Source organism: Camelus bactrianus, chromosome 34, assembly GCF_048773025.1.
Source record: "Camelus bactrianus isolate YW-2024 breed Bactrian camel chromosome 34, ASM4877302v1, whole genome shotgun sequence".
NCBI classification, from domain to species: domain Eukaryota; kingdom Metazoa; phylum Chordata; class Mammalia; order Artiodactyla; family Camelidae; genus Camelus; species Camelus bactrianus.
In genome coordinates, this window is record NC_133572.1 from 19,856,086 (window position 1) to 20,000,264 (window position 144,179).

The following is a 144,179-nucleotide window of genomic DNA, read 5'->3' on the forward strand; positions in this document are numbered from 1 at the left end:
ATCACTCAAGATTTATGTCGTACGTGTATGAACATTATGAGGGAGGTCATATTAGGACTTAATCTCGGTTGTATGTAAAGCGTCATATACTGTGTCTGTTTTGCTCACCACTCTATGCCTATTAGTGTGATCGGCACAAACCAGACGCTCCACGATTTCAGAGTGGTTATTTTAGAAATCCGAATTTGACATTCCTGTCTCCGAAGTGAGGTCAGGGCGCCCTCGGGTTTCGCACTTCCTGTCCCTTTAAGAAGCGCGGTGACGGGGGAAGCGCCGCCGGGAAGGAGGGCGGAGCGGGGTGGCGCGGGCGCGGGCGCATCCTCCCCGGGGGAAGCCCGACCCCCGGGAGCGGTCGTAGAGGAGGCTCGGAAAGAGACGCAAAAGCGAGTGAGAGGCGTGCCCTGTGCTTAGCTGCCCAGGGCGGTGTTCGCGCAGCCGGGTAAGGAGGGAAGGAGGGCTGTGCCTGCCCCTTTAAGACTGAGTGCTCCCTCCTCCCTGGTGGGAAATAACGTGCTAACACGTTTGGAACTTGCCCCCTTTAAGGGCGTCTTCTCTCCTTACCAGTTAACCCACGTGCCAAGGGTCCGCCACATAATCGCATATTCCTAAACGGATGCTGCGCTGGTGCTGGCGTGGGAGGGGGCGGCATCGGCCTGGAAGACACTGTGTCCAAAGTCAAAGGCATCTCTTATTTGCCCTGCTCGCTTTTTAAAACTTAGGCTTGTACAATTCAAGGGCAATCCTTCCTAACAGAGTTAGGCCAGTGAGGTCAGGCTGTTCGAGTCCCTGGGATTGCAGGGGCATAAATGTGGGCTAATTGAACACCCAATGAAGGTCTCTTCTGAGTTCACAGACTAGTAGCCGGACAACCATTTTGGCCTGCCATGTGTCTTGATATTTTAATTAATTGCCCGTGTTTAAAAGTGGGAGTTTATGTGTAAATATTTGGATTATCTTGTGAAACTGGAAGATCTGGCGAGATGCCCCTGCCTTGCAGCAGTTTGCTGACCCCTTTGGACTAGGTTTGAAACAGTTTCCAGTTTGCCACAGCCTGTCTGTTACCTAATGACCAGCGTGCATCACCAGTCTGGCCCCTACTCTGCTGGCGTTTGTGCTTGGGACCCCTACTCTTAAATACTTGCGTGGACATAAGACTATTTAAAACACTTATGCAGAACCGATCAGAGGTCCCAAACAACTGGGTATGTAATGTGTTTAAACTACTGTTCCTCATTCTTACTTAATCTTATCAAAGTCTCTTTATTAGAACTAGCCTTTCAGTCCAGGTTTGATAAAGATGACTCAACTGATTTACAGAAAGAGATTTGGGAGTTGGTTTTTTTTTTTTTTTATTGCAATTAAATCCATAGTTGTTTTTTTTTAAGGAAAAAAATCTGAATCTTAATGACACTGCTTTTATGCTAGGACTATTTTAATTGAAATAGAACGTAGTCAGTATCATTTGTATATCTCTGCCCACAGACAGTTACATTTTGATAACCTGCAGAGCTCTTTGGCTAGACTTCATAAAGGTAAGAACCATGTTTGTCCTGTTAATTGCTCTGTTCCACCACTAGAATCCAAGCTTCCTGAAGATGGGACTTTTGTTTATTTTGTTCACAGTTGCCAAATGCAGTGCCTACTTAAAAGTAGGTGATTTATTAAATGCACTTAAAGGTATACCTTATTTTTTGTGACAGGCATGTTCCTGAGGGAGTCTTTCACAATCAAATGCTTGTATGTTTATTGTTCTAAATTATTAAAAGGATTCTGTTGTGAAAAGGCATCTTTGAAAAGGTTGGATTTTCCTAAGTTAATGCACCAATGCACTTGTGAATCATCTGCCAGAGAGCTAACACTATATTTTCTTACCATGTAATAGGATTTCGAGGTGTCGGTGAGCCTTGGAATTTTCAGTATCATTTCTGTTTTTAGGGGTCCGGAGATTCCAGTTGAGCTCAGTTTGGCAGCCAGACCCTTATTCTTTCCCCACGAGGAGCAACTCTTATCAACAGCGACACCAACAAACCTGCGCTAAGGGCAGGACCGATGGCTTTGAGCCCAGGTTGGAGAGCATTCGCACCCTTTCCCGTGAACTGCCGTGGTGCCCTTCAGAAGGCTGTGAGAAGCAGTGGTCTTCCCTTGTTCCCCTGGGGCCACTGCCCCTGGAGAGGAACTGGAAGCTTTTTGGACCCTGAGATGAAAGCTTTCCTGGAGGAGAACACTGAAGTCACCAGCAGTGGCAGCCTCACCCCTGAAATCCAGTTGCGGCTTTTGACCCCCAGATGCAAGTTCTGGTGGGAGAGAGCTGACCTGTGGCCCCACAGCGATCCTTACTGGGCAATCTACTGGCCAGGAGGCCAAGCCCTGTCTAGGTACGGCCCTAAGTGAAGCTGGGCCTTTAGGGATATCCTCACATCCTTTCTCTCTTCAGCTCCTTCCAGCTCCACATCCTCCCTGCTCCTCTCAAAAAACCAGAGCTGAACCCAGAATTGTTTTCTTAATTTAGAGCAGTTTAAGAATAGTTTGGGGTTGCTTCATTGCATAGTTTTACCTTCTACTCCAAGCTCATCAAGATCTTTCCCCAAATATAGTTCTCTCCCCAAGAGAAATCCTGGGTCCACTAAGACCCTGGGCAGCTGTTGATCCAGAAATCTCACACCGTTCTCAGATCCGTGGTTCCTAATGCAGAGTTCCTTGGTGGAGCCTAAACAGCCCCAGTCCTTCGGCTCTCCTGGTTTAATCCTGTAAATCTTGCTCCTTAAAACTCACAGTTCCTCCATCATTGCTTCTTTCCAATCTCTCAAAGAACAAGGGATGTGAGTCCCTGGGCTGCTCAAGGATTCCCTGTTCTGCAGTGGTTTATTGACATCGCAGGTGAACTCTGGACTTGCATCTGCGTTTTTAAGGTCCCCCCTTTCCGACGCTCCATACTGCAAAGGTCGTTTTTTAAGGACATTTTCTCACACATTCACACTATGCTTTCTATTAAAATGCAGCTGCTGAAACAAAGGCAAGAATGTTGAGCGTTTCAGTCTAGTCTTTGCTCTTAGATTGGTAGAGTATTTAATCTGTGTATGCCTTGAGGTTACAGAGCTGTGAAATGAAAAGGATAAGGACTTCTCTTTCACAGGAACGGTGGGGTCTAATAGAATTCAGAGTGTATAACTTTAAATACAAAAAAATAAATGTGATCATAGAGCTTTTTGGAGAACCCTGAGGACTGGAAAGCTTTCCGGGTAGTATCAATCCCAATTTTCTGGTTGTTGTGTTGCCAAAATTTCAAACTTTATTTACTTACATCATATTTTTGAAATAACATCTTAAATGACGTCTGTGAAAGTTACTGTTTATCAACTCCAAATATAAATGCAGTCAGATTCCTTAAGAGACTGTCTGAATCAGAGGTCACAAACTGGTGATCCACAAATGTGTTTTGTTTGGCCTTTACTTGTAAACTTTAAAAAAAAAAATCAGTGGCTAAGGGGAGGGTACAGCTCAAGGGGTAGAGCGCATGCCCAGCATGCACAAGGTCCTGGGTTCAATCCCCAGTACCTCCTCTAAAAAAATAAATAAAAAAGTAGTTGCTAACATTTAATACTTGAGGGATTTCACATGAAAGTTTACTTTGATTTGAAAAACAAGAATCTCTGATAACATTGCATTTCTGTGTGGCAACAGCTCACCGTGGGTAGCAGCCGTCCCTTTAAGACAGGGCGCTACATCCTCGCTGGGCCATACTTCCTGCCCTTCATTATTATTCCAACACCGAGGTCAAGGGTCGGTGGCATTTATTATTTCAGTATTTTCCCATTCATCTTCATTTGTTTGGTAACTACTTAGCCCTGGTCCAGATTCTTTGGCTGAACTGGACTTCGATGGCACCTTACCGGTGAGTTCATTATAACATGCCTCAAGCCGTGGGGAAAGCCGCCCTGTGATGAACGGTCAAAAGGAGACGAGGGCTTTTGGATCCGGCTTACTGAATCCTGGCTCCAGCAGCATTCGGCCAGTCTGTATTCTTGGTGCTTGGTGGTTTCTGGATCACAGCAAGTGCTCAATCCTTTTTTCAACAGTTGACTTGAAGAGCAGAAGTGGTTGGTCGTAGGGAACGGCTCTTCAAACCCGCTCAAGACAAAGACCAAAATGACCAGGTCCTCTCTCTGCCCCCTCGGCCCAGCTCTTAAGATTGACATTGTGTCAGTCTGGTCGGGCCAGACTTGCCAATGCTGGGCCAAATTCTTCTGCTAAGCTCCACTCTTTCTTTGTCCAGTCAATCCAAAGAAAACATGTGGGACACCGCTTCCTGACCTTCTCCCATCCCTCTTAGATAATGCTTTCCCTTTTCTTTCTAATTTAGGTATCTTCTGGATAATCCTGGTGTCGTCAGAGGGAAATCTGTGTTAGATGTTGGGAGTGGCTGTGGAGCCACGGCTATTGCTGCTAAGATGAGTGGAGCTTTAAGGATCTTGGCCAATGACATAGACCCTAGTAAGGATTTCGTATTTTAAAATATCTAAAGCACGTCTCTTTTTTTCTTACAGGATTAATATTTACAGGTGCCTCAACATGATGGCCTGTTTCCGTGTGTATTTTGTAATCTGACATAGTGAACTTACTGAGTGGGACGTTATCTGTGGGGCCTGAGTTGATGGTGCATTTTTTCACGGGAGGACTTTGTGTCTGTCAGATATCCCAAAGTGATGCCAGCCTGGGAGCACTGCCTGGATTTCTGGGCTAGGACTTCCCTGAAATATGTGGTAGTATTTATTTGACCAAAACCCAAGGGAGGAGAGGCCTGTCTTTGGGGGTGATTTTGTTCCGTTAGAGCAACGTTATCTGAGTTTATTCTGGTCTTCCCTTTCACTGAGGACCTAGCCCTCGAGAGCCTCAGAGGCTCTCAGCTCTAACTTGCCATCCTGCTCAAGCCCAAGGCTTGTTTCCCTGTCTCCTAGAAAGCTGTGCCGAGATCAGCAAATGTTCCTTAAAACCTCAACATTTCCAGATGTTTCGTATTGTTTGTTTTCAGGGTATTCATGTATTTGAGAATTGTAGGTAATAGCTTACGTTGCCATATACTATAGGCTTCTTTATCTAAAAAAACAACTTTCAACAGAAAGGGAAAGAAACGTATTGTTTCTAAAAGGAGAGTTTCTAAATTATTTAATCAACAGTGAATTAAAACAGCCTAGCACATACCAATACCAATTCACTATGTAATTTCTTTTTTCTTTTTTTCAAGTTGCAGGAATGGCTATTACACTAAATTGTGAACTGAACCGACTGAATCCTTTTCCCATTTTAACCAAAAACATTCTGGATTTGAAACAAGGTAAGTGGGACCTTGTCGTGCTTGGAGATATGTTTTATGATGAAGACCTGGCAGACAGCCTGCATCAGTGGCTGAAGAACTGCTTTCGGGCCCAAAGAACTCGAGTCCTGATTGGCGACCCCAGGCGACCCCAGTTCAGCGGCCACGGCATTCAGCGCCAGCTGCACAAGGTGGTGGAGTATCCGCTCCCAGAGCCCACGAGGCGGGAAAACAACGGCCTGACGACGAGCACGGTGTGGGAGTTTCAGCCTTGAGCCTGCTGAGTGGGATGTTCTCTGGGGGGACATCATCGAGGTACTTGCAGTGTGGATGCAGCTACGTCTGGGTTTAACCCTCGAAGGAGCTCCAGTTCAAAGAATGCATGTTCGGTGTTAAATGGCAGGTCTTGTTCTGTCAGCCTTTGTCATGCAGACTTGTTCTGTGTTATGCCAAATACAGAAATCTCTCTCTGTAGTATTTTTTTTTCTAGTTCTACTGCTGTAGTGTAATGTAATTACAGAAGGCAAAGCCCAATAATGACAACATGTGATTTAAGTAGCAGAGAGGAATCAGATATTGTAGCAGAGTGTATCTTTGGGTTACACTAATGATGATGTGTCTTTGAGTTAAACAAAATACAGAAGAATACTGTATTTTTTGAAAAATCACCTGTAAAGGTCAGAGATGCAGTTAGTGTGGCATGGAGCACATGGCTTCGGAGTCAGGCTGCTGTCACTTTCCAGTTGGGATTTGGGGTTGGTAGGCTCTCTGAGCTTTAATTTCTTCATAAAACAGTAATAAAGTTTAATGAACTGCACCTCGAAGGGTTATTGTATTAAATGAAAGTACAAAGTGCCTCATACAGGATTAGTACCTACTAGGGCCCCAGTTCAGGCACATGGATAAAAATACAGGGTTAGAATTTCCTACACACTCAGTACTGTGAAACCTTATGATGCCTTTTTTACGGTTTACTGAGGTCAGCTAGAAATTGGTGATGCCACCACTGCGTGTCCCGGGGTCAGGATCTCATGTATCAATAAGGATATGAGGACGTAAATGAGAAACAACATGAAGAAGAACATGCACAGTGCACCACTACTTATGTAAAAAGGACACATGCGCGCACATATGAACGTGTGTGCATTTCCTGGCAGTAAACATAGGATATCCCTGGGAAGATGAGGCCCTGGTACCAGTGGTTACCTTCTGAGAGGGCACCAGTAAAGGGCCAGTCGTTGCGTAGACAGGGAAGTAAGAAAGGTGGATGGGAGTTTTGGAGCTGGGGTCACAGTGGACCTCGGAATTTACTTACTCTGGGTTCTTGAACTTTGGACGTCAAAGTTTACTACAACCCAATGAGTCAGCTCTTGCTGAATCTAATTTCCATTGGTCTACTGGGGCTTAAAACTTATAAACTCACAATTTTGATTCAGCTTTAGTTAAAATTAATAGAAACTACAGGCTGCAGTGGCGCTGGATGGCATTTGAGAGAAGGGGTTTTTGTCGACGTGTTCTGTGAAAGCTCAGGGTGTTCTGCTGAGTGTTGTCCTCAGCAAGATAAGGAAGAGGAAAGTAGAGCCAGTTACACTTTGGAGAACTGTGGAAGTCAACTTGATGAGGCAAAGACTGGGTTTAATTTTAAATATCTATAACCCTGTTTCTGTTTTCCTCTCGATGTATAAGGAGGGTACAAGAAGGTCTTTGAGATATCCAAATATTACTTAAAATATTTAAAAACCATCCATATTTATATAATGGTGAGCCTTGAAATGACGTCACAGCTTAACAAGCAGGTTTGGATTGAGACTGTTCAGTTAAAGAGGTTACTGATGTAGTTGGATTAATGTCCACCAAGTTTATAATTGTTCCCTACTCACTGCCCTTGTACTTGGTTTCTTTTTTGTGTTCCTTTTTTTCTGCGTTTTCCGATTTTAATTGAGCATTTTATGTGATTCCATCTTCTCTCCTCCCTTAGGCTATCAACTGTATTTATTAAAAGACATTTTTTTAGTGGTTGTCCTAGTGTTTGCAGTATATATTTACAACTAATCCAAGTCTACTTTCAAATAATACTGCACTGCTTCGTGATTTTCAGCTTGTTCAACTTTTATCTCGTGAGGACAGGAGTGCTGACTTCCTCTGCACACGTCAGATTAGAAACTGGACATCTGCATATTTTATTTATTTATCTTATTCTTTATTTATTTTGTCTATTCATTCAACAAATATTTGGGTTCTTTATTTGTACCAGACACTGTTCTAGGCATTGGAGATGTACCAGTGGAAAAAAAAAGAAAAAGAAATTCTGAAATTCTGTCTTCATGAGGCTCACATTCTAGGGTGGGGAGACATAAGAAGTAAAAAATAAAACATGTCAGATGGTGACTGGTGGAAAAGGGAAACAAAAAGGCAAGGGTGACAGGGATAGGTAAGATAGGGTGGGGGAATAAAAATTTTAAACAGCGTGGTAAGAAATAGCTAATGGAACGAGAAATATTTTTTAGAAAATCAGGCTGCAGACTGCTTCAGGATGATAAAGCCTTTATAGATCCTAAAAGTCTGACACATTAGATCTTGAAATCAGTTTCCCCAAAAGGGGAAAAAGCTATTGACATGGTTGGGTGTTCAATAATAAATCTTACTGAATTTGTCTTTAGCAAAAATTCCACGCGTGGAAGACCTTCCCCATTTTACGCACATATACACACATACCACCCTTGCAGTGGCAGGATGTACATCCATGCTATAAACGTATCACACTTACAAGGTAATTAATAGTAAGGACAAGAAACAAGAGCTAAATATGGAAACTCTTCCTCTAAACATGTACAAGCAAGTCTACCATCCCGTATTTTCCCTGTTCTTCACTACATCGGAGCTGAAATAGGAAATCTTTAAGAAAGCCCCCTGACACAGGCTCATGGCCCAGGGAATCTGCTGACCGTCGGGGCGGTGTAAGCACAGGAAGCGTCCGAGGATTTGGGGATTACAGACAGTAGTACATTTCACTGGAAAACTGAGCCCCGGGCTGTTTATTTCACAGTGTGAAACCAGTGGAGCTTCAGGATACAAGCTTCGTGATGATGGTTTGCATTTACTCATTCTTACACATTCTTGAACGCAGCTTTTAAGGAAGAAAGTTCACAGACGAACAGCACGCGTTTGGGAAGAGCAGCCGTAAAACGCAGCATAACAAGCGGTTAGGCAAGGGCCCAGGAGCACCCCGGCGCTTGACGACCGAGGTACGTGGTGTCCTCAGTTACCACAGTGAACCATTATGCTTTTTTGTTTCACCGACATAGTAAATTCCATGGTGAATTCACAGGCCTGATGTTCAGCTTTGCTTTTGGCCAACAGACATTTAAATATTTCAGAAGGTAGTATCCGGAAGCTAGGAAGGTATTCATGCTTACAGAAGTTTCTTTACTTAGAATTCTCCTATTGTTTATCCATATTGGTCAATTTCTCTTGTAACAGCTCAAATATCTAGGTAGAATGAATCCCCAGGGAAAACAGGTAATTTAAAACTTTGTTATTTAAGAAACAAACACAGGACCATCCCCCAGCACATCAGAGGGCACGCTAGGACTAAGTTTCAAGGACAATCACTCATCAAGCAAACACAGAATAACAGCAGGATTCAAATGCTGAAGAGTCTGGTTAATGTCAAGGCATAAATCATATCACTGGAAAGCCAGCCTCAAAGACCACTGCTCCCTGGGAAAGCAGGGTGAAGGGCACAGCTTTGATAAGCTTCCGTGAGAATCAGTAAACAGTCCACGTCACTTGCTTTAGCTTGTTTGGGCCGACTAACTGCTCCAAGACTTCCCGCGAATGATCTACAAAAGACAACAATGACGATATATTAATTCACAGTCATCAAAGATATTTATTGTGTCCTCGTGTGTAAAACGGGGAATGATGATGATATATCATAGGGTTGTTTAAAGGATTAAATGAGATGATATATAAAAAATAGCATACAACTATAAATACATTTATTTGATGGTAACCATCCCTATTGTTCACTGCAGTGCACATATCATAGCAACAGTTTAAACAGGCACTTACTGTTTTCTCTCTAATTTTATCCTAATTTCACCAACCAGAGAATAACAGGTCAATGGTGTAATTTTACCATTTCCAGTGGTTAATTTCACCATTAACTTGTGTATAAACTGTCTCAGGGTCCTGGCAGGAAGTAGATGACATACTGAAGTGGGTGTCCGAACAGGGTTTAATGAAGTGACTATTTACAAAGAAGTGATTAAAGAAAGCCGACAGGTGTGGTGAAACACCTTGGGCAGCGGCATCGTGTCCAGAAAGGTTAGTGGGGAGAGCAGTTACCAGAACAGGACAACTTGACCTGCAGTTGAACATTTTTCCATGTCATATAATGCTTTTATAAAACATGATTTTTAATAGATAACGATTATATGAATTCATTGCAATTTAACCAGTCTGTATGACTGGATATTTAGATGGGTTTCAGTATTCACAACGTATAATAGAGATTTTAATATGGTTTACATATCTTTCGTAAAGTCAGTTTTACAATGTCTTTAAAAAATTGAATTAAATGAGTAAAATACGTTAAAACAAAGGTACTCCTAAAATTTTATTACTTTGAAAATTATTCAGGAGTTTAACAAACTTGTTCCGGAGATACAACCTATGTTGTATGTACAACGTATCTCTAACCCAGTCTTAGAAAATTTCTAGTGTAGTGATTCTTAGACTTAAAAGATTTGGTAGACCAGTAGGAAGAAAAAAGTAGGCCTAACGTATGGTTACTAAATTTTATTTTATGTAAAACAAAAATAAGCCAAAATACCAAGGCTTAGTGCCAGAAAGAGAACCAGAGAGAATATAGAAACAAGAAGTTATTATAGTTGTGAAAACAAAGGTTTACATCAGTAGCTAATTTTAAAAACAGCAGCTACGAATATAACAAATGCAGCTTTCATTGTCATAAAAATATCATCAGTTGTTAGAGAGGAAGTCTATTATACAGGAACTCTAGACCAAGGATGGGTTTCAAATAGGTTGAAAGTAAAAGGATGGACAAAGATGTATCATGTAAATAGCAACTATAACAAAGCTGGAATGGCTATTCTAATAGAAGAGTGGGGAACACTGTCCACCTTCTTCTTATGAGGCCAGTATTACCCTGACACCAAAACCAGACAGAGATATCACACACACACACAAAACAACAGACCATTATCTCTTATGAATATGTACTCAAAAATCCTCAATAAAACACTAGCAAACCAAATCTAGCAACAGAAAAAGGATTATATGCATATCCCAGGAATGCAAGTTTAGTTTAACATCTAAACATCAACTAATGTAATACACTGTATTAGTTTCCTCTTGCTGCTGTAACAAATAACCACAACCTTAATGGCTTAAAACAATACAAATTTTTTGCCATAGTTTTGGAGGTCAGAATTCCAAAATGGGCCTTACTGGGATAACATCAGGTATTAGGAGGTTAGCAGTCTTTTTTGGAAGCTCTAGGGGAGAATCCACCTCCTTCACTTTTCCAGCTCCTAGAGACCACCTCATCCCCTGGACTCCTCCATATTCAAAGTGAGCAACATCAGACAGACTCCCTTTCATCCTGCCATCTCTATGGTTCTCCCTCTGTCTCCCTCTTCTACTTTTAAGGACCCTTATGATTACATTGGGCCCACCTGGATAACCCACAGTAACCTTCCTATTTTATTCACAGGTTCCGAGTATTAGAACATGGGCACAGAAAAGGCATTTGACAAAATCTAACACTCACAATAAAAACATTCAACAAGCTGGAAATAGAAGGGAACTGCCTCACCCTGATAAAAGGCAACTCTGAAAAACCCACGGCTCACATCATCCTTAATGGGGAAAGCCCAGATATTTCCCTCTAAGATCAGGAAGAAAGAAAAGGATTTCTGCTTTGCCACTTCTATGCAACACTGCACTAGAGGTTGCAGCCGTAGAAATTAGGGAAGGAAAAGAAAAGGCATTCATGTTGGAAAGGAAAAAGTAAAGCTCTTTATTTGTAGATTAGGTAATATGATATACAGAATTTCCTAAGGAATCCACTAAAAATTAGAACTAATAAATTCAGCAAGGTCGCAGGGTACAAGACTAATAGACAAAAATGAATGTATTTCTATACAGTGAACAATCCAAAAGTGAAATTAAGACAGTAATTTCATATACATTACCATAAAGAAGAATAAAATACTTAGGAATAAATTTAACAAAAGAAGTGAAAAACTTATACTCTGAGAACTATAAAATATTGTTGAAACAAATTAACCATGTTCATTGATCAGAAGACGTAAGATGGCAATACTCCCGAAACTGATCTACAGATTCAATGCAATCACTAGCACAGTCCCAGCTAAGATTTAAAAAGAAAAGAAATTAACAAAATAATCCTAATATTTACATGGGAATTCAAGGGACAATACAGTTTTGAAAAAGAACAAAATTGGAAATATGTAATTTCTAGTTTCATTTTAGTTGATGTTTTTAGGATTATTTTGGCATTTTTACTAGTTATGAATATGTTATCAAGTATAATATGTAAATATTTGTTTTCTGACTATATTTGTGTCACTCTTGTAGGAATTTATTATTGCACATAAATAGGAAGATACTTTTCCCTCCAATTGTGAGCAAATAGTATATTTTTTATGCAATTAAAATTTTTTGATGCTAGATGGCAGCATTACATTACTCCAAATCTCCTCAAGCATCTTTTTCCCATTTAGGGCAGTGAGTTTCAATACTAGGAATATTAAATGCCTGTGAGTTTATTATGCTATAGGGAGAAACTGTGGCATCTCTAAGTATTTCATGATCCCTTGCCAGAACACTGTAGCAACTGCGGAGGAGGGAAAAAGAATTTTCTTTTTACTCTTCTGAGTTCTTGGCTGTGATCCTCTATAGCAAAAGACATATGAACAAAAGAAAAACAAGTTTTATTAAGTATACCTCATGTATACGTGGGAGACACCCTGGGAAAATGAGTAAACTCCTTGAGATGGCTCAAGCCACTACTTTAAATACCATCTTTGGCTAAAGACACAGGAAAGACGTTGGGGTTGTGGGGAGACCAGTTATGGGAAGTTACCAGGAAAAGCACAATAAACGAGGGTAATGAAACCAAGCAGGACCCTATGGGGCCCTCCTGGGTACAAGCCCCTCCGTGTCCCCTATTTCTTACTTGCAGAAAAAACTTCCATCTCCTAGGCCTTCCCTGAATTCCAAAGAGCAGACTCAAACAGCTAATGATTAGAAAAGTAGAAAATTAGAAAAATGCAGAAACAAAGGAAAGTGGTTGAACAAGAAAAGTAAAAACAGCTTGAAGGACAGTCACAGACTCCTAGCTCCTCCCGAAGGGACAGAGGTAACAATCTGACACATACCTCTGAGAGGTTCTGCAGACACTAGGACCCGCCCCCCGCTCAGTGGAGGATGCTGACTACATGCTGAACACAAGCACACAGACCCCAAGAGGCTGGAACCAGAAGATTGATGATTCAGATTCCCCTACACATCACCCTATTCCTTCACCACCAACCAACCAGAAAAATGTCCACGAGCTAATCACACACCCTGCAACCCGCACTCCTAATGCTGCCTCTGCCTGAAAGCCTTCCGGGACGTTAGGGTTTTTTGAGCACAGCCTGTTGGGGGACATCATGAGTGGGTGTCCCAGGTGGGAAAAGAATTTACTAAAGACACAGGAAAGTTTAAGAAACAAAGGAAAAGTTTGATAGATTCAACAGTGGGCCAGAGGTGCCTGTGTGAGCGCTGGGGTGGACGGGCAGGGTCTTTTATTGGGGAAGGGGCTGTGAACACAAAGGGATGGAACAGATGTCTGACCGGCTACAAATGCGGTAAGGAGCTCTGGTACATGGGAGTATAGTTGGATCTATGACCCCAATAAGATGAAGACATGGACTGAGACAACCAACGTAGTGGATGTATGACTCTGGTAAGGAGGAGACGTGGGCTGGGACAAGCCGGCCTGCGCTCCAGGGAGGCTGCCCATTTTTCAGGGCGGTTAATTCCGCTGAGGTAAATGCGTGTCAGGGAAGAATGCACTTTATCTTCTGAAGAGGAGCAGGCAGATGCCTAAGGGTTGGCAGTTTGGGGGTCACGGGGCTCATCAGGCACCAGCTGGCACCGCGTAGCCGTCTGTTCTCCTTGCTCACCACCCTGCACTTCCCTACACAACCTGGGGTCGACAGGCTGGCTTTGCCATGTGTCACTTGAGCGGACCTGAGTTTGGTTTGGAAATAGTAAGATTTGCCACACGGATTTAAATCAGTGCCTTCTCCGCTGGTAAGATTCTCTTATGATTTAGTCATCCCTGTCAGTACATAGAGGAAGATACTGACTGAAGGAGACACCTTACAAACGGAGATTTCCTTTCTAAATGTCAGCTAAATTTCCTTTCTAAATGTCAGAGGGTAACTTCTGCTCTGTTTTCTGAGCTTCTCCATTGTCTGCTGTTTCCCAAAAATAATTAGCTTAAAAGAATCCTTAGGCTAGAGAGGCAGATTCTGGGGTGGCTTATTCTGCCACTCATCGAAACAGAGACTAAGGACTGAAAAAGAGTCAAAAGATAATTTACACCAATCACACCGCTGATGCTTGATGTCACTCTCCTATATCCCCCCCATTTTACTAATAGTTAATCTACTTGGCAGAAGAGCCTTAGGAAATTGCTCTATTGGGGAAAGGAGTAGAGATTGTGGGTTAGGTGACTTAGGTTTTTACTTCCGGTTCTACTATTAACTACTTCTAAGATGTGGGGCAAGCCACCTAAATTCACTGTATCTTCGTTCCTTTATCTTTAAAACAAGGGAGTTTGTATACGTGACTTCTGAGGAAACTTACCACTGAAACAGAGCAGAACCCTGCAGGGTCTTCCCTGGTACAAATCCTTCCTGTGTGCCCCGTTTCCTGCTTGTAAGAAATAGGCTTCATTCAGCCTCCTTGACCTTCCCTGAGTTCCCAGGGGCAGATTAAAACAGCTGCTGATCAGGGAAGGGAGGGAGTGCAGACAAGGGAGAACAGTCAAGAAGCAACAGTGCAGCCTCGGGGCAGGGTCCTGGCTCCTCCTCAAGGAACAGAATATATTTAACAACACCTTTGAGCTCTTCTGCAGGAAGTAAGGCCCCCCACCCAGGTGGAGGATGGTAACTTTAGGCTGAGCACAAGATTCCTGGGAGGCTGCCCTGAAATCTCAACACCAACCAATCAGAAGAAAGTCACACACCCTGCAGCCCTCACCCCAAATTTCATCTAAGCTTTTCCCTAAAAACCATCCAGGAGTTCAGGTTTTTCAAGCATCAGTCACCTGTCCTCCTTCCTTGGTCCTGCAATAAACCTTGAAGCCCCAAGAAAAAGAAGAAACTATGTGAAATAGAAATTAACAAGCTAATTTTTGCAAATGATCAAGGAAAATGTAATTTAGACATTTTCACAGAGTACACAGTGAAAAAAGGGAGGCTGGGCACATTTTTACAAACAGTAATCAAGGTTCTGATGCCTCACGACAGTGGCTGGCAAAAAGCAGCTCTGTCCTGCTGGACTAGTAATGGATGGATAAATGATGAGGAGGAAATAATATAGGACTTAGAAAATGAAATATGAAATAAAAAAAGGAGCTGTCCTTCAAGCAAGTAATCAGCTTTTAAATTACAGGGAAACTCTGGAGCATACTGCTTGGCTCTTTGTGGTAAATCTTGACATATTTATTATTCAGGAATTTAAGTAAAGAACTTGTAAAGTAATCAAGCTGAAACAAATCCTCAGATATCACTAAAATTCAAGTCAGTGCAATCAAAAGCGGCAGATTTCCTGTTGGATTTTCCTGCCTTTCAGTGTAAACATAAAGGCTCTAGTGTTTGCTGCCTAGCTGCTTTGCTGCTCTCCTAAAATCTAAACGTCCACGCCTGCGAATACGGTGAAATGTGTGTACGCAGTGATTAGAAACGGAAACGCATGGCCATTGTAGACTAATGAAACTGGGTGAGTTGAAATTACTGAAAATCTTTGCAGACATAATGGAATTTAAAATAATTTAATTCATTTAAAAATTCTTTTGCTGTTTCCATAGTGTCTATAATTTACAATAGTTTTTTGTTTCTTCTGCAGAGATAAAATCAGAGTGCTTCTAACAGTTTCAAGACCTACTTTATAATGTGGAGTTTTGTTTATATTCTGATGGTAATATTAAGAAATGTTATAAAAACTTAGAAATACAGTGAAGATAAACCTACTATTCAGGGAATCTGATGGGTAACTACAGTGGACACTGACAATTGGGGGGGTCAGGTTGCTTTGAGTTTAACACAATATTAGAATTGCACAAACAATTGGATATATATATATGTATATATACACTTTTATTGAATATAAATTATATTGTCTTATCAAGTCAGATGTGAGCAATCACATGAATACGTAAGAGAAAACATTAAGGTGCCATGAAAAGAGAAAGAACTTTCATTTATCAGGCAAAAAAAAAAAAAAAAAGGCATTTGTCTTCTTTGTAGAAAAAAGAAATTAAAATTAAATTTAAGGTAAATATATGAGCCCACTTTATTTTCCTTCAATGATGGTAGCAAAAATATACCATGGCATGCTGACGGGAAAGGAGGATGAGCAGAGATGACCTGAGTAACTGAAAAACTTCAGCTTTTTGCTCCTTGAGAAACTTTATTGATAAAAGCCTTGTGTATGAACTGGTCTCATTATCAGGTCTCCTGATTTCATGACTGGCAATTATGTGTGAGGGAAAGCTGAGGCCCATGAAAGCTAAGTCACTCCGTGTTCTGGAGCGACGGCAGGGGGCTGGGGGTGGGGGCCCGTTTCACTCTATCTGGAGATTTTGTTTTAATCTAAGCACTATTATTAAAAACCATGTCACAATGAGCAAACACTTCAGTAACTCACCTCCTATTCTGTGAGAGCAGGGATCAAAAAATAATATATAATTATTCTGTGCTAAGAAAAAAAATCGGGAAATGCTTCCGTATGGGAGCAAAATTTGCCACCCTAAATTGTCTCTTTGGCATGTGGATTATTTTCAGCTGAAAACAACCAAGATTCAAAAGAAGAAACTCTGACCTTGCCCCTCACTGTCTATGGAGTGAGGGCCTTTTCCAGGAATAGAGCTATCACCAGAGAGCGTCTGCAAAGAAAATGGGCCAGGTGTGGAGCTGGAAACTCAGCAGGACCTAGGGATCAGAGCACCTCTGCGTCCCACTGCCTCCACGGGGCTCAACAAATATTTGTGTACCAAACATCTGCTTTTCCATCTTCATGTGAATTTCCTTCCTCCCTTCTGAAGTCCCAAACCACTGTCCCCAACATCCTCTTTTGTCTTTAGCTGCCGAGGGGGGAATGTAGGGTGAGAGTTCCGGCCACTTCGGTGAGTGACTCAGTTCTTCTGGGTCTCTCCCGCGTACACATATCATTAAACTTTGTTTGACTTTCTTCTGTTACTCTGTCCCATGTCAACTTAATTCTTAGACCAGCCAGAAGGACCTAGAGGGGCAGAGGGAAATTTCTTCCTCCCTGGCACTTGGATTTAAAAAGTTGTTTCTTAGCTATAGTATTTCTCAGCCTGATGTATTAACATTCATTATAGTGGTATATTACATTTACCCAGCTTTCTGGACATATAAACATTTTTTGTTTTATGCTATACCCTTAGTGTCGTCTGGAATACCACACCATGCACCTGCAGTTAGTGAGATCAAGGATCATGGAGCAGATCAAGGAAAACGGTATGACCACAAGGCGGCAGTAGCACACAACGAGATTTACGCGGGCAGCGCTTTGATAGGTTTGCACGGGAGGAGAGTCCCTCTCAACAGGAGAACTTCCAAGGGTAAGACCTTTCAAAGGGGGTGTGCGTGTGCGTTGGTTGGCTGGGAAGGGACACTACTCAGTAAGAGAGTAAGCTAAGACTGAAGAGGGGAGTTACGTGTCATGTGGTTGCTCTGCAGCAAGATAATTGGTAAATTCAGTATTTTGAGTCATTATGTGGATGGGGGAAAATTTAGTAGGATTAAGCTTTCCTAGTGTCTATGGTCATACCAGACAGGTATTTCTCTTGAATTCACCAGCTATTAATGTATCTTTGGTTACCAGTGATCTCAATAATTATATAATTTTATCTCAAAAGTCTTCTGCTTTAAAAATCAGATTAACCACTGCAACATGTTTTCCAGACTTGAAAACTGGTATTTGTCAGTCATTTCTTTTTTTATTTATTTTTTACTTTTTAATTTTTTTTTAAGAAAGCAATGTCAGTCATTTCTACACTGACACAGGCACATTTAAGCATTTTAATATTAATCTTGTACTCAGATAAATTTTTGGTTGTACCTTCTAAAGATTTCATTATCTACAGGGCCTCTGATAACTGTTTTAAGCAGTCTGCCTAATAGTAAGTTTTTTTGGGTGACTGTGTACACTCTGTCCTGACTTCAATGAAAAGTAGAGGGAAAATGCAAATTTATTTCCAAATGGTAACCAGAAAGGTAATCAAGCCTTTGCTGATTTTATAACATTTTATGTAGCCAAGTTTTCCTGAGACAAATGGAATGTTAAAATAGGACTTTTCAGCTAAGGTTTCAGGACTGGAGATACCAGCCACCCTCTCATTCCAAAATGAGATACCAGACCACCTATACATGACTTGCAAATGGTTCGCTGAAAACTGATTTGGGAATCCGTGGTGCCTCAACCAAAGACACAGAAGTGTTAAAGTGGGAAGAGATGGAGAACTGGAAATTGAAGAAAGGATTTCTTTGAAGACAGTTGTGATTTGAATTCTAGGAAGAGGGCTGCAGGTGCCTGCTCTTCCCCTGAAGCCTAGTGAGAGGGCTCTCAGGAGACCGGCTGGAGAATCTGGTGTGCCCCCTGGCGCCTGGGGGAGACACAGCACATGAGCATCAGACCCACACCTAAGACAACTAAAACCCAGGGCTGTGGTAAGAGTCCATGAAGCTAGAGAGAGGACTGAAGTTAAGAAACACCTGCGCTCTCACTGTCTAAAGCACGGGTTTTCTGTGGACAGATGTGGACTGGCACGGGTTGCCTTATGTTCTGCTCATGAGAGCAACCTGGGTGAGTTCGGAGATCTCAACAGAAAGAGACTGAAGGTGTGTGGCCAGATGCCTGGGGGCAGAGGAAGACAAAATGCTAGCTAGCTACGAGCTAGAGGACACATTTGCTTCAATCAAGAGAACTGCAGATAAAGAGAGAAACCCAATGGTGAGAGGAGTGGGAGAGGGTGGACACTGGAGAATATGAAAGGTGCCCCCCCCACCCCCCGTGGGGAGAGTACGGATCAGGGTCAGCTCACCCACAGAGCCCAGGGTGCTATGGTCAAGTAAGACTTTTCTTTCCCTTATCTCCCCTCCTGCCCACTACCGTCCTACCCTGCACCGACACCGGTGGGTCAGAAACCACGGTGGGGGAGCTGGGGAAGGAAGAGGAGAAGCATGAAGTGGTCAGCAGGGAAACTAACGATGTCCCCTCACCCACCCCCGGCAAACTGGGGCCGACGGGAGGAGCGAAAAGCTGTAATGTGAGCTTGTTTAGAGTATTACGTGGGTCAAAGACATTTTAACGACTGAAATGAAATGACAAGACTTTTTTTTTTAACTATCTGAGAATGATAAGTCAACAACATATGTCTGAGATTTTCATTGGTTTTGGGAAAAATCAGCCCCTTTAGAGCAGATTTGTAATTGAAACAGTGAGAGGAAAAGAGTCATTTTCTGAGTACATCTTCTTGTTTAATGTATTGATTAAATGTACACATAGCCCAGTGAGTAGATTTATTCACTTTTAGTTGTTATTCTGAAAAGCTCTATTACCAAATGTTGCCGTTATTACATTTCACATTTTGTGGTCTCCTCCACCTTACAGTGACAGCCCACTTGTTACAATGTAATTTTCTGCTTTTTCTGATGACCAGAGGGCCTCTGCCTACCTTCTCATGACCCCTAGAATAGTGTTTACATGTACCAATTCCCTGTCCTTAGGCCCATGAATTTTTCTGGTTCTAAATTACTTTTTAAAAATTATGATTATTAATTTTTAATAGGTAAAATCATTCACATGATACAAAATTCAAAAGATACAAAAGGGTATATAGTGAAGGCTTTTTCTTTCTCTTGTCTCTCCGCAACTTTCCCTAGAGGTACCCACTGTTAAGAGTTTCTAACGCCTCTTCTGGCTTTAGTGCTCTGAGAAATGCCTGCCTAAAATAAGATTCAGTCTTCATCATGGATGTCACTGATAACCAAATACAGCCCATTACAGGCGTGGTTTAGACTGGTAGTCCAAACATAAGGGAAAACAGAAGCTGTCAAAAGGACTTCTAGGACAGTGACTGTAATTAGAGAGATGAGGTGGAAGGGCTGGACGTGAGCACCGACTTAGAGTAAGATCCAGGTGATGCTGCGGTGTGCGACCTGTCACCGGGGTCATGTGAAAGGGGGCTCGCGGCTCTCATACAGGCCAGAAGGGCTGTGACTGCTTTGTTCTCCTTTAGGGAAGAACCACATGTAGCCTAAGAGTCCAAATTATTCTGAATCTCAGTCTCTCAAGCTACAGCTTGATGAGATGACAACTAACAGGTCACTTAGCATATCGGATTGATGTAGTATTACAAACTTGACTACATAAAGCATCTTGTTTAATGTCATGACCACTACCACTGCCACCGTCGTCATCCTCATTGTGGTGAACATTTACTGAGCACTTGCCATCACCACCACCACCACCACCATCACCATCATCACCATCACCACTACCACCACCATCACCACTACCACCACCACCACCACCACCATCACCACAATCTTCATGACTAACAATTACTGGGCCCTTACTATGTGCTGGGCACCATGTAAAGTGTTGTCAGATACTCATCATGACCAAGCTTACGAGGCAGGGTGCTGTCATTTCATCCATTTTGGATAAGGACATGGAATAATGGAATGGGTTAAGTTATTAACTCAAAGTCACAGTTATTAAAAATGAAATCCGGATTTGAACCCAAACAGCCTAACAACTAACCTGTTATCAAGGGGCATCCATGGAAGAGCAATATGCAGATCTGCGGGCAGCAGGTCAGGACAGCTTCTACCGCCTCGTCAGTCAGATTCACACAGTGTCCCATATGAATCTCCTGTTTAAACATAAAGTGCAGCGAAAGAAAAAAAAAAAACAGGACAATAATTACAGTATGAAAAAGCTTGGGAAACTCTGTACTCTGATAGCAGAGAAACCAAATATCTACTTGTATGAAAAACTCTGTAGAAAGGCCCAATGTAAGTCTGTAGTAGTTTGAAGGTATTGCAACCTTAAAAGTTAAATGCCCAACCATTTTATAAAGTAATCTGGAAATATCTATTAAAGCTGACAGTGAGTTTGCCCCAGAACCCAGCAATTCCATCTGCAGATATCCACTATATAGAGAAAAAAAGCTTGTACATGTACGCAAGGAAGTAATTTATAAATATGCCCCCTGAAATGTTATTTGTATAGTAAAGAAGTGGAGATTGGGTAAATAAATGGCGATTCATTAATATAACGTAATAGAACAGTTACAATGAAAAATATCTACTTTTATTAATAGATATAACTCTTAAACATAACGTTAGCTCAGACACTTTAGAAAACAGTAATGGTAGCATCTTATAAAGCTCAACATATACTTGTGCGTGCTTCTGACCCAGCATTTCCAGTCTAGGTATTCACCCCCACAAAATGAGAACATATATCTACACAAAGACTGATATGCAAATGTCCATAGCAGTATTCATAACAGTCTAAAACTGTTACAACCCAAATATCCATCAGATGGTGAATGTATGAACAAACTGTGTCATATTCAGACTATGGAACACTACTTAGCAAAAAAAAAGAAATGAAGTATTAACACATGTAACAACATGGGTGAATCTCAAAAACATTATGCCAAGTGAAGGAAGCAAAATAAAAAAGTAAAAAACAAAAAACAAACAAACAAAAACCCCAGAAGGCAATATAGCACATGATTTCATTCATATAAAATTCTAGAAAGGGCAAAACTATATTGACAAAATCAGTGGTTGCTTGCAGGGGGAGGGCCATGGCAGGGGACTTACTGCAAAGAGATGAGAGGACTTTTTAGGGTGACGGAAATGTTCTATACTTAATTGCGGTAGTGGTTACAAGGCTGTGGAACAATTAGCAAAATTCATCAAACTATACAGTTAAAATAGGTGAATTTTAGTGTATGTAAATTATACCTCAATATGCTTGAAAAAAATTTTAAATATAATTTTGAATTAAAAAAGTAACTGTAAAACAATACATACATTATGACATTATTATGTACAATTTAAAAACATAGAATATTATATCTTGTTTATGGAGATACACACACGCGCACACACACACATATATACATAGAGAGATGAAGTATCTAAGCATGGAAGGAAAGATACAAAGGAATCTTTGGAATAGTGGTTACCTCTGAAGGAAGATGGAGAAATACGTGAGGGGAGGAGCTTTAGATACGACGTACTAATTTTAAAAAAGAACTAGAGTACTGCAGAAAGTGTTAAAATTCAAGTGATTGGTCCACAGGTCTCTATCATATTATTTTCTATGCTTTTCCATATATTTGAAATGTATTATCTTTTGCTTGGTGTTCTAATTTGGAAGCATCTTGCTTTGCTGGTGAGAATGTAAAAGGATACAGCTGCCATGGAAACAGTATGGCAGTTCCTCAAACAATCATACCTAGAATTAGCACATGATCTAGCTACCTCACTTCTAGGGATACACCCAAAAGAGCTGGAAGCAGGGACCTGGACAGATACTTGTGTACCTATGTTCACAGCAGCAGTATTCACAATAGCCAAATGTGGAAACATATTGATGGATGAACAGATACATACACAAAGTGTGACTGTAACAGGCAAATTTATAAAGACGGAAAGTAGAACAGAGGTTGCCAGAAGCTGGGGGAAAGGGTGATGGGAAGTTATCATTTAATGGATAAAGAGTTTCAATTTGGAAAGATGAAAAATTCTGGAGATAGGTAACGGTGATGGCTGCACAATGATGTGAATGTACATAATTCTACTGAACTGCACATTAAAATGGTTAAAATGGTAAATTTTATGTACAGTTGACCACAATAAAAACATTTTAATGATTCTGGAAGTAAAATTAGCTAGTAATTGATGTGTATGTTTATGGTAGCAGTATTTCTTTTCTCCTGAAATGCTGATGTTATGCTGGTGTACATATTATGATCAATCATATCTTAGAAATAAAGGAAACCTGAATATGTTGAAAATTCATAAAAATTGAGGCAAAAAGCATCCTTATTATAAACTGGAAGAGGCATCCTATGATATAAATTGGCAAAAGCTACAGACAATGAAATACAATTGAGAACAGATGGAAGGAACCATGTTCAACTCAGGTTCCATTTAAAATATACTGAATTTGAAAAGCATTAAAAAAAAGAGAAAATATTCAATTCTGGCAAATTGGGATCCTGGCAAAAATTGCAAATTCACAATGTAACCTTTATGGGAAACAATTCAGCATCATGCATTTAGGACCATTAAAAATATTCATACCTATTGACCCAGTTGTTTCGTTTTTGGGAGTTCATCATAGCAATGGAAGAAAAATTTGATATGTCCCAACATATGATTATTTCTAATAGCTAAAAGCTGTAAATAATCTGAATTACCAACACTAGAAAAATGATTAAAGGAAAAAATGATATATAACATGGACAGATTTTGTTCTCTGATAAGCTACTGCCTAGAATATAGCAGATAATAAATATTCTTTTAGTAAAAAATAGTTTTATACAGCAAATTAAATGTTTAATCATGAAGACTGCAGAAAACTATAAAATGACTATAATATAAAGTTAAGAATCTGATAACATTTATTGAGTGACTACCATGTATCTGGACTGCAGTAAACCTGCAGATAAAATGATGACAAAATGATGCACAAAAAGGTCTGTGCTTACTGGGAACTCAGACTAACAAAGATTTCAGAGGCAATCCTGACATTCATTAAATGCTGTAACATACATCTGTACTAAAAGTCAACCTTTAGGAGGGATTTAATCAAATTTATTTTTCAAGTTATAAATAATTTAGCAACATTGGTAATTTAATTTCCCAGAATCGAACAAATTAAAAGTACCAGATTAAAACAGGGTATGTGATAAACGGTAGAGATACATATCACCCAAAAGAGAAGAATCAGTTAAAGAGATAAATTCATTTATATTTCAATTTCAGTCAGGAATTGTCACAATGATGCTATGAGTCAAAGGTTAAAATATATTCACTCTACTTCATTTAAGGAGGGAATTAAGTTCTAACAAATTTTAGAAAGATTTCCATTACAATGTTTCTGTACTTATAGAAATAAACTTTGGAAAATTCATAAAATGAAAAATTCCATGATATGGCACCAACAATCACGAATGCATTGGTTACTGGACCTTTTCCTACGTCCTAAGTTATTGGATCTTAAGTGGGTGCTCCTAGTTTCATAATGCTGAAGTAAATGTGTAGGTGTATTTCCCACCGCTGCGTAACAACTAATTTCCTTGGCTTTATTAGGAAGTGATAAGCTAGGTTATCTGTTTGAGAGCTTTGTTAAAAACGATGGTGATTACAGGAGAATACTGTTGTAAGAATTAAATAGCCTAATGAGCACGAGGCAACAGCACGGAGGCCAGACTACAGCAAGTGCTCAACAAATGTTAGTATTTAAGAGAGAAGAAATTACGGCAGAGTTTATTGCCCCTATAGTTTGATGCAATTTCGGATTTGGAACTTTGTATTAAAAAATGGTAATTTCTTAATTAAAAGATTTGTAAAAACATATATGCTATTTTATACACACACATACAAATACATACATGCTAGCAGGATACAGATATATAAATATCACAGAAAAATCTTCTTGGGCAGTAAGTCAAGTAGAAATATTTTGGCAAAAATGTGGCACCACCCATTCTATTGCAATAGTGATTACTGACATTTATAACTCATGTATAGCCTGCTTACTTCCAAAGAGGATTTGATGTGACTTATTGTTGAAAAGCACAGCTATATTGAAAGTAAAAACAAAACACTGTAAACTGGGAAAGAAACAAGCCAAAAGCTTGGGACAGAAGGCTTCTTAATATGTATATTCAGAAACAGGTTACACAGGAGCCACGTCAGTCACTGAATACAAAGGGCTGAACACTAATTTAAGATGTTTTTAAATGGCTGCACAATGTGGCTGTTGGGGAGGAAAAACCTCTCTATCCTCTTATGTTTGTTTTTAAAAGTCTTTGAATTAAACTCACAAAAAGATTAGCAAGAGAAAAGACAAAGTTTATTCACATGAAAGCTCACAAAGAAAGTAGCTCAAAGAAAAGGCTAGAATTTAGAGTTTATATACCATCCTAACAGGGAAGTGAAGGGGGAGAAAGGACACTTGCAGAAAAGCAAATGGCTGTTTGGGAAGACAAAACTGTCAGGAGAGGAGCTGGGAGGTACGACAATCTTGTGACAGTGTTTGTTTAGTGCAATTTTCATCTGACTTCTCCAGTGACAGAAGTAATCCCCCCACATATGGGAAATCTTCCTTAAATGGGGTTTAAGGCAGTTGAATCCTTTTGGAAGTCTGTTTTTAGGCAGATGGGAAAGGTAGGGTTTCAGATAAATCCTTTTTTTTCCCATCCGTTGATTCTCACACATCTTCACTCAAAATAATTTTTATGCCACAGTGGTATATTCTGGATCCCTTCCAGGATCCAGAAAAATACAACGGCGAGAGAATAAGCAGCCCTGATAAAAATATCAGACATGAACATTTGAAACAATGTCAGTTTGCACTGATAAATTTTCACTATCATCATCCGTAATAAGACTGCTTAAATGTATTAGAAGCTAAAACTTCTGGAAAATAAGAACTTTTACTGAAAGTAAAATGCATTTTATTATAAAGCAGACTTAATCTGACTTTACCAGTTTTTTTTTTTTTTACTGTGGGAATAAAGACGTAGAAGCAAAAAAAAAAAAAAAAAGGCCCATGCAAATACCTAATTGATAATAAGGCACTGGTTGTCGGCTAGGTTTGAGAAAGAATTTCTGAGGATAATATAAAAATTCAGTTGGCATCATCTTTACAGATGTTCTAAAATTACCTCTAATTTCTTGGCACAAGGTCCACTAACAAGTGCAACCACACCATTGTCAGATACCTGAGAAAAGGGAAAAAGGAACATAGCAAGTAAATGGAAATGATCGAAGCAAAATTTTCTAAAATTTATTAATCGTTTAGATAATGGTTTTATTGCCTCCCATTTAGCAAACATGTTTTAGCCACACATACCTTGCACCCTTACTAGAATAATTGAGAGGAATGTGCCAAATTACACTGCAGTTATTTAACTACCAAAACACGAAGTGGTCATCAGTTTCACTAATAACAGGAAGAATTAATTATATTCTGATGAGTCATGGAAACACATTGGGCAAATGCATAGGTTCTCTACATTTCAAGCCTGTGTTTCATTTACCTGAGTCGCTGAAAAATCAACACACTGCAAAAATGCGCAGTTTTCTCCCAGCGCCTGTAAGGACACATCAGTAATGCACAAGCAGCCACCCAAATCAATGATCTTCAGCAGCCGGCAATTGAGAGCGAGGGCAAGGACTCCCTCGTCAGTGACTTTGCAGCATCTTTTCAAAGACGCTTCATGCAGGTATGAGCAAGACGAAGCCACAGCTTTTATTCCTGAGGGAAAGCATGATTCTGTATTAATGAGCTACACGTGTCCATATACAAGAACTGTGACTGATCTTCACGTTAGCAATCCCCACCCCTGATACATCCGATTGTACGTTAGCCTTTTTCAAAGTCGTCATCTGTGGGGATATGCTTAGTTTCCAGTGATGTTATCCTTATTTAAAACTCTTTTGGAATGTTTCAGGAATTCCCTACAAAGTCTGTAGTGTATTCTTCAGAATATCTGCAGTTAATGGCAAATCTTATTTATAATTTAGATTTGCTTTTAGAAAACAGCCAAAAGTCATTCAGAACCATATTAGGTAAATTAAATAGCAGGTGAGTCTCCTTCCTGTTAAAAGTTTTAAAATAATAAAGCTAATTTTCTTGTAGACTCCGAAAAGAAATCAAAAGTTAAATGGCCCAAATAGCATCCTTATCCTTAGGACTCACACCTGCGTTCCCTCTTCCCTCTTTGACTCTGCTTTTTCTGCCACCATGTTCCTTCACTGCTAGCCTGGACCAATCTTACATTTCACCAAGGCTCAAGAAAAGAGAAGCCCTTAAATCCAATTAAATGGGGGAAACGCACATTGGTGGTGGGTACGTGAGAGTTTGCCACATAAATAAAAGGGCACCTCAGGGACCCCGGGCCCTTCAGCCACCGACAGACACTACAGCGTTTTCACAGGCAAACGACACAAAATGGAAGATGGTAAATTCATGTGTAGGCCATTTTTATTGTTTTTCAAAATCTTAAGAAAGAACTATTATTTTATTCATTACTATCCAGCATGAAAATTCTTTTTAGGAAGTCAATATTTGTGTAAACATTTAAAAACTTAAGCTTATTTGGCAATATTATGAACATCCTAACTTGCTAAGCAAGCTGACTGAGAAACAGAGCCAGCTACCCACAAAATTTTCCAGAAACCTAGTTAGCCCAATAACCCCCTCTTTCTTATACTGAAGAAAAAGAAAACAATCCTACATTGAAAAAAGTAAAATTCCACTAATTCATGTAACAATCACACTGAAAAATGCAGTTTTTGTCTCGCTATAAAAAACCATGTATTGTACAGAGGGATAGGAGAGTGCCTAGTAAATTTAATCTGATGATAATTTAATTTTCTGTTGTAATATTGCATCAAGAAAGCCTTAATAAAATATGAATTGGTCATTTCTTGTTTCATTATACTAGGCAAAATATTTAAAATATAGAGGTATCCATCCATGTTTATTTTAAATATGTTTAAAATACAAGGTAGTGACTTAATCAATGTATTCTTAACTTTCGGCGTTGGTTATAAACAAGAAATTTAGTTTGGATTCTTTAGCTTAGTTTGAATATTTTTATTAACATTGTTTCTATTTCTTTCACATCTTCATACTCTCTTTTGACATGTTTTCCCCTTACTTACTCCAAAATTATGCCAGATGGTGAATAGTACTCTACCAATTCATTTACTGTTAATAAACACACCTTTTGAAGTTACGGAAATTCTGTTTCCTTTCGAGGCATTTAAATTTAATTTCTTCAGTTTTCTGCAGTTACACAGGTGCAGGAGAGCAGTATCTGAAACATCACAGCTCCGCAGATCCAGAGACTGGACTTCAGGATGTAAAATCTATAATAAATACATGATTTTGAAAAATCAATTTTTCCTATAAATATAGACGTTCATTCCATATTCAGTCTTTTGATGGTCGTAACAGACAAGTGGCGGATGGAAAATACAGCAAAGAATGCAGAAACGCATCTGTGTGGACACAGTTACACACAGCAGGAAAACACCAAGCTTGCTTCCACTGGAGGTGCAGCTTCCAGCGTGCCCCGGGCCCTTCCTGGGACGCGCAGCGCTGCGGAGACAGCCGCTCCAGAATGAGCAACCGCCAGGCCTGGAAGCAGAACCAAGGTAGCAGCGGGTGCTTATCCTCTGCCAGTAGTTCCCACTGTTATCAGAGATTCTGGCTACCTGCCTCTTTGCTCAGTGGCTACGAGTCTTCAATCACTGATATACCAAATGCTTGTCTAGAACATTTCCCTCCTTTATCTGTATTTTTGGGAGACAGTACAACAAACCCAGCATTATTGAATGTTTACCTGATGGCAACAAATAGCAGATCAATTACAAAGCATCCTGAGCTCTCTTTCTGGGGGTATTTTTCTTCTTCTTTTGGTTTCTTTCTTTCCTTTTTTTTTTTTTTGGAGGAGGGAGGTAATTAGGTTTATTTATTTATTATTATTTATTTTAACAGAGGTACTGGGGATTGAACCCAGGACCTTGTGCACGCTAAGCATGCACTCTACCATTGAGTATACCTCCTTCTTTATTCCTTCTCCTTTTGCATTATTTTTTTCCAAAATAGAAATGGCTTAACTTTTCTGAATATGAAAGTGATATATTATTAGTATAAAACATTCAGACAGCATAGAAAAATTATAAAAATGATAAGAATAATTATTTCTATGTATTGAGCACTTATCATGAAGCGTCCTAACTGTGTTACATACACTGTATCATTTAATATTCTCTCTCTGTCTCTCTGACATGCACACACCCCTGACAGACTGGTAATTGCTGTTTCATAAATGATGGAGTTGAGGCATCCAGAGCTTAAGAAGCAATAAAAAGTACACAGCGAAAAAAGGAACAAAGCCAGGACTGGAAACCAGGTCTTTCTAATTCCAAAGGCAATGCTTTTAACTACTATAACTAAAATTATCCATAATACCAACACCCAGAGACAAACATAATACTCGTTTTGATGTGTTTTGAGTTTTTTAAAAAACATCTGAAGGAAAATGGGATCAGACCACATATGCTTGTAAATGAGCATTTTTTATAAAAATAATTGTGGCTGCATACAGATCCATTTTATGCGTGCACCATAACTTACTAAGTGCACCCTACACTGGCAAACACTAAGTTGGACATTCAGACTGATTTTAAGAGGCACCATAGTATTAGAGTGTAAGAACACGTACTCTGGAGGCAGGCTGCCTGACCTTGAACCCTGTGGTTGTGATCAAGCTCTGCTTTCTTTTTGCGCCTCACTATCCTCAGTAAAACAAGGATAATCTTTTGTGAGAAGTAAAGGTGCCTTGCTTATAATATCCTATATATAACAACTATTTTTATTATTGTCAGTAATATTGTGATAATATTGTGATGAGCATTCTTCTGTGCTTTTTAAATTATTATTTTCCTGAGATTAATATCAGAAGTAAATGGTAATTATGTGAGGTGATGGAGGTGTTAACTCACCCTACGGTGGTAACCATTTCACAACATATATGTATCAAATTGTCACCCTGTGTTGTACACCTTAAACTTACACAATGTTATATGTCACTTATATCTCAATAAAGCTGGAAAAAAAATACCAGCAGTAAAATTTTTGAATCAGTGGTAAGCAAATTTTTAGGACTTTTGATAATTAACGCCAAACTGTCCTCCTAAAAAGGTTTTTTTAATCAATTTACACTCTCATAGCAGGGGATAAAAGTGACTTTATTGCCACACTGGGTATCATTATTTTTTAAGTCTCTGCTAAACTGAAAGACAAACTGTGACTTTGATTACTAATGAGGTTAAATATCATTTTACATGTTATTGGTGATTTATGTTTTTGCTTTTGAGTATTTCCTGATTCTTCTGTTTTATTATTTGTTTGTTTTGATTTTTCTTACTGGTTTGCAGGCATTCTGTACACTGTCAAATTAAAATACCCACAGAATTTCATTCATACTGCAAATATTTTTTCTAGTTTGCTACTTGACTTTGTTCCTTTTTTTTTTCCTTCTTGTCATAAAGAAGTTTATATTTTCATCCATACAGCTTTTTCTTCTTCGTTTCTAACTTTGGTGTCATGTTCAAAAAGGCCTTCCCCACCCAGAGACTGTAAAAAGATCTATGAAATATTCCAAAAAGAGCCATCCAAAGATGTGTGTGACTTTTCAAAGGATGTTAGACCTGACCTTTTAAATAGTTTCATAATCAGGACTTTCATAAGGATGGGGATTAAAAGGAGAACAGCACGGGAAATAATGCTTTTGTTTTTATCTCATTTACCCCCTTAGCCCTTTTTAATTCAGGTAAAATTAGGTTTAAATGAATGTTCAGAATTGCCATAAAAGAAAAATTTAAGTAGAAAAATAGGCTACAGGGATGTGGGGAAGTGAAGAAAATCACGTTTTCTGCAGCATCATAATGTTTCATCTGTGAGCCACACATGTATCATATGCACCCACTGAACCATCAACAGTGAGAGCCTGGAGATACTGTTCTATCTGCCTCCACAGAGCCAGGCAGATGACAACACTAAAATGTGTCTGTTCAAATGCAAGCTAACATGAAGAAAATAAACCACTAAAGGCACATGCCTTTAACACAGAGGAAATTTAAATGGCACATTGAAGCACAATCACAATGTGAAGTGACCTCTGTATATGTACGTGGAGCGTTATCACGAAAGCCTGCCTCCTTCTGATCACAGACTGTGGGCAGAATATGTAGTAAAGTCAGCAGTAAGTACCTCCAGTCTCTGTAGGCAGTGAGTGATGACAGCCACAAACCCATTTTACAGTTAAGAGAACTGAGGTTCAATGTCAGAAAGAGTGGCAAAAACGGGATTTTAATTCAGATTGGAGGCCTTTACTATAGTTACTGTTTTACAGAATAGTTCATTTTAGCTGAGTTGTAGGGAAGGGGAGTTAAGTATAAATTAGCTGGAGTGAGCTATCCTAAAGAATGAGAAGAGGTTAGAAGAGTGATTTTTAACTGACTGTTATATATGAAAGGATAAAATCAATCTAGTAGGCTATGATCAACATTTTTTTAATGAAATAAGACATACTAGAATAAAATAGAAACTATCCAAGTGTACTGCACACAGTGTTACACACAGGTGCGATCTATGTCCTAGAATCACGATGTAACATATATATTTCTTACTGTGATTTTTTTTTTTTCCGTTTGTTTATTCACCCTGCATTGCAGGTTTTTTCCCAGCTTTATTAAGGATAATTTTTGGGGGAGTATGTGGTAATTAGTTTTATTTATTTGTTTTTAATGGAGGTACTGGGGATTGAACCCAGGACCCCATGAATGCTAAGCTTGTGCTCTACCACTAAGCTCTACCCTTTCCCCAAGGGTATTATTTTTATCAGAAAGTTTAAAACTTTTTGAAAGTACTGGAGATCACAGGTGCTGGTACCATGAAGACAAGGGAAATAACTGAAAGAATGGTTGGAGAAGATTTTTTAGAAGCCATTACACATGGACATTTTAGTTATCTGGAGAAAAAAAAGACCCCCAATGCTTTATTATATTTTGAAATGATCACTAATCCTATTACAAACTATTGTTCCAAAAATCTGAAACCATATCTAAACGGTAAAATATGCCTGCTTCACAGTAGTTATTAGCATATGGCCTTACCTCACTTATATTTGAATCTGTTATCTGCCCCTGCACGCTCATTATTTTGATCAGTCTGTCTTTTATGTTGGGTGGCAAAGGCTTGATGTCTGTGATATATCTGGAAATATTCTTCATGAAGCACCAAAGGCATCTGAAATACAAAAGACAACACAGTCAATCACACTGAACAGGTACCGATTCCTAGTATTTATTTAACGCTATTTGTTAGCACTCAACCCTTTCATAAACTGGGTGTACATTTTATATGAATATTTACAACTTAGCTTGGTAAGATTCAAAAGCCTAGTCTAGTGCTCAGTTATGGACAAGTTACTTCTCCTCTACAACTTTTTCTCAGCATATCTCATTTACTAAAATGCATTCTAAATGACAAAAAAGAAAAAAGTATTTTCCTAAGTTAGTCTCTCTAATTCCTAAGACACAGCTACCGCCAAGATTTCAGTCACATACTCCTAAGCAGACATTAAACCAGGGCCTACTAATTTACAGGTTTTATTTGTTAATCCAACAAACTTGCTTTCACTATTTTTCTTAAAAATTATGCAGGTATTGAAATCACTCAAGAAAGAACTATAACCACAAAGATTCCACAAACAGTACAACTCACAGAGATAACAAACAGTGCCAGGATTATATATGCATAAAGTAGAGTTATCAAAGCAGGCAACCACCAAGACTCGTATGACCTACATATCTCACATGTGGCCTGAAATTCCAACTATGTGAGAAACTCATACTTTAAACAAGTACAAATCTTACTGAATTTCTGCCTACGAATACCCCCACGTATATACAATTTTATATTCATAAATAAATATGGTCATACACTTGAATTTTTTCAGTGCAATCTTTTTTTTTTATTGAGTTATAGTCAGTTGACAATGTTGTATCAATTTCCAGCATAGAGCACAATTTTTCAGTTATACGTGAACATACATATATTCATTGTCACATTTTTTTCTCTGTGCGCTACCACAAGATCTTGTATATAATTCCCTGTGCTATATAGTATAATCTTGTTTGTCTACTCTACATATGCCTGTCAGTATCTAGAAATTTCGAACTCCCAGTCTGTCCCTTCCCACCCCCTCCCCCCTGGTTCAGTGCAATCTTATTTTTTCTTTTCCTCTTTTGGTTGCCCCTGCTTTCCCTCTCCTACCCCCCTCCCTCTTCCGTTAATTTGGTTTTTCACACTGTTTCAGTGTATGTTCTTTCCTTATTTTCCCTCTGTGCTGTACACACACAAACATTTACTCACATATGTATGTATATACTCACACACACATTTAAAGGGTTAGGTTGGGGGTGGGCGGAGATCACTGTTTCCTAGACTGGCATCATTGTATCCTCACTTTTCCACATTCTATCTCATTCAATAATATCTTATGAAATTCTTCAAAGCATCGAGGGTAGTTTTAATCCTCTGTTAATGGCTATACAGTATTTCATAGTGTGGATGACTCATTTAGTTACCCCCTATTGATGAGTTTTCCACTGTTTCTAGGATATGTTAACATACATTGTCAGGTTGTTTTCTTCACATTTCCATCAGTGATGTGGGAAGGTTCCTTTTCCTCTACATCCCTCAAGCAATACATATGATCGTTCATTTCATTTATTTTTCCATTTATTTCCATTATGTCCATTTCCCAATCGCATCCCCCATCACTGCAGGAGATGATTCTAAGGTCTAATGTGTATCCTTTTGTTGTATGTGTCTCTTTTACTTGATGATTATGCATGTATTTCTAATTTATGTATATGGTATTTGTCATAGATTTGTTTAGTTTTTCACTCAGCACTGTTTTTAAGATCTAGCTACTCTTAAATGTTGGAAGATCTCATGGGGGAAAAGTGGTATTTCATTATTACTTTAATTTGTATTTCTCCATTAAGTAGTAAATTTAGTATCTTTTCATAAACTTGCTATCTGGATATTCTTTTCTTTAAATTGTCTATTCATATCCTTACCCTATTTTGCTATGTTTTTACTCAAATTTGTAAGAGCTGTTTTTGTGGCCGAATACATGACTGATTTTGTATATGCTCCATAAATATTCAGAGAATGTATATCTTCTATGTGAGAGAAGTAATGTTCTCTGTGTATTATGTATGCATGCCTATATATGCTGTCTCTTTGTAGGCATATGTATGTGCACAGAAATATGTGTAAATGACTGTTTATTGATAGTATTTATCTAATTCTTGTGTTCTTATTTTTTCTACTAAATCTATAGAATTGTTAGTTTACAATACTCATAGACTGAAATCAAATTTTCATTTCTACTAGTTTTTGCTAGTTTATGTGCATTATTATTTTATAATGAAAATTTTCCAAAATATAGAAAAATAAAATAGTTTAAGTCAATGTACGCAAAACCTAGAATTTTAAAATTTGTTTTATCACATTGTGTCAGATATCTTTCTTTAGATATAAAGCCTTTCAGATAAAATTAAGGCCTCCTTTGTCTACCTATTCAGGTTTACTCTCTTTATCTCCCTTTGCAGAGGCAACTACTACCATGAAGTTTTAAAAATAGTTTCTGTCCATGATTTTATTACACTTTTAATACTAAAGTATATACCCATAAAGAACATATTGTTTTTGCATTTATAAAATGTACTGTGTTAAGCTTCCTACCATGACTGAATTGGTCAATTGTCCTTGTAACTGTGACAGTGTTTCTTTTATATGACTATGGTGTTGCAAATTCATGATCAGTTTATCTTTTTGTGGAATATTCCTTTTACCCTTAAGTAATATCTCTATCTCTATGGATGTGTCTCACTTTAGATTCTATTCAGTCTGGCTTTACAGTTGCTCCACCACCTGTTTCTGGCTTCTTTTGCTAACATGTTTGTGAGATTCATCTACCTTGCTGCAGATAGCTACAGGTTGTTCATTTTCAGTTTCAGTTTGTTCATGTCCATTTTCATTGCTGCATAATATTTCACTGTTTGAACAATTTATTTATCTATTCTACTGCTGATGTACAGTGTGGTGGTTTATGATTTTTTTCATTATGAATATTAATATGAATATTCTTGGACATGTCTTTTGGTGCACATGTGCCTGTGTTTCAATCTAGGAGTGAAACTCCTGGCTCATAGTGTATGCATATGCTCAGCGTAATGGTTTGAACTGTCATTGTGAATATGTTGCAGAATATTCCCTTTATTTTCTTTTTTTTGAAATTGAGGTGAAATTCACATAATATAAACTAATCATTTAAAGAATGGCATTAAAATTCAGTGGCATTTTGTACATTCACAACATTATGCAACCACCACCTCTATCTAGTCATAAAAGATTTTCATTAGCCCAAAAGGAAACTCACACTTATTAAAGAATCAGTCTCCAATCCTCTCTCCCCTACAATACCTGGCAACTACCAATTTGCTTTCTCTAGGTATGGAATTTTCTGTTTCAGGTATTTCCATATAAATGAATGCATATAAATGTGGACTTTTGTGTCTGGCTTCTTCCACTTAGCGTAATGTTTCTGAGGTTCATTTCTGTTGTAGCATGGAGCAGTACTTTACTCCTTTCTATGGCTGAATGCTGTTTCACTGTATGGATACACCATATTTTGTTTATTGATTCATTGATTCATTTTGGTTGCTTCCACCTTCTGGCTGTTGTGAATAGTATTGCTATGAACATCTGGGTACAAGTGTTTGTTCAAGTACCCTGTTTCAATTCTGCTGGGTACATACCCAGGAGTGGAATTGCTGGGTAATATGGTGATTCTATGTTTAACTTTTTGAGGAACTTCCAAGCTGTTTTCCCCTTTATTTCTTTAAAGTATGGCTTCCTTTAGTTCTTTGAACATGTTTATAGTAGTTTCTTTTAAGTCTTTGCTAAGTCCAACATCTAGCTCCTCTAAAAGGCAGTTTCTGGGTAAATGAAAGTCAGGGGTCAGAAAACTATGGCCTATGGGCCAAATCTGACCTGTTACCTGCTTTTATAAATACAATTTTTTGGAATTCAGCCATGTTTGTTTATTTACGCACTGTCTATGGTTGCTTTCACACTACAATGTCAGAGCTAAGTAGTTGTGAGGGAGACTGTACGGCCTGCAAAGCTGAAAATGTTTATTATGTAGAACTTATAGGCAGTTTGCAGTTTAGACAATGGACAGTACTCCTAAGATTAAGGCACATTATATTGTTACTGACTCTTGGACTGTAGCCAGTTGCCTAGCAACCTGGTCTGCCATTTGGAAGACCGCGGATTGGCAGATTAAAGATATCCCTCTTTAGGACTGCGAACTGTAGAAACAAATTACAGCTGACAAGTAGACAGACATGGCAATGGCTCATTCCCTAATAGAATGGGCTTGAATCATGCTGTTAAGTATGCAACACCCAGATCCCTGCCGTTGCTACTGAGACTCCAACATCACAGTGAACACAGCAACACATCCACCACCACGGCCTGGGAAAGTAGGCATTACGTGTGTCTGATTTTAAAGCTGCCACTGCACGCCAGCCTTGTGCTTCCTTCAAAAGTTCACCTGTTTGTCTTCTAGCAAAATAGGCCACACTGCAAGTCCCCTCTTACTCCTGACAAGTGGACTATATTGAGCCTTTGACCACCTGTCTTGGGGCCTCCGTTGATGCCTTAACTGTTGTTGACACCTTTTCAGGTTATGGGGTCACTATTCCAGTCTCAGCAACCAGCGTCAGCTACACTGGCCATAACATACACTTGTTATGTTTTTGGCCTTTTAGACTGCTTACAGTCTGACAATGTGATGTCTTTTATCGCAAAGGTCCACTCAACACTGGACCAATAGTTAAGTATTCAATGGCCATTTCACATCCCTTATCATCCTCAGGCTCCTGGCTCCAAGAGGTAAATGGCCTTTTAAAAGAGTCAACTAAAGAGATTTCTGACTTTACCTTCTCCGGGTCCCACACATCTAAGTGAGGCAGCTTGGTCACTAAATGCAAGCATACACTGAAAGAGTTCACATCCTCTTGGTAACCTTAGCAGATAATGATCAGGATGAAAGGGGTGGAGGGCTACCTTGACCTATCCTGAAATTTGAGGATTCCACTTTGACAATTCCTGAGCATAGTGCATTCTTCTTTTCCCTAACAGCGACCCCAAGCCAGCCTGGTTGGTGCACCTGGGTGGCAGCTTAGCCAAAAAGAAGCTTACAGAATTCAAACTTAATTCTGGTTTCGTCACCTGGATTCTCCTTCTGGACTGAATTGGTTCTAGATCAGGGGTCAGCAAACTATAAGCCAAGGGCTGAATCTGGCCTGCTGCCTGTTTTTGTAAATAAAGTTTTACTGGATCATAGCCATGACTGTTTCTTCATTACATATTGTATATGGCTGCTTTTGCTCTACAATGGCAGAGTTGAGTAACTGTGACAGAGGCTTATAAAGCTGAAAATACTTCTCTTCAGCCCTTTACATAAAAATCTTGCCAACCTCTGTCCTACGAAGATAAACGACCACTTGGTTGAGCACACTATAGTAGCCCTATCCACCAAGGTGGGAAATATGATGAATCTCTATAAATGTTGTAAAAAGACCCTTGTTCTTTCTGCACTTGACCTCTGTGAGTAGGAGATGATTGGAAAAAAGTGAAGTCATATGTGCCAGTATGGGACACACCAATTTTGTGACCGTAAGGGACAGCAGTAATTCCAGGACCTAGGGAAGAACACTTTAGACCCCGGGAAGTGCTTCAGGAAGGGGAGGAATCAGTGCTCCCTTCGTCCTCTAGATCCAGCGCTGCACCTTGGCAGAACAACTGTATGGTCCACCTGAGTGAGGCAAGCAGCAGCTGCAGCTGATAATCCGACCTCTGCTGGGTTTCTCCTTGCTGTCCCTGTGTTACGGTAACAGAAAATTCACATGGATATGGAAGGCCCTGAACTATTCTCCTTTGCCTAGCGTCTCTTCATGAGGGTATCAAGACATGGACCGGCACAACTCTGTTTCAACATTAGAGATATAAGTGCATGTTACTCTTGATGTCCAAGTGATTGTGGGCCATTTTATGTGTAAAAATCAAGGCTGCAACTACTCAGTGACACTTGCCCATGTGATATAGGCAAAACAACGTCATGGTAATCCAAATCAAGTCTAACCATAAATCTAAACTAAAGTGACCAGTGTCTCTTTGTTTCATGTGCTTGTATGTAAAGAAGAACAGGCCGTGGAATATCTCTCGGTCGGGGTGGGGATTTCCGTTCGGCTCACCTACTGTCCCTGCAGTCACTGACACCACCACCAGAGATTAACAGGTAAGCTTAAATTTCCTTGTACGGGTCATAATAGAGACTATCCCAGGCTGACACTACATCCTGGCTGTCTGAAAGGAGGCCTGCTGGCCTCCCCTGGGATGTACTCATAGTTGCTTGAGCCTGGGACCCTGGAAGCACAACTGAAGTCAACATGGTAGGTTGGCCTCATCCTCCTTTCTGAGCACTATTAATACCTTAGTTGATCACTGAATGACACAAATTGAATACATCTGGTCTTAGCCTCTGCTGATTAGATTACTCAGTGTGGTGAAGGACTGGCATACTCAAGTGATAATCTGTCAGAAGCCAAGGTGGTGAAATGTTGGGAAAAGCAGTCTTCTATGGGCTTTTCATGATCCTACCCATCTCGCTGGGACTGACAAGGATACGAGACCCTGATAAGCTTGATGTGGGCCCCTCTCAGGGTTGTGTTTACAAGGAGCAGCACTGCGGGGTAAAGTGATGTCTCCCTCCGGGACAGAGAAGTTGTTTACCGCTTGCTACGAAATGGAGAGTCCCCAAATCCAGTGTTTCTCTCCTGTAATCCAACCCACTGTTTGTGCAGGCAACCATCTGGGCCTTCTGTGTTGCTGCTGCGTGGAGGTCAAGAGGAAGTATTATCAACATGCTACTGCTCACGCTGCCTGCTGTACAATGAGTAATGAAATCCTTTGTGTCTCTCACCCAAGGCTTTGGTCTTCTACCAGCAGCCATGAAACAGGACAAAGCTAAAACACGTATTAGCTTAAGGTCAAGTCAAATTCTGCAGTCACTCCCCTAATATTTCCCTTTCTGCAGATTTTAGCTATATTTTAAATGTTTCCTTTTTTCCACAATACCAACCTTTTGTCTCCCCCCTCCCTCTCCTGTTAAGACTTTTTCATCTTGTTCTTGGCCTCTTCTCTGAGCTCAGGCTGTGCCATGTGTTCCACACAGTAAAGGGTGTCCTCTTTCTGCTCCAGTTCCCTCCAGCAGCACTAGCAGGGAGCTGAGACAGAAACAAATATTTCTTAAAATGCTGCTATGAGAATTATTAAAAGGCTCATAAAGACCATTCAAAAAGCCTGTTGGTCAAACAAAGCAAGTTTCAAAAATCTGCTGCTGCAAAAGTTTACCAGGGCTTTGATGATGTCTCCGTAGGGGAAAGCTGGGGAAGAGCACCCTCAGGATTTGGGGAGTAGCCCAAGCAGTTTAAGAAAGTTCTTCCCCCCCAGGATGGGAGTGGGTCAGGGTTAGGCAGAATCTGTGGCCCAGCAGTCTCACTGATGGACACAGGGTCTTGACGTCAGGCTTATGGACAATCTATCCTGATAAACATAACGCTTGACTGAACAATGAAATATTTATTCTAACAAACTAATGTTTATTTACATAAACTGACTGCAAACACTTTCTAGAACAAAAAGTTATATTAACATAAGTAATCTCAGTTCTCAAGCCTAAAGGTTGACACAGGTGGTCTCAGTTCTCAAGAAAAAATGAAAAATTGGTCAGTTAAAACTTAACAAATCTTTAAAAGCTGTAAAAAACAAAACAAAACAAAACAAAACAAAAAAACTGTGGTGAGGAAAGAGGTAGATATCTTATCCAGTATGAATTGCTCCAAATTTTATAGTTAAAAGAAACAACCTATTAATATTTAGCCAGTAAGTTATATGATGAATTAATCTAACAAAGCAATGGCTTTGGGCAAAATGGCCTGCTTCTAATGTCAGCGTTGTGTAAAATTTAGTCTTTGGCCTCCTCTTCCTCTCTCTATATCCTTTCCCTTAAACTTAACCATGGCTTCCTCCACCATCTACAAGGTATTTACTCCTAATCTTAGACTTAATCCTTGATATCTCTTTCAGATTAAATATTGTATTTTTCCAAAATAGACATACAGATGGCCAACAGGTACATGAAAAGATGCTCAACATCACAAATCAGGGAAATACAAATCAAAACTATAATGATAAATCACCTCACACCAGCCAGAATGGCCATTATCAAAAAGACAACAAATAACAAGCACTGGGGAGGATGTGGGGAAAGGAAATTCCTGTGCACTGCTGGTGGGAATGTAAATTGGTAGAGGCACTGTGGAAAAGGGGAGAAGTGGATGAACTGTTGTTGCTAAGTTTACAGAAATTGTATAATAATTTTTAAAAATATGTATTTCTAACAGCCTACTTGATATTTCAACTGGATGTTCTGATTAATTTTCCTGATAGGACATTTACTCCCGCACAATTAACTAATGATACCAGCATTCTCCTGGTCAATGAAGCTAAAAACTTGGGAGTATTTTTTTACTTTTGTCTTTCCTTGGTTCCTTTATTCAAAACTCTTCGCCATATCTCAGGCCCAGAGGATTCTCTGTGGCAGGGCTACTCCAAGTGCTAGCCAGTAAGGGGGTCAGGAGCTTAGTCAAGGACGTAAGCTGAGCAGTTTCCCTCCCGGAGAAGCCCCATCCTCCGGACTAAACAGTGCACTCAGCAAAACGGCTCACTGCTATTCTGGATCAAGCTATCCTGTTACTAAGGTAATAGAAACCAAGGTAACCCAGAAATAACTTGCTGACCAACTGTCAGTCTGACCATAACTTGTCCCTAAACATTAGAAAATACTATTCTAAAGGCAAATATGGACCTTTACATGGGAGACAACACCCTTGTATGACAATGAAGGTCATACGGTCATCTTTTTGTTTTAATTCCAAGTCTTGGATAATTTTTCTTAATGTGTTATTGTTTCCTCTTTTGTCATTAAGCACTATACTCCTCTGGGCCATTTTGCTGTCCGTGACATAAGACCTGACTGTTCACACCATATAGAAACCTTCCTAGGTGGAAACTTACCTACAACACTGCCTCCTAAAATAAGACATCCCTCTGTTTATCCTGTGGTAAGTAATCGTGACATGGTTCAATATTGTAAGGCACTAACGCAATATTAAAAGGCTTATTTGCACCAGGTCCAAAAAGCTTTCTGTGATCTGCTGTGGGTGTTCTCAAAGCAGTGGACAAGAATAGAAAGCTCAAAAGGCTAAATGAATATTATCCCCAATACCTGCCATCCCATTCTTAATGGCGGAAGAACGGTCTCAGAATTGTTTGTCTCAACTGGCCATTTAAGTAAAATAGAAAAAAACTGGTTAATGATCACAAGTGTACTGTAAAACCTTCAGAAGGAAAGGAGGATGTTTAAACCAACTAGGCTCTTTCTTAATACGTTAAATTGCATGGGAAGCATCGTCAAATAAAGGTGATGTTTTACCTCTCATAGGTTATATTTGTATGGATATATATTATTGATATAAGTGTTTCAGAAATTACATGAAATTCCTAGAAATCTGACATATCTTGGTATAATGTTATCAGTTACTATTCTAGTTATTATCTTATAATATTGTGTCACAGAAATAATCAAATTTACCTGTCAACTGCATCATTTTTTTTTATAGTGAACTCTCACCAGATCTTTAATGATGGCTATTAAAAATCTTTTGTCATTCACAGCCAGTTACTGTTTTACTCTTAATTCTTCTCTGAAAGCATTTACAATCATCTACAGGCCAAAATGCTTTGTCTTTATGGAGATTCATGGAAAAGATCCTGACAAGCACTCTATAATAAAGGCATCTGATAACTTTAAGATCATACCACTTCAAACTGAGTAAGGATGGAGAACTCTAATGGAGAAACTATTTAATTCATAAAACTGCTAACCCAAGATCAAGCAAAACAAGAATTAACTACATGGGACCAAATGAACTGATGAAGATAATTATGATTTTTATGACTTTGTTTGAAACACTGTTGGTTCTTTAATGTCTGTTTTCCAGATTTAAAGAACCTCTTTTCTGTTAAGCTATTTATAACTTACAACAACTTGAAGTAGTATACTTTTGTTAACAAAAAAGAAACATGTATCTTTTTCTCCTTATCTGATCCCTTCAGAATTAAACAACCAAACAAACCAACAAACCCCTCTTATCAAGTATTCTTATTTTCATGGCAATATAGATATTTGCACAAATTCAGTAACAATCAGTTCTCCTTATTACACGACATACTGGACGAGTCCTTTGCTTGGCTTCTTAGCATAAAGAGGCTTTTAAAGATCTAATCTGAATTTTCTTATTATCAGTTTTAAGGATTTAAGGTTGACTTTATGGAGCCAATAAAACCCCCTGGAAAACAACCAGAGCTTTGACTGGAATATCATATTTGAGGATGTGCATAAAATCACTATTCTTATTGCACTTACGTAAATAAGCCAAGTTTAAAAGACTAAAGTTATAGAGTTGTTTTACAAACGAATTAGCCATTCTGATTATCTTTGGTAAAAATGAGGTGACTACAGAACAAAAAATTATGTTTAAACAGAAAACTTTGGCATACCCATAAACAGAGTCTAATCCTGTTCATTGCCTTTGAGATTCTGTATCTTTCTGTAAACTGGATTGGATCCTGAACTCTGTGAGTCTTCTCCAATATCTGGCTATGACTCTCCAATCTAGTATCTCCAGTTTTCTCCCAGCCTTCTGACCTGAAATAAAAACTAAAATTACCTTTTCCCCAAACCCTACAAGCTAAAGCTGTAGGTAGGTCTTGATACAACTTCAGAGAAATCACCATAACAGGTCACGTATAGACAAAAAAAACCTTCATACCTACTTGAGTGCGGGCCACTCAGAGAGCTCCCCAGAACACCTGATGACATCAACAAACACATTCAAACTGCAAACCAGGAAAATCTATCAGTTTGAAACGGCCATCTTATTCCACCATCTAAACATTAGTGCTCAAGTCCAGAAATTTTCTTGACCGGCTGGTTCTCTAGACTCAAAAACTGCCTTTATAATTTGCTCCAACTATTAAACTTTGTCTTTCTTTTGTTTCCATATAAATGCTTCTTAAGTACCTGATTGCTCACACCATGTAGAAGCCTACCTAGATGGACACTTACCTACAACACCGCCTCCTAAAATAAGACTTCCTCCTATTTATCCTGTCCTAAGTCATCATGACATGGTTCAGTACCGTAAGGCACTAACGCAATATTAAAAGGCTTATTTTCACCAGGTCCAAAAAGTTTTCTGGGATCTGCTTCCCAAAGAAGACAATGTGCCCCACACATCAGAACCTAGACACTTAATTTATTGGAAAAGACGTGAACAAAAGACTGAACTTAAATCTCATTAGGAGAGACCTTATCCTCTGCAAAATTTCTACAATTACAGCAAGAATCTATATATTCTTTAACCAGAGTTACATTAGACAACTGCATTGCCTTAGACACCCAAACCACCCAAGACTGAGGGGCATGTACTGTAACTGGCAAAAAAAAAAAAAAAAAAAAAAAAAAAAAGTCGTTTCTATGTTAATAAATCAAAAAAATCTTAAAGATTAGATGCCAATCTTTCATCAAATAGGCAACGTTTCTTCCCTTGATTATTCAATTGGTTAAGTCAAGGCTCTTGCAAATCTAAGCTCTGAAGAATTTTTCAGTCCTTGGCTATTATTCTCCCCACAGTCAGCATATTAACCTCCCTAGTGCGCTGTATCCCCTCAAGATTTTTAAATGCCTTTCAGCAGCCACTCACACGTCAAATATTATCCATTAGGATTAGACAACCAGAAGACCTCAGTGATCCACTGCCCACATCTAGGGTGACTATGCAACTGTCAACAACAGCTATTAATTATGTGACCATCCATCCCAAAGACCACATCAAAGGTGGTAGCCAGAGTAACACTATATTGGTTCACATTCAGCTTGCTGAATGATCAAAAGAGGGGGAGTTTTAAAAAAATAAAATAAAGTGGAGACGATGCTTGAAAATCTCCAAGTAGACCAAACCAATTAGGCCACGTAAGTGAAACCAAATATAGTCTATTTCATGAACATAAATGAAACCTAACAGGTTATTTCTTGCAAATGCCTCAACTGAAGTCATCTTCTTAAAACAGCATAACATAATCACTTTTAACAAGTCCCCTGCCATCTGTAAACGCCCACTGTAATAACCATTGTAACGGTGAGGCGACTTCTTCAAGATCACTGTGCTTCTCGTTTCTCCCTCAATAAAATATTCATGACAAGTAAAGCTCTCTGAAATCTCTTTTAATACTAGGCAGGCTTCTAAGTATTTAAACATGCTAAATTTATTCCTCACTACAACGCCATGAGACAGCTACCGTTATTACACTCATTTTGTAGATTAAGAACTCGGGCACAGAGAGGTCAAGTTACTCTCCCATGGTTGCACAGCTGGTTAATGGCAGAGCCGGGAGCTGAACTCAGCAAGCGCACTCAGGGAGTTGAGCGCTGGGTCAAACAATCGGTATCTACTCCCGTTACAGTAACTGGGTGGAACTTGGCTGAAGGCTTCTGACAGCCCCATCTAGTGTTTTGTTTTGTTTTGACCAAGGCTTTCAGCTCCCGTCAGAGACAGGCCGCTGCCAGCAAGCGCTCGGGCGCGGAGCTGTCAAGGCTGACTACGGGTTCGGACCCCATCTGGGGGCAGGGAACAGCGGGGCGAGCCTGCCCGCAGCCCACTGGACAGGACTGTCCTCAACGAGGAGCCGACACCACCTGCGGGACCCGGGAACGCGAACAACCGCGGGGCCTGCTCAGCGGTCGGGAGGCGGGAAGGGGGCGGGGAAGGGGAACGGCGCGGGGCGGCAAGCGCCGCGGTGCCGGGGCGGGGCAAAGGGGAGGCGGGCGGGGCGGACTCACAGATCCAGCAGCTGACTGACCCGCTGCGGGCAGGGCATGGCGGCCGCCCTCGGGAGCCTCTTCCGCCGTGGCGGGGCCGTGCGAGCCTGGCCGACAGAGACCGCCCGGCAACCCCGCCCCCGCGCAACGTCACCGTGACGTCACCCGCCCCTTCCGGCGGCCGCGCGCCGCGGCGCTCGCGACGGCACAGGGAAGGCGGGGCGACGAGGCGGAGAGGATCCCTGGTCTCGGCGGCGGGAGTCGTCGTCCCAGCGGCCCGCGGCCCGGCCCGCCCGGCGCGCGGCCGAGCCCGGCACCCTCCGGCCGCGCGTGGCCGCGCGCCCGCCGCTCTCGCCACCGCGCTGGTTCGATGCCGGGCCGTGCGTTTGGCGGTGCACACCCGAGGCCGCTTGGGTACACGCTCCATGACCGTCGGCCGGAGCGTTTAGAGGAGCCGGGAATGACTGCCGTTTACCGCGCACTTTCTGTGACGCACACGCTGAGCTACGTGCTCTCAGTAGTTAGCCTTGTTCCTTTAATCCTGTGAACTCGGAATTACATATCCGTATTTGCCAGATGAGGACACTACGTGTCTCCAGAGAAGCTCAGTAAGAATTTCTTCACGGCGGGGAAGGGGCTCTTGTTCAATCAGAAAGGTTTCTAAAGAAGGGACACCTTTCCCCAGGTGGAATTCTCTCTCCTTGGGGCCTTGCTACTTTTTGGTGTGTGCTTTCATTCTTGTTGTAAAGTAATTTGTCGTCTATGTCTTTCTCCCTTTTGAAAACTCTTGAAAGTTGGAACTGAGTCTTTTTCATCTCTTCAGGTTGCTGCTCGTTTTATCAGCACACGTTTACCAAGCACTGGAAGAGGGCAGGGATTGTGTTGGGTGCTGAGGATTCTGTGGTGAACGCTTGAGCGAGACGAATAAAAGGACAATCAGAATAACTGTTAAATGCTAAGACGGAGTTACGGGAACACCCATGGAGGGGCTGAGGGAGCAGGTCAGAGAGAAAAGCCTGGTTTGTTAGGGACTGCAAATAGTTCAGAATGGCTACAGTGGAGAGAGGTGAGAAGCGGATGCAGAGCAGGAGATGGCAGACTTTTCCAGTAAAAGGCCAGATAGTAAATATTTTAGGTTTCGTGGGACATCCTTGTTACTGAACTAGGGTCCCCTCACCCTACTGGAAGCCAAGCCAGTCTACTGACACTGGCTTGTGGTGAAGGAAATTGCAGGGCGCCAGGCAAGGAGAACAGGCAAACTGATGCTCAAATAGACAGAACCTCTCCCGATGGCTTTCAGGCAAAGGTTCTTAAAGGCAGCATTAGGGGTGACGGTCACAGTGTGTGTGATCAGCTTGTGGACGTTTCTGTGATTGGTTGATGGTGAGGTAACAGGGTGATGTTTAGTGAATCATCAACCTTCTGGTTTCAACCTCCTGGTGTCTAAGTGCTTATGTTCAGCAGGTAGTCAACATCCTCTCCCAGGTAGGGATCTTAGTTTTTGCAGAATAATTCAAAGCTGTACACCGGATTGTTATCTGTAGCCTTTCAGGAGGAACTAGGGAGCCCTGTGGCTATTGTTCTAATCATTAAATGCTTGAGACTGCTGTTTGGAACTTGGGGAATGCCACGTAAGAAATAGGAGACATGAGGGGCTTGTACCCAGGAAGACCCTGCAGGGTCTTGCTTTGTTTCAGTCACCCCTTTTTGATACTCCTCAATCCTGAAGGGAAGAGGGGCTGGACAAGAAAGGGAATAAAGTTTAGGATAAGAGCAGTTAATCATAAACTCTGCGGGGGAACTCGGTTTCATCCTTGCTTGGTCACAGCTACTCAACTTGTAGCTCAAGAGGAGCCGTAGATGGTACGAATGGGGTGGTGGGGTGGGGCTGTGTTCCAATAAAACTTTATGGACACTGAAGTGTGAATTTCATATAGTTTTCAGTGTCCTGAAAGATCATTCATCATATGATTTTTTTTGACCATTAAAAAACGTAAACACCTTAAACTGCAAACTGTACAAAAAACAGGCAGTGGGCTGAATTTGGGTGGCTGTGGCAGTGTGCCTTCTGATCTGAAAAGCTAAATGGGGCATGATGGCTTGTGTTAAACACCTTGGGCTTTGTCTGTAGTACTTTGTGCAGAGTCATAGATGGGTTTGAAGCAAGGACAGGACATGCATAGGAAGGATGAGTTTTAGAAAGACCTCTAGCTGTTAAGTGGTAAATGAATTGTAGAGATCAGCGGTGGAGGCTTGGAGACCAGACAGGAGTCTTTGATAATAGCCTAAAGTAATAGCAGTCGACTGGGTGGACAGATTCAAGAGGTAATGGAGGGAGAGCCAACAGTAGGATTTAGAGATTGGTTGGAATTGGGGTGGACGAAAGAGAAGACTCAAGGCTAGCTTCTAGGCTTTGGGTTTGGAGAATTGTGGCATACAGTGGTGCCACTTAATGAGCTGAGAGAATTAGAGGGGTCTTTTGAAGGGGGGGCATTAAATTTTGGACATGTGAATTTTGAAGTGTCTATGGAAAAATACAGGCTTGGAGCTATAGATCTGGAAATTATGCTGGTTTGCTTTTAAAGGAGAGATTGAACAGCAGTGATAGTACATGTATTTACTTACGACTTGAGTAATTTGGGGGAAGAATCCTCTGATTCTCTGCTGCTCTGGGAGTTGTTTAGGCCTTGGAAGACCTTGGCAGATCAGATAAGGGAAGGTCTTCATGGTCCTTCCTGTCTGTCGAGTGCCGCCAAGTCTGAGTGCTGCGCAGCTGACTGTCTAGGTCTTCCCATTGATTACTTGGTTCTTCAAGATCAGAAAAATGCAAGTCACTGCCCCAGTATCATGAACTGTTTAGCTTTGAGTGCCTATGTTCTTCTAGATAATCAAAAGAAGATTTCACAACAGTTTTTTTTTTTTACAAAAATGTCAATTATATAAAAACGTAGGATAACAAAGTTCTAGCTATTTCTAGCCAGTAGTTTTAAAGGTCAAAGATGTTTAAACCCTCATGGTATCACAGTTCTTAGAACTATTTTTACAGTCATTTCCTGCAGATTTTAGGACTGCAAGTATTTACAAACCAGCCTCTCAGATACTTATTGTAAATGTATTAAGATACTTATTGTAAATGTATTCAGATACTTATTGTAAATGTAAATGTATTAATTCAACTTACCTGTTGAATAAGGTAAGTCTGATGTCTGTTGTGGTTGCTTTAACATTCTCATCTCATTCCTCCCTTACTCTATAGCAGTGATGTGGTTTAGGAACTGACCCCTTCTTCAGAGGTGGGTCTGGATTAAGGCTTATCAGTGATTACTGTGGTGATTGATTCAAGGGTCAACAGGCCTAGACTAATCAAGAAATCAGAATATTCCTTCAGCCACAGAGATGGGTTCAAGAATGGGCGTGTGACTCATTCAGGGCCAATAAGCAAGTAACGTTTTTCTGCAGATTCCTGGGAAAGAAGTTTCATCAAATTTATTACAGTGCTTTATGAAGCAACACTGTTCTCAGCATTATCCTTCTGAATGAAATGAAGTAAGAAAACAGTGTAAGAGAATCACAGAACATCCAGAGTCCTGATCAAACCATGCCTGAATACCACCGCTCCTCTCTACTGTCAAATGACAAAAATAAAACAATCTAGCAACGAGTGTGATGTCCTTTATTCAAGGGGAAACAATCTATGGATTGGGGGGATACACTGCCTCACAAGCAATGCAGCACTCTCCCTGAGGGATGTTTGGGTAAGAGGGAATCTTAGTGTCTGAAGCAGCAGTGAGGAAGACTAGGAGGTCAGGGATTTCCTTATAAGGCTAGCAGTTCAGTCGGGGAATAAGGAGAGAGTATTTGGCTTAAGTTGATTGCCTGGGGTTGCATATCTGAGAACAAGGAAATCATTACAGATTCTTGGCAGTTGGGGATTGGCTGGTTGGATATACTGCACTTGTGGTCAAGCAGAGCATTTATAGGAACAAGAAAATTATCAAAGTTTGGGTTTGCTGACATGGCACCCCGGGCAGGAGCAGCTCCATCTTGGGCCTAGAAATTGATTTCCACGCTACTTTCTGTTACATCATTCAGTTAATCCCCTTTGTTGTTGATAAAATTAGTGGACTTGGGGTTTCTGTTTCTTATATATTCATAGAAGTTACCAGCGTATAGATGGAAATTAAAGATACAGGAATAGATGAGCTCACCTGATGGATGTATATAGAGTGAGAGCAACAATTCTTTGGAGACAGAGCTCAGGAATAGCAATTGGCTGGCAATTGACACTGAGAAGGAGCAGCCAGAGAGGAAGGGAAAAAACTGGGTGCTTCAGAAGATAAACATGATCAAAATTGTTACAGGCTGCAGAGAGGTCAACTGAGATAATGCTTGACAATAATTTAGCAACAACGAGGTCATTGAGGGTCACTGAGGTGGTGGTGGAGGACATAGCCTGTTTATAATGAGAGGAATGAATGGGGGGGTGAGGAAAAGAACACTTAAATAGCCCAACTCTCACTCACAAATACTTGATCAGATGAATTGCGCTTCTATTTAGACTCAGGCTGAGAAGAAAAGTGGATTGTCTAAGGCTATCGAGCTCTGCTTCAAAGAAGGTAAAATGGGGCAATTCAGACCTACCATTTATGGACCTATTTACCAGCTGTCCAGCATGATAAAATACTTACGTGAGCTCCTGTCGTCGTCAGATAAGTCTGAAGTATCCTGCTATTTTTATGGAGGAAAGAGAGCTTTCCCAAATAAAAGATGTGTCAAACTCCAAAGACCATGCTTCTTCTACCTTTGAGTGCTCAGGAGAGAGGCTTATGGCATCCAGGACCAGCAAGAGAAAAGGGATTAAGCATTTCACGATGGTGATGGCAGAGCATTAAGCCAGGGTGGGGCCCGTGCAGCTGCATAAGTGGCCTATCCCCCAAGCTGGCTCTCAGTGCATCCAGCCTCAGGACGTCCCGAGAAAATCAGTTCTAACTACTGATGATTCAGGAACTCTTGTCAAAATAAAATTCAGAGACAAATGTGAACACAGGGAGAGATTTTTACAAGCAGTGCTAGGGAACCAGGCTTTCAGAACTAGTGGCTCATCAGAAAGACTAAGAGGAATTTACAGCTCCGATGATAAGTTCAGATACGGCAGTTGACAGCTCAGATTGGACAAGAACAAGATGTCCCTGTCTTTGGTAAGGGAAACAGGATGTTCTTGTTTTTGTGGCTTATCTTGGGAGGCAAAGCTTCTAGGACTTCCTGTTTGTCAAGGCTTTTAGGAGGTTACAGTTATTCGTGGTTTATCTTGGAATGCAAAGTTACTAGGAACAGAAGTCTTTTCTGGCACATGATCAGTGATTTGTGGCCAGGGCTGGGCAAAGGGCAAGATGTCATTTTCCCTCTCTTGCCTCTTTGCTTGTGTGTTCGCTTTGCTGTAGTTTCCTCTAGCTTAGACCCTCCTCCATTTCCTTCCCTCACTATCATACAAAGAAAACTTCATATTGTTTGTTCCTCTGGGTAGGTTACGTAAGCATATAAGCAATATTACTTTCCTTAAATCATGCTATTAATTCCTAGTGTGTGTATAAAAATATAAGTATATATATCTATATATAAAATGGTTAAGTATATCTCATGCTATATGTACGTGAATCTTGGGTCAATGAGAACATGTAGATGGCAATAAATTGTTCAAATCATCTTTACATGTCATATCTGAAAATACAAGAATTGACTATGAGTTAGGTTCCTCATTCTTAAGCCATACTGCTTATATTTGGATTCAAATAGCAATTGCTCTTCTAATATTAATTTTCAATTCAGTATAACATATACATCACTGTCTATTACCAACCCGTATCACTTCAGTTGGCTATTGTTAGAGTGGCCAGACTAGGCCCAAGATTGAGTCATTTATACTAAGCCCACATCTGCAAAGCAGAGATTAACTAAGTTGCTATGCTTTGCTCTCCCCAGAACAGAAGACTTAGGCCAGGCAGTCAACACTTTCCTGCTCAGCACAAGGTACTTGACCTGGCTCCAGGATTTTGCTTTGCTCCGTATAATAGATGTAACCCTGCTTTAACCAATCAGATGCCCAGTATAACTTCCTTATTTCTCCTTGCTTTGGTCTGTAAACATTTCTTGCCTTGTATGGCTCTTTGGGGCTCCTTTCTGTCTGCTAGATTAGATGCTGCCCATTCATGAATTGCTGAATAAAAGCCTACTTATCAGTAAGTTGTGTCTGGAAAATGTTCTTTTAACAGTGTCAGTGACAACTGTGAATGTTTATAGGGTGGTCAGAGGCATGCCTTGCACTCAGTATTTCACTAGTTCTAACTCATATAATCCTCAAAGTAACCCTGATTGGTAAGTATTGTTAACATTATCATCCATCTTCCAGATGAGGAAACAGAGGCCTAAAGAGATTAAGAAACATGCCAAGTCCACATGGCTTATCGGTAATAAAGCTGGGATTTGAAGCCAAGCAACTGGGCTGTAGAGCTGGGTTCTTAAGCCCATAGTTAGGAGCTACAAGCAAAAGAATCCAACTGGATGCCTTCCTCACACCATATACAAAAATAACTCAAAATGGATTAAAGACTTAAGTGTGAGACCTGAAACCATAAAAATCCTGGAAGAAAACATAAGCAGTATGCACTTGGCCATTGGTCTTAGCAATATTTTGCGGAGTACATCCCCTCAGGCAAGGGAAATAAAAGCAAAAATAAACAAATGGGACTACATAAAACTAAAAAGCTTTTGCATAGCAAAAGAAACTATCAATGAAACGAAAAGGCCACTTACTAAATATAAAGATATTTGTGAATAATACATGCAATGAGGGATTAATATCTAAAATATACAAAACTCATACAACTCAACAGCAAAAAAACAAAAAAAGCCAATTAAAAAATGAGCAGAGGACATGAACAGATATTTTTCCAAAGAAGACACATAGACGACCAACAGATACATGAAAAGATGCTCAACATCTCTAATTATCAGGGAAATACAAATCAAAATCACCTCACACCTGTCAGAATGGTATTAACCAAAGATAAGGGTTGGTGAGGATGTGGAGAAAAAAGAACCCTCATGCACTATTGGTGGGAATGTAAATTGGTGCAGCCACTATGGAAAAGACTAAAGAGATTCCTCAAAAAATTAAAAACAGAACTAGCATATAACCCAACAATCCCACTCCTAGGTGTTTATCCAAAGAGAACAAAAACACTAGATCAAAAAATATATATACACCCTTATGTTTACTGCAGCATTATTTACAGCAGCCAAGGTATGGAAGCAATCTAAGTGCTTATCAATAGATGAATGGATAAAGATGTGGTATAAAAAGTACAGAAATCTCGGGAGGGTGGGTATATAGCTCAGTGGTACAGCACATGCTTAGCAATTGTGAGGTCCTGGATTCAATCCCCAGTATTTCCACTGGGAAAAAATACATATTGTCATTTGGGACAACATAGATGAACTTACAGGATATTGTGCTAAATGAAATTAAGCCAGACAGAGAAAGAAATATAGTATAATTTCATTTATATGTGGAATCTAAAAACCAAAACAAATGAAAAAATATAACAAAATGAAACAGAGTCATAGCCACAGAAGGGAGGAGAAGAGAAGTATGTGAGGTACAAGTTTCTAGTTATGAAATAAATGAGTCATTGGTATGAAGTGTACATTGTGGGGAATATAGTTAATAATTGAATAACATCTTTGTATGGTGGTAAGTAGTAAATATGTCATGGTGCTCATTTTGAAATATATAGAAATACTGAATCACTATGTTGTGTAACAGGAACTAACATAGTGTTGTAAGTCAATTATACTTCAAAAACAAACTCAGAAAAAGAGATCAAATTTGTGGTTACCAAAGACAGTGGGTGGGGAGGAAGAATTAGATGAAGGCATTTAAATGGTACAAACTTCCAGGTACAAGGTAAATAACTACCAGGGTTGTAAAGTACCACATGATAAGTAGAATTATCACTGCTGAATGTTATATATGAAAGTTGTCTTGAGAGTAAATTTTAAGAGTTTTCATCATAAGGAAAAATTTTTTCTATTTCTTGACTATTGTATCTCATGAAATGATAGCTGTTCACTAAACTTATTGTGGTAATCATTTCATAATGTAAGTCAAATCATTATGCCGTACACCTTAAACTTAAACTTGACAGTGCTGTATGTCAATCATGTCTCAATAAAATTGGAAGAAAAAATAATAAAGTCTTGCTATTGTGATGCTGTCAATTTCTCCCTTTATATTTGTTAATAGTTGCTTTATATATTTAGGTGCTCCTAAGTTGGGAGCATATATTTACAATTATTATCTTGTTGGATTGATTCCTTTATCATTATATAATATCCTTCTTTGTCTTTTGGTGCAGTCTTTTTTTTAAGTGTATTTTGTCTGATATTGTATTTTTACCCGGGCCTTCTTTTCCTTTCCTTTTACATGGAATACCTTTTCCATCCCCTCACGTTGAGTCTGTGTGTGTAGTTAGACCTGAAGTGAGTCTCTTGGAGGCAGCGTATAAATGGGTCTAGTTTTCGTATCCATTGAGCCACCCTGTGTCTTTCAATTGAAGCATTTAGTCATTTACATTTCATTATTAATAGGTATGTACTCGTTGCCATTTTGTTTATTGTTTTCTATTGTTTTTATAGTTCTTTTTCCCCTTTCATTTGCTCTCTTTCCTTATGGTCTGATGACTATCCTTAGTGTTAGTTATGTCTGGATTCCTTTCTCTTTGTTTGAGTGTGTATTTGTACGTTTTTGGTCTGTGGTTACCAAGAGGGAAAACAAGTGTATGTATGTGTTTGTGTGTATGTATGTATGTATGTGTGTGTGTATTTATATATTTATTTATTTATTTGTTTGTTTGTTTATTTTAAGTTGATGATCTCTTAAGTGTGAATGCCTTCTAACAGTCTTGCATTTTGACTCCTCCCCTCAACGTTGACTGTTTCTAACATCATATTTGACATCTTTTTGTTTTGTGTATCCCTTAGCTACTTATTGTGGGTATAGCTGCTCTTACTGCTTTTGTCTTTTAACCTTTCTACTAGCTTTATAAGTGGTTAATCTATTAACTTTACTGTATGTTTGCCTTTACTAGCGAGACTTTTTTTCCTTTGCGTAGTTTTCCCATTTCTAGCTGTGCTCTTCTACTTCCTGCTTAGCAAAGTCCCTTTAACATCTCTTATAAAACCAGTTTAGTGGTGCTGAATATTTTTAGCTTTTGCTTGTCTAAAAATTACTGATTTCTCTTTCAAATCTGAATGATAGATACCTTGCCAGGTAGAATATTCTTGGTTGTAGATTTTTTTCCTTTCATCACTTTGAATATATCATGCTATTCCTTTCTGGCCTGCAAAAGGTTCTGCTTGAAAAGTCAGCTGACAGTCTTATGGGAGTTTCTTTGGCCCACTGGTGACAGGGGCTGGGTCCTGGAGATGGGGAGGGATCCAGGACAGGTGCCTGCCCACTGGTGGGCAGGTAAGCCCCAGCGCTAATAGGCTGGAGGGAAGACTCTAAAATGGTGCTTGTCAGCAGCATTGTCCTCATGGCAGAATGAGCTTACAAAAATGGCTGCCACCAGTGTCTGTGTCTCCAGTAGGAGCCACAGTTGCCTCCTACCTCCCCAGGAGGCTCTCCAAGATCGGCAAGTGGGTTTGACCCAGGCTTCTTGCAAATTACTACCTCTGTGCTGGCTCTTGGAGCATGAGGGATTTTGCATGCTCCCTCTAAGAGTGTAGTCTGTCTCCTACAGCCCTCTGGGTCTTCCATAAGCAAGCCCCACTGGCCTTCAAAGCCAGATGTTCTGGGGGCTTACCTTCTTGGCGTAGGACCCGTGGGCTGGGAAGCCTGATGTGGGACTCAACCCCCCACTCCTTGGGAGGAACCTCTGAAACTGTGATTACCCTCCCACTTGTGAGTTGCCCACCCCGGGATGTGAGTTTTGACTACACTGCGTCTCTACTCCTCCTACCCATCTCACTGTGGTTTCTTCTCTATGTTTTGGTTGCGGCAAATCTTTTCTGCTCGTTTCCAGGTTCTCTTAGATAGTTGCTCTATAAACAGTTGTGATTTTGGTGTGCCCGTGGGAGGATGCAAGCTCAGGGTTTCTCTACTCTGCCAACTTGACCACATCTCCAATTTCTCAAGACTTCTGGGCAGAAAAACGGCAAAAATAAGACTAAAATGTAGCCAGTCCCTTGTCTGATACATTTTCTAAACCTGATCTTTAGGTTATAACTTTGAAAGGAGCTAATGGCAAACAGAATAAAGGTAAGCCACGTGAATCACTACTTTATTATCCTACTGTGTACAGGTTATTTCTCAGTATGAGTGTCCTTAATTTATACCAGTGTGAAAACATGTGCTCTTTTTATTTAATTTCTTTTTATATCTCATTTTATATCATACTCCAGATTGGAAACAACAGTGCCCATGATCGTGAGTTCTTGGGCACTGTCAAAATGTTCCATTAGCTGGACCCTTGATTCAGTTTGCTTCTAGGCTGTGGATCCGTGCCTTTCAAATTCTCATGAGTTTGAGGCATACAGTGTATGACTTAGGCTCAAAGGCAGGAAACAACTGGGCAAGCTCAAACAGGGTAGTGAGGAGGTATTAATAATAAAGAGGCTGTTTACAAAGGCTTAAGCACAGCTAAGGGAAAGCAGAGGCAAGGATGTTTCAATGCCTTAGGACTGGCAATAGCAGGAAGGGAGTCAGGACTCTCCCAGTCCTGAAAGGGCCTGGAGGAAGCTGCTACCACAACCTGGAGAGAATGGACATAGGTGAGGCCACCCAATAGGAGCCATGGCCTTTGGGTCGGTGAGGAACACAGCCAGTCTGTGACAACGCAGCCAGGAGGGAGCTGAAAGAATAAACACTCCAACCCGTTCTCCACCCCCACTTTTGATCTCCTGCTGGTGCCGTTAAGGCTTCCACCCAACCAGAAGTCAGAGGTCGAGGGAGCCCAATTTATGTGGTTTATAAGGTCAGTCTGTTAGAGCCCAGAGCAGAGAAGGACAGAGTGGAAGATATCCAGTTCTTAAACACACCATTGATTTTTAGATAAAGTAATTAAATATCGTGAACATTTTGAAAATTAATAAGAATAATAGCTTAGTCTGAGCCAAAATAATAATTATTAGAGGTTTATAACAGTGAGAGGGATAACAGCTGTCCGTGATCAGGATGGAGAGCCAGCGCAATAAGAGCTAAGCCTTGTCTTTTCCTAGTTAGCTTCACCTGTTATTTTCATTTTAACAAAGTTATAGGATTCCTAACTCACATTTATTGGTCACTTACAATGGGAGCAAATGCTCGGTACTTTTGTCAGATGGTCTGACTTTTAAAATCCATTAATTACACTCATTCAAACTAATATTTGAGGGGGCAGGTATAGCTCAAGTGGTAGAGCACATGCTTCGCATGCAAGAAGTCCTGGGTTCAATGCCCAGTACTTCCTATAAAAATAAATAAACCTAATTACCTCCCCACTGCCAAAATAAAAAATTGAATAATACAACAATAAATAAATAAAATACTAAAACAAGCAAATATTTGATACCTACTATGTGTCAGGGAGCATAGATCAGTAAACAAACATGTCCTCTTGGAGACTGGATTTCCCACAAACAAGCGATGTGTGAGATAAGGACAGTTCAGAACAAGATAGGGGAGGGGAGAGAGGGATGCGGGAGAGTGGGAGAGATGAAGAGAGCGGGTTGACCTTTGGTTATGGGAGGCCTCTCTGAGGCTGTGACATTTTTGCTGAAACCTATTAAAAAACAAATGTTAGCATCTTAAAACTTTTGAGAGGCTATCTGAGCAAAAATTGATTGCAATTGAGTAGCACCGAATCAGAAGTACTTAGGAGTGCTCTCCTGATAGGATTTGGGAGGAAAGACTTATATTGAGAAAGTGAGGACACAAAGAAGGAAATTGTTTGATTGGCTGTAGCTTAAAGCCCAGTTGGCAATTTGTGATTGCTTATCTTTAGTGTTTTGATATCATAACCTTGAGGCATTTACAAACTTAGATTTTGATTGGCTTACATAGGCTGTCATGGCATGAGAGCCAACCTCAATCTTTTTGTGTGTGTGTAGTTTTTTGGTTTTTTCTTGTTTTGAGGGGAAGGTAATTAAGTTTTATTATTTATTTTTTAAATGGAGGTACTCGGGATTGAACCCAGGACCTTGTTTCTGCCACTGAGCTATACCTCAATCTAATTGTTTCCCTGTTTAGTTGTTTTGTACTTTAGACCTGAACTATAAAAAGGAGCTCACCATGCAGCGATCTGGGGACAGAGGGAAGAGGAAGACTCTTGTGAAAGGAAAATCAAAATGGAGTCGGTATTGCTAAGAGAGCGCTCTAAAATGGAGCCAGAAGGCCATTAAAGAAGTGTGGCTTATGCATGACTCACCGTGGATGCAATCTGAGCTTTTGACCTGATGAAGTTTAACGCCTTCCAGAAACTTGAGATACTTATCAGACCCTTACCCTAAAATAACTTGTGACAGTCTTATGGGACCCCTCTCCTGAAACAACTTGTTGCTCCTAAGGACAAATATTTTCTGACTCACGTCAGAATCAATCACAAATCTTGCCAGGCAACTTTTAACAGCCTTGTGGCTTTTTGTCTTTATAAGCTCCTGAATCTTCCTCTTCCTAGAACTCTCCTTCCAGGTTACTTGAATCTGTGTCTCTCAAAATGCCATTCTTAAGACCCCAAATAAACTCTTTTCTTATTTGCAGCCTTCTGCGTAATTTTTTTTTTTTTGGTTGATGCTCTGAAGAAAAAAAAATGTGCTTAGTAAAGTTTGAAGGACTGAAGGAGATCAGGGTGCCTGAATGGCGTGCAGGATAGTAGGAGATTAGACTGCAAGAGCCAGAGGACAGATCAGGTAAAACCTTGGTGATCAAAGGACTGAATCCGCGTGGTTTCTTGTTTGCTCGTGTGAGTCTGCATGTTATATTCAAAAGGAAATGGAAAACGCTCAAGCTTTAAAGAAGGGGTTGGATACCGCTTGGGCTACAGTGTGAAGAACGGAGGAAGCCGTGGGGAGTGAGTGAATCACAGCAGGTCTTGGACGGAGCTGAGTCTGGTGGTGGTTTCTCCAAAGTCTACACCTCTCCCAAGCCCCCACCTGGTATCCTCAGCCCCCTTACGAGAGGTGAGACGTGCCCTCCAGGGAAAAAGAACAGCAGTTCTGGTGGTGGTGGTGGTGGTGGTGGTGGTGGTGGTGTTATTGTTGGTGACAGGCAGCATATGTTTCTACAGGACCTCAGTGCCTGGGGATCTGAAGCCTTCAATCCTGGGTTGCTGTCATGGCAGTGACAGCTCTTGGAATCTCTTCATCATAGACTCCCACATCTCAGAGCAGTAGAGCCTGCACGTGGCTAAGAGCTTGGGCTCTGAACTTAGTATCTGAACCCTTATTCTGGCCTAAGATGAGTGTGATATTGTGATATATAACATGAAATATATTTGTTCTGTTTCTGGCACAGAGCTCCTAAAAACCCTTGGAATTTCCTAAGCAGTAAGGTCAATGGGAGTATTTTTGTTAAGAGTGTCTTTGTTCCTGAAATAGCTCCAAAGACTTAAAAGCAAAAGAAGCATCTTGTTATTCATAATGAAGCTGTTTCAACCATACCTGAGTTTACGTTACTTTTGGAAAGCTCCTACTGATGAGGGCAGGCGGCCAGGGGAAACAACCACTTAATTAGAGGGTTGGAAATTTCATTCCCCTCCCCTGCAGTCTCTGGGGAGGGGAAAGGGGCCAATGGTTGAATCAATCATCAATGGCTAATGCTTCCAGGCTGGTGAACCCAAGGAGATTTGGGGAGGGTGGCACATCCAGAGAGAGCTTGGAAGCTCAGTGCCTCTTCCCCCTAAAACACACTCTATGTATCTCTTCCATTGGCTGTTCCTGAGTTATAACCGTTTATAACAAACAGGTAGTCTAGTAAGTAAAATGTTTTCCTGAGTTCCATGAGCCACTTAGGCAAGTTAAAGGAATCCCGGGAAGGGGTCGTGAGAACCTCCAATTTATAGCTGGAAGGGCAGAAGCCCTGGTGACAACCAGGACTCGTGATTGTTACCTGGTGGGGGTGAAGGGAGGGAAGGCAGTCTTGTGGGACTGAACCCTTGGGAATGATGCTGTCTCCAAGTGAACAGTGTCAGAACTGAGTTTCATCGTGGGACACTCAGCTGGTGTCACAGAACTGCTTGATGCGTGGACAGCTCACACAGCTGGTGTCAGAAGTGACGTCATGTACTCGTTTAGTACTGAGAGCAGAGGAGAAAATCAGAAGTGAGTTTTCCTTAGATATGAGTCACTTAACTCCTTAGTAATTCAATTTCTTCACTTGTAAAATGGTGATAGTAATATAGTACCTTATCCAAAACACATGTCTCAGAATTCAAAAATTTCAGGATTTTGGAAAGATATCATGGTGCATGTACTGTTGCCGGTGGATGTAACCGGTGTTTCAGGTTCTTGTCCCGTCCCAGAAAGAGTTCAAAGACAAGACGTAGTGGTTAAAAAAAGCAAAGTGAGGATTTATTAAAGGATGGACAGTACAGTCTCAAGGGGAGAGTGGGCAGGCTCAGGTGAGCAGCTGTCCTGAATTTCTTTGGCAAGTTGGTTACATAGGGTGTAAAAATGAATGGGCGGAACATTCATTGGGGAGAGAAGGGTTTGGGGTCGTATTCCCTGATTTTCATCCCAACTCCACCTTCCCAAAGTGAGGAGGGAGGGATTTTTGTCCTTATTTAGTTTGGATTGGAAAAGGTGCATGATGGGTACTTCTAATCTGCAAGGCTAATTTTATTGAAATGAGGGCATAATGAGCAAACGATTCCATTCAGACACTGGAAATTCCTGCCTTTTCTTACCTTTCTTTGTTGGTCTCCAGGCCACTCATCATCTCAAATGGTGTGGCCCCTTATCAGCCCAAAGGTTCCTGCTTTTCTTTCTCTGCCTGGGGACCCCTAGTGCCTACATGATGTAGGGTTTTCTGCATTTGGCCCATGCCCCTCCTTTCTGCCCAATTCCTGCCATTTGGTCTGTGTCCCCCTTTCTCTGCTCATATCTAGCTCTCTGCCTGCTCTAACAGGACCAGATATTATGAGACACCCTCCTAGGGTTCTAGGGCATAATGTTTCTGCATTGCAAGATATAATGGGTTCACTCCCTTATGTGATCCTGCTGTCCCTGCAAGTGTGGGCAGGACCTGTGACTTGCTTCTAACTGAAAGAATAAGGCACAGATAAAAGGACGTATGTGATCAAATGTACATGATTATGTGATTATGTTACGTAGGATCGTAGCACCCATCTTGCTGGAATCTGTCTCAGTCTTACCCTACTCCTTTCTCACTGGCTTTCAGGAAGCAAATGGTCATATTAGAGGACCCCACATAGCAAATACGTGGGCAACCTCTGGCTGATAGGCAGAAATTAAAAAAAAAACCAAAACCAAAAAACCAAAAACCAAAAACAAAAACAAGTTAAGCCCTCAGTCCCACTACCTTAAGGTACTGAATTCTGCCAAAAACACATGTAAGCTTAGAAGTGGATCCTTCCCCATTCGAACTCAGTTGAGACTGCAGCCCCAGCTGACACCTTGATTAAAGCCTGGTGAAACCCTAAGCAGAGGACCAAGCTGAGCCCTGCTCGGACTCCTGACCAACAGAAACTTGGAGATAGTAAATGTGTGTTGGTTTAAGTCATTAACTTTGTAGTAATATTGTTACACTGCAATAGAAAGCTAATAAAAGAATGGCTTATCCGTGCCTTTTCCTGATTTGTAAAATTACTAAATAAAAAATTTTAAATAATTGAAATGGCCTCACATCTGTTCAAGACAAGTTTTGCCACCAAAAGAGTTTGGGCTGCAAATAAAGGAAAAGTTTCAGAGATTTTTTGTTATTGTTTCCAAATTACAGATAAGGGATTGTGGACTTGTGTTGTTTAAGTTTACAGGGTTCTGTGAGATGGAGAAAGATACTGTGTGTAACGGGCTTTGAACAGGATTTAGCGCACAGGAAGTCCTCCATAAGTATTGGCAGTTATTATGATTAGAATCAGAGTTCTGGGGCAGGTCAGCCTGTCTGCTCTGTTGTTCCTTGCAAGTCACTCTTCCTCTCAGATTCTTCGTCTCTAACAGGAGGGCCTCTCGGAGGAGCCAGAAAGGGGGCGGGGTTAGAAACTCCTGTGTATTGAGCCCCTATTCTGGGGAGTTTCTGGGCTGGGTGCTCAGCGAGCTGTAATGTGAATTGCTCTTGACTGATGAATGACCCTGGGGAAATGGCTTCTCCTCGCTGAGTCTCAGTTTCCCTGTCTGTCAAATGGAGCTGGCTGGTCCTTCCCTAAATACATGAGAGAAACAGCATGACAAGGTATAGTCCCTCTGGACCGAGAGATTATTTTTGTCTTGAATATTATTTGAGGGGAAGAACAGATGCAAAGGTTTGCCTGGCCTCTCCTCATGTACACAGAGGAAGCCTTCCTGATCCCCTGGCCTAACCCCAGCCTCCACCACAACGCAGAGTATGGAGGACTGGCTCCTTGCTCCTTGCCTAGTCGTCTGTGCACCTGGAGTGGGGCTCGAGGTCTCCCTGCGCCCAGACCACCACACCCACCTCTGCCTCCCCTACTCGTCACACAGTAATGACCTGGGTCATAGCATTCCTCTCCCACCTCCCCCACTAGACTGCCGGGTCACACGGACAGCCCAACGCCCTGCATCGCTCACGGTAGAGTAGGGTCAATGAAAAGAGGAAGAGTAGAGAGTTTACCAGGTGAACAGGAGGGTGAGACAACACTTCTGACCTGCACACGCACTGGTGACAGCCCCAGGGATGGTCAGAGTAGTCCAAGTTGGGTGTATTTTGAAGGCTGAACCAAGAGACTTGCTGAAGGACTGGAAGTAAGGGAAAGAGAGAAATCAAGCTGTTGTTCATTCATTCATTTTCAACTAATAATTAGTGGTTATTAACTAGCTACCAGGCGCTACCTAAGGTGCTTTGGGAACAGCCGCAAACAGGAGAAGGTCCCTGATCTCAAGGAGCTTACGTTCTAATTGATGGAGACAAACAATAAACAAAATATCATGGAGCCTGTTAAGCGTTAAGAGGAAAATAAAAGAGGGTGATGTAACAGATTATTAGGTAGGTTAGATTTGGCTGAAAATCCCATTCAAAATGGCTTTAACTTTAAGGTTTTTATCTCATATGAGAAGTCGGATTAGGATGGTTCCAAGGCTGGTACCTCACTGGCTCCATGATGTTGTGACAGCTCAGCATCTCTGGGATCCTCTCGAGTTTTCCTCTCACGCTTGTAAGATGGCTCTGTGCGTCTCAGCAATGTGTTCTTGCATTAAGGTGGCGGGAGGCAGGGAAAATGGACCTGCTTTTTCTCATATCTCCTTTTCTTTCTTTTTTGGGGGAGGGGATTTTTTTTTAAGGGGAGGTGATTAGGTTTATTTATTTATTCAATGGAGGTACTGGGGATTGAACCCAGGACCCTGCACGTGCTAAGCATGCGCTCTACTGCTGAGCTGTATCCTACCCTCTTTTGCATCTCCCTCTCTAAGAGCACAGAATACTTGCCTAGAAGAACTCCCAGCAGAGCCCTCAGTATTACAGCACATACCATGACTAACCCAGTTATTGCAAAGGGAAATAAGACACCATCTTTGGCTTAAATCAGTCACTTTATTGCCTGGGCTGGGAATGGGTCTCACTGCCTCTGCAGCCTATGGCCACCCGATACCCAAACAAAATCCGGGTTCTGTTAACAGAGAAGAGGAGGGGACAGGGAAATACTGTAAGCAACAAACACTGCCATCCACAGAGAGTCAGGGAATAATTAAAGTGGCCGCAAGGTGGCCTCCCTAGAGATGGTGACATTTTATTCATCAAGAAGTTGTCAGTCTTATGAAAACTGGAGGTTAGCATTTAGGCATATAAAGGGCAAATGCACTGCTTATGGGTACAGGGTTCCTTCTCGGGGTGATGAGGATGTTCTAAAACTGATTGTGGTGATGGTTGTACAACTCTGAATATATTAAAGCCTATTAAATTCCATACTTTAAATGGGTGAATTACATGCTATATGAATGATATCACAAAACTGTTTTTTTTACATTTTTTAATTGAGTTATAGTCATTTTACAATGTTGTGTCAAATTCTAGCATAGAGCACAATTTTTCAGTTATACATGAACATATATATATATTCATTGTCACATTTTTTTTTTGCTGAGCTACCACAAGATCTTGTATATATTTCCCTGTGCTGTACAGTATAATCTTGTTTATCTATTCTGCATTTTAAAATCCCAGTCTGTCCCTTCCCACCCCCCGCCCCCTTGGCAACCACAAGTTTGTATTCTATGTCTATGAGTCTGTTTCTATTTTGTATTTATGTTTTGTTTTATTTTTAGATTCCACATATGAGCAATCTCTTACGATATTTTTCTTTCTCTTTCTGGCTTACTTCACTTAGAATGACATTTTCCAGGAACATCCATGTTGCTGCAAATGGCGTTATGTTGCCGGTTTTTGTGGCTGAATAGTATTCCATCATATAAATATACCACATCTTCTTTATCCAGTCATCTGTCGATGGACATTTAGGCTGTTTCCATGTCTTGGCTATTGTAAATAGTGCTGCTGTGAACATTGGGGTGCAGGTATCTTTTTGAAGTAGGGTTCCTTCTGGATATATGCCCAAGAGTGGGATTCCTGGGTCCTATGTTAAGTCTATTCCTAGTCTTTTGAGGAATCTCCATACTGTTTTCCACAGTGGCTTTCCTTGCTTCCCTCTCCCACTCTTACAAAGCTGTTATTTTTAAAAGGAACAGTAAATACAAATGCCCTAAGACTAAAATAAACTTGGTATAAGTTGCAAGAACTGTTTGACTCACTGGGTCAGACTGAGTGGAGAATTCTCCTAGCAGAACTTAATCACAGTTCATTTTTTTAAACTCAGTTTTTGCTTAATGTATATTGAGATCACTTTAGTAGGTACATACAAGTTAAGCATAAATATGTCATCCTGGTGAATTGGACCTTTTATCAACATGATGTGATCCTCTTAATTTAAATACTGCTTCAGTATTAAAGGCTATTGGTTTCTGATATTATTATAGATGCTGAGTTTTGTTTTTATTAGTGTTTGTCAGGTAGGTCTTGTTACCTCTCTTTCAATTATTTATTTTTTAAACACCTTTATTACTATATGATTCCTATACAGTAAACTACACATATTTCAGTTGTACAATTAGATGAATTTTGATAGATGTATACGCCCATGAAACCACCACCACGATCAAGGTACCTAACATTTCCATCACTCCCCAGGAGGTGCAAATATTGAATTCCCAATTTATCCCTCCCACCCCTTTCATCCCCTGGTAACCATAAGTTTGTTCTCTACGTCTGGATCACAATTTATTTTTAACAAGGGATATAGAGCTAAATTTCTGAACTTCTGATGAAAGATAGAGAAACACTCTATATTTTCAGGTGTGATATTCCCCATTGATGTTTCTTTCCCAGGAATGCAGGCTTCAAGCCACTCTGCACCTCTGGCCTCCAACAGACCTGCAGCCAGTGGTCGGTGGGACATCGCCTCATCTGAAGGGCTTCCACTTCGACTTCCCATATTTTTTTTTTTAGGCTAGAAGCCATTTTATTTTATTTATCATAATTATTTAACAATTCACATGTGCTTTTTATTTATTTATTTTTTAACTGAAGTACAGTCAGTTACAATGTGTCAATCTCTCATGTACAGCACAACGTCCCAGTCATGTGTATACATACATATGTTCATTTTCCTATTTTTTTTCCATTAAAGGTTATTACAAGATATTGAGCATAGTTCCCTGTGCTATACAGAAGAAACTTTTTTAAAAATCTGTTTTTATATATAGTGGCTAACATTTGTAAATCTCATACTCCCAAATTTATCCCCTCTCCCTGCCTTTCTCCATTAACCATAAGATTGTTTGCTAAGTCTGAGAGTCTGTTTGTGTTTTGTAGATGAGTTCGTAGTATCCTCTTTTTTTTTTTTTTTTAGATTCCACATATGAGTGATATCATGTGGTATTTTTCTTTCTCTTTTTGGCTTACTTCACTTAGAATGACGATCTCTGGGTCCATCCATGTTGCTGCAAATGGCATTTTTATGGCAGAGTAGTATTCCATTGTATAAATATATCACAACTTCTTTTTCCAGTGATCTATCAATGGACATTTAAGTTGTTTCCATGTCTTGGCTATTGTATATAGTGCTGCTATAAACGTGTATCTTTTTGAATTATAGTTCCCTCTGGATATATGCCCAGGAGTAAGATTTCTGGATCATATCATAAGTCTATTTTTAGTTTTTTGAGGAATCTTCACACTGTTTTCCACAGTGGCTGCACCAAACTGCATTCCCACCAGCAGTGTAGGAGGGTTCCTTTCTCTCCACAGCCTCTCCAGCACTTATCATTTGTGGACTATTGAATGATGGCCATCCTGGCTGGTGTGAGGTGATACCTCGTGGTAGTTTTGATTTGCGTTTCTCTGATAATTAGTGATTTTGAGCATTTTTTCATATGTCTATTGGCCATTCATATGTCTTTAAGAGACTGGAGACTGGAGAATTGCTTGTTCAGGTCTTCTGCCCATTTTTGGACCAGGTTGTTTGTTTGTTTAGAATCCCCCTTATCAGTGACATTTAGTCTACTGCATAAGCTGTTAATTTTCCATTGGATACAAGCTTTAACAATAGACATTACCCAAGTCAGTTTCTGTCTTCCTCTTTTGTGGTTGAGATGATTTTTCCTGGTATTACAAAACTGCAAGAAAGCATTTTTGTCCGAGCTGCTGTTGTGGGCCTTGTAGCTGGGACTTGCTAACTTCCTGCAGGGCTGCAGAGGTACAAGTGGGCTTCTGCCAGGGACTGGCACTTGTCCAAAGCTGTGCCAGAGAAGGAGCTCAAGTCTATCTCACACACGTAACCAAGAACAAAAAGAAGGCCAGTGTTGCTGGCGCTTAGGGAGGAAGGAGATAAGGGTAAAGAGTAGACAGGGACTAGATCATAGAGGGCCTTGAGGATCATGAGAGTTCAGATTCTACAGCTAATTGCGATTGGGAGCCACTGGAAATCTTTAAACAAGGACATGACAAGATCTGGTAGGCATTTTTAACAGATCCATTTCAAGCCATAAATTTGAGAAAAATATCTGCAAAACAGATAACTGAAGAAGACTAGTATCTAGAGTGTTAGAAGTACTCCTGCAAATCAATATAATGAAAGACAACACAACTAGAAAATTGGCAAAATACCCGCCCGAGTAGGCAGCTCTCCGCAAGAGGAAATCCAGATGGTCAATAAACATACGAAAAATGTTCAATCTCATTAATCGACCAGGGAAATACATGTTAAAACCTCAATAGAATAGCTGTGTGACCCACCAGCTTGATAATAGTGGGGGAAAAAAATCTGACATTACCAAAACGTTGACACTGCCCATGCAAACGCATCCTCTAGTGGTCAGAGTGTTAAATTGGTATAAGTATTTTGGGGAATTGAAACTGCCTGCCTGTATCTCATCTCACAAACTTTCCCTATGGTGTGAGCTCTCTCTGAAATTATCACGAATTATCACACACACACATGTGCACGTGTACACATACACACTTCCTTCCTGGATGCTCCCCCACCTTCCACTTGAAAAACTGAGCAGCCTCTCCTTTGAGCGTCCCTGCTCTCGTACATAAGTCTGTCTTGGTGTCTATGATTTACTCTTCTGAAATGTGAACCTTTGTGTCTTCATTTAGACGGTATCCTTTTTGCTTCCATAGGGCCATGTTGTGAACCTGTGTGCCTAACAAACATCACGGCAGCAGGAACAGAGCTGGCACAATCGCTGTGTGTTGAGTTAGTTAACTGAATAAACATCTCCTTTGCTCCAAACACCTCTACAAGTCTTGGCTCAGTTGATCTTTGGGACTGAAACTTCAACCACTCTGGCTTGAAATCCAATTTGTCACAACCCTTTTTTGTATTATGTGAAAGTTTAATGTTCACATGGGCTTGTGAACATCAAAATATGAGTAATACATCAATCATCCTTTTCCATGATAATGAAAAGGCCACGATGAACATTTATGTAAATCAATTTTCATCTTAAATCACCTTGCTTTTTCTCTTATTACATGGTGTCAGTGAAAGTCAGTACCATAAGTCTTCTGAAATTTCCTAACCATAAAGTAATTTGTAGTTTCCTTCTCATTTATGCAAGTCATTAATAGCTTTATAATCTATAGCAAAGCTGAAAGCACCCAATGCCTGTTAATGCTAACCTTCGCAAAAGCTCACTTACATACCATTTCTCCACCTTACCGTCTCCCAGGCCCCTTCCCCCCAAACATGAGAAATTCAACTCAGGGAAAAGTGATTCTGATGATTTATTCAAATATTACTGTATAAATAAAATTTTGGTGTTACCTTTGGCTCACCCTATCAAAATGTAATCAATGACTCAAATATGTCAAAAGTCATTTAAACTATCAGCTTCATTTCAGAAGTCTATTAACCCATGGTAAGCATTCAGATACAGATATAATATCTCATAAAGGGAGAACTGACAAGGTATGGAGGCCTTACACGTTAAATGCCACAGCAGGTTGACATACCAATTGGGATTCTTGGGTCCTAAGCAACAGACGTTAACTCTGTCTAAATTGAATAAGAGAGGGACCTATTGGAAGAATATCAAGCGCTCACAGTGTCAGTGCAGGAGACCGGGGACTTGGTCTTGGAAACAGGCAGGAGTATGCGCAGCTCCGGGAGGCAAGAGTGTAGGATTAGTCGGGATGTCCCACGGCAAGAGGGGTCTGTTCAGGGGGGCCTCCATCACAAGTGTATTTTCTCCCCTCTGTTCAAGATCCACTCCTAGGGATAATGTGTCCAATGAGGTGGGGTTGGGTCACACCCACCCCTCATGTAAAGGAGAGCAGAACTCTGTGTTACAGTCTGTCTTAGTCAGCCTGGGCTGCCGTAACAAAATACCATGGACAGGAAGGCTCAAACAACAGAAATTGATTTTCTTACACTTCTGGAGGCTGGAAGTCTGAGATCAGGGTGTTAGAGTGATGGGGTTCTGGTGTGGACCCTCTTCCTGGCTTGCAGATAGGTGCCTTCTTGCTAAGTCTTCACGTGGCAGAAATACAGACAGCTCTCTGGTGCCTCTTCTTATATGGACACTTACCCCAACATGATGTCGTCTAACCTTAATCACTTCCCAAAGGCCCCATCTCCAAATAACATCACATTAGGGGCTAGGGCTTCAATCTGAGTTCGGGGAAACACAGACATTCAGTCAATAACACAGATCTTCCAGATTACAACCCATGAGGAAGAAGTAACTGCCCACATGGGCATAGGTCTGCCTGGACGGCCAGACAACTAAGTTAGTGAGCAGATTGACTGAGTGTTTAAGGTCATGATGTAATTTAAAAAGACCACGAAACATCAATATTTAATTTAATCAAACATAGGAGAGTAATTAAATTCTAATAACTTTAAAGAAAACACACTTTATACATAAGTCTATGAAAGTGCAAGTTGTTGAAATAAGCGTTATCATTTTCTTTTCCTTGTTTTTTTCATTTTCATTTGATAGTTTCCCCGACAGAGAAGCAATGACCAAGAACCAAAAAGTTAAGAAAAATAGATGGGAAGCAAAAATAAACACTGATAAAATCTCATATGTTATGCTCCTTTATTTTGAGATTTAATGGAAGATAAAGCAGATGAATTCCTTTCAGCAGCAGGACACCCAGGCTCCAAGCAGGACAGCCAGTGGGGGGCACCGTGAGTGGAGGGGACATTGCCAACTTCTTACTCTGGGTCAGGCAGTGTTCTAGGACTTACAGGAACTAACTCACTACAACCACATGAGCTAAATTCTATTGTTATCTCCATTATACAAATGCTGTACACCTGCACCATCAGTTTGTTCCCTCTAGTGAAATCACAGCCAGGTAATGACAAGCATGTGTGCCTGGGGGCTGGTAAACTGGGAGTGGTCTGGGGCTGTGTCAGGAACAGCAAAACAGCGATGAACAAAACAAACAAGACCCCTTATCCTCACGGAGCTGCCGTTCGAGGGAGCAGAGACGTGACGGATGAGATGAATGAGTAAACAGTATATTTTGAAGTGATTCCCTAAGAAGGGAAATAGAACATAGAAAGGGGTTGAGAATTTCGGGGGAGAGACAGCGAGCAGCAATCTTAGACAAGATGCGTAACAGCAGTGTTCCCGTTGGGAACTGACTTGTCAGTATTTTAAAGGGGCAGAAATAAGACCTAGGGAACCATCTCAGAGGACCATGTGTGTGAACCTCCAAGTGACAGGGGACACACTCACCTGGTGAGAAGCTGAGGAAAATGAGCCCACACCTTTCACCTCCAGCCACCTGCTTGGGACCCAGGCACGCCTCTGGGGCCCGGGATCGGAAGTTCTGCAGCTCTTCATTGCGTGACTTGAGCGTGTTTAGAGCCTGCGCCCCGTAGACTTAAGCAACTTTCGTGGATCCAACTACAGCTTTTGGTCCCATGAGTAGAACATGGCTCCAGTGCTGATCTTTGCTTCTGGTGTTGATGGTTATTTTGTATTTCTGCTTGAACATCTTTTCAGCATCACCAGAGTTAGACCAAGACAAGTCTCAGGCTCTTCTCAGGCACTGATCGAGGATGGGAGTGATCCCACATCCCATGCCTCTTACAGACTCTACTTCGTCTAATAAAAAAAAAAATGACTGGTCCAGCATTTTCTTGCCTCAGTTGGACCCTCCACTCCCTGCTTTCTACATGATGCCTCTGAGTTCCTACTATCGTTCACCTCCAGGGCTCCCCAAAGGCTATTGTTCATAAATTAAAAACCAAAAAATTAAACAATAAAACCAATCAGTGGACTAAATAGGTTGGACACTTCATCTCACAAAACAAAACATGTTATTTCATTACTCGTGGCTCGTGTGACAGTGCTAATCCCACCGAGGCTTCCCGTTCTCTGTGACAGCTTCCTGGGGGCACCACCCCACCAACTCCGCCTACTCTGTTCATTCAGGCTCATTACCATGGCTAATTTTTTCCCACCATTACCTTTGTGCAATTTCACTCCCTTAGTTGCCGAAGCCTAATTTTATTTTTCTCCAATTTGTTTCGTGCTCCTTCTATATGAGTCATATAGTTGGGTATAATTACTAGGAAATTGGGTTTTGTTTTTCAAGTACTTGCTGGCTGACACTTCCAGTGATGTCCAGAATTTAGGTAGAAGAGTATTCATCACGCTTTCATGTGTGGAAGCACTGCCCTAGGTGTTTGGCGAGAGAACACACTGAAAACAGAAACAGGAGATCAATGGTCCCGATGGCCACGGGAAGCCCAGATTACAGGAGTGTGATCGAGGCACAGATGTGTGCGTCTGAGAGTGGATGGCCAACCTTCCGAAAGGCAATCACCCTCAGCTATTACTCCTTCCCACATTTATTGGTCTTGTCTAGATGGAGGACTATATTGGAATGGGCAGGGCATGTGGCTCTAATGCCAGTCACTTTCTGTGTAAGCAAATCAAGGTACAATTTGGGAGATTGTGTTGGATGGAAGGAGGATGCTTCACTCCCTTAGACAGAGCCCAAGGGTGTCACCGAGCCCAGAATGTGACCCCAGGCACACGGCAGGTTTTCTCAGAGGTTCCAGGCTAGGTCTAACTCTCATGAAGCTCACCAGGAATATCTCCGTGACTTTGCTCTAAGAGGCAAGGTCACTGCAGGCATTCAGCTAGTGTCACCCGCTGCAGCTGCAGCCCCCTCTCCCTGTCTGCCATCTGACCAGTGTCTGGTTGCAAAGCATAAGCCCAAATTAAACATGTGCTAAGAATGCCCAGCGATCGTCAGTACAGCGGACCCTTTCAGAGCCTGTAACCATGAAAGGCGAGGTCTTTTTCATCCTCAGTATCTCCTCTTCTGCATTTGCAGAATCTGCATAAAGTGGTAAGCTCAGTATGAAGTGCAGAGAAACCTAAATCTTAGGCATATACATTAAAAGGACCACCATTTTTGTACAAAGCGTGCAAATTTTCCTATACTATCCATTAACAGGAGCTACCCCTCACCTAGAAAGAGCTGGTGATAAACGCCAATCATTATTAGGAAAAGCGGGATGCAGAAGGACTTCCTCCTCTGGGGAGGACACAGGGTGGACTGCAGATCCCACCAAAACACAGGCTTTTCCTGTGAAAAGTGCTATAGCTCATGATGAGTGCTTTGGGTAAAACCAAACTTGTTTACAAGAAGCAGCAGTTTGAACTTAGGTCCAGAACTTGACCTGAAACGTAAGTGCGGTCCATGGTAGGCGGGAGGCCAATGGCTTCTCAGGGGACAGGCAGGGCTTCTGCCCAGGGGGATGTTTGCAGGTGAAAACTGCCACATGCAGGGATGCAGCATGTATTTCTCCGTCGTGGAGCTCGGCATGCTCGTGAGCCCTCATTTCTTCTGCGGGCGGGGAAAACACTTTAGTCCTGACTCTTCTGGGCAGCTTAGTCACTTCTGCTTTGAAATGCTCGAGCAATTCAAAGTGCTGGTACTCAGTCAATAGCTGTGTATCATCAAACGCATTTGGATACAGGTATGCACTATTTTCCAAGAGATCTACTCCCCATTAAGCAAAGCCCTTGCACACCTGCACACAGCAGGGAAGGGTGCCCTGGTGCTGGGGTGGGGGCTGGGAGGGGCTCCTCTGTGGACTGTCACACACTAGGGGAGGGGGATAGAAGGAACAGAAAGAGGATCGCTGGGCCACAATCAAGTTGTCAGCAGGGCTGCGTTCCCTCCAGAGGCCCTGGGGGAGAGTCCATTCCTTGCTTCTTCCGGCCTTGGGGCTGCCAACATTCCTTGACTCGTGGCCACAGCACTCCAGTCTTCAAGGCCAGTATCTTCAAATCTCTCTCTGCTCTTTCCAGTCACCTCTTCCTCTGTGTGTTGTCAAATCTCCCCTCACTTCCCTTTTATGAAGAAGACATGTGATTACTTTTAGGACCCACCTGGATAGTTCAGGATAATCTGCCCTTCTCAATATCCTTAACCTAATTACATCTGCAAAGGCCTTTTTTCTTTTTCTTCTTTCTTGTTTTCTTTTTCTTTCTTTTTTTGGCCAAACCAGGTAACATTCACTGAGATTAGGACATAGATACCTTTTGGGGGGAGACATCTTTCATCCTCCCACTGAGGTCCTACTCTGACATCAAACCTGTGTCTCCATCAAAGCTTTCCAGGAACCACGCATTGTTGTAACGTGCTGGAGTGCGTATCAAGCACTTTACAACAATGAATATAATACTTTGGTGTCTGAATGGAAAGTACTTTTGTGTCTATACTGCGTTGACCAGAATCCTAGAGGGAGGAAAGAGTCTTGAGCCTGGAAGTCTTTCAGTCAATTTCCTTCCCTGAACCACAGAAGGTTCTACCTATTGGAAACGGCCATTGGCTGTAAATGAAATTAATTCTAAGAACTTCCAGATCATTGGTACTAAGATTTGTATCGTAGGAGCTGACAACTTAAAGACCATTTCTAGAATTGTTTTCAAACTTTCACTCAACTGACCTAAAGATGAATTCTTCTGGAACAGAGCCCCTCTGTATTTTGAGGGCTGCGTTTATTCCAGAAGTGAACTTGCCCTAGTTAGGGCAGAAAGTAATTCTGACGACATTTACTGTAAAGAGTAAGGTAACAGTTATCAAAGTTAAAGTAAGAACAGTCTTTTATGAGCTCCAAGAAAGCCAGGTGGCAGACTTTAAGGTTGCTAGTTGTCAAGTCTTTGTTAGTGATATCCTCACGGCCAACTTGTCCGTGAAGTCATTGTTTTATCTCATTGACTTTCTGACTTCTGAACCATGCTTCTGAGTGTCTCTTTTTGGAATTAGTAGAACAAACACTTGTAACATCTTTCCTCAGATCTCTTCATTAAAGAACCCCCGGTTGACCAGTTGCTTTACTTTTTTGCAATATGTCTTTTTTTTCAGTTAAAAAATGCATGACAAAATTTACCATCTCAGTCATTTCTAAGTGCACAATTCAGTAGTGTTGTGTATTCACATTGTTGTGCACTCAATCTCCAGAACTTTTTCATCTTGTAAAACTGAAACTCTGTACCCATAAAACAGCAGCTCCCCATTCTCACCCTCCTTCCCCCCAGCCTCTGGCACCAATCCTTCTATTTTCTGTCTTTATAAATTTTACTATTCTAGATACCTCATCTAGGTGGAATCATGTAGCATTTGTCTTTTTGCGTCTGGCTCTTTTCACTTAGTATAATGTCCTCAAGGTTCATCCATGTTGTAGCAGGTGTCAGAATGCCCTTCTCTTTAAGGTTGAATGATATTCCATTGCATGATTTTTATCCATTCATCTATCAATGAACACTTGAGATGCTCCCATCTCTTGACCATTGTAAATAGTGCTGCTGTGTACACGGGTGTCCATGTACCAGTTTGAGTGTCTGCTTTCAATTTGTTTTTATCATATGTTTAAAAGTGGAATTACTGGATCGTATGGTAATTCCATGTTTAATTTTTTGAGAAACTGCCAGACTATCTTCCACGGAGCTGCACCATTTCACATTACCACTAGCAATGCAGAGGATCCCCTATTATTTCTCCACATCATCACCAACATTTATGTTCAAACATCTGGCGTTTTTTGATAGTAGCCATCCTAATGGATATGAGGTGATATCTCATTGTGGTTTGACTTGCATTTCCCTAGTGATCAGTGACGTTGAGCATCTTTTCATGTGGTCATTGGCCATTGGTGTATCATTTTTGGAGAAATGTCTATTCAAGTCTTTGCTCATTTTTAATTGGGTTATTAGAGTTTTTTGTTGTTGAGTCATAGGAGTCCTTTAAATATTTTGACTATTAACTCCTTATTGGATACATGATTTATACATATTTTCAACCCTGTAAGTTGCCCTTTCACTCTATGGATTATGTCCTTTTATGTACTAAAGTTTTGTTGGTTTCTTTTGACATGGTCTAATTTGTCTAGTTTTACTTTTGTTCCCTGTGATTCTGGTGTTACCAGGCCAGTGGTTTTTGTTTGTTTAAGACATTTTTAGAGTCATATAAAAGAACTTACTTGATAATCATAGGAATCATTCTTTCATAGTAGAAGTGAGTTCCAGAAATGTGAGACAGATGATTTAAGTCAGGTAAATATCAATATAAATGGTGTATTCAAGAATGAGAGACCGAAAATCTAAAATCTTTAATAACTCTTATAGAAAATGGATGTGGCAGGAAGTGTTGCAGTTTATCTAAAAGTAAATCTATGTTTGAATAAAGTCTGTTTGGTTTAGTTTGTAGTAATGGACCCATGTTGGTTTCTTAAGTTTGCAAATATATGACAGTAATGTGAAATAATGTTAATGTCAACGTTACTATGAGAGTTTATTGTTAGGGGAAGCTAAAACTTGGTGAGTGGCATCCAGGGAAACTCTACACTGTCTTTGCGATTTCTCTGTAAATCTAAAATTATTTCAAACTCTAAAAATTATTTATATTTAAAAAAAATTACTCCTATGAAGACACAAAACTTTGTTTTAACAATTTTCCTTATAAATCCTAACCTAGACCCACAGGTTGATGTCTAAGAAAACAGCATTTTTTGAACAGAATTTAATTTTCAGAAAGGTCATTCTCAAAAGCATGCTTCTTATAAACATCCACCAATCTTTTCCTCTCCTGCTTTGTTTTAAGGCTACATTTTAGGTTTTATACAATAAACATGTATTACTTTTATAAAAAAAAAGTCATGATGTTATATTTTATGATAAAATGTGTTTTAGTTTAAGAAAAAAGAATCAGCGGGGGGAGGGTATAGCTCAGTGATAGAGCGCTTGCTTAGCATGCACGAGGTCCTAGTTTCAATCCTCAGCACCTCCGTTAAATAAACAAACAACTTCCCGCCGCCCCCAAAAACAATCATCTTTGGTGAGTGAGTGAGTGCCCATCACAGGGCAAACCTCCACCCCTACCTACTTCTTTACCCAACACCTGATGCCACGAAGTCCTGTCTCAGGTGTGGCATTCTCCGGTTCTACTCCGGAGGCGACTTCACTTCTAGGGAACAGACTGCTCCCACCACTGAAGGGAGTCCAGTCCCCCTCTCTGCTCAGTAACCACACCTCAGTCCCACCTCCTTAGGCCACCGATGAAAACACAGTACCACCTTCTAGGAGGGTAGTTAGCAGTGTCCTCAGCCTTGCCACACAGCTGGCATCTGGGTTTTTCCCTTTGGTTATTCCCATTGCCTCCCCTGTCCCCCGGGCATGTACAGCTTTCCTCACAACTCCACGTTTCATGTTGTCATAGAGACACACTTAGGGCAGAGCGTCCCCTACAGGGTGCAGCCCCTGGGATACAGACACAGCCAGGGAGTGAGCCCCTCAGCCCAGAGGGAAGTTGAGCAGAGATCTAGGGTGTCTGCAGCCCCCAGGTCTGTGACCAGCCCCGAGCATCCTTGTCTCATTCATCCCAGGTTATCAAACCAGTACTATCATTTTCTATCTATACCATGATCCAAAAAATGTTCACCTAAGATGGACCACAGTGGGGTACATGGAGGTTGGGGGGGCACACTGACTGCCCCCTGGCCACCAATCAGAAGTTAGGGAAATGGATCAATCAGGAGTGAAGGAAATAACCAATCAGGAGTGAAGGAAATAACCAATCAGGAGTGAGCTCAGGGAACCAATAGAATTTTAAGGGTAAGTAAGCCCTTTCAGAGGCAAAAAGTGGGATAGAGCCTCTGGGCCAGGGAACTGTATGGTGCTGGCAGGAGAGTAGTGGCCTTGCCTGGGCTTCCCGCTTCAAAACCACTGCTTGCTCGCTCTGCTTGGAGTTGTGAGAACAGCTCCAGCCCCAACACCACTGCTTATCAGCTGTGTGGTTTTGAGCCTCCATTTTCTCAGCTGGAAGGACAGAAATAACATCAACGTTTAAAGTCTGCACATTAAATGAACAAGGGGTGAATGCTTAGCCCCAGTGTGTGCAGACCTCCACAGACCTGCCTCCTCTCCCCACACCTCACTCTCTACTCCTTCCTCTCTTCCTGCTTGCCCATCTCTCTTACTCACCTGTGTTTTTCACCTTTGGTAGCATCAGACACTTTTTTTTTTTTTTTTTTTAGCAATTTTTAGCCAATGAGACTGCTGTCCAGTGAGTTGCCACACCATCTTTCTTCTATACTTTGGTCTTTACTTAGATCATCCAGCCACTTCTCATGCAGCCCATGTGATACTGGGTCGAATGGTTCTAATATTTCCCACACAACATAATCCCTGAGGTCTTAATAGACATCTCAATCAGAAACAGGGCAGGAATTCTATGCTTAAATACATTTGGTAAATGATGCATTAATCCGAGATAAAAAGATTTCCTTGTAGAAATTTTTGGAACTTTACGAGGCTAAAATGCACTGTAAGTCACCTAGGGGGCCATGGTTCCATAGAAAACGCTTTGAAAACGCTGAGTTAAATATTGCTGTTGCATTTCTTTAAAAAGTTAAAAATAGAATTACCATGTGCTCCAGCAATCCCACTTTGAGATATATACCCAAAATAATTGAAACAGGGACTTGAACAGATAGATGTATACACCACATTATTCAAAATAACCAAAAGATGGAAGAAACCCAAGTGTCCATTGACAGGTGAAAGGATAAACAAAATGTGGTATGTCGGAATATGAATACAATGGAATATGAATACAATAGAACAGTATTCATCCTTAAAAGGAGTGAAATTTTGACACATGCTACACCATGGATGAATCTTGAAAACATGCTAAGCGAAACAAGCTGGTTACAAAAAGAGAAATATTGTATGGTCCACTTATATGAGGTACCTGGAATACTTAAATTCACGGAGAAAGAAAGTAAAACGGTGGTAGCCAGGGGCTGGGATGGAGTGAGCTAAGGAATTACTGTTTGAAGTGTATAAAGTTTCAGTTTGGGAAAATGAAGAGTTCTAGAAACGTGTGGTCTTGATGGTTGCAAAACAATGTGAATGCACTTAGTGTCAATGCATTAAATGGTTAAAATGGTTAAATAAGTAAATTTTATGTTATGTTTATTTTACAACAATAAAAATATACAAATAAATAATATTGCCCTTGAATATTGATGTTCAGGGAATTGCACAAGAAAAGTTATGGTCTCATATAACTGATTATCAGAAGTTATATTCAACTTTCCTTTTTCCAACAAAGGAATCAGAATGCAACTCCCTCCAACCTTCTCCACAGAAAACCCAAAATAAGCACAACCAGTTAAGAAAACAAGGGTGTAGGACAAAATGCTTAGGGTAGTGAGAAAAAGCTCAAACATCACACATGCATTCCCACCGTCCACTGACAGTGTCATTATTGCCTTTCAGTAGATAATCCCAGCCCTCTAATTTCTGCATGATTGATTGATTACACTTTTCTTCACCTTGAAGTTTCATGTGGTCATGTGACTTGCAACAAAGTCAACTGTCATTTTCATATGGAAGCTTTAAGAACTGGTGTCTAATTCACTACTTTTTCTTTTTTCTGCCTAAGCTCCCAGCCAGGATGTCCCAATGAAAAAAGTGTACATGGAGGCCCAGGCTGAATTGTGATGAGCATGCAGTGTGGAAAAGAAATAAATCTTTGTTGTTTCAGCCTCTGAGATCCTGGAGCTACTCATTATTGCAGCACAACCTAGCCCAGCCTGACTGATAATATTACGAAAGCTCGATCTGCTATCCAGCATCTGGCAGAGTGTTTTAAAGTGATGCAAAACCTTCAGTAGAAGATGATTGTCAAAGAAGAGATTGGGCTTTTGGCATTGGAGATGCAAAGTCTGAAAACTCTCTGTAATTATACTCACTAAGGCCATCATGGAAGAAGCAACCGAGTCTCTGCTGAACAGCTTCAGGCAAGGATAGTGTGAACAAAGTAAGGCCAATGGAACAGCACCTGTGGACTAGAAGAGTTTAGACTAGAATAAATGCCAGTTCTTCAATCATGTGGTTAACCTCAGAATTCCTGCTCCCAAAGTGAGGCAAAGAGAGATATTTGGAACAGGGAATTTTCTTTTTCACTCTTCCTCTAAGACATATATCCAAATGGTACCTCAGATGCTTCCAACGTGAGCTTATGCACAAAGCTGACACTGCACCTATACTTCATTTTTCACCTGGAGTCTTTTTATGACCTCCCCAAAATGCATAAGAATATTTCTGTGAGCCATCCAGTAAGGCTAAATGTTTCTACAAATAACCAATGATGACCTTAAATGATCTTAAACTGTGACTACCCAGTGATTAAGCATTGTCTCTTGCCCAGCATTTAGAGGGATCTAGTATATGGTATCTAATGAATTGCAGGAAGTACTTTAATCAAAGATCTGAGGTGGGACGTAGAACAGACTTGTCTTTTTCCCCCAGGGGCTCACTCATGCAGCCTGCTGACACCGGTACTCCAGCTGGAAAGTAGTAAATGATTTCATATCCATTAGTCAACTGAGGCAGGAAACCTGGAGTATTATATTGAATCATATAAAATTGTTAACATTTATCATTTCTGACCCATATAAATGCCCCTTTTAACAATTTAATCTAACAGTTTATCAAAATGATTCACCCGGGAGGTTTGGAAACCATAGCTGATAGCTCCCGCCACAGCCAATACTCAGTGAAGGGCTCTAGAAGCCATGCTGAGCAGTAGGCACTGGGATGAGTGTATGAACCCGTGGCCCCACCTCCAGCATCCGTGTACCTGGTGCAGATTTTATCTGAGGTTTCCCATCACTCCTCCAGCCACTGATAAGGCAGTTGGAAGCGAAAAGTAGCCCCTCCTCCAAGAAAGACTGCAGACGCTGCAACTGGAGCCATACGAACCTCTGTAATAAAGGAGAAGCACACTGCTTAGCCACCACAAGAGTGAGCGGAAGGCGAGGAACAGGCAGAAAAGTAACCGGTAGCGTTCACAGCTAATGTTGCAAAATGTGGACAGACTCCTGTGCAAATAGTGACTCAGTCAGTCCTCTTGTAGCCCCACACAGTGGGCACCGCTATTACCATCACCCCCATTTTACAAATGGAGAAACTGAGGCATGGAGAGATTAAACAGTAGTAAAGTGAGGGGCTGGGATTTGAGGGGAGGCGTCTAGCTCCAAGACATAAACCCCTCGCTTCCGGGCTATACAGAAGGTCATTTCCAATACCTGCAGGTGGGCTCTCTGTCTTTCCCAAGAAAAATAAAATCTACATCAAAGAAACATTTTTCAGTTACTAAAAATATCACCTGGCCATCTTATTTACTTCCTCCGTGAGAAGAGCAGGCAGTTAATTCCCAGTGCAGCCTGAATATATTTAATGGTTTTATGTGCCTCTTGGGCAGTCTCAAAATGTCTTGAATTCAAACATTTGTGAAAAAGCTCTGTTAGCCCCTTTGTAATCCGGCTTTCTCATAATTAACAGCGGTTTCCCCTCCTCCTGAATCTCCTTCCATGTAGATTTAATAACAGTGCTTGACCCTGACTGTTATGTCTTATTTTCCAGGCAGTCTGCCGTGTGCATCGTTTATCATCCCATCATCGGAGAAAGCCAGTAGTTCTTTCTAGCAGTTCATCTTGCACGAGAGGGCAACTGGTTTATGATCCGGAACAAAATTGCTTGGCTTATTCTTGTGATCAGTCAAATGATGACAAAGTATTTTCCCCTCTGCATTTTAAAAGGGAATTGCTTTCTGCTTTTTCCAACCTCATCTCCCTCTCCATCTCCACGGGAGATGGAGCATAGCTGCAGTCATATATTTTCTGACTCTCAAACCCACAGAATTTCCTGAGGCTTCCTCCCTCTTCTCTGAATCCCAGTCTCTTCCTCCTTTAAGGCGTGCCTTAGGGGCTATATCAACCCTGAGTTATATATTTGAATTCTTATGTCAATTACCAATTAAGTTTCCTGCAATATCTCTTCTGGTATTGTCTGAAATGAATTCTTGTGCTGCGGGGGTGTGGCCAAGAGGGCAGAGGAGGAAGACCTTGAGCTCACCTCCTCCTGAGGGCACACCGACATCACATCATTTGCAGAGCAACTGTCTATGAGAATGAACTGAAGGCTAAAAGAAAGGATTTTCCACAACTGAAAATATAAAGAAGGGAGGGATAAATTAGGAGTTTGGGGTTAACATATACACACTACAATATATAAACTAGATAAGCAGCAAGGACCTACTATATGGCACAACAATATCTTGTAATAACCTATAATGGAAAAGATCTGAAAAAGAATATATATATATATATGTATCACTGAACCACTTTTCTGTACACTTGAAACTGACACAACATTGTAAATCAACTCTACTTCAATTAAAATGTATTTATATATATAGAAGGAACCACAATAAGATGAATAGGAGGGCAGAGACATGGTGAAGATTCCTGGGCAGGTGGCCCACAAACAGGCGGATAATCTAATCGCCAAGTCTCTCCCCGAGGAGTGGAGGGTCTGAGCCCCACACCCTCCGCCTGAGGGTCCTACACCAAGAGGAAGAGCCCGCAGATTGTCTCGCTTTGAAGGCCAGCAGGGTTTGTGCACAGGAGAGCCAAAGGGCTAGAGGAATCAGGCTTTGCTCGTAAAGGGGACACAAAATCTTACATGTCCTGAGTCCCAGTGCAGAGGCAGCGGTTTGAAAGGAGCCTGGATCAGACCCACTTAGTGACCTTGGAGAGCCTCCTGGAGAGACGGAGAGCGACTGGGACTCCCCCTCAGGACGCAGATTCCGGCAGCAGCCTCCTTGGGGAGTGTGTTCTCCCGTGAGGACACTGGTGCTGGCGAGGGGCATTTTGGAATCCTCCCTCCAGCCTGTTACCTCCAGGGGCTCACCTGCACACCAACAAGCCAGCACAACCACACAAGGGAGGACCTGGCAGCCAACCAGGCCAGGGGCCAGCCCCACCTACCAGCATGCCCACAGTAGTCAGCCCTGCCACACAAGAAAGGACCCCACAGCCTACATAGGTGGTACCTGATTACCAGAGGGGAGTGTTCTCCAGCCCACACATCATGTCTCCTGCATATGGCCACTTCTCCAAGATCAGGAAGTGTAACCAACCTACCTAATACACAGAAATAAATACAGTACACAGGCAAAATGAGGAGACAGAGAACTATGCTCCGAACAAAAGAACAACACAAAACCCAGGAGAAGAAATAAGCAAAGTGGAGATAAGCAATCTGCCCAATAAAGAGTTCAAGGTAATGATTGTAACGATGCACAAGGAACCTGGGGGCATAATGGATGAGCCCAGGGAGAAGTTTAGTGAAGAGTGAGAAATATAAAGAAGAACCAAACAGATGTGAAGAGCACAACAACTGAAATAAAAAATATATACTGGAAGGAATCAAGAGCAGATTAGATGATACAGAGGAATGGATCAGCAAACTGGAGGACAGAGTAGTGAAAATCACCCAAGCTGAACAGAGAAAAGAAAAAGAGTTGTGTAGAGTCAGCCCCTTAAGAGCAGTTTTTCTCAGACCAGGGGCAGAGCCAGCTCACGGCCACCTGGTCAAAGGGAGCAAGAGATCTGGTGCCCTGGCCTCACCTCCTACTTCCCTCCAGCCCCCTGCTGGGCTTCCCCATACCTGAACCCAAAGGAAGCAGGAGGAGCAGAGACCTGTCTGAGGTCAGTGCCCCACAGATCAGCAACACAGGAGGAGAGAGAGTGGAAGTGAAAATACCATGAACTGTGTGTAAGCAGCTTGGAAATCATCACTCTTCCCTGAGAACAAGTGAAAAGCTGAACAAAATGAAAAATTAACAACTCCTCTTAAATATGTCAGGGTAATGAGGTCACGGGGCAAACTGCTGCTCCCAAAATTGGAGAGATAGACAGGCAGGCACGGAGAGTCACAACTTATCCAGACTAGACTCTCAGGAGCAGAAATCTCCCTGGAAACCAACACTGGAGTAGGAAAACCTGAGCTCTAATGGATGAATCACTGGTGGCTGAGTGGGGACAACTCTGAGAGTAAAACACTCCAAGTGGACCCAAGGGAATATTACTCAGCGTTGAAAAAGAAATGAGCTATGGAGCCATGAAAAGACACAAAAATTAAATGCATGTTACCGAGTGAAAAAATTCAGTCTTAAAAGTCTACATCCTGTATGATTCCAGCCTGCTGACATTCTAGAAAAGACAAAACAGTGGTGAAAATTAACAGATCAGTGTTTGCCAGGGATGAGGTGGGAAAGGAGTGAACAGGCAGGGCAAGGAGGATTGTTAGAACACAGAAAATACTCTGTATGACACTATACTGATGGATACATGTCGTTAGACATTTCTCAAAACCCACAGAACGTCTAGCACCAAGAGTGAGCCCCAATGTCACCTCTGCACTTTGGGTGATGGGAATGTATCAGTGCAGGTTGAAATGTACCTCTCTGGTGGGGGATGGAGGCTTTGAGTGTGTAGGGACAGGGGATAGACGGGACATCTCCGTATTTTCAACCAGTTTTACTGTGCATCCAAAAGTGCTCTGAAAAATAAAGCTTATTAATTAAAAAATTATAAACTATGGTGACATGAGCCATGAGAAGAAAGGGGACCCGAGTGCTGGCTCAGAGGAGGATGTGCAATGTTTCAACACATGTTAAGAGTCGACTCCCCACTGTGGTGACTCCCCATCTCTGCTGTGCATCAGAATCGTGAGAGGATCTTGGAATAAATACAGGTGTCCTGGCCCCTTACGGGACAGCAGCTGCATCAGAGCCTCCCTGGGAGGGGCCCCGGGTGGGGGGTTGCTACCGCCTTGTCTTCCTAGGAGCACTGTTCGGGGCACAGCAACTTCATGTCTTTGTATCTTGAGACACAAGGTCTTACTTCACCACAAAATACCTTTGAATCTGAGTCCAACCCAAGACTCATTTATCCATACTTTAGGTGAACATCGCGTCACATGGATTTTGCATTAGAACGGGCTCTTGTGAAAAGATTTTCAAGAAGAGTCTGATTTCACAGTTAACCCGAGGGCCCTTAACTGTAACCCAAGCGTACTTGGTGTGTTTATCCCACGTGTCACTTGGCTTTTATGGGGAGCTTCTCAAAACTAAGATGGCTTATATTTGGCCTTCATGAATGTAGTCATCTTAGCCAAAAATGTGATGCCCCTGCATCAGTTAAATTGGGAAAACTGTGGGGTTCCTCCAACTGCCCATGGCTGCACTGAGGTTTCGATTTAACAGCCTCAGGGTGTTGCCCAGGTGATGCAGGCACAAACGAAGCTGTCCCAGAATTGTCCAGAATGCACTGGGATGATGCCTGCACTTGCTTGTAGTACCCAGACCCAGGAGACAGGGGCCAATGGTTAGCTGCATCTTCATTGCTTGTGTACCAAGGTACAATTTCCCTCTTGCCATGCTCAAGTCATGGAATAAACTGTCTGCTCCAGCCGCTGGGAGGAGAGGGATGGAAGAAGCATGGAGGCGTGGAGCACAGCCGGATGGACGGTCACAGGAGTAACAGTGATCTCAGGGAGAGGGGTGGTTTGCACTGAAGACTGGCAGCTGAAACTGAGAGAAAACAGAGGGACTTTGAAGGAAACTTCTGTGGACTATGGGATGGATCTGATGTAGAGAGTGAGGAACAAGGGTCAAAGCAGGAGGGGTCCCCAGGTGTCTGGACTGAGCAAGAGAGCGGAGGGCGGGTATCTACTGACACAGGGATTCTGGAAGCCTAAGGGGGCCCCCTGTGGCTGGCTCCTCCAAGGACCATCACAAGGGTGTGGTTCATCGTGCTCCCCTAAAACAGGCCATACCCTCAGGACAAGATTCCTCCTTGGCAGATCAGAGCTGCTGAGATGGTGATTGGGAGCAGGGCACCTGTACGCTCATAAATTCATTCTGCTAGGCTCTTCATGCCTTCAGGTGTGCTCCTGGGCCAGACGTCTGCCAGAAATGCCCCCATTCCCTTTGCCTTTCCCCCACTCCTGTCCCACAGGCATCTGAGGATCTATACTCTTCTGTGTCCGGTCCTAGCGTGGGTACTGCCTGGCACCCACGAGGAGGGCCTTCAGGGACGGAGAACGACGCGGAGTCCAAATGCGCGTGCCTCCTCCACGCTCCACTCGTTAGGGAAGCAGGCTTCACTGGACGTGGTGTATCTACGCCTTGATGATATTTTTTCAGGATTCTCCGGGAGCGTTTTACTGTGGTTTACTTAGTGCCGAATAACCAACAGGATGATTAGAAAAGCTGTTCATTCCTCTTCTCTGACCCACATCCACCCAAACGCAGCCCCATCCATCTTCCTCCACGGTTTCCTGACGACCCTCCCCAGGGCTCCATGCAGACCTTTGTGATGACGCTCCTTATATCGTGCCCCCTCCCCAACTCCACCTTCCACTCTCCCCCTACCCACAGAGATCTGTGTAGGATACACCTCACACCATGTGCTCAGGCCTCCAGCCCTCTCCCTGAGGTCTGCACCCGCCCCTGGTGTCCCTACCCTGACTAGAGAGACGTCTGTGCAGCGGGCCTGCTCCCCGCCCCCTCCCCCTCCCGGTCTTCTTTGCCCCATTTCCCTGCCCGGAAACCTAGTTCTCAGGCCTTTATGAATTCCTGTCTTCTCTGCCTGGAATATTCCACCTCATGACTTTCCCAAGCTAATGCTTCTCTCCTTTTTTTCTTCTTTGTTTTTAAATTGAAGTATAGTCAGTGTATAACATGTCAATTTCCAGTGTACAGTATGTTTCTGTCCTGCCTATACATACATATATTCATTTTCATATTCTTTTCCATTATGGTTACTGCAAGATATCGAATATAGTTCTGCGCTGTACAGGAGAAACTTGCTGTTTATCTATTTTATATGTAGTAGTTAGTGTCTGCAAATCTTGAACTCCCAGTTTGTCCCCCCCGCCCCCACCGGGTAACCATACGTTTGTTTTCTATGTCTGTGAGTCTGCTTCTGTTTTGATATCAGCATAAACATCACCTCCCCCTGTTACCCTGTCACCCCTCTTATCCATCACCCTATTAAAATTGTCTGCAGAGCACATATCACCATCCTTTTCCTCTTTTTTGTTGTCTGACCTGGCCCCTCACTAGACTGTAACCTCTGGGGTCCACACGCCCACAAACTGCCAGGCTTTCTCCATCCCTGCATCCCAGTCACCAGAATGGTGCCAGAGATTGTAGAAGCTCCGTAGATATCACTAAATAAATTGATGTGAATGAAATCAACAACACACACACACACACACACACACAGAGTCAAGTGAACTGGTCATCCTCCAAAATGATTCAGGCCTTTTCTGGGCTGCTCTGTGCCCAAGGCTGCCCCCCTGCCTGTACCACCAGGCTCTCTGGGTGGCTGCTCATTGCTCCTTCAGTAAATGGAAGGACAGGACAGAGGGTGGGGGCAGGACCCCTGTTCCCCTGACAGCCTCTCCCTGAGCTCAGACGACACCTCTTGTCCCTCATTCTCCAGGCCCAGGACTGAGAAGACCTTCCCATGCTGTTAGTACCCGGGAGCCCCCACCCCCAGTCTTCCCCTCCCGCCGCCACAGCTCGGGTGTCTGCCTTCATCCCAGTTCCCTCACCTGCACCGTTTGGATGAAATGCTTCTGGCTGAAATCTTCTCTGATGTACCAGGTGACTCCCCACCTTTGTGTATATGATTTAGGATTCTTTTGGATACATACCGGTGGCGTGTAGTTTTTGTCTTTTTCCTTTATTTAAAAATTATTTTCAAATTTGAATATCTCTTACTTTTACTTTTTTAAGATACTGAAATAACTATTAAAGTACCCTGTATCTTCACTGTGGTCTGAGCGTCCATGTCCGTGTGTGTGTGCACATATGTGATTGCTACAAAAGGCATAAATTTTACTGTGTATGATTTTGAAATGTTTAAATAACAGGCACTATATGAAAATATCAAAGGTTAAAACTATTGAAAAACAGATATCAGATGACTGAAAAATGCCAACTCTTCTTAATGAATCAATGATATTGGAACTAAATTAATAATAAAATATGATTTTTGAGTGTTTAAACAATTTGCATCATTTTTCAAGCCAATCTAGTTTTAGGCAAATATTTAGTTACTTATGCAGATTTCTAATAGCTCACATCCTACAGTAATGACCTGTACTAATTTAAGCATTTCTATGAATATTTCAGTGGTGGCGTAAGTAAGAGTGCCTTTTGATTTAATCAAAACACAATACCTACCAATCTTATTCTAGTGGGTCTAAGGACATAGAAAAAATTAATCATAGGAATTATATTCAATGAACTTTATTGGAAATAATATCTTACAAATTATATCGGTTTATCTACTTGAATAAGAACTAAGTTACCAATCAACTAAGTAAATAAAGTAAAAAGAGAAAAATCACAATTCCTTTAAAAGGAGAAAACCTGCCCAGCTGTTGTGCTGTGGTTGTGAGTGTCTGGACCGGCTGCTGTGAGCTGCGTCAAACCTGCAGGTGGCTGCAGGTCCCTGGACGCTCACTGCGTTACCCTCCTCCTTCCTGGGGGGCCTAATGGCCCAGGGCCCCCCCTGACAGTGCCGGGCCCCTGGGGCCTGCAGGCGGAGCAGCAGGAGCACCAGGGCCCCTGGGGGGAGGCTGGACGTTGGACTTGACCTGGGCCAGCATCTGCCTGGTGCGGTCACTCTCCTGTCGCAGCTCCTGGAGCTTTCTCTCGGTGGCCGCTGCCGCCAGCCAGCTTTCCCCAGCTCTGTTCTCTTGGAAGCGGATCTCCTTGAGGTGGTAGGAAGTGGTTCTCTCCAATTCCTCGCCTACGTCTTGGGCTGTCTTCTTGCAGAGGTCACGCATCTGACATGTGGAGTCCAGGTCTCTACACACGTTGATGAGTTGCTTCTCTACTTCTATGCAGCGAGCTTCCACCTGGGAGAACTCTCTGTGAAGCTGCGTCACGTGCTCGTCATAGGCGTCAGGCAGACTTTGAAGCTTCAGCTTCAGCTGCTCAATCTCACCATCAAGCCGGGAATTCTCACACTTCAGAGAGGCTTCTTCTATTTGGAGACTTGTTATTTGTGCTGTAAGCTCTTGGATCATCTTCTTTTCTTCTCGCAAGCGCCTGGCTGTCCCCTGATGTTCCTCTTGGGGACGTGGAAGGGGCGCATTGCGGCCAGCATCACCAGTGATGCCCTTCAGATTGCCTTCCGCCCCGTGGACAGGGCGATGGCCATTTTCTGCTTCCTCCTTCGGCTGGATGTCTGGGGGCCCGCCATCCGCGTGACCTCCAAGGAGGTCCTCCAGGTGGTCTGCGATGGATCTTAGTCGGCTGATTCTATCTTGCAGGACCGGCGCCTCTCCTGCCTAAGCTTCTCTGATGGTTTTAAGGTGCGTTTTCCATCAGTGACTCGGGAAAGTTGAGGAAGCTGGCTCTTCAGTAAGTTTTTCACAAAGTCAGCAGTGTCCAGAACCAATGTCTTTCTCAGGTTTTCTTTCAAGGCCCAAAAACATAAGATCTGTAACAAGGGAGGACTGGCCTCCGGCCCAGGTGGCTTGAGGGCTTCGTGGGCCTGAGTGGTCGGTCCCATAGTCTCTTTATCTTTCTCACAAACTTCATCTCGGGCTGAAGACGTTTTTCCGAGCAACTTCTCCCTTCTTAAAGCGTACCATCCACTTACTACCAGGACCAGCACCCTGGCACACACCAGGATCTCCCAGCGAAACACAGGCAGACCTGGGACGTGTGTCAAGCTTTCATAAACAAGCAGCAGAGCGCCCCACAGGGGCTCCAGGATCAACTAGAACGTGGACCCACAGGCAGACAGCAGGACCTCCATGGCGGTGAGGCCTCTGCAGCTCTGCCTCTGAGGTCCAGTGTCCTGTGGGCCCAACTGACTGCTCAGAACCCTGCAGTGTTCCGTCTCCAAGGTAAACAAGTGCCTGACCACCAGGGCTGGGCAGTTAGGCTGGGGGAGGGGAGGCCAGCAAGGTCATAGTCAACAGTTGTCCCCAACTTTGCTCTGAATGTGGAAAGGGACCTCACTTACACAGGCCCTGGGCGAGGCGGAAGGGCTGATCACAGCCTGGAGCTGGGCCACTCGAGGCCCACCTGGCCCTACAGTAAACCTAGGGGGTCAAAGCAGGGCCAGGCCTGTCCCTTTCTGCGCATAAGAGCAAGTCAGGGCAGAGTGGTGGGGCGCTGTCCTGAGTTAGAGTTTCCTTCTGCTGCAGAGAAGCCTGGTCCTGCCCCCCCACCCAGAGGTCCTGGGGATCCCCCTCCTCTGAGGCTCCCTCTCCCCTTGTGTGTGGTCACTGTGGAGGGCTGGGGTGAGGGTGAAGGGTGTCCCCAGAGGTATTAGTTAAAAGACCTGAATTCTAATCCTAACAACTTTGGGACAATCCATTGGAAATGGCAGAGTCATAATTTCACGGGGTCTGAGGAGCCAGCCCGTCCCTGTGTGATCCAAGTGCAGCTGGTAGAGGCGGACCCTGCTCTGGGGGTGACACAGTCTCTCACATAGCCCTGCCATCTTCGGGAGGGTCTCCAGTCCACTGAGTCATCTTCAGAGTGGGCCTCTGTGGAGGCTGCAGATCCTTCTTTTGGCTCAATTAACCAACTTTTATTTCATTAAACCACACCCGGCTCTCCTAATATCTCCATGGCCAGCCAGGCTCAGAGCCTCTAGGTCATGCTCTGGGCCTCTCCCAGGAGAGGCTGGTCTCTAGTCCTCTTGCTGATGTGGGAACAATGTCATCTGAGGCCAGTCCGGGGGTCCTGGAAGGTGCCAGGCCTCATGAGCTCTGTGGGACGTGGAGGGGGCTTTGGGGGCAGGGGGAGACTCTCAGGGGACGGCAGCCCCCTTTCAGGGGAGGCAGGAACCAACTCTGCACCTGCAAGCGGTCTTTACAAAGGGTCCAAAATGGGGGGGAAGAAATAATATTCCACCGAATACCAAATGAGGCTTAAAAGAGTGAACTAGAGTTAAGACTACTGCCCCGTAGGCAGGGCCAGGATGTGAGTGAGTGAAACGAGTAGATGCCCATGGAGACGGTTCTGGAAACCGGGCGCAGCGCAGCCTGTCCGCAGCCGCACCGGCTGGGGAATTTGCAGGAGCAGCAGGGAGAAGCCGTTCCCCTCCCCTCCATCCCCTCCCTTCCCTTCTCTTCTTCTGCCTCTTATTTTGTCTTTTTCTGTCTTCTTAATTTATGTTTTTCAATCTGGCACTATCACTACGAGCACAGATTATTTGTAACTCTAGACACTTGATGTGTAGCCAGGTTGAGGTTCGGTCCCCTGGATCGTACAGTGTCCCCTGAGACTGCCCCGCTGTCCCCAGGGTGTGAGTCGCCCCCACCTGCTTCCTCTGCCCGCCGGCCAGAGGCCCCTCCTCTACTGAGCAGCCTCGGCCTCCTCCTCCTCATTAGCGCACTGGTACCCAGGCCGCATGTCCTCCCAGGGTCTCCCCTGCTCCCAGGCCCCTCCCAGAGCCCCTTCCTGTGCAGAGCGAGGCAGGCCTTTCTGCTGCGGAGTCCCCTTTGAGCTGTCCCTACCCCCCCCCCAGTGTGTACATATGTACATTGAAACTGATCATGAGAATTCAATACAAAGTAAAATGCAAACCCCCCCTCCTCAAAACCCAATAGCTCTTCTGTGTACTAGAAAAATGCAGCACCTGTTAGAGGAAACTGTATAACTTTATTTAGAGGTGCAGATAAGGCTTGAATAAAGGGGGAGACAATCTTTCTGAATCAGAAAAGAGTCAGATGGCAACATCTCGTTTTCCTGCAGAGATCAAATCCACCCCGCCACACACCAGTTTTTCCTGTATCTTGACAAAGTGACTCGAAAATATTTATCTGGAAGAATAAGCAGGTGTGAGAAGATGAGTTGTGTAGGTAGAGTGGGTGGAAGGAACACGAGCAATTGCTACACCTGTAGTAAATCTATAATGGTTAGAAGGGTTTGGTTTATTATTTTGGCAGAACATTCAAATAAAAAGCGAGGAGAAGGCACGCCTTACAAAGCAAACCCTAGTTTATAAAACATATAAAACCTAGAATGCAGTAAAAAAAATTACAAATAAGGAGATTAAGAAAGGATTACTCAATATATGCCTGTGAAAAAATTAGCTAAATATTTGGGGAAAATAAAAAATAAAAAAAGATGAGCACCTCCCCTACACCTGTATGATGATGTTGCAAATAAGACGTGGAAGCTGGGTTCGGATCCCAGCCCTGTGACGTACTTGCTAGTGTGATCAGTTCCTGGTATAGCTGTGAACATGTAGGTGTTTAACATCTGTAAGAGAAGGATCTGGTGCCTGGCACATGGGATATGCTTAATAAATGACAGTTAAATTCAATGTAAAAAAAATGAAACTACATACGATCTAGAAGACATTTTAGGTTAATTTCTGTCTAAACATGATCTTGGAAGCAATGAAAGCAATCAACAAAATCACAGAGGGAAAATGATCACATTTGACCACATAAAACTTCAGTATCTAAATGGCAGGTTACAAAAATCATGGGCACAATTAACGTGGAAAATGCTTTCTAGAAATATGATGCTCAGCTGGTTACTATATATAATTTGTGAAATATCATGGAAAATGTATTTAAAATTAAAATAGAATTTGTGCAAAGAATTGGAAAGATCATTATACAATAAAAATGGAAACTAAGCAAAAATTTAAAATTCGAGTCATCAAATTTACCAAGTTTTAAAGTATATATTTACCAAGTTTTGGCCAGGGCACCCTGAACTGGGCATTCTAGTCTTGCTGGTGAGAGTTAACTGGTACCATCACTCTGGAAATCACTTGCTAAAATATGTCAAGAATCTTAAAAAGTCTTGTCCTTTAATGTACTTTGACATAAAAATTTCAGCTATAAGAACACATCCCAAGAACATAATTGGCTTTTGAACTAAATATGCTGCATGAGAATATTTATTACAGAATTGCTTGTAATAGCAGAAACCTAGAAACATCACTTAAAGTCCCATCAGGAAGATGATATTTGACTCTGGGGAGCAGGAGAGAGGGCTGGAGGAGGGGGCGTATTGTTAGATACAGCTTATGTCAGTGAAGCTTTTGTCATAGGGGGTGGATTAAAGGGTGCTTATTACATAACTAAAAATACATACATATGTGCATGAAATATACCTGCCTCACATGGACCAATGATGAGATTACACCATGAACTAAGGAATGTAATTTAGCCAATTTAGAGGAATGGACATCCAAAAAAAGATAGATTGATAGATAGATGGATGGATAGATACAAGATAGATAAATAGATGACAGATTAATATAGATGATAAATGTGGATATACTCACACTAACACATATACAGTTATATACATATATTTTATTACATAACATTTTAAAATAAAATTTCAAAAATACTCTAATAGTATCCAAAAACACAAGCTACTTAGAGATAAATTTAACAAAAGGTACATAGGATCTCTATAGTGAAAACTACAAAACAATAGTGAGAGACATAAAAGAAAACCTAAATAAATGGAAACACAGCAATGTTTGAGGACTAGAAGACAATGTGTCATAATATCAGTTTTCTCCAAATTTACCTGTGAATGCAGTGCAAACCCAAACCAAACTTCAGCAGGCTTTTAAATATAAAAACTGACAAGCTGATCCTAAAATGTATATGGAAATTCAAAGCATCTAGAATAGCCAACACAATCTTGATGAAGAACAAATGTGGAGGAACTACACTAACTGACTTCAAGACTTAATATAAAGCTAAGTTCTCAAGTTAGCGCTGTGCTGTTTAAAGAACAGACAAAAGTAGATCAATGGAACCAAATAGAGGTACCAGAAATAAACCGAACATATACGATGCAATAATTTTTCAACAGAGATGCAAAAGCAATTCAAAGGGAATTTTTTTTTCAAAAACTAATGTGGAAACAAATAAATATGGGGAAAACTATCTTAATTCCCACTTCATACTATACACAAAAATTATTCCAAGAGGGATCTAGGCCTAATCGTAAAAACTAAAACTATAAAGCTCTAGAGGAAATCAAAGAGATTCACTTCATGACTTTGGGGATGGACATAAATTTGTTAGAGATTTCACAGGAAGCAATAACCATTAAAATTTGTTTTGGTAAATTGGAATTTATCAATATTAAAACTTCTGCCCATCTGCTAGATGTTATTAAGAAACTAAAAGACAAATCACAGACTGGTAGAAATTATTCATATACAACTGTTAAGGGATTTCTGTGAAGAAATATTTTTTAAAACGACTACAATTTGGTGATAAAAAATATAAACAACTCAATTTAAAAGTGAGCAAAAGTCAAAATACCAATGACGTTTTTCACAAAACTTGAACAAAGAATCCTGAAGTTTGTATAAAAGCACAAAAGACTTCGAATACCCAAAACAATCCTGATAAAGAAGAACAAAGCTGGAGGTATCATGCTTCCTGAATTCAAACTATACTACAAAGCTACAGTAACCCAAAGAGTATGGTCCCGGCATGCACGCACAAAGAAACAGACACACAGACTAATGGAACAGAATAGAAAGCCCAGAAGTAAATCTCTGCTTTTATGGTCAACCAGTCTATGACAAAGGGGACAAGAATGTACAATGAAGGAAAGGCAACCTCATCAGCTGATGCTGGGAAAACTGAACAGCTACATGCAAAAGAATGAAACTGGACCTCTTTCTTACACAATGCACAAAATTAAATTCAAAATGGATTAAAGACTGACATATAAGATCTGAAGCCCCAAAACTCCTAGAAGAAAACACTCTTTAATATGGGTCTCAGTAATAATTTTTTTTGGATCTGTCTCCTCAGGCCAGGGCAACAAAAGCAAAAATAAACAAATGAAACTACATCAAACTAAAAAGCTTAAGGACAGAAAAGGAAACCATCAACAAAATGGAAAGGCATTCTACTGAATGGAAGAAGATATTTTCAAATAATATATCCAAAAAGGAGTTAATATCCAAAATACAGAACAAACTCATACAACTCAATATCAAAAAAAAAAAATTTCTTCCTACAGATGGCCAACAAACATGTGAAAAGATGCTCAACGTCACTAGCCATCAGAGAAATACAAATATCAAAATCACAATGAGACATCACCTCACACCTGTCAGAATGGCTACTGTCAAAACGACAACAAATAACAAGTGTGGGTGAGGATGTGGAGAGACGGGAACCCTCATGCACTGTTGGTGGGACTGCAAATTGGTGCAGCCACCGTGGAAAGCAGTTTGGAGGTTCCTCAAAATATTAAAAATACAGCTACCACAGGATCAGCAATTCTATGTCTGTATATTTACCTGAAGGAAAAAAACCCTACTAATTTGAAGATACACACGCCCCTGTGTTCATTGCAACATTATTTTCAATGGCCAAGATATGGCAGCAACCTAAGTGCCCATCAATAGATGAGCAGATACAGAAAATGTGGTATATCTATGCAATAGAATATTATTCAGCAATAAAAATGAGTGAAATCTTGCCATTTATGACAGCATAGATGGATCTAGAGGGCATCGTGCTAAGTGAAATAAGACAGAGAAAGACAAATCCTGTATGATTTCACTTATATGTGGAATCTAAAAAACAAAACAAATAAATAAAACAAAATAAAATAGAAACAAATTCATAGATGCAGAAACAAACTGGAAATTGCCAGAGTTGGGGGAGATAGGTTTGGGGGTAAATAGGGAAGGAGGATTAAGAGGTACCAACTTTGAGTTATATAATGATGTCATGGAGAGATGTAATAGAAAGCCCAAGAAATATGGTCAATGATACAGTCTAACAACTTTGCATGGTGACCGGCCATTGTAAGACTTATGGTGGTGTTCATTTTGTAATGTATTTAAATGTTGAATCACTATGTTGTATGCATGAAACTAACATAACATTGTACTTCGTCAATAATATTTTAATTAAAAAAAATCTTGTGCTCATGTAAGCTTTTTGGTGTTTCTGTGTCAAAATCTGCACTCAGATTGTAAGCCTTCTGAAGCAAGGACTAGGATCTACATCTAATTGCACATCCTGGAGCATCTAGCCCTCTACCTCAGCCACAGTAATGGGCCCTGGGGTTGCTTATTTTTGGATTTGCTCCCCATCTTGGGCTCCTCTCTCTCAGTCTTCCCAATGGGGTAACGGCACAGTCCATTCCCCTAACTCCCCATAGCCATTAGGTCAGCAAAGCTCTGCTCTGCTATGAAATGAACCTAAAATCCTACTTCTCCGCACCTCCACCACTAGCACTGTGGTCCAGCCCCCGTCACGTCTGCACCTGGGTTGATGTAACAGTCCCCCTGCTGGCCTTCTTGCTCCCTGCTTGCATCCCTGTAGAAGGTTCTGCACAGAGCAGCCATAGGGGTCCTTCTTGTCTGCGTGTTTTGAATAGCTTTACAAAGATGTAATTTACATATTATACAACTTACCCATGCAAAGTACACAGTTCCAGTGCTTTTTAATGCATTCACAGAGTTGGGCAACCACCACCACAATCAATTTTAGAAACTTTTCATTCCCCCAAAATGAAACCTGCCACTACTTAGTCATCAACCCCTTTCTCCCTTCCCCTGAGGCCCTGGGAACCACTAATATGCTTCCTGTCTCTGGCTTTGCCTGTCCTGGACATTTCCTATAAATGGAATCATACATTATGTGACCTTTTGTGCCTGGCTTCCTTCATTTAGCAAAATGTCTTCAAGATTCATTCATGCTGAAACATTTAACCATTCCTCATTACTTTTTATTGCCAATTAGTATTCCATTATATGGACATATCGCATTTTATTTATCCATTCATCAGTTGATGGCCATTTGGGCTGTTACCACAAATAATCCTGACTACAGTGAATAATGCTGCTGTGAACATTTGTGTACAAGTTTCTACTTGGGCCTTTGTTCTCATTTCTCTTGAATACACACCGAGGAGTATACTTGTTGGATCATATGGTAACTCTATGTTTACCATTTTAAGCAACTTCCAAACTGTTTTCTAAAGCAGCTGCATCATTTCACATTCTCAACAACAATCCATGAACGTTCCAGTTTCTCCACATCACCAACACTTGTTACTGTCTGTCATCTAACCATCCCAGTGCGTATAAAGTAGTACCTCATTGTGGTTTTGATTTGTGTTTCCTTAGTGGATAAGGATGTTGAACATCTTTTCATGCTTAACATCATTAGCTATTAGGGAAATGCGATTTGCATTAATCATTTATAGATCTTCTTTGTAGAACTGTCTATTTGAATCCCATTTTAACTGGATTATTTATTATTTTATTCTTCATTTGTAAGAGTCCTTTATGTATTGCAAATATAAGTCCCTTATCAGGGACATGATTTGCAAATATTCTCACCCATTCTGTCTCTTCACAGTCCTTTTAAACATGTCTCGTCCCTCCTCTGACATTCCTTCTCACCAGAAAAGGCTCTTCAGAGAACTTAGATTCAATGAGCACCTGTTTGTTGTGCCCCCTCCCATTACCAGTCTGACCTCATCTCTTACTACTCAGCTCACTCACTCCGCTCCAACCACATAGGCCTCCTGGTCAGTCCTCCTACCCTGGGGCCTTTGCACCTGCTATTCTGTTCTCCCCAGATATCTGCATGGCTCCCTCACCTCCTGCAGGTCTTTACTGCAGACGGTAAATAAAGAGAGTGTCTCAGGGGAGCCTTCCCTGTCCACCTCACTTAACTGGCAGCCAGCCCTCTACCCTGGATCATCTCATGCACATCTTTGCTTTGTTTTCCTCTGCAGAGCTCCTCATCTTGACATTCTACATTACTCTTATTTATCTGTTTATTTCCTGTCTCCCCTAACTGGGCTGAATGCCATATAGTTGAGGTTTTATCTGTTTTGTTCACTGCTCTAGCCTCATCACCTATAACAAGCAGGCAGGACTTGAAGGAATAATTCTGCTCTTGAAAACCTACAAGGAAATCAAAGTTTCAACAATCAAAACACTTTAAATTCAATCAAGGAACACATTTCCTAAAGTAAATATGTCCTTTCTATTACACATCCTTAGAAAAAGAGAGGTTCCTCCAGACCTATCCATTTTATGTTTTCTCATAGATTTTTTTTTTTTTGGCTTTATTTTCCACAGAGGACAATTGAACCACCCAAATGGGGGAAATTATTAAAATGGCAAAAAGTGGAGGAGGAAGGAAATGAACATATAGGACAGAAAAGGAATCAATTTTTTTTCGGGCTATTAAGGGAATTGTGGTGTTACATTCTCAGCCAACCCAGAAAAACAATTATGAAAGTGAAACAAATGGTTTTCTGCCTCATGGTTCAGAAGCACATCTGTGTGTTTGTTCACTAAACTGATGTGCTGTTTCTCTTCCCGTGATTTGGAACCCAAACCAACAAAGCAATTTTATACTCTCAATTTACTTATGTTGCTTTCTACCATCACTTATAATGAACTCAGCAACTGGATTCATTCTGTAGTTTTATGCTAGATGGACAGCTGCAATCCTTTGACAAGGACACCAGCCATTTCCCTCTGCTGTGTATAAAGACACGCATCCTGTATCTCCTTTCAGTGTTCCTTGGTTTATCTTGGTTTTACTCACCCTGATTCTAACTTTGCAACAAAACCTCACATCACTTCATCCCCTCTCTCTCTTCCAAGGGCACTGGGAGAAATCCTTCAAGTCATCGCCTCCAATGTGATCACCTGGTTCAAGATGTTATCATTTCTCCCTGGATTATTGCAACAGCCTCTTAACTGGCCTCCCTGATTTCCCCTTGGTCCTGAGTATCCGTGAGCTCATCCCCCACAAAATACGATGATCCTTCTAAAGCCCAAGTCACATCATGTCACTCCTCTGCCCCAAACGTCCCACGGCTCCCCATTTCATTCAGCTAAACAGTCATCATCACCCTTACAGCAGCTGCACGCACCCACTCTTATCCAGCTCCGCTGGTCTTGCTGCCCCTGGGATGGGCCAGGGTCACCACACATGAGGTCCCTTTGTCTTAAACATTGTCCTTCCAGAAATCTGTCTGACCCTCTCCCACACTCCTTCTGGTCTTCATTCAAACTATACCTTTTCCAGTAAAGCCTTCCCTGATGATCAGATTTGAAATTGCAGTATCTCCCCTGACCCAGTGCCTCTGTCTAATTCGGTACATATTCTACTTCTGCAGTTAATAGTCTGCGTCCTTCTCCCCACCGGCCTGTAATGTAAATGAGGACAAGGCTTTGATCTATTTGTCCACTACTGTTTCCCAGTACCTGACATCTATAGTAAACCCTCAACATTTGTTGAATGAATGAATTACATGAATAAATGCGTGTTGGCTGCCTATATGGGTAACAGCTGTAACAGCTTCTAACCAGCTTCTCCAGCATGTAGAAGGGACACGCTCTCATTTCCCTTAGGTAAATACCTGGGAGTGGAATTGTTGGATTGTATGGAAACTCAATGTTTAACCTTTTGAGGAACTTCTGAACTGTTTTCTAAAGCAGCTGCTCTGTTTTATTTTCCCACCAGAAGTCTATTAGGGTCCAAATGTATCCACATCCTTGCCAACATTTGTTACCATCTGTCATTTTGATTGTTGCCATCTTAGTGGGTATGAAGTCATACCTCACTGTGATTTTGATCTGCATCTCCCTGTGGACAGACATCTGCCAGGCACACATCAAAGGGACTTAAGGAGATTATTAGAAGAGCCTCTAGGATTCTGAGCTTACCTCCAAGTGTCCCTCAGTCAGAGGGGAGCATAGGAAGGATGGCCATGAAGGGGCTAAGAGGTACAGCCCCTGGGTCTCTCTTTGGCATCATCAGAAAACATCAGTGGGAAATAAAGGAGACCGAGCAGGGTGACAGCCCCATATCCTGTTTATTTCAAGCTTCACCTTCAGCAGTCGGGTGGTTTGAATGTACCCGTATATCTAAGGGTGTTAAACCAGGGAAAGTTTTACTGGAGACACCTGTCTTACAAATATTTTTTAAATCTCTACATCCATAAAAGTCCAGTTTGTCAGTTGTATTCTGATCTCACGAATCTTGGCATCTTTTAGAGATTTTCTTCAATGAGCACTGAGAAGCCCATAGTGGGCTTCAAAGTTGAGATGGCAAGGAACTGAAATGGAAATGGCTTGTGTTAACATCCCCGTTGCGCCCCTCGGGTGCTTCACCTTGGAAAAGCACCATCAGGATTACCTACAACCTGTGCTGATTAAGGGAAGCTTTGCCTTCACCTTCCTGGTTGAGAGGTGGCGCTGATGTCCTTCTGCTCCACTGATGCCAGACCTTGGGGAAGCACCTTCCAGCCAAGATGGTGAACTGACTGTCCCAAAGTGGGGCTTTCCAGTGGGGTTGGAAGGAGAGCTCCCTGGATGAGCAGCTGACACCATTAACAGTTGGTGGCAGACCCCTCCCAGCTCTCCCTCAGCCTCCCCACCGCCCTCTGCAAGAGGACAGGAGCTGAGAAAGGGGGATGGACTGTCGGGATGAGCATGAGCATCATGGGTCTTACTGGACACTTCTCCTGAAGGTCAGTACAACCTGCTAAGGTGCTGTGAGCCAGACCAGCGTGACAGCACTCCCCCGTCCTGGTAACTGCGTGCCCATCCCTTCATTTTCTGACCAATACAACCTACTGTGTTTTTTATTTCACCATGCCCGGGCAGGCATCTCCTCCCCATAGTGAGCTGCGGCAGTGGTTCATGGTTCATTCCATCGTGGAAGGGTCTCCATGAGGCTGTCCTCCAGACCCCTCTAAGCCTCCCACTGCTTCCAGACAGGAACACAGGCAAGTCCCCATCCTCTTGTCTTTGAAGAAGCTGAGGTTCACAGAAGCCACATTATTGGCTTAACCTTGAAAAACAAAACAAAACAAAACAAAACAAAAAAGTGGTTTTGAAGCTGACACAGGTTTTTAGCCGCCTCACTTCTAGCCTAGTTCTCTGGGCCACATTAAAGTTGTTTTGTGTTTTGTTTTATTTTTAACAGCCATATCCACTCTTTCAAAAGTCTAACTTGGTACCCAACAACAACAAAAAAACTTACACTCCAAGTCAAAAATGGGCAAAGGCCTTGAAAAGATATTTCTCAGGAAAAGACATTTCTCAGAGAAAGATATACTGAATGGCCAATTCGTACATGAAAAGATGCTCAACGTCACTCATTATTAGGGAAATGCAAACCAAAACCACAGTGATATACCGTTGAGCCATTAGAATGGCTACTATTTTTTAAAAATCAGAAAATAACAGAGGAGATTGAGAAATTGGAATCCCTGTGCACCATTGTGTGGAATGGAAAATGGAAAAGCCATTGTGGAAAAGAGTATGGCATTTCCCCCAAAACTTATAAATAGAATTACCATGTGATGAAGCATGCAATTCAGATATATATACAAAAAGAATTTAAAGCAAAGTCTTGAAAAGATATTTGTACAACCATGTTCATAACAGCATTATTCACAATAGCTGAAGTGTGGATGCAATCCAAGTATCTATTAACCATTGAACAGATAAATAAAATGCAGTAAATCCATCCAATGGAATATTATTCAGCCTTTAAAAAGAAGGGAATTCTGCAATATGCTACAACGTGGATGAACCTTGAACACATTAAGCTAAGCGGAATAAACCCTGACACAAAAGGACAAAAACTATGTGATTGCACGTATATGAGGTCCCTAGGGTACTCAGATTTATAGAGACAGAAAGTGGAATGGTAGGTGCCGGGGACCGGAGAAGGGGGAACAGGGAATTACTGTTTAGTGGGAGTAGTTTCCTACAGAGAAGAGTTTTACAAGATGCAAAGAGTTACAGGGATGGATGATGGTGACTGCACAGCTATGTGAAATGTACTTAACATCCCTGAACTATAGGCTTAAACATGGTTAAGACGGTAAATTTTACATGTGTATTATTTTAGAAAGAGAAAAAGAATCACATTTGGCCTTCGAAGGCTGTCTTTTTCCCATTCACACAAACATCCCTTCACTGTATGGTCTGCAGTCTGTTCATTAGACCCATGGAGGGAACGCAATAAAAGTGATGATCACACAAAAGCTGCTGGCGACGTGGTGGCGCCGGAGTCCTGCGTGAATTCACAGATGATCCGTGGCAGGTAAGCACGAGCCCCCTGGGCCTCTGACAGTGAGCTGGGCCCTCAGCAGGTGAGGCAAAGCAGCTGCTCTCATGACCTGCTCTTCTCCTCCAGGGTCCTTCCATTTTATTCCCCTCCGCTAGTGGACGGTCTTCCTTTCACCCTAGATTTTGTTTCCTGGCGAATTAAACTGCACTTTGGCCCCTGAATTGACCACCTGCCAAGTCATAAACATTTTAAAAGATTTTCAGCCAAATATAATATTGCTAAAAGCCTGTTTTAAACAGATAGTCAGTTTTCATCTAACAAAAGGCTGGTGGTGGACTCCAGAAGCCAGCTGGCAACCAATCTGTTTTACATTCAGTCAAATCCCTCAGCAGAAAGTCTGCAGGCCCCTCACCTTGGCCAGTTCTGCCCCTGGACAGTAGTCCTGCGTCCCCAAGCATGACGTGTGCAAAGGAGCAGGGCAACCAGAAGGGACGTCAACAGCCATATTTGAAGGAGTGATTTCCCGAGTGGAAGTTCATGTTGTGTTGGCCTCAGCTTATTACCCGGAAAAGCAGGGTCCCACCACTCAAGCAAATGAACTGCATCCTACTTATGAACTTGACATCAGTTCAAACATTGTACAAAAAAGCAAAAAACAAACAAACAAACAAACAAAAAACAGGCACTTGTTTTTGTCGCTTGGGGAGATCGTAGGGCAAGAAGCATTTTCAGATCGCAGTTCTGTCCTTTCCGAACCAGGAGGACAAGCGTCGTTAACGTGGGCAAGCTTCATTATGGTTAAGCTGCATCCCGAGGACCGGCTCGACGAGGCACCAGCGTCTCTCTGAACCTTCCAGGTTCCCAGGCTGGCTGTCCCACAGCCTCAGAGGCCACTTGCGTCCAACCCGGCTCATCTTAATATGAGAAAATGCTTTCTCCAGCCTACAAACTAATGCTCTATTTCTATCTGCTCAGCCTGCCAGCAAGTTGCCTGTTTTATTCAACTCTGAGAGCAACTTGTTCTTCCTTTTTTAAATTACTGACAAGAAGCTTACAGAGAAGAACAGGTTCAAAGAGCTCGATGCCATTAGCAGTGCGCTTTCCTCTGACTTACGACTCCCAGCACTCACACGGAGGAGGCACTGAGCTGGGGCTCAGCCCACGCTCGGTCCTGGGGACCGTGTCTCACCGTCGGTCTGCCCTCGTACCACGCACTTTCACAGGGACAGTCTCCTTTCTTCTTAACAACACTTGAGGGAGGCACTGTTTTTTCACCCACCTTTTTGGAGATGCCACTGAAGCACAGAGAATTGAAGAAACATGTCCAAGGTCACACAGCGCGTGATTGACAGAATCTGGATTCAGCCTCGGTCTCCTTAATCTGAAAGCTTCTGCTTCTGGCCTCTAGGACACCTGCTCCCCCCTCCGCCAGCTCACAGGTCAAGGTAGTAACACAGGCACAAGGTGGCTTTTCACAGGAACTTCATCAATGGCCGGGGTGCTTGTGTCCGTTTCCTAGGGAGCAGTACAGACCACCACAAACGTGGTGGCTCAAAACAATGAGAACTGAAGCTCTTACAGTTCTGGAGGCCAGAAGATGGAGATCAAGGTGTGAGCAGGGTCACACTCCCTCCAGACACTCTAGGGGAGGACCCTTCTTTGCTTTTTCCAGGACTGGGTGGTTCTTAGAGGTCCTTGGCTGTGGTAGCACAACTTACTCTGTGCCTTCACCTTCTCATGGGTCTGCACATGGTTTTTTCCTGTGTCTGTCTCTGTGCCCTCCCATCTAATCTCATTTATTCATTTTTAATTTTTTAATTTTTATTTTTCATTGAGGTATTGTTAATTAACATTGTTTCAGATGTACTGTAAAGGGATTCAGTTATACATACAAATATATATCTATATATCCATCCTTTTTCAAATTATTCTCCATTATAGGTTGTTACAAGGTATCGAGTATAGTTCCCTGTGCTCTACAGTGAGTGGGTCCTTGTTGTTTATCTATTTGATATGTAATAGTGTGTATCTGTTCATCCCGAATTCTTCATTTATCCCTCCCCTACCCTTTCCCCTTTGGTAACTATAAATTTGTTTTCTATGTCTGTGAGTCTGTTTCTGTTTCATAAATAAGTTCATTTGTATCTTTTCTTTATATTCCACATGGAAGTGATATCATATGATATTTGTCTTTGTCTGACTTACTTCACTTACTATGATCATCTGCAGGTCCATCCATGTTGGGAGTGACCCGTTCTTGATGTTAGGTTCCCTCCATGACACACATGCACGTAAGAAACAGCCACCGCAGCTCACTGAGGCTTCTCACTGGATGAGTTATTTGAAATCACAGTACCAGTGGCTTCACTGCATCTGAATTTGGGTTGTGCGCTCTAGAAGAGGCAAAATTCAAAATTTTTGGTAAAGAAATAAAAGCAATTCAATAGAGGAAGGATGATCTTTTCAACAAATGTTGTTGGCCAACAGCTGGGTATCCACAGGCAAAAGGACATAAACCCAACTAAGATCACACCTTATACAAAAGTGGACCAAAGATTTAAAAGTGAAACGCAAAACTGTAAAATTTTTAGAAGGTAAGAGCAGAACACGTTCATGACCTAGGATTGGCTAAGAGTCGTATACATGATGCCAAAAACATAATCATAAAATAATAAATCCATAAATTTTACCTTATTGAAATTCAAAATTTTTACTTTGTGAAATATCCCATTAAAAGGATGAAACCTGTGGTCTGGGAGAAAATATTTGCAAACCATGTATCTGGTTAAGGACCCGTATTTAGAATATATCATGAACTCTCAAAAGTCAACAGTTAAAAAAATCAAACCATCCAATTGGAAAAGAGACAAAAGACATGAAAGTATACGGATGGAAATAAGCCCATGACAAAGTGCTCAGTGTCATCAGCCAGCAGAGAAATGTGGATCAAGACCGTGACGAGAGGTCCCTGCACACCTACCAGAGCAGCTGGAAGAAGAGTAGAGACACTGACAGACGCCGGCCTGGCGAGGAGACGGAGATGCTGGGTTGCTCATACACTGCAGCTGGGAATGTGAAATGGTACCGCCATCCTGAAAAGTAATTAGCAGTTTATTAAACATTGAACATGCACTTTCCCCACAACCCAGCAGTAGCACTCCTGGCCATTTATCCCAGAGAAATGAAAAGTTATGTCCCCACAGAAGACTCCGCTTGAATTTTCATAGCCGTTTTATCTATAAAAGCCCCAAACTGGAAACAACCAAAATGTCCCTCAATCGATGGATGGTTAAACTGTGGTATGTCCACAGCAAGGGACATTCAGCAACTAAAAGGAGCTGAAATTTTGATACATGTCAGGACTCAGATGTATCTCAAGGGCATTATGCTGAATGAAAAAAGCCGATCTTAGAAAGTCACATACTTATGATTTCATTCATATGGCAATCGATATATACATTTATTTATGTATTTATTTACTGGCGGGATAGGTTTATTTATGTATTTTTAGTGGCGGTACTGGGGATTGAACCCAGGATCTCGTGCGTGCTGAGCACACACTCTACCACTGAGCTATACCCTCCCACCCTCATTCATGCAACATTCTTGAAATGACAAAAGCACAGACATGGAAAACAGATTAGTGTTACGAATGGTGGAGACAGTATGGCAGGTGTGAGTCTGAAGGAGTAGCGTGAGGGAGGTCCTTGTGTGGACGGAACAACTCTGTATGTTGATTGAGGTTGTTGTTACGAGAAATCTACATGTGGTAAAATGACACAGAACTTGACACACACGTTGTATCAATGTCAGGATCCTGGATTTGATGGTGAACTAGGCTTATACAAAATGTAACCACTGAGGGAACCTGGGTGATGGGTATGTGGGCTCTCTCTACACTATCTTTGCAAATTCCTGCGGGTCTTGCGGGCCTGTGGGTCTAAAATGATTTAAACATTAAAGTTTTAAAAATTGTTAAAAATAATGAAAACTTAGAAACGAATCACCCCAGTCTTGGTATTTAGTTAATCTGGAAGCCTGAAGGGCCCTTGAATAAAGGCAGGACCATGCGAGGATGCTGTCGCTGCTTTCACTGCCTTAGCAGAGAGCTGGAACACCAAAGTACAGGAACCCTTCTGCCTGGAGTCACACAAGTTCTGGAAACACAGTTCCGCCCTGTTAAAGAATGAGAGAGGATGTAGAGTTTTGATGCATGGTGCTCATAAATCCAGCTCTTATTTTAGTAGCGGTGAGCTGCAGGCTCACCGCTGTGGGTGTTACAGGCTTCCCCGCCCCCGCCCAGGTTTCCAGCACCCGTGCCGCCTCTGAGGGGGTGTAACCCCAGGTGGAGCCACCTCCTCGCAGAGCCAGGCGAAGTGGCGGTCCAGCTGGGGAGGCTTGTGGAACTCTGGTCCCTCAGGAGCACTAAACACCACGGGAGGCAAACATCTCTGGAAAAGAGGAAAAGGAAGAAAAGCGAATTTATCGGAATTCAACTCAAAATGAGTAACACACCTGGCCGAAAGGAGTTCTTATATAGATGCCGAGGGGACAGGGAGGTGGTTGGGACACACCAGGTGCAGATAAACGAAGTCCCACCAAGAGGCCAGGGTCCCTTCATCCACAGGTTTCCTTGTACAGATCTGGGAGTGTTTGGAACTGGATAGGATCCCTCAGGACCACCGAGGGGACACTGAAGGCTCAAGCAGGTGACCTTCCTCCTCCTTCCTTTCCTGACACCCAAAGACACACCCACTGATAGGAGGCCACTGATTAAGCCCAGCACTGACTTCAAGGGGGAGGGGCAGAATCCAGAGGGGACCAGTGTGTCCGTCTGGTTCTCTGTATTATTTACAGAAGGAATGAGTTTGTGGTGAGGATGAAGAGGTGAACTGCAGGAGTCAAAACCCAGGGTCAGACTTCCAAGCCAGTCATGATTCTTACAGCACACACTTGACGTCTGTTATCGTCCCCTTCAATACCTGTAGTTTTGAACTGTTTCGGGAGCTGCACTATGTAAGTCATTGCAGGACGGGTTGTGGTTCCTCATCCTTTATGCTTCTGCAGTGAGTTCCTGTGTTAGGTTCCTACGGCTGCTGAAACAAATTACCACAATCCTAGAGATGCAAAACAACACAAATGTATTATCTGATAGTTCTAGAGATCAGAAGTCCTCAAATCAAGGTGTCAGTCAGGCTGTGTTCCTTTTGGAGGTTCCAGGAAATGATCCAAGTCTTTGCCATTTCCAGCTTCTAGAAGCCGCTGAGTCCTTGCCTTATGGCCTCTTCCTCCGTCTTCAAAGCCAGCAAGGTATCTGCGTCTTCCAGTTGCTCTCCACATTGTCCCACCTCCATCTGGGACTCTGACCCTTAGCCTCCTTTTTATAAGGATCCTTGTGAATATATTGGGCTCACCCTGATAACCCTGCATAATCTCTCCATCTCATGATCTTTAGTTTAATCATGTTTGAAAAGCCTGTTTTCCCATGTCAGGTAACGTATTCACAGGTTCCAGGGATTAGGGTGTGGACATTTTGGGGAGGGGGGGTCCTTATTCATTACCTTATTGTTAGTGGTAGTTTGACAAAAACCTGGGTGAGGGAATGAATGAGACAATAATTAAGACAATAGCATTTTTGAAGATAGCTCTATCTAAAAACAGAAACACATCATACAGTGGAGAATCTATGAGGTTCTGACTCCATTCATGTTTAACAGAAGAGCAGGAATTATTCTTTTTATGTTGTCAGTAAAGAGTAAGATATCTTAAAGGTGAACATGTGATACAAAGGAAATTTCTAAAATCAGCTACTTTCCTATGTATCATTAATAACCAAAACATGATTGAGAAAAGATTTCAATCACAAGATCAAAAAAGAAGAAACTTAAAATAGCAATTAAGGAGTAAGAAATCTATCAATATAAATTAATAAAGCATATATGAGACTCACATGAGAAAACCTTAAAGAATTTATAGACGAACATAAAAATACTTAGCTATATAGATTCTTCATATTCCTGGACTGAAAGACACAATATAGTAAAGATGTCAATTCTCCCTCCAGATTAGTCTGGGGAAAAGTTTAAATGGAACTTAAAAACTGATTCTCAAGTTCAAGTGGAAAAATAACAGTAGTTTTTGAAAAATAAAAATAGTGAATAATAATTCATGTATTCTGATATTTGAGGATATTTATAAAGATATAACTTAATGAAGAATGGTTCTGGTTGAAGAGACAGCAGAAAAATGAATGAAACAAAATAGGCATTCTTAAGCAGTTCTGAATATATAAAGGAGAATTCAGGATATTATATAAGATGGCATTAAAATCATTACAGAAAGGCAAATAATTATTTGATGAAGTAGTTTAGAAAAATAAGTATTTAGACTTAGAGGGGGAAAAAAAGTAAATAGTACCGTCCCCGTCCTGGCGGTCGCCATCATGCGCGTCCCTTACTGCGTGCGTCACCCTCAGTTACAAGCGCGCTCATGTTACTTGCTGTAAGGTCCCCCAGAGCAGGGCTGATTTTCTCTGAATATGGAAGAACAGTAATAAAGCTCTGTCTCCCACTAAAGAAAAAATAAACAAAAAACCCTAAAACCTCATACTGTACTCCAAAAGAATTTCCAGTGGATCAAAAACAAAAAATGTCCTTTGGTTCATTCCCTGAATGCCTCATGGAAAGAGCCCACTGACGGCTTGGTGTCTATGTGGACACTGCGCTGGAGTGACCACAGGGTCTGGGACACTCAGCAGACGCTCACTGCAGCCACCTCTCCTCCCAGCTTCCTTTATCCTCTTTCTGACCCAGAGTGTGGAAACCCAAACACACGCTTCCACAGGAGACGTGGCACTAGACTTTCTGCCACCACCCAGAATATCCTCTTTTAATTTTTGCAAAATATAGACCTCAACCCACGGGGTAAAGGTGGAAATCATTTGTCAAAGTCTTTGGAATTTCAAAATACCATTAGCATCTCCTGCTCTCTCTAAAGCCAAGAGATCAGCTGATGGCTGCTCCTGGGTTTCTGACCAGACGACAGACCCATCCCTCTGGAGGAAAGAGTGAGGCAGAGAATGTCACAGAGGGACTTCCCAGACCATGTTTATTAGACAATCTAACACCCACAGTGTCGTAGATACTTCTCTTAGAGAAACTCTTGCACTTAAGTACCAGGAGTCCTGTATCAGGATGTTCATTGTAGCAGTAGTGATAACTGAGAACATCCCAAAGCCATGAGTAGTAGGGTCTAGTAGTATTGATTATAGCACATTATATTGTGAAATTTTATACAGAGCTACAGCTATATCCATCAGGATGGATGAAGCTCACTAACATAACATTGAGAAAAAAGAAGAAAGTCTCAGGGAGTGGGTATAGCTCAAAGCATCACTAAAAAATAAAATTAAAAAAAATTTTTAAAGAGAAGGAGGTCGCAAAACAATATACACAGTTGGATTCCATTTATATAACTTCAACACTGATAAAACTAAACTATACTGTTTATGGATATATGTGGTAAAACCAAAGTAAAGCAAGAGAATGATAAAAGAAAAAAAGGGGTTGTGGCTATCTCAACAGGTAGGAGGAGATGTGAGCAGGAAGCAGCCTTAGGAAGTACTGAAAGGGTTCCATTTCTGTGAAGCACAAAAGTTTCAAATTTTGATGGAGTCACTTCATATATATTTTTTCCTTTTTTTGTCTGTGCTTTTGGTGTCATTATTTAAGAACTCCTTGCAAAATCCATGGACACAAAAGTTTATCCCTATATTTTCTTCAAAGAATTTTACAGTTTTAGCTCTTACATTCAGATCTTTGGTCCATTTGAAGTTAATTTTTGTATGTAGTGTCAGGTAGAGAGCTTGACTAATTCTTTTGCATAAAGTGTTCAATTTCTAAAGCTGTGTATAGGTACACAGATATTTACTTTATAATGTCATATATATACTCTTCTGTATGTGAACTATATTCCATAGATTTGAAACTATACATAGGAAATAATTGCTTAACAAGAGACAAAGCAGGAATACCATTTGGAATGTCTCATGAGTTTTTGGCTGAAACAAAAGGGTGGCTGGTGACAGCAATAAATGCAGAAGGAACAAGGTTTGGGGGAGAAACAAAATTGTCTTTAGGATATGTTAAATTTGAGTAGCTTTTTCAACACCCAAGTGGAGAAGTCAAAAAGGCAATTGGATAAATGAATCTGGAGTTTAGAGAAGGAAGCAGGGCACCAGGCGCACATCTGGGAATCGATAGCATTTTGTTGTCATAAAGCCATGGGACTGGTTGCAATTGCATAGACAACTCAGAGTAGAGACAAAGAAGAGTATATGGACCCAGATTTAGAGTGTGCTAGTCTTTAGAAGATGGGCAGAGAATGGGGTAGGTACTGGAAAGGAGATTGAGAAGGAAGAGCAAGTGATGACGAATTTTGGAGAGTGTGGTTTAGAGAAAAAATGTGGCGTAGAGAGAAAATGTTTCAACAAGAAAGGAATAGTCAAATGCCACTAGGAGATCAACTGTGATTTGGACAGATAACTAGTCACTAGATCTGGCAAGACGAAGATGCTTGGCAGCTTTGGTAAGAGATGTTTCACAGGAGAAGCAGGTAAAAAGCTTGACTGGCTATACATAACACACTGGAGAGCTGATCAAGTAGCCAAACTTTGGTTTATTCACTTTACAAAAGAAACAACTTCCTTTAAATAAGATCACAAGCCATATTACTGACCTCCCATTCTTCTTTATAAAGCAATGCCTGTATTGATTTTAAAGCGTACCCTTCATTGTTGCATGTAGTTAGCTGGTGTAGCATCAGAACTGAACCCAGCATACTCCTTCCAGTCTGTGTTATGGCTTAACAAAACAGCAACTACTCAAATAAAAAATATTTTCTCCAGCAGCACTGGGTTTTAGTAATGAGCAGAACAAAAAGTACTTTAGTACTTGTCCTTCATACGCCATCTATAAGCCAAGAACTGATTCATTTTCTGCACATCGGTGGCTAGTGGCTTCCTCCAGCTCTAAATGGAATATTTGCTAGCATACATGCAGGGCAGAAGTTCCTCTTTCATCTTGAATGGCACCGACGTTACACAATGACAAATAATTTGACCATGAGATCTTGCCAGTAGCTTGCTTTGCTTCCTCTCTGAGGGTATTTTCAAAAACTTTGCAGCTGCTTTTTACAGAACTTTTAGGAACAGTGAGAACTCTTCTAGTTCTCAAGGACTGCAACTTTGAATAAAATGTCTGTAGTTTTGGCCTCTTTCTGACTATAGCAAAAGAATTAAATTTTGTACCATATTGTTTGTTTTAGTAGTGAAAAATTTAATTAGGTTGCCAGAGGCCACAGCGTTTTGTTAGAAGTTGGAATGAAAACATCATTAACTTCATGCCAAAACTTGACGAAATTTCTTTGAAGATAACACAGTGAGAAAAAATTAACTGGATTGCTAATTTTTAAATATCCACTCCCATGCTTCTGTTTACATTTTTCTTTTTTACTTGTTTCTCTGAAATTATCACATTTGCCTCGTATCTAAAAAAAGGAGTCCCGTTCACTTTTCACATTTATGACATTCTGAACTTTAAATGTTTACATTACTGTTTTCATCATTAGGTTTCTGCTTTAGCAAAACACCTTCAAAGTCCTTGATAACATTCTTAAAAACATTGAAGGTACAAGGCTACATAACAGTCACCACATGAAGAATTAAAGTGTTGAGAAAATATTTTAAATTGAGATGAGTTGCACCTGGTAATTGAATGTCAGTGGAGACAGACTGCCAAATAGTTTTTAAAGTGCACCTGGTATCTTCAAAAATGAAATTATCATGAAGAATGTACTTAAGAGACTTAAGATTTGGAAACAATAGTATAAAGTTAGCATTTTTTTTCTTTTTGGGGGAGTATCACCCAAAAGTGACAAGCAGAATGAGAAGAAGAAACTACAGGACAGATCCCTAAATGACAAATCAGCAGAAAGGTTGAGTATGCACATTTTAGAAAGATCTCATTAGACTTAGGGTTTGGGATTGGATTTGGGTGAGGGTTAGGGCTAATTAGCAAAATATATTGCTTGAAGGTTAAGGACGTAACTTAAATCTCTTGTTAGAGTCTAAATCTTTCATTTCAGAGGCAGGAATGAGATCCGTAGGCTGGTTGTAGGAGCTTCTCTAGACTCCATATGATTCCAAGAAGCAGAGAAACTGTAGCAACATATGAATCATGTGGGCAAGTTGTATTTTCAGAAAACAGTCTGCATCTGTGACAGTGAGAGAGGAGATTTTACATTGTAAACATTCCTGTAATAGTCTATCTCCATTGGCTGGGGAGAAGTCAAGGTCAAACAAACTCATACACAAAGTACTGGGTCATAAGCCAGGTTCCTGTTGGCTTGGAAATCAGTAAAGAGCCGGAGTAGCAGGATGCTGCTTGGATGGGCAGGAAGCCAGAAAGTACAGTGTTGACTTGAGGAAGTATTCCCTTAGCAACACACTTGCTGTGGGTATCAGGCCTTGGAATGGCAGCTGTGGGGACAAACTGAACCTGAAACACTCTAAGCCAAAACCCCAGGAAGCACTGAAGTGTTCTTGATTACTAACAGAAATAGAAACAAACCTTGTCTGGGGGAGAGCTCGCCAAGTTTGGTTCAGAGGACGCCCCCAGATTATGATCAAGCAATGAACTCACAAACAAGATGACCACACACATAAGAAGGCAGTAACCATGAGTGAGAGTCAGCAGAAACAAGAAACAAAAGATTTAGACTTCTCAAAGATTTCAAGTATTAGAAGCATAATTACACGCATGTAACATAAAACACTTACGTGGGAAGTGTTTTAAGTAAAGCGTGCAACTTAAAAAGTGAACATTCAACTAGAAACACTCAGGAATGAACAGAAATATTTTGGAAACAATCCAAAAGAAACCAGAAATCAAAAATGTAACTGTTAGCAGCAAAACAACTTCAGTGAAGAGATTAACTAGATTAAATAAAAGATTAAATAAAAGAATAATAAGATCTAACAATTTGAGTTCCAAATAGAAAGAATGAGAAAGGAGGAGAGGTAATATATACAGAGATAATGGCTGTGAATCTGCCAGAACTGATGAAAAATATAAATCCATATCCTGAAAGCAAAGAAGAAATAATGGAATAGGGAAAAAAAATACTTCAAGAAAAAACTACAGAAATAAAAGGAGAGACTTAAACTGTAAAAGGACCTTTAAAAAAAAAAAAAAAGGACACCATTGTGTCCTCATAAAAAAATTAGATTTCAAAAATAAAGCATTCTTTGGAAGTTAAAGAAAATAAATTACTTGTAATGAGGAAAATTTAGGCTGACTTCATATTTCATCACAATAGTCACTCCTAGAAGACATTGCAGATAGAGCAACACGGACAAAATCTTCAAGGGAAAAATTGTGGTTCAGAAATTCTATATCCAATCAAACTGTTGCTTAAGTATAAAGGCAAACAATTTTGAAAGCCAACACAAGATCTTAGTAGGCATATTGTTTCCATGAACTCATTTGAACAATCTGCCAGTGGACAGATTTTATCAAACAAAAGATGATTAGAAATCCTAAGGTAGGTAGCACAAAGATACAGATAAGTAAAACTAAAACTGAAACAAATGTGTGGGGTTTTGCTGTTAAACAGAAAGATAAACAATAAGGAAGATAATATAATCAAAATTGGGATGTTGTAGAGAGAAAGGGGAGAAGGAAGGAAGAGAAAACCTGCTAATTGAATTATTGTTCAGAATAGGACATTTATGATGTCTGATGATGAGGAAGGTTAAACATTACACAAAAATACCAGCATTCATAATCATCAGAAGACATGCTCATACAACCAAGCAAAATCTCACACAGGAAATTATTTTTTAACCTCGAAAAACATGAATCAGAACACAAAATAACACGACATAACCGTGACTAAACGTATCTTTCATATCAATATTGTAATAATTATAAATGAGTTAAACTCGAGGAGTAAAAGTCAGATTGGATACGAAACAAAAATAATCAACACTTAAAGAAAGAGAAACTTAAAACCATCAAAATGATAGAAAATGAAAAGAAAAAAAATGATAAATGAATGGACAAACCTGACTAGGCTAATGCAAGCAGAAGTGGTCATAATCTTCATTTCAAATATGACTGAGTTTAGGACCAAAAAAGCATTAGGTAAGAAAAGGAGGATCACTTCATCTACTAAAGGGCCCAATTCAGAGAGAGAATGTTTATCCATGTACAAATAACACAGCATCGATATAAGCATAGCCCTTAAAGCAAAAGTTAAGGTCTATATAGAGAAGTGGACAGAAGCACATTAGTGACAGGGTACTTTAATTCATCCCCTTAGTCCATGACAGATAAGCATACACACACAAAAAGGACACAGTAGACTTAAACAACATAATTAAAAAGGTAGAGCTAAATGATAAATGTCAAGTTCTGTGGTTCTGAAAAGAGACTATACTTCCTATTTATATTTCCAATTAACAAGGAAACTTTAATAAATTCTAAAAAGATAATACAGTACAGACAACTTTCTTCAGGAGCAATGCAATGAAACTAGAAGGCAATAACATAACAAAGAATCAAAAGCCTCTCCTCCCTTGGAAATAAAATACCTTAGCTCTTGGGCCCAAGAGAAAAATCCACGTAGAAAATAATGATAATGAACACATTACGTATCAGAACATATGTGATATGGCTAAAGCAGTGTCCAGAGGAAACACTGTATTTTAAATACTTTTGTAGTGTGCCATAATAGCAGATATATTGACTGGATGTGTTCAAGATAGCTAGGGAGTGTATTAAGGGATTCCAAAAACCTATATAAACATACTAGTTAATGCAAAAAATCACTACCTGCAAAATTACAATCCAAAAGTTGATGGAGAATCTGCCTCCTAAGGCAAAAGAAATAAAAGCAAGATTAAACAAATGGGACCTAATTAAAATTAAAGTCTTTGCAACAGCAAAGGAAACCATTGACAAAACAAAAAGGTAACCTATGAGATGGGAGAAAGTACTTGCAAATGGTATGACTGATAAGTGGTTAATATCCAAAATATATAAATAGTTCATACAACTCAATATCAAAAATGAACAAAAAAACAAACAACTCAATCAAAAAATGGGCAGAAGAACTGAAAAGACATTTTTCCAAAGAAGACATAGAGATGGCCAACAGGCCCATGAAAAGATGCTCAACCTGCTAATTATTAAAGAAATGAGAATCAAAACAACAATAAATTATCAGCTTACATCTGTCAGAATGGCCATTGTCAAAAAGTTTACAAATAACAAATGCTGGGGAGGATGTGGAGAAAGAAGGACCCTCCTACACTGTTGGTGGGAATGAAATTGGTGTAGCCACTATGGAAAATGGTATGGATTTTCCTCAAAAAATAAAAATAGAACTACTATGGGATCCAGCAGTACCACTCCTGGGTATATACCCAGAAAAAATGAAAGCACTAATTTGAAAAGATGCATGCACCTCAGTGTTCACTGCAGCACTATTTATAATTGCCAAGATATAGAAGCAACCCAAATGCCCATCAACAGATGACTGGATTAAGAAGACGCAGTATATATGTATAATGAAATCAACCATAAAAAAAAAAAAAGAATGAAATTTTGCCATTTGCAACAACATGGATGGACTTGGAGGGTACTATGCTAAGTGAAATAAGTCACACAGAAATATCACTTATATGAGGAATCTAAAAAATATAATACAAATGAATGTATATGTAGAAGAGAAAGAGACTCACAGATATAGAAAACAAACTATACCAAAGGAGAGAGAGAAGAGAGGAAGGGCAAATTAGGGGTATGGGATTAAGAGATACAAACTGCCATGTATAAAATGATAAGGAACAAGAACATATTGTATAGCATAGGGAATTATAGCCATTATCTTGTAATAACTTTTAATGGAGTATAATCTGTAAAAAATACTGTATTAGTATACTGTACATCTGAAACTAATATTGTAAACCAACTATACTTCAATTGTTACCTAGTCCAAACTTGTTCTGTTCACCACACAATAGGTCAATAAATCGGGAGACAAGGTGCTGGGGCAAGGAATAACAGACTTTATTTGGATAGCTGGCAGACTGAGAAGATGGCAGACTAATGTCCTAGAGAACCATCTTCCCCAAGCCAAATTTCAGGCTCACTTTTTTATACTAAAAAGGGGAGAGAGTGTGGTTGGTTGATGTAAACTTCTTGGTGTTGGAATCCTTTGTTCTTGCAGCTTTCCACGTAGGTCAGGTCATGGTGTCCCTGCAGACCTACAAGAAAAGTTATTTTTTATTCTGCAACTTTTTATCTTTATATGAATGAGAAAGTGTTATACCTTTAAAGGTCAGAGCCCTGAGAATAGGCTGTCCTATGTATTTCAGGTTAGAAGCGACATTCTTTTACAAAAGGTGCAGAACCAGCATGACTAAGCACAGGAAACAGCGCACAGGGTTAGAGACAAAGGAACAGATTTGTTCTTCCTTATTACACAATTGTTTAAAAAAAATCAATGGCATTCTAGGAATCAAATTGTCTTACAAACTCTTCTGGTATCAAAGCAAAACTGTGAGTCTGGACATTAGCAAGGCAGGACTTTATTAAGGGAGATTATTGCAAATTGAGAGATACTCAAAACAGAAGCTAGAAACACCTCTGTGAAGGTGTGTCCAAGCATAGCTTTTATATGCGGAGACCATGCGACAAATGGTTGTGGAAAGAGGAAGTGAAGTATTAAAATTGGTAGGGAAAATCCTGACCTTAATGAACCATGTCAAATTTTGCAAAAACAGGAAGATCAAGGCAGGAAATATTAGTTGGTGGTTAGGCACATGAGATGGACTTTGCGTCTGAGATGAAGGAAACAAATTACAATGCAGAAAGTTTGCATAAAGCTCAGGAACTGCCTTCCTGTAGCAGACTATAAAGTTATGTCGGGGGCTAAGTTTGACCAACTTTGTCATTGGCTATCAGTGCCTGCTTAAATGATTTTTGCTTTTAAACAGATTTAAATTGCACATATTGTGGGTTATGCTGACACAATCATCTCCTAGTAGCTCTACAAATATTCTGAGCTAGGTCTTATTTACAATGAATAAATTGCAAAGCAGCTAGAAAATTTAACTGTATTAACTAATAGGAAAGAATGTAAACAAAGGAAATAGTCAAATGAAGTTAAGATCAGCAAAATTATTCTAAGAAAGCAGAAAGAAGAGATGAAAAAGGTAAAAGTAGAAGCTACTAAATTAGAAAATTTAAAAATGGTAGAATTAAATAACCCAGGAGCTGGTTGCATGAAAAAGTAAATTTTAGCAGAGTTAATTAAGAAAAACATGCAAAAATGTACTTGGTACAATAATTTGGAAATTCTAGATAAAATGCATCCTTTTTAAAGAAACTATAATTTACCAAAACTGGTCTCAAAAGAAAGCCTAAAACAAAGTAATTACCATAAAAGAACGCACACACACAAAAGCACCAGGTGCTTTACGTAGGCAGTTATGCTGCATCGTTAAGGAATATATGACATCAAAATTATTTAAGCTGTCCTATCACATAAAGAAATCTTCCAAATTCTTTACATGAAGCAAGAATAATTTCAATACTAACTCTGACAAAGACTATAGCGGAAAAAAAAGGTCATTAATCTCACTTGTAAATATTGATGAAATAATACTAAATAAAATATTAGGAAAAGGAATCCTGCAATATCTTAAAGGAGTATTATGACAAAATGAGGTTTATTTCAGAAATACAAGGATGATTAAATATTAGGACAGAATTTACAAATAGATCTGAGAAAGATCAACTATATGGACTTTGAGAATTTGATAAAAACATCTAACATCCACTTTTGAATCAAAAATGTCCATGAGAGAATAAGAATCAATTTTAACCCTGAAGCCAGTTTATGTTCAATAGGAAACTATTAGAGAGATTCCCATTAACAAAAGGTTAAAAAAATGATGACTACTATTTCCACTAACATTTTTTTCTAGCTAATGTGATTATCTTTATATTTTTAGGGAAAATTAGAAGTATAAGAATACTGGAAACAAGGATACCTGCTCTTGTCATTTCTATTCAACTTTGTACTGGAAGTTCTAGCCAGGACAATTAGGCAAGAAAATGAAAGAAATGGCATCTAGATTGCAAAAGAAGTAGTAAAACGATCTCTTTTTGCAGATGACATAATCTTACATATAGAAAATCCTAAGGGATCTACAAATCCATGAGGGGTAATAAATGAGTTCAGCAATATTGCAGAGATATGAGATCAATATACAAAAATAGTTGTGTTTCTATACACTAGTTATAATCCAAAAATAAAATTAAGAAAACAATTCCATTTACAATAACATCAAAAGAACAAAATATTGAAAATAGATTTAACAGAAGAAGTGGATGGCTCATACTAAAAAAACAAAACATCATTGAAAGAAAGTAAAGAAAATTTGAAATTGAAAAGATATCTGTGTTCATGATAACCTAATATTGTTAAGATGATGATATTCACCCAAATTAATCTATTGATTGAATACAATCCCTGCCAAAATTCCAATAGCCTTTTTTTTTTTTTTTTTTTTTTTTTGCAGAAATGGAAAAGCTGGTCCTCAAATTTGGATAGAATTGCAAGGGACCCTGAATGGCCAAAACAATCTTGGAGAAGAAGTTAAAAGTTGGAGAACTCACATTTCCCCATTTCTAGACTGACTTCAAAGCTGCAGTAATCAGACTATGTGGTACTAACATAAACAGAATGAACTAAGAGTTCAGAAATAACCCATATACTTACGATCAACTGATTTTCAACAAAGGTGTCAAGACAATTCAGTAGGGAAAAGAACAGTCTTTAGCAAACAATTCTGGGACAACTGGATTATTTACATACACAAGAACAAATTTGGAACCCAAGTACCACACCCTGTATTCAAAAGTGAATTTAAAAAAAAAAAAAGATGAAGACCTAAATATAAGAGCTAAAATTATAAAACTCTTACAAGAAAACATAAATATAAATCTTTGTGACCTTGCACTAGACAACCATTTCTTACATATGGCACCAGAAGCACAAGCAACAAAGGAAAACAATAGATAAGTTGGACTTCATTGAAACTAAAAATTTTTGTGCTTCAAAGGACACCATCCAGAAACTGAAAAGATAACCTACAGAATGGGATAAAGTATTTGCAAGTCATATATCTGATAAGGGCTTAGTATCTAGAATATATAAAGAACTCTAACAACCTAACAATAAAAGACACCCCAACTAAAAAAAGTGGATGAACAATTTGTGTAGGCATTTCTCCAAAAAGATATACAATGGCCAATAAACACATGAAGATGTGCTCAACACCACTAATCATTAGGGAGATGGAAATCAAAATTAAAATGAGATACGATATCGCACCTCCTATGATGGCTATATTAATTTTTTTAAAAAGACAGTAACAAGTATTGGCAAGGATGTGGAGAAATAGGAACCCTCATACATTGCTGGTGGGAATAAAAAAAAATGGTTCAGTGGCTACGGAAAACAATTTAGCAGTTCCTTAAAAAGATAAACCTTAAATTATTATATGACCAAGGAATTCTCCTAGATACGTTCTTTGGAGAAATGAAAGTGCATATTCATTTAAGATCTTGTACACAAATGTTCACTGCAGCATTATCCATAGCAGGCAAAAAGTGGAAACTACCCAAATGTCCATCAATTGATGACTGGATAAAAAAGTAACATATCCACAAAATGGAGTATTATTTAGCCATAAAAAGTAATGGACGAACCTTGAAAATACTATGCTAATTGAAAGAAGCTATTCACAAACAGCCACATATTGTATGATCCCATTTATATGAAATGTCCAGAATAGGCAAATTCATAGAGACAGAAAGTAGATTAGTGGTTGCCAGAGGGCAGGGGGAGGGAGGAATGGGAAATGACTGTTATGGCTATGAGGTTTACTAAAGTGACAAAAATGTTCAGGAATTAGTGGTGATAGTTGTACAGTTTTGTGAATCCTAAAAATCACTAACTTACATACTTTAAAATGGTACATTTTATTGTATTTTAATTATATGTCAAAAATATTACCAAGTCTTAAGTTTATCAGATAGTAGTAAACTTTTCAAAAAAGGAAAGAAATAGTTTTGAGGGAAAGGAAGTGGTGAATTTATAAATTACTTGCAGATGATATGACTACATGGAAAATCTGAAAGAAAAACACAAAATTTTACAATTATGGGACAATTCAGGTGGATTAGTACAAAATTAATATTAAGAAATCACTCATTTTTATACATACAAATAACAAACAGTTTGAAAAGATCTGCATAAAATATCAAGAAGAAAGAATTAATTCCTGGGAATAAGCTAACATAAAATGTGGAATGAACAAAGAAAACTTTTAATTCACTCCCAAGGAAAACAAAAGAAGATTTGAATAAATGGAAAGTCATAACTTAACACAAGATGGGATGACTCACCATCATAAAACTTAAACTTGTTTCTAATTAATCTCAAAACCCACCACCCTATCTAAAAATTTTGAAAGAAACAGACTGAATCTAAAGTTAATACAGACAAAATTTTAAATCAGAACATGTCTGATGAAGAAGAGAAATGACAGAGAACTAGTCAAGCCAAAGATTGAAGCCTGATTTTGAGCTGGAATGTGGGCTAGTGCAGAAACAGACATGTCAATAGAGCAGAATGGAGTTCAGAAATAGATGCAACTGAATAAATGAATTAGTATGTGATAAAGCAGTATTTTAAAGCACTAGGGTAAAAATGGACTATTCAATGCATGTTCAAGGATAATTGGAAAAAAAAAAAGAAAGAACAGTTAGATCCATACCTCACTCTAACCAAGATAGAGTTCAGGTAATCCAAGATTAAAATGGAAAAAAAAAAAAAAAAGCAATTAACCAAATACTAAAATAAATCATTGGAGAAATTTACATGTAATTTCCTACAAGCTCAAAAGATGCTAAAGAAAAGCTTAAGAAATGCAGCCACCTATTTTTTCAAGTTCTCCATAGGAAAAGTTACCATAAACTAAGTCAAAACAGCAACTTGAAAATCATGTGATACCAGCATCATAAAGGGCCAATTTTCCTTTAGTCCTAAAATAACTAAAGAAAAAAACAACCCAGTAGAAAAGTAGACAAATCATATGACCAGACAATTCACAGAAAAGTTAATCCAAATGGTTCACACATATGAAAGAAAGGTTAACTCACAATAGGATGCAAGTTAATCATTTGCAATGATTATGCAAGAGATCATTTTGAACTACTGAAACAATAATGAAAATATCTTTGACAATGTATTGTGTAGCGGAGCCCGTGTGGAACTCTAACTTCCATGAGAGGGTAAGTTGCTTTCCATGAAGGTGATTTTGCTGGCGATTTTAAAAGTTACAAATACCTAACAAACTGATCAGTGTTGGTTGGCGAGGCGATGTGACTGGAGGGAGACTCGTTAGAGAAATTTAATTCTTAATTCAATAAATATTTGTTGAAAACCTATTATGTAACATAATGCATCATGTAGATATGACTGTTTCATGGCTATTGTTCCCGAGAAGTTTACCACCATGCTAAAACACTAAACTAAACCCAACCATATAAAACATGTTCCGAAGACCCCAGCACCCTTGAACTCAAATTTACATCTGGAAAGATGCACATAAAATTGTTATTAGCAATTACCTCTATTGAGTAGAATTGGTAAGAAAGAGATCAGGGAAGGCTTTTATTTCTTTAAATAGTTCAAAAATGAAGATGGTGGGCTCATGAGTGATTTTTTTTTTTTTTTAGGGTTTTTATTTTTCAAATAAAAACATACTAACAAATCTAGAGTTTAAAAGAAAACACATAAAGTTACTTCTTCATATTATGACAAATTCTCATATACCATGTCCCACCTCCCTTCACATAGTAGTACCAAAACCTGGTACTACTTAATCTTTTTCTTGACCCTTGTTAAATTAAGAACAAGTCTCCCTTTTTTTAAGAAAAATGTACAACATATCAAAGGATGACATCATTACCCTGGATCTGAAACATAGAAACTGAATTAATTAAATAAAGGGAAACCATGATGATCAAAGTCCTGTTGGGTAAAGCAAATACAGGGTTGTGGGAAGTACTGGTTTGAGAAGTGCTGTTTACTAAGGCAGAAGTGGTTGAAAACCAGCTTTAGCAGCGGGGCTACAGAAGCTGGTTTCCTGTTACTGAGAGTGTTTACTGAAGCATGTTGTCACTGATTAAACAGGTTTAAAATCAGCACTGGTGTTTGTTACCATAGCCAAAAAAAAAAAATCAGTCTTTTCTTAGGTTGCTGGATTTTTTTTTTTTTTTTGTAATTCTTAAAAAATAAATTATTTCTCTTTTTGCCCGTCCTTGACTAAAAAAGTAGAGGTGTTTTGCACTGAGAGGAAGCAATTTCCTTGAATTTAACATAATTTGTTATTAAAAGACCTCAATAAAGTATATTTGCTTTCTATCATTGCTGTCCCAGGTTACCACAAATTTAGTGGCTTAAACAGCACAAATTTATTATCTTACAGTTTGGTAGGCTAGAAGCCTGACACAGGCCTCATGATGCTAAAATCGGGGTGTTGGAAGAGCTGTGTTCCTTCCGGAGGCTCTGGGGAAAACTGCTTTCATTTTTCAGCTTCTAGGGGATGCCCACATTCCTTGGCTTACAACGCCCTTTGTCCTTCTTTAAAGCCAGCAACACAGAATTCCTCTGACCTTGTTTCTGTTGTCACATCTCTTTCTCAGATCCTTCCTTCTGCCACGCTCTGTCACTTAGAAGGGCTTTTATGATCACATTGGGTCCACCTGGAGAATCCAGGACACCTTCCCACCTGGAAGTCCTTAACTTAATCCGGGTTGTGTTACCAAGTCCAAACTCGTTCTGCTCGCCACACTACAGGCCAATAAATCAGGAGACAAGGTGTTGGGGCAAGGAATAACAATTTCATTCAGAAAACCAAAGAGCTAGAAGATGGCAGAATAATGTCTTAGAGAACCATCTTACCCAAGTCAGAATTCAGGCTCCCTTTATCCTAAAAAGGGGAAGGATTGTGTTTGATAGTTTCAAACTTCTTGGTGTTGGAATCCTTTGTTCTTGCAGCTGTCCACGTGGGTCAGGTCATGATGTCCCTGTAAACCTTCAACAAAACCAAAGTTATTTTCTATTCTGCAACTATCTATCTTTATATGAATAGAAAAGTTTTAATACCCTTAAAGGTATTTTACCAGCCTTGAGGATGGGCTCTCCTGTATATTTCAGGCTGTAGGCAACATTCTTTTGCAAAAGGTGCAGAACCAGCCCAGGAAACAGAGCACAGGGTTAAAGCCAAAGGCACAGATCTAATATGGAGTCAGATTTGTTTGTTTCTATTATAGTTGCAAAGCCTCTTTTGCCACGTTCAGAGATTAGGACCTAGACATCCTTAGGGGACCATTATTCTACCTACTACACATGGAAAAGGAATTGATAAATATAACAGTTAGGACTGACTTGACTGCTTAATGGAGTCAGGGACCTCTTTGTCTCATGCACAGGACATCTGTGAAACAAGAGGTCCAATTGTTATGGTAGCTCAATAATACCATCAGGGGAATGGATCCCTTTGTCTTACTCTCTACCCTACTTAGCAATGATTGCTAAGCCTCAAGCATCGCACATGTGTTCTAGGGAAGAATAATGAAATGGAGGAGGCAGTACCAGAAAAATTCAGTGTATGTTTTATTAGCCAGAACTGAATCATGGGATCACCTCTAACTGCAAGGAAATCTGAAAAGGTAAGTTTTTAATTTTCCTGCTTCTCTAAAAAAAGAAGGAAAACTGAAATAAAGGTTGGAATGAGTGATGGATGTGCTAACCTACAAAATGACCGCAAGAACTAAGTGAACTTAACAAAGAACTTTATCCAGCTAGTGAAGAGCAGATGCCCTGTACTGGAATTTTAGTGAACCACTCGCTTACATGTGTTACTCAGTAGTGGTTGGTCCTGTGTTCAAAGTTGATAAAAAGACTCAAGAGTCAAGACATGTTCCCCATGCCCACGCCAGTTGATTTAACTTTAAAAGATACACAGTAACAAAGCACAAAGCCAAACAGCAGAAGCCTTCTGACATCTGACAGCAGCTTAGGTGGGCTTCCTTCCACTCTCCTCCACTCCCCAGGGCTCAGTTGCAAGAATGAGGCAGAGTCCCATGCAGACAGCTTCACCTCAGGGCGGCCACCCTTCCTGTTCCCTGCCTGTGTGTGTCTATGTTTGCTGGACGGTCTCTCAAGGAATAAGTGCCAAGTCGCATGCCTCCCAGTGCAGCTGCAACTCATCAGAGATTTCACAGTGGATGCTTCTGTGAGCCAGGTGCAACCTGACCCGCTAGCATTCCACATTTATCTTACATCGCTACATTCCGGAGAGCGGAGTGGCAAGAAGGAAGTCTCAGGTCATATCCCCAGGGTCCCTGGGTCTGATGTAAGAGTTCAGACCCGCTGAAAACCCTTTCCTTGCAGGTACCAGGTACCTAATAAATATTTTCCCATTCTTCCTCTTGAATTCAGAATCAATTGAGATATAGAAGTCAGACGGATGAAGGTCAAAATATCACCTTAACAAAGGTGACTGGAAGACGCGGCCGAGTGAGCATGCTCACGCTTTCCTCAGACTTTTGCACTAGTCCCTGGCACAGCTGAAACACAGGCTTCCCAGTAGAACAACGGAGGTCCTTGTGAGGAGAGCAGACCATTCTCTGCAAGACACAGGTCTAGAAAGGGAAAGGGCTGAGCTGTTTGTTCTCCCCAACTCAAGTGTCCAGCTAGTCATCCCTATTCCCCTGGGGGGATTAAAGAGGGGTGGGGAGAGGCTCAGTGATTCTCAGCCCTCCTGGTGGTTTGAAGTCACCCAGGGGACAAATGGGTAGCCAGAGGGAAAGCTCATCGTGTGTGTGTATGTGCATGTGTGTGTGGTTTCCCTTTTTAATTAAACTTTTTATTCTGAGATAATTATAGATTCACATGCAGTTGTAAGAAATAATAGAGAGAGAAGAACCCACACAGTCTTTATCTAGTTTTCCTGAATGGTAACATCTTGCAAAACTCTGGAACAATATCACAGCCAGGATATTGACATTGATACAGTCAAGATACAGAGCATCTTTATCCCCACAAGGATGCTTCATGTTGTCCTTTGACAGCCACAGCTGTTTCTCTACTCTTAGGAGGGTTCATTTTTAAGTATGTTCTGCTCTTTTCATCAATGGCAGGGTTCCTCTGATGTATTTTCCTTTCTTTTACTTATTTATTTCCCTTATTTCCTTCATTTACAAAGGAAATGACATCCGTTTTCTTCCTCCCTCCCTCCCTTTTCTTTTTTTCTCTCTCTTCTTCCTTCCTCCCTCCCCCATCTCTCTTTCTCTCTTCCTTCCTTCCTTCTTTACTTCCTTTCTTTCTTTTCCAGAAAGACTATCTTTAGGCACCTAAAACCTATTGCCTCTAGGATTCTGTTAACACTCCTGTTGTTTGAGAGGATTACCTAGAATCATAAAAGGAAGTGAGTAGAAAAACAAGTTCATTCATAAAATATTCTTCACACATTCTTCACTTAGTTTGTAAATGCCATGTTTAATATAGTTTTCATTTTTCCTTTATTTAACACAAAGCCATAACATCTCTGGGGCAGCTTTTATTTTTAAGACGGCTGTGGCAACTAAGTGTCTCCCTCCTGCTTAACTTTTCAAAAAACCAAATAATTAGTGGGCTTCTGACCATATCAGAAACTAAAACACCATTGGGAACGTATTTGTTTTTTGATGGCCCTTCACGACATACCTCGACTTCTCAGGACACATCTCTCACTTGGTTTATATAATAGAATTTCTGGCATCATTTCAGAACATTCTCGGAAATGTCCTTATCTCATGTGTCTACCACATCCTTTCAGTCCTCCTGGTTTTCACGTTCCCTCCTGGTCTCACTCTCCTTCCTCGCTCAGAGGCACCGTCATCCGTCATTCTTTCCAGCATTTTCAGCACTCTCACACTCTTAACTCTACGGGTTCACTTGTGCCCCAACTCCAAATGGCAATCTGCCTCCTCCATTCCTATCAGGAGGCAACTTAGTAAAGAACATACGACATTAGGTTTTACATGGAACAAATATAGATTCACATCTTAATTTTGTGGTTTTATCTGCAATGGACATTTACTAATTTTTTCTCACCATTACATAAACCCTTTTCTGTTTTTCTTTTCTTCCAATTCTATTGCGATATAATTGACATACAGCACGTTACACGGTTAAGGCATGCAGCATAATGATTTAACTTACATACATCATGAAATGATTCCCACAGTAAGTGCAGGGAATAGCCATCATCTCATGTAGACGCAACATTCAAGAAATAGAAAACAAATGCTTTTCGCTTGTAATGAGAACCCTTAGAATTTACTCTAACAACTTTCATATATGGCATGCAGCAGTTTTAATTATATTTATCATGTTGCATGCTACACCCCTGGTGCTTATTTATCTCATAACTGGAAGTTTGTACCTATTAACCACCTTCATCCAATTCCCCCTCCCCCATCCTCTGCCTTTTGCAGCCACAAATCTGATCTCGTTTTCTATGTTTTGTTTGTTTTTAGAGTATAATTGACCTGCAACACTATGTTAGTTCCTGTTATACAACATAGTGATTCAACATTCCTATACATTTCAAAAGTATCATAATAGAACGAAACAGAAACAGAGTCATACACAAAACAAACAGCTGGTTGCCAGAGGGAAAGGGGATGGGAGGAGCAGAAGAGAATAGGTGAGGGAGATTAAGAGGTACAAACTCCCAGTTATAAAATAAATGAGTCACAGGCATGAAATGTACAATGTGGGAATTTAGTCAACAATTATGTAACATCTTTGCATGGTGAGAGATCGCAGGTCCTTTTTCTTTTGGCAATAAGTCCCCAGTTCTCCTTTGGCGAATTACCTCTCCAACACTGTACTGCAGTCTTGGAGGCAGCTCCCCTAAAATGAGCATATGACCCTTGCTAGGGCAAACAATCTCTGTCTCTCTGGAATTAGACTCTGGAGTGGAGTGATCCAACGACATTAAGTAATTTACATAGGCAGCTACATCCTAAAGAATCAGTCTGTCTGTTTCTAGTAGTGAGACCTGTGAAAAATGCTTTGGTTTCAACCTTCACCTGCTGATTCATTAGCCTCCTCTTTGTTTTGGTAGCTTACACATATCCTTTCAAAGAAATTCCTTTTATATTGCATTAGCCAGAGTCATTTTCTGTTGTCTGCAACCTCAAAATCCTAACTAACTAGCTGTGGAAGCTTATATTAGTGACTTAAATTTTGTATTATCAAGAAAATTATATTTATGTGTGTGGATTAAATGTGAAAACAAACTTAAGGGATCTGGCATGCAATAGTCACAATAAATCCATGACCTCTAAACTCAGGTGAACCTCCAAGAGAGCCTGGCAATCATTCTATTTGCTCTGGGCCATCTGCTTTTCCAAAATTCCCTCATCAGATTTTACAGACATTTACAATTTTCTTCAGGCTACCTTTTCAGCCTCCCCCTCAATCTCAGCAGCCTGTCTCAAACATAACAGGAGAATGTCAAGGAGACAGAAGTACCAGGTTTGCAAAGTCTTAGAAGGTTTTATTGAGCTTGTGATTCATGCCAGTGTCATGATATCTCAAGCCCTGCTCATAAGAAAAAATTTTTGGAAAAAAAAGATATAATTAAAGTCACCTCAAATTTACAACATTAATCAGGGTCTCCTTACTATTATGTACATCCTATGATAAGTGTTTGTGATGCTCAAAGTGATTCAGTGGTTCCTTTTGCATGTATGCCCCCTTCTGTAACATGCAGTGCTAGACTGGGAGATCGTAATTCGCTCTGCTGCTGAAATTCTTCCTCCTTATTTGATGATGTCAGACTTGAAGCTTGTATGTGGTATCTCATCTTCTTACTGCAGGCTTCAGGTATGCTGTGGAAGTCAGTACTATTCAGGCTTTGAACAACTGTTAGGATCAGAATGCTCCTGGTTTGTCATGGCACTAGAAAGGGCATCTGAAATGTTTTGTGCTTTTTCCCAGTCAACCACCAGAACGTCAAGATATCATATGGCTAATAGGATATCACTGATATGTGGAATCTAATAATAATAATAATAATAATAATAATAATAATAATAATAATAAGGACACAAATGAACTACTTATTATTTACAACTTAGATGACTGATTTCTTGAATATGTGTAAGCACATCTGACTGTCCTTTTGACTAGATCACCACATTCTGTTGATTCTTATTTTGTGGTTGGCTTTATTCCTTGGATAACTATGTAAGTTTCAAAAGCTAAAACTAATCTGTTCTTAGAAACAATGATCAGTACGTATCTGTAAACTAAAAAAAAAGTGCAGAATATTGTACATATGTATTTACATGAAATATAATGGACATGGGCAGTCAAACTGTAATAATTCTACATAATAAAACTGAAAAAGGAAAAAAAGATTACATACAGCTACAAATAATTTATGTAGTAAAGGAGGCGAGTTATGTCTTAATGACAAGAGTCTATAAAGCATTCTCAACATAACAAAAACACAGACGTATCAGTATAAAGCAACGTCAGTCATAAATTTATGCAGCCCTAGTGATAAATTAAAAGTAGCACCGTGCAATGAAGGAGTGTTAACCAACTTGAAAAGGAAGTTTCAGGGTATCTAGAGCCAAGGCTTGTACCTCTCGCTCTGATTTCTGGATAAACAGGCTCCCTTTTATATATTTTTTTCCCTCTCCTCCTCCCTTCCTCCCATCCTCTCTGCCTTTTTAAAGCTCCAAAAATAATCTAGAACTAGCATTAAGTTACTTAGATGTGGCATTTTCTCAGTAGAGATGTTTCCTTTTTTTTTTATTACTTAAAATATCATTTTATTTTGCAATTTCCTTCCCACACTACTGAAGTTTCTCAATGTTCAGATATTTTTCTTAGATGAGACAAGAGTTTCTTCTTGTTGTCCATGATCAATTTCAAACCTTAGAACCACAGGACCACTGCTGACTGGCTTCTGGGCAGCCTATTTGACTAGATAGGCTTTGAAGTACAGAGACGGTTTCATCAGTCTTAGAATGGAGGCTCTGGAGAGTCAAGCGTAAGGAGAAGTTCTGCGTGCTCAGTCCCTATGCGTGATTTCACTGGCAAAGTAAGATTCATGGCTTAAATGAGAGGGAACACCTGTCCACCTGACATCTGGTTTTGCTCTTGAGGAAGGGCACATATCGACATGGAAATGTTAGAAGCTTCTGATCTTGAATGTCTATGAACAGCAGGCTGCTGCCTGGTGCCCTGTGGTTGGGCATTACAGTGTTATTGAGCATGATGAACTCTTGCCCACAGCACGTTTTCATGGTAGAAATGTAGGCAAAAGCAGGAGTGGCTGTAGTCATGACAGCTGCAGGATGCGGACTCGGTGTCTGTGCTAACAGCACACTATGGGACATGGCTCTTGGAACCTGATCTCGTAACAGTGGTTTAGGGGAATTTTGAGTCTGAAACCCTGAGCATTCCAGGGAGAGTTGGTCTTAGTTGAGCAATTTTGTCTCGGAGGACAGAATGCAGCAAGGTACTGGGAGTCTTGAGATAGCCACCATGACGTGTCTGAAGGAAGGGCTGGCAGTTGATATGAGGCTGGGTGCAGCTTATTTTTACCATTCTCTGCAAAAATTGATTATTAGTGCGAGGCTTCTGCTGCTCTTTATGTTGAACGAAAGCTATACATAATGACCTGGTGAACATATGGGTGGATTCCTCTAGGAAAGTGCAGGGAATCCTTTGCTGGGTCCGCATTCCATTGTGCTTTAGCACCAGGGGTTGTACCATGTGTATAAAACTCTTTTTGGAGATAAGAGTCCCTTTAGAATACTTTTTAAGAAAAGATTTCTCCTCCCAATCAGAAGTTCTCAGGAGTACTCAGTCCCCTCAAGTTGAGCCAACACATCTATCAGTTGAAAAACTTGTGGAGCTTTTTATAATAACAGGAATTGTTACTATAATGGTGTGGACCTCAGGAAAGAGAGCCAATTTGGGGATTTAGATTTGGTGGTTAGCAGCACAGAGATGATAGCTAAAGCCCTGGTATAAAAGAAGTTATAAAGAGAGAGTGTTTAAAGGAAACACAGGCTTTAGATGACACATTAGACCAGATGGACTTAATTGATATAAACAGAGAATCCCATCCAAAAGCAGCAAGCAGAATACACATTCTTTTCAAGTACACGTGGAATATTCTCCAGGATAGATCACATGCTAGGTGACAAAGAAAGCCTCTGTAAATTAAAAAAAAAAAAAGTTGAAATCATACCAAGCATCTTTTCTTACCACAATGCTATGAGATTAGAAATCAACTACAAGAAAAAAACTGCAAAAAAACCCCACAAACACATGGAGCCTAAACAATATGCTATTGAGCAACCAATGGATCATTGAAAAAATAAAAGAGGAAATCAAAAACAAAACAAAACAAAAAAAACCTAGAGAAAAGTGAAAACGAAAGCACAAGTATCCAAAACCTATGAGACACAGCAAAAGCAGTTCTAAGAGGGAAGATTATTGCAATACAAGTTCACCTCAAGGAAAAAAAGAAATATCTCACATAAATAACCTCACCTAATACCTAAAGCAACTAGAGAAAGAAGAAAAACAAGAACAACAACAAAAAAACCCCAAAGTTAGTAGAAGGAAAGAAATAAAGATCAGAGCAGAAATAAATGAAATAGAGACCAAGAAAGAAAGAAAGAAAGAAAGAAAGAAAGAAAGAAAGAAAGAAAGAAAGAAAGAAATGTTAGTTCTTTGAAAAGATAAACAAAATTGATAAACCTTTAGCAAGACTCATCAAGAAAAAAAGAGAGAGGGGCTCAAATCAATAAAATCAGAAATGAAGAAGGAGAATTTACAGCTGACAGTACAGAAATACAAAGGACCATAAAAGACTACTATGAGCAACTATACACCAATAAAATGTACAACCTAGAAGAAATAGAAAATTCTTAAAAAGGTACAATTTCCCAAGACTGAACCAGGAAGAAATAAAAAATATGAACAGACCAATTACCAGTACTGAAATTGAATCAGTAGTTTTAAAACTCCCAAGAAACCAAAGTCCAGGACGAGATGGCTTCACAGGTGAATTCTACCAACTATTTACAAAAGAAGAAGAGTTAATACCCATCCGTCTCAAGCTATTCAAAAAAAAATTGCAGAGGAAGGAGTACTTCCAAACTCATTCTGAGGCCACCATCACCCTGATGTCAAAATCAGATAAAGATACCACAAAAAAAGAAAATTATAGGCCAATATCACTGATAAACATAGATACAAAAATCCTGAACAAAATGCTAGCAAAGTGAATCTAACAATACATTAAAAGGATTATACACAATGATCAAATATGATTTATCCCAAGGATGCAAAGATTTTTCAATATCTGCAAATCAATCAAAGTGATACATCATATTAACAAAGTGAAGAATAAAAGCCATATGAGCATCTCAATAGACACAGAAAAAGCTTTTGATAAAATTCAATATCCATTATGTTTAAAAACCCTGCAGAAAGTGGGCATAGAGGGAACATACCTCAACATAATAAAAGCCATATATGACAAACCCACAGCTAACATCATTCTCAATAGTGAAAAGCTGACAGCATTTCCTCTAAGATCAGGAACAAGACAAGAATGCCCCTTCTCACCACTTTTATTCAACATAGTTTTGGAAGTCCTAGCCACAGCAATCAGAGAAGAAAAAAAAATTAAAGAATCGAAATTGGAAAAGAAGGAGTAAAACTGTCACTGTTTGCAGATGACATGATACTATACATAGAAAATCCTAAAGACACTACCAAAAACTACTAGAACTCATAATAAATTCGGTAAAGTTGTAGGATACAAAATTGATACACAGAAATCTGTTGCATTTCTATATACTAACAATGAAATATCAGAAAGAGAAATTAAGGAAACAATCCCATTTACCATTGCATCAAAAAGAAAAAAATATCTAGGAATAAACCTCCCTAAGGAGGCAAATGACCTATACTCCAAAAAATATAAGATGCTGATGAAAAAGAAATTGAAGAGAACACAAACAGATGGAAAAATATATCATGTTCCCAGATTGGATGAATCAGTATAGTTAAAATGATCATACTACCCAAGGCAATCTATAGATTCAGTGCAATCTCTATCAAATTAGCAATGGCATTTTTCAAAGAATTAGAGAAAAATTTTTTAAAAATTTGTATGGAAACTCAAAAAAACCCCAAATAGCCAAAGCAATCTTGAGAAAGAAGACTGGAGCTGGAGGAATCATGCTTTCTGGCTTCAGACTATACAACAAAGTTCTAGTAATCAAAACAGGATGGTACTGGCACAAAAACAGTCACATAGATCTAATGGAACAGGATAAAAAATCCAGAAATAAACCCACATAGTTATGGTCAATTAATTTATGACAAAGGAGCAAGAATATACTACGGAGAAAAGACGGTGTCTTCAATAATTTGTACTTGGAAAACTAGACAACTACCTGTAAAAGAATGAAATTAGAACATTGTCTAACATCACATACAAAAGTAAACTCAGATGAATTAAAGACCTAAATGTAAGACTGGATACTATAAAATACCCAGAGGAAAACATAGACAAAACACTGTTTGACATAAAACACAACCATATTTTTTTGGATCCATCTCCTAGAGTAACGGAAATAAAAACAACAATAAAGAAATGGGACCTAACTAAACTTAAATGCTTTTACACAGCAAATGAAAACATAAAAAAAATGAAAAGATAATCTACAGAATGGGAAAAGATATTTGCAAACAATGCAACTGACAAGAGATTATTTTCAAGAATATACAAACAGCTTATACAGCTCAATATCAAAAAAGTAAACAACCCAATCAAAAAACGAGCAGAAGATCTAAGTAGACATTTCTCCAAAGAAGACATGTAGATGGCCAACAGGCACATGAAAATATGCTCAACATCACTAATTATTAGAGAAATGCACATTAAAACTACAGTGCGGTATCACCTCACACTGGTCAGAATGGCCATCATCAGGAAGTTTACAAGAAATAAATGCTGGAGAAGGTGTGGAGAAAAGGGAACCCTCCTAAAAACATTGAGGGGAATGTAAATTGGTGCAGTCACTATGGAGAACAGTATGGAAATGCCTTAAAAACCTAAAAATAGAGTTACCATATGATCCAGCATTCTTGCTCCTTGGACATATATCTGGAGAAAACTCTAATTTGAAAAGCTACATGAACCCCAGTATTCATAGCAGCATTATTTTGTGTTTAGTTTAGTTTAGTTTGTTGGGTTTTTTGTTTTTGTTTTTGTTTTTTTTTTTTGGTTTTGGTTTTTTGGGTTTTTTTGGTGGTGGGAGGCAATTTGGTTTATTTGTTTATTTATTTATTATTTTTAGAGGAGGTACTGGGGATTGAACCTTGGACCTCATGCACGCTAAGCATGCGCTCTACCACTTGAATTATACCTCTCCCTCTATAGCAGCACTATTTACAATAGCCAAGACATGGAAGCAACCTAAGTGTCCATCAATAGACGACTGGATAAAGAAGATGGGGTAAATTTATACGCAATGGAATAATACTCAGCCATAAAAAATGAGATAATGCCACTTACCTCAACATGGATGGATTACGTTGCTAGAGATTATCACACTAAGTGAAGTAAGTCAGACAGAGAAAGACAAATATATGATATCACTTATATGTGGAATCTAAATATATGGCACAAATGAACTTATTTACAAAACTGAAGTAGACTCACAGACATAGAAAACAAACTTGTGGTTACCAAAGGGGAAAGAGAGGGGGATAAATTAGGAGTTTGGGATTAATATATACATATGACTATATACAAAATAGATAACCAACAAGAACCTACTATATAGCACAGGGAACTATATTCAGTATCTTGTAATAACCTACAGTGGAAAAGAATCCAAAAAAGAATAGATAAATGTATGTAAAACTGGATCACTTTGCTGTATAACCAAAACTAGCACAACATTGTAAATTAACTATACTTTGATGAAGAAAGTAAAATAAAATAAAGAGAATATTTAGAATAATAAGAAAAAAGAGATGAGGTTTGAATTGTGGAGAATAACCACATTTAAAGAGAGGTAAAGGGAAAAAATTAGCAGTGGAAGCTGAGAAACAGTAATGAGCCCGTTAGGACAGAAGCCAGGGAGAGAACGGTGTCACAAAGCCATGAAAAAGAGAGTCATGGAAAACAATTGCTACAGAGACGAAGGGCTGAAAAATGTGTTGGAATTTTCCTTGCAATGCCTCAGTGACCTGGGGGTTGCAGTTCCATTGGAGAGGATGAGGTGCAGGTCAAGTTGCTGTGGACCAAAGAAATGGGCAATGAGGAAGTGATGGTGTGTGCAGACTCCATCTTTCAGGAACTCAGCCTTGGAGATGGAGTGGTAACTAGAGCGGAACCTATAGTCTAGGAAGGGTTTGTTTGTTTGTTCTTCACAAGAAGGTATAGCAGTGAAGCTTCAGGAGTATCACTTCAGAGCATCTAGAACCAAGATAGGGGAAGGGCTAGCGAAAGGAAGTACTTCAAGTTGCAAGAGTGGAAAGGGATTGATGGAGGTGGGAGACGTGTGGTGACCAGACTCCAAGATGGCCGCCGATGATCCCTGCTTCCTAGAGTCACAGCCTCTGTCATCCCTCCCATCTTGTACCAGGGATGGTCTGCGTGACTGACTGAATATGGCGTAAGTGATGCTATGTTGCTTCTTAGAAGAGGTTATAAAAGATGCGGCAGTTTCTGTCTTGGTGGTATTTCTCTGTCTCCCTCCCTCTCTCACCTTCATCATTTGCTCTGAGGGAAGCCAGCTGCCATTTCATAAGCAACCCTGTGGAGAGCCAGATGTGGTGAAGAAATGAGGCTTCTTGCCAACAACATGTGTGAATGAGCTCAAGAGTGCATCCTCCCACTCAGTTAAGCCTTCAGATGACTGCGGCCTGGCTGACATTTTGGCTATAACCGCATGAGGTGTCCTGAACCGAAACTACTCTGCTAAGCTGCTCCCAGACCTCACCATCTGAAATGGTGTGAGATAGAAGTGTTTATTGTTTTAAGTCTCAAGTAATTTGTTGTGCAGGATAAGGGAGGAGAAGGTTTTTCTCAGCCCTCTTAAGGTTAAGGCTGGGTCTGAAAATTCAACAGACACAGACTAGCAGGAAAAAAGCATACAAATTTATTTCATGTAAGTTTTATGTGACACGGGAAATGTCATACGGAAAGGAAGACCCAAAGAAACAGTTAGACCTGTGCATTTTATGCTAGGTTCAAGGAAGAGTGTGGTAACTTGGGGGCCACTAAGCAAGGCCTGTTTGTTGGGATTCCTCCTGGTGTCCCTTTTATCTTTGGAGATAAGGATGCACCTTTCCTCCGGGTATAGGGAGGGCACCTTTCACAGGGGGGTTTTATGACCTGTTTCAAGGGAGACTGGCAGAGGGAAGATCAGAGTGACCTTCTTGCTTCCCCTGTTTTCTCAAACTCCTTCAGCTTAAAATTTTCAACATACAAAGGTGCCATATTGGGGGGGGGGCAGCATGTCCTGAACCCCATGAGCAGAAATAGATAAATAATACAGGAAGGATTGGCTCCGGGCAGGAGGATGGGTTCTGCTCCCTCTGAGAAGCTGAGTCTGGCCATATTTATAAGTTCCTGTTCTTTAAGCTTACCCTTTATTGTTTAGGTGTGGTCTCTTAAAATGTTTCTTGTTCTAACCTACAAGTAGACTTAAACCATTTTTATTGCTCATTAAAAAATATTTAAAGTGGGGAGGGTGGTAGAGCACGCGCTTGGCATGCACAAGGTCCTAGGTTCAATCCCCGGTACCTCCATTAAAAACAAATGCATAAATAAATAAATCTAATTACCTTTCCCTCCCAAAAATAAAATAAGTAAATAAATAAAAAAAATTTAAAACGTTAGAATCTCCTACTTTCTGTAACATCCTACTCAAAAGTTGGCCATAATACCTCTTCTCTTAGCTGATATCCATCTAATCATTCATTTGATAAAAACTTATTGTGGGACGTTATTCTGAACTTTAGAGAAAGCAGTGTTGCTTTTAAAGTGATTAGTAGAGGGATAGGTGAGCTGTTTGCTCGTATACTCAAATTAGCCAGCCATAAGACTTTGCTGAACAAAGCAGTATGGGTGTTAGCATAAGAGCATGAACAAATACTCAGCTAGCTTCCGTGAGTAATTATCCAGGCGGAGAAAAATGATATATACTAAAAACCCACACATGCGTGAAGAACAATCTGAGAATGTATCAAATCAAAATTGTGTTCAAAGCAAAAATCATGTTTGCATGACGAACGGTAGAATACCAGTTAAGACAAATGAATACCCTTGATCATAGAACAATGAGAAATTCTTTCAGCAAGCGGGTGTAGCTGCCAAATGAGATCATATAAAAAAGAATGAAGGGAAAACTAATTTTGAGGGTATAACCAGGTGGAACTGAAGCGGATTCTTGAAGTTCTGCTTCAGGTTATCTAAGAGAGTTGCGCTCTCCTTTTAACCATTTATGATAAGTGGAAGATTCAAGAGTAAAAAATTATTCTGCTGGTGAAGGTAACTTATCGCAGTAGTAAATCTGTACATTTTCCAATCATTTCCATGATTCATCTCAGACCTTTACTTTTGTATTCATTTTAGAAAGGACTTATGTGTAAACCATTATGCAAAGTTTAAAATGCCAAATATGCCTTTAAAAATTTAAAGGAAGTGGGTTTTACACCGGAAATTGACACAATGTAACTGACTATACTTCAAAAGAAAAATTTTAAAATTGTCAAACTCTAAAAAACAGTGGATTTTGCTCTTAACAAAAGAGTTTTTAACCACTTTCTATTCTCCTTTGTTGTATTTTGGATTTCACCAGGTTGGAGCAGGTTGGACCACGGTAGGAGCCCAGAGCCTGACCAGGTCATGGCTGAGCAAAGGTGACCAGATTAATTGTCTGTCAGAACAGAGAAAGGTCCAACCCAGTGGGCAAGGCACAGTTTTCATGGTTTCCCACTCACATCTGTAGGAAAAGTTACCGTACTTGGAAATGGAAGACCTTGCTTCTAATCCTGGTTTTATGACTTAGCGGTGATACTGAGCAAGACTTTACTCCTGAGTCTTAATGTCTCTTTCACAAAATAGAACTAAAAAAACCCCTGCCATTATCACATTCTGATTTTTTTTCTTAAAGGTCAAATGAGCCTCACATTAAATACATGTGAAACCATTTTTCTAAGCTTTAAAGTACTATAAACATATTATTATTTATATTTTGATATAAATCATTGATACTATTATCATTCCTTCTTACCTTGAATCTTTATGTTCTTGTCGAAAGCTATGATAGACTTTAGGTCTTGAATACAACTTGAGAAATGCTAATAGCTAATGCTGAAAAAAATAAAAACCATATCTTTAAAAAAGTTAACATTTGAAATTAATTTTTGAATCAGAGAATAATGCCTAAAACAAATATATATTACTGAAAAACATTAAAAAATGTATCTCTTTGAGATTTCAAGGACTTTGTATCTAGCACCCTAGAATGGACCCCATTTTCCCAATACCAAAAAGCTGACCTGTTGGCATTTGCTGTTACAATTGGTTGCCACAAAAACAAAATAATGGAGATTTAATTTATGGATTATGTGAAAGGCAAGTCCCTTAAGATATTTACAAATATTTTTTCTGATTGTAAATAAGATACATTCGCTGTAGAAATTTTGGAAATTCGATATACATATAAAGAAAAGAATTATTATATCTTGTAATCACATTACTCATAGGTAGTTGCTGTTAACATTTTTGCATAGCTTTTCCAATTTCCTCCTCCCACTTGTCTGCTTTTCTTCACATTTTTAGTTATAAGCAGTACTACAATATTATGTAATCTTTCCAAACTCAATTTTTGCTATCATATTCTAAAATTATTTTTTTGCATGTAAATTCTGATTTTTTTAGATCTAAAATCTAAAAATCTTTTTAGAAAATATCTGAATTTGTTTCAAAGGTAAGTATTTTTCCAAGGAACTCAAGTTCAAAATCTTGTACTATTCTAAACTCCTCTTTCTTTTTCTTATGGGAAATCATCTGAATTGAGTTGGTTCTAATTCAAATCTGGATTCTATCCTATTAATTCTTTCCTTTCTGTTTCTGTTACCATGGCCTTGGTTCCTGTTTTCTCAGCTCTGGATGACATCGAAGTCATTTTCTGACTGACCTCCTTCTTTCTCATCTCTTTTCTCTATAACCTATTTTACAAACCTTATTAATGTATCATTACCCAGCTCAAAAATACTGACTGACTGTAGCAAAAGTCCCAAGCCGGAGCTCCAAGGCTGGATATACTCTGCAAATTTGTATTTTAATTTGCTGGAATTCTTTAGATGGGCCATATGCTTCAGTGATTTGTGTTATTTGCGTGGCCTCTGGGTTTCCAAGTGTGGCTGAACAGATTTTGCATTGTATAAATCCAGGCAGCAAGGTGCACATCGCACCCACTAGAGTTGTAGAATGTACAGCCTGTACAATCAGCACAACACTGTAACAGAAAAGAACAAATCTGACTCCATATTAGATCTGTTTCTGTGGCTTTAACCCTGTGCCCTGTTTTCTAGGCTTAGTCTTGGTGGCTCTGAGCCTTTTGTAAAAGAATGTTGCCTTTAGCCTGAAATAGACAGGAGAGCCTGTCCTCAAGGCTCTGACCTTTAAGGTATTAACACTTTTGCGCTCATAACAGGTTGCAGAATGGAAAATGACCTTTGTTTTTTTAGGGGTTTTACAGGGTCACCATGACCTGACCCACGTGGACAGCTCTAAGAACAAAGAATTCCTACACCAAGAAGTTTGCAACAACCAACCACACCCCATCCCCTTTTTACTTATATAAAAGGAGCCTGAATTCTGCTTTGGGTAAGATGGTCCTCCAAGATATTAGCCTGCCATCTTCTCAGTCTGCTGGCTTTCCAGATATAGTCGCTATTCCTTGCCCCAATACCGCATCTCCTGATTTATTGCAGCGAGCAGAACGAGTTTGGACTCGATAACAACACTACCTGGTGGTCCTGCTGAAGGCTGTGGATGTTTGAGGTTCTGCACTCTAATATATGTACTATGAAAAGGAAAACTGACACCTTGTCTCACCTTGTCCACCATAACAGCTAATCAAGCCCATCCTGTACCACAGCCTGGAAACAGCTGACATTCCTAAAAGTCTTGCATGCTAAGATAAACCATGAAAAACAGAAATATTCTAAAAGCCTTGAATTCCAAGATAAACCATAAAGTTGTTTTTTTATTCAAAAGACAGAAACATCTTGTTTTTCTTTTTATCAAAATGGATCCTAAAATTACCCAAGCAGAATTGTCCACTACCATTTAACAAGCTGAGTTATCACCTCACCTTGTGATTTTTCTAAGCAAATGATTCTTATTTTCTTGATTAGGTGTCTCTTTTGTAAATGTAGGTTAAAACTCTAGTCAGTTCTTGAATTTGTCTCTGAGATTTGCAGAAGAAAGTGTAAAATTTCTTAAATCTTAATTCCAAACTTTACAAAGTGGACCTTCAGACCCTAAAGTTTTCTCCGTTGCCTAAATATTATACTTGAGACAAACTGACTTCTCAGATAATCTCAATTCTCTGTTGTATTTCTCCTTCCTCTGATCTCTCTGCCCTCTTTTTCCTCTCCTCTTAATCTGCATCACTTCCATTCTTTAAGACCCATTTCAATCCCACCTCCTTCATGAAGTATTCTTAGCCCCCTCAGTTTTATCCTTTTTTCCCTATTTCTTTCTGCCCTTATTATCTACTTTATTATTTATTTGTCACTGTGTACATCCTACATGTATATGTATTTTTCTTATTCATTTTAATTATCTTTTTCCCTTATTATAAAAATAAAATGTTCAGTGTAAAATGCAGAAATATAAAGGAGCAAAATGAAATGTTGAAACACTTGTAATAAAACAATAAATACCCAAAAAAGCTAGTTGAATATCTGTATCATCTTGGGATGGAGAAGGTCCATCTAGTCTGATGCCAAAAGGTATGAACCTTAAATTTAGAAACAACAATTTGACTTCATAGAAGTGTTAACATTTCTGTATATTTGTTCCATGGAGTAAACCATGAAGCATCTTTGCCAGGTGACTTTTCAGCTTTTAGAAAAGTGCCAGATTTGTTCTGTTGATTTCAAAAGGGGCTGATTTCCTTGTCAGTAACATGCAAAAAGGTGGCCAGCCTCTCCAGATCTTGATTAATAGCAGCACATAGCTCTACAAAGCCCTTTTGCTGTTGTAAAGAGAGGGTAAAAATATGCAGAACATTGATATTAGGATAGAAACTGTCAGTATTACTAGCGCCTTTGGTTTTAGACAGAATCTAAACCGTTCCAGCAAGAAAATAATTGAAATTTTGTGATCGCTGGGGATGAAACTTCTAAACAGGAGATTGTAGTTAGTCACTATCATTTAGTCTTAGGGCTAAAAGAAAAGCTGTTGGATTGGTCATTAATACTTTTGACATTTGAAGCCAAAAAATGAATTTTTTTTAACACCCAAGGGAAAATCTAATAAATCTCTGGGTACTTTGTAACAAATAAAGCACCTTCAAACTACCCTGAATTGCCACACTGCGTTCTAATCTGTTGGGTGGGCGAGGTCCAAGTATAGTTTGGGACATTCTCTGCTTCCCTAATCTCTATTCTATGCACACCCTTTAGTTCTTACCCTAGATGCCTCTTGGAGTTTTCATCCTTTATTAGAAAGGACTGATATTTTCTCAAACTTATGGAAAATGTAAATAAATATATTTATTGCTCTAGAATATGTAATCTAAGTAGAAAACGGTGAACTTAGTGTGCAAATCAAGAAAGTGTGGACAAAGTCCTGCTGCTGCCCTCCCTTCCAGATCAAGAATGCTGGTGTTCGGGGATGGCAGCTTGGTTGGGGTGAGAGAATGATGAACAGTGCAGCGTGATGGGGATTTGTGTTGGGCTAATTCTTTGAGAAAAAAAGTCTTTTTCTCACATCAAAGGATATATGTGGACAGTTCATTTAAATTATGGAAGCACTAATGCCTCCTCTTGTCACAGCCCGTTTCCAACCAAATTGTGAGCCCCAAGCCCAACTGCAAAGAATTCTGGAGCTGGCGCCGCTGTAAATCTTCCTGGCAAATCTATCTTCACTCTCATTTCCATTCTATCCTCCAGAAGGCAAAGGTAAGGGAAGAAAGAAAATAATATTTATTATGCACTTAAAATGCGTGACATGCAATCATACCTGCTTTATATTTAATAACACATTTATTCTTCTCAACAATTTAGGAGGTGTATACTATAATTGGTCTTATTTTGAGGATGAGGAAACTGAAGTGCCAATAAGTTAAGTCACCTGCTCAAGGTCACTGTGAAAAAAACTATGTCAGGAATGACGGAAACGTGACTTGAGGACCTCCATGTTTGCACCCGGGCTGGACTTTCACTGAACACTCTAAATTAAAACTGCTGAATAGTTGCTGAGTTGCCAAAAATGTTGCCAAAAAACTGGCCTCTGTACCCCAGTAGCCAAATTGAGAGTTGGAGGCAGAGTCTTGGGGGGATAGAGAAGAAGGGTTTTATTGCTTTGCTAGGCAAAGGGAGTCACAGCGGGCTAATGCCTTAAAGACTGTGAGCCCTTCTTGCGGTAACGGTCCTGTGGTTTTATAGAAAAATGGGAACAGGAGGGTGATAACAATCAGGGTGTGAGCAGGGGCAACATTTCTTTCCTCTTGATAAGAACTTGTTATGGAGGAATTTAGGAGGCTCTGCCCATTTTCTTGAGGTTCAGTGCATGACCTTCTTCAAGAACTCTAGGGTAAAAGGACAAGTTATTCTAAGAAAAGGGTGCACAGGGAAGGGAGCGTGTTAGTCATAAGATCAGTTTAGAAGCACAGGCGTGAACAACTCAGAAGCCATCTTGTTAGTTTTCTACTCTTTCAAATCCCCACTGTCAGTTCATTCCCTCCATTTCTTTGGAAAAAGGGAAATGGGAGCTGATCTCTGGCCGCTTCCTGCTGAACTGGGGCATCATCCAGGGATTCTTCCAATGGATGGAACGAACATGATCATACCAGTTCTTAGGGGGTTCTAGAAGGGTCTTAATGACCCTTTTACAGAGAAGAAGAATACAACAAAAATATAAGTCAAAAAAAAGTAAATAGGCTCCTAGAACTATAAACAAGAGGGAGAAAAGGAACTGAAATCTCCCTGGGAAAATAGATCTTAGTTTCCAGGCAATCCAGGAAAACAGATTGGAGAACCAATTGGAGACTCTCGACATGACCTCAGCAGAGCAGGCACTGGAGTCATGTACTGCATGAATCTGACTTCTCACATGTCGGAGGGATGCTGTGATACCACCACCTTCATCTGGAATGAAAGTACGGCATCCAGTGTGAATTACTGCACAGGTCCCCTCCTGGGCAGTGATCGGAACATCCAAAGCCATTTGATTTTGTAACAAACAAGAAATGGAGGACTTGTTCCAGGCAAGACCCCAGAGGTCTTTCTATTTCTTCTTTTTTTTTTTTTTAACACTTTTATTATGATACGGTTCCTGTACAATAAACTACACTTATTTCCAATATACAATTTGATTAATTTTGATAGATGTACACACCCATGAAACCACCACCAACAATCAAGATAGCTAACATTTCCATCACTCCCTGAGAGGTGAAATATTCAAATTTCCAATTTATCTCTTCCCACCCCTTTTATCCCCTGGTAACTATATATTTGTTCTCTGTAAGTCTGTTTTTGTTTTATAGATAAGTTCATTTGTGTCCTTTTTTTTTTTTTAAAGATTTCACATGTAAGTGATATCATATGGATTTTTCTTTCTGTTTCTGACTTACTTCACTTAAAATGATGATCTCCAGATCCATCCATGCTGCTGCAAATAGCATCATTTAATTCTTTTTTTATGGCTGAGTAGTATTCCATTGTATTCCATTGTGTATGTATTTATCACATCTTCTTTATCCAGTCATCTATTGATGGACATTTGGGTTGTTTCCATGTCTTGGCTATGGGTTCTGCTATTTTAAAAGGAAAGAATAATACTGAGAACTGGACTTTGTCTGAACTAAGGATGAGGTGTGTTCTATAACCCAATCATATGTGTAAAACAATTTTATCCTCTGATCCAAACTCTTGGCAAACAACTTGACCAAGCCTGCATGAACTTTTCCTTTTTTCCCATAAAAATGCTTTACCCATTTTCCTCCAGTGGGAGGATAGATTCTGGATTCCTCTGGGAATCTGCGATCCCCAAGTTGCAATTCTAAGACCCCAAGCAATCTGCCTTTTTGCCCTCTGTACAGTCTGTGATCCTTTTGGCTACCAGTGACAACACTAATGAATGGTAGAGCCAGGATTCTAACCCAGGCAGCTAGGCTCCAGAACCCGTGCTCTTAGCTGTCACACTAGAGACAAGGGGTGGGGGTAAGTGGGGAGGTGGAGGAGGGAACTCAAAGAAATAATACTAGCTGCCACTTACTGAACACGTATGTACCGAGTTCACTCGATACTCAAAACCACTCTGTAAACTATTACCATCCTCATCTGTAAAATGAAGCTTGGGGAGGCTGATCAATGTAAGAGATTCTGAAGTCTTGAGTATTTTCCAGAAGGCCCCTGCATGTCTATTCCTGAAGTTGTTCCTTTCACTCCTTCCTGCACAGCGTCTTAGCCATTAACTGTTTCTCCCACTCATTTTGATAAATCCAAATCGCCCAAACCATGGCTGCTAATCTGCAACACAATTCCCTTTTCTTCCAAGAAGATTTTCTGACCAAAACCAGCTGAATTTTGGCTGAAAATCTCCTCCCCTCCCCTAGTGAAGATTCTATAAAATTCTTGCCCCTTCCTTCCCCAAGATACACCATTTCTTGGCTCCTTCCAGGAGACTTCTCAGGCTTGACATTTTAAAAGTAAATTCTTAGGCTAAAGGTGCTATGGTTGATTTTTTTCCACATTAATTTCCCCAAAGCCCCATGCCTAGGAAGTAATAAAACTGAGATTCAGACCCTGATCCTTTCATTGCTATACTCTACTGGTAATTTTCAGTTTTAAAAGTTACTGGTTGACTTGTTGATTTGCAGTTTGAAATACCCTTTCTCATAGAAGTGATTTCATGGTTTGAACCCGGCCCTTTTGGTTGTTATAACCACCCTGAGCTGCCATAAGTAGAGCAATAATGAAGTGAAAGAATGAAATGAAAGACCGGAATTGAGTGAGTAAAAGAAGTTGGTTTTAGTAGAATGGCCATATAATTGATTGTCCAACCAGGAGACTTTGGAGAGTAAAAGAGTTGTTATTAATAACTACCCTGCGACTGTAGGTATGAACTGGGACTGTCCCGGACACACCAGGACATCCCTGCTCTCTCTCTAGGTTTAAGTCACAACTGAATGCCTTTCAGTGGGTCATCTGAACCTGCTTGAGCTTCAGTTTCTTCCCTGTAGGATGGGAGTGATGATGGTAGCTCACGGTTGGTGGTGAGAATGAAATGAGTATACAGTGTACATTTCACTTTGTAAAGTTCCATAGAAATACAACTTTTTGATGATAATTGCTCATATACTGCCCCTAGGTCTTTGGTACATTCGAACACTATCACGCTGTATATTAATTGTTGATTTATGTTGCTCTCCTCTGATACTCTCCCTATCTGGGAAGCCTCTTTTCAACGGCAGTTAAGAGGCAGAGAAAGCAAACCAAGCAGTAAAGGGCCATAGGCACTCCCTTGCCTTACCAGGGCACACCAGCTACCTGGAGAATAAATTCTATTTCCATCCAAAACAAAACAAAAAACAAAAACTAAAACAATTTCTGAAACTGTACACTAGATCCATTAAACTGTAACCTGCTTGTCTAATAAATAGTAAGTTGTAACCTGCCTTCACTGCCCAAGCTTGCTTTAATTGTTCTTGCAAACTGCATACCCCTCAAGCTTCACTTAGCTTAGACAATACATCACTAGCCTCCTTTAACAACCCCCTACAGATAACACCTCTGATGTGCGGGTCACTATGGTAACGGTTGCCTAAGTTGTTTTTCAGGAACTTGGAGCTAGTTCTTGTGTAGTTCAGACCATCGACCATTCAGCTGGGCCGGCATGAGTGTCTGATGAGTGACCTTTTGACGTCAGAAGGCCCAAAACTCAACCCTGGGGACATGGTAACATTGTCAGCATGAAGCTCAACTATGCTTGTGTAGACCACCAATTACCTCATTTTTCTTACCTCCAACCACTTTTCCCCACACCTCAGACTGTTACCGAATCCAAGCTCATTCTGCCCACCACACAACAAGCCAATAAATCGGGAGACGAGGTTTTGGGGCAAGGAATAGTGACTTTATTCAGAAAGCCGGCACACCGAGAGGATGGCAGACTAATGTCTTGGAAAACCATCCTGCTCCAGTCAGATACAGGCTCCTTTTATACAAAAAACAAAAACAAAAACAAAAAAACCCAAAACAAAACAAAACAGGGGAGGGAGTGTGGTTGTTTTTGCAAACTTCTTGCTGTAGGAATCCTTTGTTCTTGCAGCAGCCCTTGTGGGTCAGGTCATGGTGTCCCTGTAAACCTCCAACAAAACAAAGGTTATTTTCCATTCTGCAACTTGTTATCTTTATATAAGTGCAGAAGTGTTAATATCCTTAAAGGTCAGAGCCTTGAGAACAGGCCCTCCTGTCTATTTCATGCTAACGGCAACATTGTGTTACAAAAGGTGCAGAGCCAGCCAAGACTAAGCCTAGAAAACAGGGCACAGTGGTTAAAACTAAAGGAACAGATCCAATATAGAGTCCGATTTGTTCTCCTCTATTACAAGACCACCTCTTTATCCCATAAATATCCCTAAACCCTACCTTGGTGGAGGTGAATTTGAGACTTGTTCTCTGGTCTCCTTGCTTGGCTGCCTCTTAAATAATCCTCCTCTTTGCTGGGCACCTTGGTGTCTCAGTGTTTGGCTTGCTGTGGGTCAGGCGAATGAACCTGGTTCAGTAATACTGTTTTTATTAAAGTATAATATGAATCAATGTTGGTGAATGAAACGTCAAATTTGTAAACAC

General features: G+C 40.5%; 2 protein-coding genes and 3 long non-coding RNA genes across 10 annotated transcripts; 3 read left to right on the top strand and 2 right to left on the bottom strand.

Annotated features, from left to right (window-relative positions):
• The first annotated feature begins 278 nt into the window (after positions 1-278).
• On the top strand, positions 279-7,330 carry ETFBKMT (electron transfer flavoprotein subunit beta lysine methyltransferase). 3 transcript variants are annotated; one of them, XM_045516064.2, is made up of 5 exons: positions 279-439; positions 1,483-1,532; positions 1,936-2,375; positions 4,361-4,491; positions 5,243-7,330. In XM_045516064.2, the coding sequence occupies exons 3-5, from the start codon at positions 2,050-2,052 to the stop codon at positions 5,584-5,586; spliced, it is 801 nt and encodes a 266-aa protein (XP_045372020.1). In that variant the 5' UTR covers positions 279-439; positions 1,483-1,532; positions 1,936-2,049; the 3' UTR covers positions 5,587-7,330. The 3 variants fall into 3 exon arrangements, with proteins under 3 accessions (XP_045372020.1, XP_010952415.1, XP_010952416.1); XM_010954113.3 differs by lacking the exon at positions 1,483-1,532; XM_010954114.3 differs by lacking the exons at positions 279-439; positions 1,483-1,532 and adding an exon at positions 454-1,202.
• Positions 7,331-7,838: 508 nt separating this feature from the next.
• On the bottom strand, positions 7,839-44,750 carry AMN1 (antagonist of mitotic exit network 1 homolog). 3 transcript variants are annotated; one of them, XM_074357844.1, is made up of 8 exons: positions 44,610-44,733; positions 38,727-38,871; positions 31,615-31,747; positions 27,654-27,798; positions 25,962-26,179; positions 25,587-25,643; positions 20,432-20,543; positions 7,839-9,153 (listed from the first exon to the last, which is right to left on the bottom strand). In XM_074357844.1, exons 3-8 carry the CDS (start codon positions 31,729-31,731, stop codon positions 9,080-9,082), a joined length of 723 nt encoding a protein of 240 aa, XP_074213945.1. In that variant the 5' UTR covers positions 31,732-31,747; positions 38,727-38,871; positions 44,610-44,733; the 3' UTR covers positions 7,839-9,079. The 3 variants fall into 3 exon arrangements, with proteins under 3 accessions (XP_074213945.1, XP_074213944.1, XP_074213946.1); XM_074357843.1 differs by lacking the exon at positions 38,727-38,871 and having other exon boundaries at positions 44,610-44,750; XM_074357845.1 differs by lacking the exon at positions 38,727-38,871 and having other exon boundaries at positions 44,630-44,749.
• Positions 12,869-42,213, top strand: LOC141575948 (uncharacterized). Of its 2 annotated transcripts, none has more exons than XR_012504078.1 (5): positions 12,869-15,358; positions 17,049-17,225; positions 36,725-37,883; positions 40,636-40,770; positions 41,384-42,213. It is a non-coding gene; the product is annotated as an uncharacterized LOC141575948 (long non-coding RNA). The 2 variants fall into 2 exon arrangements; XR_012504079.1 differs by having other exon boundaries at positions 37,785-37,883.
• Positions 44,711-48,250, top strand: LOC123616608 (uncharacterized). The gene is made up of 2 exons (XR_006724614.2): positions 44,711-45,196; positions 48,048-48,250. It is a non-coding gene; the product is annotated as an uncharacterized LOC123616608 (long non-coding RNA).
• A 49,355-nt stretch (positions 48,251-97,605) lies between these two features.
• On the bottom strand, positions 97,606-106,187 carry LOC141575912 (uncharacterized). Its single transcript, XR_012504013.1, has 3 exons — positions 102,802-106,187; positions 102,027-102,214; positions 97,606-98,591 (listed from the first exon to the last, which is right to left on the bottom strand). It is a non-coding gene; the product is annotated as an uncharacterized LOC141575912 (long non-coding RNA).
• Between the last annotated feature and the right edge of the window lie 37,992 nt (positions 106,188-144,179).

Bases quoted from the DNA above. Each gene is read 5' to 3' on its own strand.
- ETFBKMT (XM_045516064.2), top strand. From the start codon at position 2,050: ATGGCTTTGAGCCCAGGTTGGAGAGCATTCGCACCCTTTCCCGTGAAC. The intron at 2,376-4,360 runs GTACGGCCCTAA...TTTCTAATTTAG, and splicing joins GGAGGCCAAGCCCTGTCTAG to GTATCTTCTGGATAATCCTG. The intron at 4,492-5,242 runs GTAAGGATTTCG...CTTTTTTTCAAG, and splicing joins GGCCAATGACATAGACCCTA to TTGCAGGAATGGCTATTACA.
- AMN1 (XM_074357843.1), bottom strand. From the start codon at position 44,647: ATGCCCTGCCCGCAGCGGGTCAGTCAGCTGCTGGATCT. The intron at 25,644-25,961 runs GTAAATGAAACA...CCCTTTTCTCAG, and splicing joins TTGATTTTTCAGCGACTCAG to GTATCTGACAATGGTGTGGT. The intron at 9,154-20,431 runs GTTAGTTGTTAG...TGTCTTTTGTAG, and splicing joins TGGATGCCCCTTGATAACAG to ATCATTCGCGGGAAGTCTTG.